The sequence below is a fragment of the Helicoverpa zea genome, chromosome 16 (assembly GCF_022581195.2).
Source record: "Helicoverpa zea isolate HzStark_Cry1AcR chromosome 16, ilHelZeax1.1, whole genome shotgun sequence".
NCBI classification, from domain to species: domain Eukaryota; kingdom Metazoa; phylum Arthropoda; class Insecta; order Lepidoptera; family Noctuidae; genus Helicoverpa; species Helicoverpa zea.
Genome location: NC_061467.1, coordinates 10,614,114 through 10,758,292, shown reverse-complemented (window position 1 = coordinate 10,758,292; position 144,179 = coordinate 10,614,114). Strand labels below are relative to the sequence as shown.

At 34.6% G+C, this 144,179-nt stretch overlaps 1 protein-coding gene across 4 annotated transcripts; it reads left to right on the top strand.

Annotated features, from left to right (window-relative positions):
- Positions 1-23,834: 23,834 nt before the first annotated feature.
- Positions 23,835-125,557, top strand: LOC124637281 (RING finger protein nhl-1). 4 transcript variants are annotated; one of them, XM_047173625.1, is made up of 12 exons: positions 23,835-23,904; positions 28,453-28,527; positions 56,139-56,233; positions 109,403-109,561; positions 109,835-111,268; positions 111,495-112,722; positions 112,833-113,005; positions 114,533-114,673; positions 119,392-119,532; positions 120,106-120,323; positions 122,690-122,904; positions 123,209-125,557. In XM_047173625.1, the coding sequence occupies exons 4-11, from the start codon at positions 109,427-109,429 to the stop codon at positions 122,901-122,903; spliced, it is 3,684 nt and encodes a 1,227-aa protein (XP_047029581.1). In that variant the 5' UTR covers positions 23,835-23,904; positions 28,453-28,527; positions 56,139-56,233; positions 109,403-109,426; the 3' UTR covers position 122,904; positions 123,209-125,557. The 4 variants fall into 4 exon arrangements, with proteins under 4 accessions (XP_047029581.1, XP_047029583.1, XP_047029580.1 ...); XM_047173627.1 differs by lacking the exons at positions 23,835-23,904; positions 28,453-28,527; positions 56,139-56,233 and adding an exon at positions 103,671-103,782 and having other exon boundaries at positions 111,495-111,702; positions 111,790-112,722; XM_047173624.1 differs by lacking the exons at positions 23,835-23,904; positions 28,453-28,527; positions 56,139-56,233 and adding an exon at positions 103,671-103,782.
- The last annotated feature ends 18,622 nt before the right edge of the window (positions 125,558-144,179 follow it).

Below are 144,179 nucleotides of genomic sequence, written 5' to 3'. Positions count from 1 at the left end.
TGGTCTGTTACATAGTAAATCATGTAAAAAGTATCTAAGCGGGTGGCAGTTAGGTATGCCGGTATAGTGTAATACATATTTTATGAGATGTTTAAAATCCATTGCAAATTGAGAATAACATTGCATGGTGTCTACTTTAAACAAAAACTCAAATAAAGTAATTAATCTGATTTGTTGTGACCCACATTTGCGATTACTATTTCATGTGAGTTAATACGTAATTTAGCTTATTATTGTAATGTCCATATCTATCCCCTAATCCCGGGAGGCCGGAATACGGAAATACGCGCTAATATACATAACAATACAGTGGGTGATGCGTCTAAACACTGTTATACTGTAATATGAAGCACACGACAAATATATTTATGTACCTACATATTTCTGTGAATACGGCATTTATGTAGGATTTGATAGGGCTTCTAAATCAGTAAGGAGATGAATGGAAGCGCTCATATTATAAAGAGGTATCTTACCAGTACCAGACTTACTAAAAGGCTTGATTGGATTTACAATTTACTTCAAAATAAATTTTAACCAAATCGACTAGACTTTAATGTATGTATATTGAGACTTGAGACCCCCATTTTACTCCTAGTGTAATAATGCAAATACATTCGATTACAAAATTACGTCCCACACACAAAATTATGTCTCACATTTTCAATATTGAAAAGTAGTTTCCACTATCGATCACAGAAACCTACTCTTAAATAAACAGTCCTATACCCCTAAATCCTATACGAACCGAATACAATAGTCCGAGTTAATATACCCAAATGTTATTGTTCCCTATCAGGAATATTATGCAAACTGTTTAGCGAACGGCCTATCGGTAATCTTTGGGGTCCATTTCGCGAATATAATATCAGTTTTGGGGGCAAAATTTCAATAATAGGTTAGTCTCAAATTGACGTTATTTAATACTATGAAAGAAGGGGTTTTGTGGTTTGTATTATAATGTAACTTCAGCCATATTGGCAGTTATTGTCAGATATTAACTGTGTATTTTAGTAAGGTATTGTTTTTTGGGAAAGCTGAGGTCTAGTTTATAGCGTGTGGTCTTTCTGTCTGAAGTGAGTCTATTGTTGTGGGTATCATGTTTATGAAAGGTAACTTACTTTTATGTAAATTTTAAAAAGTTTATCAATATAAATCATTGTACCACGAAGAAGTAAGGTGACTTACTCGCGGTTCCACCCGATCCGTGGATATCCATGGATATCATTATAACGTATCTTATGATATTTTCGAAGGCACGTTAAATAACGGGGCCCGTTAAATTATCAGTTAAGTATACAGTATTGACAGTCGTCACGAGTATACAGAAGCCAACAAATCTGTCCAAAATTATTTCCAATTAAAAGTAGTCAGTACCCAGAAAATCTGTCCAAAAGTATTATTATCAAGCAAGATATATCTAAAACCCACAACATTTTCGTATACCCTTACGTTGCTGAAACCCTGTAATCATAACACGCAGATTTGATTTTCACAAAAACTCATAAGGTAAGTGAGGTTAGAGTCGTCGCGGTAGAAAATTGCCATGCATCTTGTTCATTCAATTACGTGAATACCGGCTGCTGGGACATGAGTTAGGCTGTGTGTACACTGAGAGCGCGAATTACATTTGAAGTGTCGTATTAAAGAATGGCGTGGTGCTGGTGTTTTTTCTTGTCAGGCGGAGATCGGTAAGGGATGAGGGGGTTTAAATAAACAATTTCTTTGGAATCCGTAAAAAAACGTGCGCCTAAAACTACCTATAAATTTTCACGTTCCTTAACTTTAAGTTGCTATCTGTATGAAGTTCCTAAAATAGCCACAAAAAACAATTGCCAACAGCTTAATACCGAGATGGTCAGCGCTAATTGGGGGAGGCCTACGATTTGCAGTATCATTTGTTATAAAGTTTTGTTCATATAGGTATTCTGACTACAGCAAGCTTGACGCTTCGTAAGCAACTGTAATAAGTCAAAGTAAATAAAAACCTTTGACTTTGACTTGATACCGGTTGTTACAACGAAGCTACTGGATATGTAGACAATCCTGGGAATCAAATAAGTTAATCATCACCGTTGTGTCACCACCTTTACTCGTACGTACGTAGAAGACGGCTAGCTGAAGTATTTAATAACACACATGAGACAGCACATCTAGACAGAATCCAGTAATTAAATGGCTGTGTTTGACCTGATGATGTACATAAGCAAAGATTTTGTAAGTTGAAACCTATATTAAAGCTACTCATATTATACAGCCAAAGAGTTTGGTTGTTTGACCTATCTGAAAAAGTTCATAGAGGCTTCTGTTAAAGAATGTAGGCTACTTTTGATCCCAATGTGCGAAGAAATTGGCTCACTTGAGTGTAGGTATTGGTAGAAGCCAAAATACACATTATAAATGAAAAAATAATGACCAACAATTTCGTTACATATGAAAAAGCGATAAACATACTCAATAACTTTTAAAATACTGTCGTGATTTGTGTGGTTTCGTTTGGAACTAATAATATTCTAAAGTATGAATTACAGACAATTTCAGTAGAAAAAAGCTGAAACATCGAGCATCAGCATCAGTAAACATTCATGTACCGGTGTCCACAGCAATCAGGTAAAGCATTTTATTGCGCGGTGATTCGTGACCGTGAATAATATTATTTATATCACGCCATTTTATTTGGCAAATTGCATTATAGTACTGAAGTGTAATACTTTATTGATATAACTAACTGTTTGTTCGCTGTTTCACCCGTGTCCCGCGGAATCTTCTTCCCGTATCTAGCATTTATTAATTGTATTACTGTAGATAAACACTAGCTACTAGTAGACTAGACTAGTAACAGAGAGAATTTCAGAAACCTATCTAGAAGTATTGTGAGTATCATACATACAGAAATTAAAAAGTTTCTTCTGTATAATAATACTCTAACGAGTACGAATCACAGTTCTCCACTACGCTAACTCAAAAAAAGTGACAAATAGTTCAAAAATGCGAATTGCAGAAGTAAAAGTAACTCATATACCTTTATTTTAAATCCCAGCTCTAAAAAGCAAGTGCAAGATTACAAGAAAATAAAACAAAAAAGAAAGAATTTTTAGATTTAAAGCGCATTCGTTCCAAATTTTCAGTTTTTCATGAAATCTGGATCGTACGTATATTTTTCACCATGTTTCTTTGAAAGGAAAAAATTGTTAAATGTGTGATGATGTGAGAAAAACAGGAGAAATGCACATTTTAATAAAAAAAAGTAGTAAGTTTATTATTTGTTTACAACTTCATTTTGAGCACATTAGAATGAAAAAGAAAAATATTTTCGTATTAGTTTAGGTATATAAAATTGTAATTACCTAAATTATGTTCATTTTACCCAATGATAAGTTTCTGGAGTTAAAAAAAACTGAATGACTTAGACTGAATTAAATTTAAAACTGAATTATATTTAGTTTTAAGTCAATATTTAGTTTTTAGTAATCTGCGCCATAACGAGGTGTTGTATGTAGTTATAAAGAACGTTATAACTGTCTACATTATACAGTAAATAGAAACATCAATTCAATTCCCGCGAATTTTCACCGCCAGAAATGCAGAATTAAACTAACAACCGCGTTTCATGGCTCTAAATTTTCCCTATTCCAGCGTCCCTTTTGTTAATATTTCTAGCGTTGCAATATCAGAACAGTTCTAAACGATAGCTGCAATTGTCGGTCTAACCCAGTTTGAGACCACGTTCGTAGTGTCGGTACTGGAGTTGGCGAGCTATAATATAAAGAGCACACAACAAACTTTTAGTCGGCCGATAGTTTGTTTGGGCTCATAAATCAGTACGAAGATGCATCGTAGTACTCAAATTATAAAGATCAGGTATTTAACTAGTATTCTGAAAACTTTGATTGAAATAAAGTATTTTTTAAAATAATTTGCAACCATTGGGTCAACTGTCGGCAGATTATTTAGTAATAGGTATGTATGTCCTGACAAAATCGACGTTCGTTGGAACAAAATTCATTTGACGTTTCCCGTTTTTTGATTTAGTTTTAAAAGTTTGGCTGTTAAATCTGTTATTTATGTGTTTATTTTTTGTTATAAAATATGCTTTGGAATCTGCTGGTGTTTTACAAGAGTTGATTTAAAAAAAAGAATTTATATGTATTTGTGTGGTAGTATTTACATATATTGGTTAGAATCGTTAGACTATTTTGTAGCAATCTGAAAAAAAAACTGAAAAGAAATGTGTATTTTACTGATGTTAAGGATTATTATAATAAAAAAAAAGAAATGGGTTAAAGCCAAATCAAGCGTCAACACTACAGGCAATCAAAGATTACATAATTATAAAGCACAAAGAAACCAGTCTCACTATTACCCACTTCAACAAAACCGAACTTCTAATCCCCACTTCACATAACCATAGACAATTCTAATTTAAATTTAGAACGAAACAATACGCCGAAGCCCACACTATCCATTCATTCATTGAATGCAAACGTAGAATAAGATGTTAATCGCCTTAGTTGAATTCAATCCATTTAAACGAACGGACAGAGAAAACCGTAGAACCGTAGAAATAAAAAAAAAATCTGATTAAAACCCGGTCGGGAAATGAAGCTATTTGTTCTCGGCTTTCGATGTTTGACGGTATATTTTTATAGTTAGATCTGAACATGGAGAACAAAATCACTTGCGGAGGTGTCATAACGCAAAATCTCCTAGAAAGTAGCGCTCCAAAATGCGAGTGTTCGGGGGACGAGGATCGTTACTATTAGCTCCGCACTTACATGCCTTCTACGGGACCCGCATATTATTTTCAAAATAAAACCAGCTTTCAATCAAGACCAAAATCTTTGACATATTAGTTTTGATTTGACAAGGAACCCAAACATTCCGTTAGTTCTAGTACTATCGTCACTTGACCTACAAGAAGGCACCTGACCTACCTGCCTTACAGCATCTCCGCTATCTTTCCTTCCTCCATGGATCTCAATGACAAAAGCGTTTGGTATTTCGTAGACGGTGAATTAATAATTCTTTGCTTTGTACCGCTTTGTTTGGGATTAAAGTTTTGAAATTAGAATGCGGCATCTATTGGGAAATGTTTTGTTCATACCTATAGATGTTTCTGTTTTTGAAAATACTTTTGTTTATTTCTCGTGAACATAATTGTTGGAAATAAAGCCTTCATAGAGCATACTATTGTTTACTTTTAAGACAGTGAGCAGTTGATGTGGCTTAGCAAAATCTAAAATTCGACTGATACATGGTACAGCAAATTCATGATACAAGGCATAGCTAGGCCAAAGCGTGAAAAAAACAAAAAAAAGTGACTTAATAATTGAGGGCTAATTAGGATAAAAACGAGTAGCTATATAAATTTGAGGATTTCTCAGTACCTATTTCAAGTGTTGAATTTATTTATTTTTTTGATAATAATAAATAATGTTTGCACTATACTCCTCGTATTTACAAAATAAAAAAGAAAGTTATTTGCATAAGCATTATCTTCATACAAATTCTTTTTAAATGTAAAAAATAATTATAGAAAAACATTTGTGAGCACTCTCCGAGGTACACTTATACAAACTAAGATAACTGAGAAAAACAAGAAAAAAGTGTTTGTTTTGCATTAAAATTTGTAATTACGTGGGATAATTAATTTTCTACGTAATCCTAATGACTTTTATTTAACTAGCTGTTGCCTGTGGTTTCTCCCGCGTCTTGAGGGACCTTACTCGTTTTGAGTAACTTTGCTACATTTCATTTAAAACGGTTCCTAAGTTTTAGCGTGAAAACGCGACAGACAGCTTACTCTTTCAATTACAATACTCTTACAATTACTCTCTCATTTACAATCTTAGTGAGGATTAGTAGAATTGAGTACTAGTATTGATTTTCGTGTTTTTTTTTATCATTGTGAAAAAATTTGACCGTTAAGATTTTAGATATAATACTACCTCATTCTTGGCAAAACACACAATGAGTTATCCATAAGAATTAAATCATACATGCGTATAGCATTTACACATTGACAATCCGTTTTGCTAGTTTTAAATGTAAAAAAAAAAAAACAAACAATGTTGTAACTGCAATAAAAATAATAGTACTTACTTAAGGCCCATACACGTAGAAACTATTATAGTAATCTGTGCACATACTAGAAACGCCCGCGCCGTGAGTATATCATCACATACAAAATATGCAATGATAACACAACAATATAAAATGCAGACACGACAATACATCTCATGAGCATTTCTCAAAATACCCTCTCAACGCAAGACTTTGTAAATAGAATTCTAAATTCTACCCACAAAACTGTTTGCGTATTCCATAGAAAAGGCGAACGTAAATTTTCGTTCCAACAACTTTTCGGTATTTTAGTGTTTGTAGAGGAATCTGCGAGTGTAATAGAAAAGAAAAAAATGTTTTATCTATCTTTATGTGGAAGAGAAATTGAAGTGTCCGGTGGTATTTCTCTGTAAAGAGTTAATTAATTTGGGTGCCACGTTCGTCGTTCTAGAGATGTTGATGTGGTTGCTGGGATCGAAGTTTCAAGCTTACTTGTTAGTCGAGGTGAAATCAATGTACTTTAAAGGTTTCACAAATTAGCCATAGGTGCTAAGGCGTTGGTATAATATCATGCACGTTTAGATAATTTTGTCTCCTTGATTGCAGTCGTCAATTTGTTTGTTTCACTTATATTATTTAAAATAATAATTCTATAACATAAAATAATAACTTATTACAAGCTTGGGAAATAAAATGAGACGATAAATGAAACGAGCAGTATCGCGTGCAGACCCTAGTTTCAACTAAAAAATGATTTTTCGACAAGAAACCTTATTCTACTCTTTCTTTGTTCGCGAAATTTGGCCAAATTCATATTTTGTTCAAATAGACATTCTATTCAACTTTGTGGTTCCTCTACAAACATTGGCCCAACATGGCCAAAGTGTAGATAGCAAGTTTCATACGCTTATACGGGAGTATTAAAGTTATGCATTTAATCTCGTATGGGCTCGTTGTTTCTATATGACAAGCTATTTTTTGTTATTTTAAGTATGTACGTGGGAATTATAAATTTTTGTATACTAAATGTACCTATATAAAAGTGAAGAGTTTGTTTGTTTGAAAGCACTAATCTCAGGAACTACAGAACTGATTAGATTATGTTCCTAGTATTAGATTGACCATGTATCGAGGAAGGGTGTAGGCTTTTTTTACCCAGGTGCGTGGAGTAGTGCCCTAAGGACGCGAGTGAACCCACTGGCAGACTTAAAATAAAACATGTAATTAAACTTCATATACACTTAAACCCAAAATAAGCACAATAATTTAAACATTACTAAAATGAGGCTCTAAAATATAAACTAAGTAAGACGTATGTATGCATATTTATAACTTAAACGTAATTTATGTGTTGCCAGCTATAAATTTTAGTTACTATTAATTGTATTATAAAGCTACTACATCAATTATAAATTTAATGGTACCGTTGAACTGGTCTTTCATTAATTGTAGTAAATTATCGAGAGGTTATTTTGTGAATAAAGGTGTATACTACATTTTTAGCGCGGGTTTCTTTCATAATGATAAAGTAGCCTAAACAACCGTGCATTTTGGCTTACCAATGGCTGTATCTGTATTATAAACTATTAGTTGTGCCACATAGCTCCATTGCCCTACTGGGGGAACTACTTCCCAAACCCAAATAACAAGTAGTCAATGTATTTTCTCAGATTTTTGTCCATGTATCAAACACCATTTAAATCGGTTTAGCAGTTTTGGCGCAAAAGCGCGACAGATAGACAAGAATTACTTCAGCCTTTTATCATCCATTCTGAATAAGCCTAAAGAAGAATTTTAATTACTGACCATTTGTTCTTTTAATGAACGTTTTAAAAACATAAATAAATATTACACACCTGATTCCATTGAACGAGTAAAATTTTTCGTTTCATAAAAACGCAGTACCTACTGAAAAGCAAGCAGTAAAGAGCTTAATTAATTAAAACGGCTCCAAAAAGAAGCGTTTCAGGCTATCATTAAAATAATTTAAAGCCCCAGAGAAATCAGGTATGCAAACTTCTTAAAACAATGAATTTTATATTGAATTTCAGATAAATTGAGGAAAGTAGGTAATGAAAATACTGAAATGAAAAATGAGTAGGTCGAGATCGTTAAGATACATACGAGTATTGACGAGTCAAAATATTGAAGCCGAATGTTTCTTTAATTTCACCTTTAATACCACTACTTTTTCTCTTAGCGTAAAATGCATTTTTGTGGCTAACTGCTGTTTTTATCATACAGTATTTTTATAGGCTTACAGCTAAATTCAAGTATTTTTTCACACAGAGAAGTCTTAATTTATCGTTGTTCAATTTACCTATTTTAGTATTTCCTCCGGATAGTACGTGACAGCGCGGTTAACATTTAGAAAAAATATGTTTTTACTATTTTTGAAATTATAGCCAAAACAAACAATTTTGCTCTAAGAAACGTAGAAGTTCATGATTTACGACCAGAGAATAGGTCTAAAGAAACTTCCGAACTTTAATGATAGTACAAACTGTCAATTGTTTCAGTAGTGAAAGACTATAATTAGCCGGATCTGAATTATTTCGAAGACAATAGATAATTAGGTGTCGATTCTACGACGGTTTTGTTCGACAACTCTTTTTGTGAGTTTGTTGCTTTCAGTTTTTGGTTTTATCATCATTTGTGTAGCTTAGACTTTTGTTTAATGTTCTAGTTATTGATAATAATTTGTCAGCTTATTTTAATTTTGTGAGTCTGTGTTTCTCCTTTACTCGCAAACGACAGCACTGATTACATAGCTTATGAAACATGAATTTTTATACAGATGTGGTAAGTGACGGAAGCTAAAACCACTGGTAAAAACTAGTATCACTAACTAAACCAAAAATTTACACTATTTCAAAAAAGTTAAACAATCCCTTTTTACTTTTACCCCTTTAAAATTGCACACCTTCGCAAGAATTTTTCAGTACCAAAAACTTTAAAAGCAAAATATTCAAAACACAAAATCTATTTCAAGTCCCACCATAACAATGTACACTGACCTCAAAGATAAATCTCTAACACAATATCGGCTATCTTTATATGCAACGGCAAAGAGCAGCTTAAGGCAATATCTAAAAGTGTAACCTATACTATCACAAAGGCGGACCGGCGAGGGATTATCTAGGAAACACGGAGAATAAAGTAACTAGCGGATATGTCATGACGCAAAACTGTGTTTCGGATGGCACGTTACACTGTAGGTCCCGGCTGTCATTGAACATCCTTGGCAGTCATTACGGGTAGTCAGAAGCCAGTAAGTCTGACACCAGTCTAACCAAGGGGTATTGGGTTGCTCTTGTAACTGGGTTGAGGAGGTCAGATTGTCAGCCGCTCCTTGTAAAATACTGGTACTTACTCTGCCGTATCCGGTTAGACTGGAAGAAAAACCCAACATACAACTACAACCAGCAGATTGTTTTTTAAACCAATCAATCAAGACCAATCTTCGGCAGATTGGTTACGATTTGACAAGATATCCGAATGCCTCGTTAGTTCTAGTAACTGATCACGCCTGCCCTACGTAACTTGAGATACAAGTAGACGAATGTCCTACCGTTCTTATGGCATCTCCGTTATCTTTCCTTCCTCCGTGGTAGGAAACAAGTCCGGCCCCGCGGCGTCGCTTGCTGTCCTGTTGAAAATGTTGCTTCGAAACTTCGAGTACAATAGTAGAGAACGCTTTTGTTCGCTTCCGCTCCGCTTTTGCTGTGACCACCGGTTTATAGAAGCGTGTTTTAGAAGAGATGCTTGAAGTTTTTTAAGGTTGGTATTGAAAATTCATTTGTTTTAGGATCAGTATGGTAAATATACAGAGTAGATGTAATTAATTAGTAAGCTATCCTAGGGGCTGAAAGTACGCCAACTGTGCTCTTAATAAAAGCAAACATTAACCAAGCAAATGAAAACCCAAAAACAAACTTTGAAACATTATTCTATTTATCTACTTACACGTTCAATGTTAGAACAAAATTTAGCATGAAAATTATAATTCAAAACTTTAGTAAAAGTTAACGGGGCAATTTCGCCGGGCCTCGCCGCCTAATCCGGAACAAAATGGTGAAATTGTATCCGCCAGCCGGTACGGTCCGGTATTTACCGGATAGAATCTGTTTTAAATCGCATGAATCCGGTTCTAGCCGGAATGGTAGGGCTACGAGGATTTTGCATTTGCGCCATTTCATTCGCAGTGAATTGCAGTGTAAATTTTTTATTTTTGTCGTATTTTATTTTGAAGATTGATCTGCTTTGGGATGGGGGTTTGCTTATCTGTGAAATGTTCTGATTCGAGTGGAAGGGATAAGTTTGGTCCTCGTGTGACCAAACTTTGTTGTGGTCGGGTTGGTTCGCCGCACTAGGTACCGTAAGTTTAGCTTTGTGAGTATGTTTGAATGTGTGGGTGATTTGTAGCTTTCATAATTAGGGAATTGAAAATAGGTGGCTATTTAAAGTTTAGGCGCAATTATGTTCATTAGTATTTATATACAGGAAAACTGAAATTAAAAAATAATTTGTTTGCAAAAAGTACTACAAACTATTTTGATTTTTATTCAAGTCAACACAAACGCATTGTATGTAATCATAAGTAGAGCCATGTTAAGCCAGTTTTGCCAAAAGCTAAAATTTAAAATTCCATCATTAACTTAAAAACTTAGCCATAATTAATTCCCCGCTATCTGAATAAACGTGAAAATCCTCTTGAAGCCAGTTCAAAACTAAAACAACACTAAGCGACTTATCTACACCGAGAACATTCAACTAAAATGAAAAGACAGCACATCTAAAAGATCAAGTCGGAACTATCTTCATTTAGAACTTTCTAGAAAGTTCTTGGGTGCTAAATACTCTGTTTTTACCTATCTGTAAGGGAAATGCGAAGTTCTTTTAAAAGTCTCCGTGCATTGCTTCTTAGTTCTTACCTACTTACCTTTACGAAAAGTTCAATAAAATCTAACTTTAGAGGTAAAAGGAACGGAGCTTCGAGGTAGTAGAGACGACTGCTGGGAGTAGGGAGTTGGGAACATTTTATTTTTTAGTTTTACGTCGGTTTAGTTACAAATACAATAACCAAACTAAATCTTACAGAATTTTACTTTGCCATTCCTGGTATTGTAATTTAAAGAGTTACTGTTTAGAGGCTTGAAAAATAATCAGACCTGTTATCCATCAGGGCTTTTATGCTTACGTGCGAAATAAAAAACTACGAGTAAATAAGAATATCATTAATAGTTTACATAATTCCTAAAACTTATTTTTTGAAGTATTTACATAATAATTACATTATTTTTAAAAATTAAAAATAAACTTATATATACAACTTAAAACTAATACATTGCATCAAAAAATTTCTCCTCATCGCTGTCACTGGGTAATGTACCCAGAAGGCTGGCAGCATTGCCACGTTGGATGGCAATGCCCAACCTCTGTGCGAAATAAAAGCCAGCCAAACAAGGCGCTTAGAAATTTCCTTCGCAAGCGCGTGAGCACTCGGACCCCACGGCTCGAGAGTTTCAACCCCAAACGGCTCAGTGATATTTCCTTTCCAAACTCTTAGCAATACCGCGGAAAACACATAAACTACATTACATAGCATGAAATTAAATGTCTCCACAAAAGACATTTTACTATTTACAAAACTTGTTACTATTAAACTTCATGACAACTTGATATTTATCTCGAGAGTACGTGGTTCTAAGAAAGTAATAAATTTTAGAAGACCGTGTGAATTTTACAAGGCTCCCGGGATTTTCCGAAATGGTTTTGCGTTTCGTCACCAGTCTGCATCCGAGGACGTTGTAAATTGCTAAATATTTAAAAGACTATAAATTTAAAGTGTCTTTTTAAGGTTTATTTCGGTTTAGTTATTGATAAATGGGTTGTGAGATCTTTATTAGGTTTAGGTTAGTCAGAACTCGTTTGTTACTTACTTATAATATTGTATTTGATCATTGTAGTACATAACTACGTCAAAACGAAGGTGAATTCTGGATTACAGCACTTCATTATCATTACATCTAATTAAAATAAAAAATCGGTAAAAAAACTTTTAAGTTAAACGGTTTTATATCTTATGTGCACTGAAAAATAAAAAATAAAAAAAAACAGTTACTTACCTATAAACCTACGTAGGTGGTCCCGGTCATATTAGACTAAAATAAAAACGTGGGGCCCATTCCGTAACTATTGCTGTAATACTTTCTTCTAGCTAGCTAGATAGGTGTGGATTGCATCGACTTACTATAATCATAACTGGAGATTTTGACAATCAATTATCAGCCGTAGCGGCTTCATCAGCGAACGCCGAGCTCACGATCTACCAAAGTATAAAGATATGCTTTGCCATAAGTAGGATTTCAGAGGGCCCCACGTTTTTATTTTAGTCTAATATGACCGGGACCACCTACGTAGGTTTATAGGTAAGTAACTGTTTTTTTTTATTTTTTATTTTTCAGTGCACATAAGATATAAAACCGTTTAACTTAAAAGTTTTTTTACCGATTTTTTATTATTTAGTTTTTAGTATTTAATGAAAATGCCTACCGAATATTCTTCATTCTATACATGGGTCAGCAGCGGTGAGGGAGTGCTAGACTCTTACTGACTAAAAACCGTTGTTTTTCGTCGTAGGCCTTTTATGTACCACGACCACGGTAACTCTTTAGGACAATCCCGCAGCCCAGGCAGGCCTTGGCCCTGTTGGGCCCCGTTGGGGTTGCTGACAGTATTCTACTTGAGTAGCCCTTTCATTTGATACCCATATTGAGGGGGTTGTGGAAAAATATGTAATCTGCCATTTTGTACCGGCGGCCATCTTGGATTTACAATGTTATTGATATTACTATATTGTATTGTCATCGGAATTACAGGTGTGTACCAAATTTCAGATCAATCTGACAACAGGAAGGCACTGAAATTTTAATTTCTAAATTTGACCCAAGAATGAATAAATAATAAATAAAACAAACGGGGTGAGCTAAATAAAACCGTTTAAAAACACACACATGCTACATGCTCAAATTAATTGAAAAAAGAGTGTTATTTAATACACCATGAAAAAGATATTTTGTACAAACCGACTCTTCAAATCATGTAGGAAAAATTGTGTAGCGGGGTAGTTTATTCCACCATTTGTGATTCCCAGCAAAAACTCACAGGGTCTTTTTTGCGCTGCTTCGAAAAGGACTGAATTTCTGTCCACTTTTAATAAAATATTTTTTCTAAGCTTCTTACTTCAAGTTCATAGTTAACCCACTCTAACTGTGATCTCAAAGACTTTGTAAAGAGCGCAGCGGAATTCCGCGCGCAAGCTGACTGCTTAAGAGTAGCCAGTCGTGTCCATGCGAGACTATTGTTTGTCTTAGCGCTAACTTGTACTACAAACCTTGCTATTGCAGATAGAGAGGTTTCTATTCAACTGGGATGCTTTATTTTGTGAACAAATAAGAACAAACATTTACTGTCATTGTTCTTTGTAATTTTTAATCGAAAATCAAATGAAGAAAACTTAACTTGAAGGGACACAAAGAATAATGTATCTACAGTGTTACCTACTATTAATGTTCATATCAAAAATGAAAATACAACAAATATAATTTGATTGTCCCACAACATGCACCTATATAATAAAAAAACAGAAGACAAAATGGGTTTAAAATTTGCTAATTTATGTCTATTTTTGTGTGGAGTTGTTTAACATGCAATTTATTCTACAACAAACAGATTTTTCAAAATGTCCGACAGATAAATCGACCGATACATTTTATACATAAATCAGAGTGCAAATCGGCGCTTCAATAAAACATTGGCTAGTTTCAATTCGTACTAGAAAATGAAGCAAAAAATATACACAGACCACAATGTGTAAAAAACGCGAATTGAATACTTAAACCGTTCACGGCTCAATTGATAGGTTTTTGTGCAAATTTTTAGATTCCCACGATACTAAAAACTTTACTTTTGTCTATCGAAGTTTTTTTTCGTTGCTCAGTGACCAAAAATGGTTGGGTTGTCAGCGTAACCTAGTGTACAAAGAAGCATACCTAGGTACCTACAAGGAAAATATGAAATGTCCTCTAGTCAGCGAAAAGAAAAGACTATCTTATGTATTTTATGGCAAACTTTACTTACTTACCCGTGAAACTTTACTTACTTACGTATGCTCAAAGATTTTTACCGTCACAATTTAGGACGAAATTTTAGTAGCTAACTTTAAAATGTTTAAGTAGAAAATTTGATTCAAGTGTTGTCAACCCAAAACTCATCCAAAAAAATAAAAGAAAATAAAAAACTCTCCTGTCACTAAAATAAAATTCATTAATCATTTACACTTGAGCGAATAAACTAGACTGCGATCAAATATATCAGGTTTTTAGCAATATATTGAGTTTAAAAATGTTTTCGAATCGATTACCCAAAGGATTTTATGAACATTCCCAAACCACAGAAAAGGTGGATAAAGAAGAGCTGTATTAATCGATCAATCTAGAATGTCAAGTCTATGAATGGGTGACCAGACTTTATAACTTTCATATTTTAGAAAAATATTTTGGTTTATGACAGAGAAATAACTACATATATAAGTTGACGTGTCACCCCAGCTTGGGTATATTGCATTATAATTATAACTTGTATCATAATTTATAGTAACATTTCTTCGTCGGCGGACCCCGGTACGAATCTTTTGGAGTCTAAAAGAATAAGTGGGTCTATTTGTGATTCACACATAAACTTTGATAACAATTGGCTGTAATCTAGCCAAGGTAACATAGGTGGTGCCGGAAGCAGTTCCCTCAAGAAAGCGGGTGAAACCGCTGTCTCAGCTAACTGTAATCCGGAACATAAACAGAAATCACTCCCCATTAGCCGGTAAGCTCGGAAAAAGATTGAGATTACTTCGAGGAAAACTAAAGCGTTTAACTAAAGCAGCGTTTAGTTAATGCTTTCATTAGCTTGAGTGACTGCCGTTACTTAGAAAAATATTAACATCTAGAAAAGGTTCCATGTTTTCCACAAATAGGGAGAGTATTTTGAGCAATTAAGTGACGTGAAAAATAATTGGCGTAGTAAAAAATTAAATAACAGTGCCACTTACGATGAATTGCGGATAAGAGAGTGTTAGGTTTGTGAAAATAAATTCACAAAATTACACAGGCTTATAATCATGCCTATCATCAATGGTTTACTATTTCTGCTTCTATTGGTGAAAAAACGGGACCCACAGATAGTCCGACACTGCTGTTAATTTTTGCATTGACAACGTCACGTACAAAATATGACGCATATTTCAAAAATTGCTGAGGTGAAAAAAGTATAAAAAAGAAAAGTTATACTTTGATGTAAAAAATACAGAAAATGGCTACATTTTATTTTCAAAAATAACACGCTTAATAATCATAGAGGGACAAAATTATACATTGTACACATTAACTATTGTAGACTTTAAAAATTCATAGTCGCGTACATTCGTATGAATAATGTATTTTGAAATGTTTGCATTTGCAGCAATTTTTGCCTTTGAGAATATATTCGAAACCGGGATATGCAAAATTTCTCGAAAAATCTAGAAAAATATAAAAGTTGTATGACACTTCAGTGTTCCAGAAATAAAATGCTTGAGCTGTCTACAAATATAATATTTCCGTTTTTCCATATCATTTGGCTTCTATTACGTGAAATTTTATTAAAATTTATTCAGTTATCCTGGATCCCAGACGCATAAAATGCAGAAGATAGCTATAAAATCTGGTGGATTGCTTTGAAGTTTGCCATAAAAAATAAAAACATGTTAAGCAGTATTGTCGTAATAAAAATGCTATCATAAATATCGATTTATTGTCTATATAATTTTTTTATATATTTTCTTCTACCAAGTAACAAATGTAAAGCAAGAAAAATATCCGATCACAAATATCTTGTATAAAACATTAAAAAGTTGCTAATATTATACAAAATACTTTTGCCCATCTCTTAAACCTCATCCCCTAATTAAAATCGCCAAACACACGATCCGTTCAATCATCTGAAAATAATTTCCGTACCAAAACAAACAACTCATTTTGGTAAGTAAACAAAAACATAATTTAGAAAAAAAGCGGTCTCACCGATCATACGGACGATTTAATTCCTGTAAAGGTATTTTTGGAAAAAAATATGTCCAGGTTCATATTCCTTTAAATTGTTTTTATTTCCTGTTGATAAAGATTTTAAGCAAGTACATGTCTAAAATCAGGTGGTCTAATATTGAAAAAATAACGATAACCTAAGCATAGCCGACCGTCAAATTGCCGTCAGTTGATCAAACGTGTTTTTTTTAAGGCTGGCTAAGATTAGGCTATCATTTGATATATGGTTCATGGTTCAACCTACCTGTAGTGTTATACTATATTAAATACATATTATGTTTACATGATTTGGGACTTAAGTCTAGAAGCTTACAAAAAAATGAAAAACCAATTGAGGACCTCCTCTTTCGTGATTGGTTTAAAAACTTCAGTGAATACACCATATTTCTGTGTTAATTTTACCCCTGCACAAACATAAGGGTAAGCTTGTTTGTAGTGAAAATATTCATATTTTCAGTGCGGCAACGTGTGGGCTCTAAATATTTGAAAGTAAGTGCGCCCGTTGCTCGCTGCATCCGGAATTTCCTTTGTAAATGCGCTGACTTAGTGTAATGGGGCGTGCACACTGGCGTATTTGTTTAAGGAAACAGCCGTTTTATTCGCTGGGAAACTGGGAATGAAATAAACTAAGTAGGTGTTTGCGTTTTGCTTTAGTTTCTAGCTTGAAATGTAGTTTGTGGAGTGAAATGTGAATTGTGAGGAGAGAGGTATTTAAATTTTTTCATAAATTTATTGATATTTAGACCAAAGTATACTTTATAAATCAATTTGTTTAAATAAGACGGGGTTAAACGATTTTTTTTTAAATATTTAAAGGTGAAAAAACTTGATTCAAGATTTCAGGATAAACAAAACATTTTTTTACCTCGAAAATTTAACTCAACTCTTTATGAAACCAGAAAAATCCTTTTGTCGCTTTTTTCAACGACTCCCGGAGGCGTCATTTCATTGTTTTTATGGCAGCTGCTAAAAATAAGGATACTCTTTATTTGTTTATCCTCAATGGAGATATAAACAAATGTGGAAAAAAACTTACCTGCATACTGCAAACGAGAGAAAATTATTTTTTTATATATTTTTTTCCAATCAGAGTTTTCAGTCCGTCTGTAACCTGCTTATCTGATCTTTGTAATATGCGTACTACCATTCATCTTCATACTGATTTATGAGCCCAAACAAACGTTCGGCCGACTAAAATTTTGCAGTGTGTCGGCACTCTTACAGTATTTTCCGAAGCACGTTGAGAATTCGTTTGATTCAACCCGTAACTCGTCGAATATCTATGTGGATAATACTTTGTGATTTTTATGTAAAATGGTATTTTTAATATCGTATACTTTGGTGGCTAGGTCGCAGATAGCTGAAGATATTTTATGAAAAATGCTGAATTTATTGTAATTTTGTTTTATACCCATATTCTGACAGAACTATTTCCTGCATCCGAATTAAAAGTAGACCCTAAGCTTAAGACTATCTATGTTACAAATATTTTTACAGACGGAGTTGCTACCGCATTTATAACATTAAGTAGTTCATTCTAGCTCCTAAAAATACTCCACATAGGTACCAAAAATAACATCTCCCAGAAACGATGACAGGCCACGAATGCACTCAATATTTCTCCCCAAAGAGCCTTTCGCGAGATCACTCTAAACTTTCAAGTATTAAAAACCATTACCACTACAAATATGGAGCGTCCTGGTAAAAGGCTCCATCGACATTTCGATAGCCAATTCCAAGTCGGAGTGGCAAATACACACATTACATATTTTCAGTGCGGCAACGTGTGGGCTCTAAATATTTGAAAGTAAGTGCGCCCGTTGCTCGCTGCATCCGGAATTTCCTTTGTAAATGCGCTGACTTAGTGTAATGGGGCGTGCACACTGGCGTATTTGTTTAAGGAAACAGCCGTTTTATTCGCTGGGAAACTGGGAATGAAATAAACTAAGTAGGTGTTTGCGTTTTGCTTTAGTTTCTAGCTTGAAATGTAGTTTGTGGAGTGAAATGTGAATTGTGAGGAGAGAGGTATTTAAATTTTTTCATAAATTTATTGATATTTAGACCAAAGTATACTTTATAAATCAATTTGTTTAAATAAGACGGGGTTAAACGATTTTTTTTTAAATATTTAAAGGTGAAAAAACTTGATTCAAGATTTCAGGATAAACAAAACATTTTTTTACCTCGAAAATTTAACTCAACTCTTTATGAAACCAGAAAAATCCTTTTGTCGCTTTTTTCAACGACTCCCGGAGGCGTCATTTCATTGTTTTTATGGCAGCTGCTAAAAATAAGGATACTCTTTATTTGTTTATCCTCAATGGAGATATAAACAAATGTGGAAAAAAACTTACCTGCATACTGCAAACGAGAGAAAATTATTTTTTTATATATTTTTTTCCAATCAGAGTTTTCAGTCCGTCTGTAACCTGCTTATCTGATCTTTGTAATATGCGTACTACCATTCATCTTCATACTGATTTATGAGCCCAAACAAACGTTCGGCCGACTAAAATTTTGCAGTGTGTCGGCACTCTTACAGTATTTTCCGAAGCACGTTGAGAATTCGTTTGATTCAACCCGTAACTCGTCGAATATCTATGTGGATAATACTTTGTGATTTTTATGTAAAATGGTATTTTTAATATCGTATACTTTGGTGGCTAGGTCGCAGATAGCTGAAGATATTTTATGAAAAATGCTGAATTTATTGTAATTTTGTTTTATACCCATATTCTGACAGAACTATTTCCTGCATCCGAATTAAAAGTAGACCCTAAGCTTAAGACTATCTATGTTACAAATATTTTTACAGACGGAGTTGCTACCGCATTTATAACATTAAGTAGTTCATTCTAGCTCCTAAAAATACTCCACATAGGTACCAAAAATAACATCTCCCAGAAACGATGACAGGCCACGAATGCACTCAATATTTCTCCCCAAAGAGCCTTTCGCGAGATCACTCTAAACTTTCAAGTATTAAAAACCATTACCACTACAAATATGGAGCGTCCTGGTAAAAGGCTCCATCGACATTTCGATAGCCAATTCCAAGTCGGAGTGGCAAATACACACATTACCTGAACCACTGAAGCACAGTATACGTATATTCTCCTAAAAACAGTTGTGAAGCTACGTACTAACGTTCGTAGCAATGTCACTCACACACACATGTGCTTGATACACGACACTCAGTATTACAGCACCGGTTGGTAAAAGCTCGTCGATGCACATGCGTGTGTGAGAGACATTATTACGAACGTTAGTAAGTACCTTCATAACTGTACATCTTTACTCTGTGACTGAAGGTACAAATATTTGTTTTCGAACATGGAAATTGGTCCTTCTCTCCAAGGATTCGAAAGGCCAAGTTTTTGTTTTTAGAACTTTAAATTCTGTCTGTGTGATGGTCTTTTGTTTTTCTGTTTATGATTCTTTATTCGAAAAGTTCAGTAAGAGTGTATTAAGATGTGTATGTGTGCGTTTTATGTATGAAAGATTTTTTAAGCAATGAGTTTCTTATACACTTACCTACTTCTGCTACTTTATTTCTTTACTTTTAATGAAAGTAGTGTTATTGCTCGCTGAATTTACAGATGAGTTAAGTGTGGAACAAATATTATTCTTACTATTGTTTTGTATTTTTAATGAAAGCAAATATTTCAAAATTATTCTGTCAAGCGTCTATTTAAGCTAGCTTAAACTAATATCAAATCACATCGAAGACTATAGGATTAGAATCCATTAAAATATACAAACGTAGGTATTATTTTCAATAACAAGAAATGTGCCTAAGGCCAGCCTTCTTAAGAAAAGTAAATTCCTTAAATCCTTAAAGTACTTAGCCAAGGGGCATAGTATAACCTCCACAAAAAAGGCTTTAAAAAAATATTCGAAAAACATCATAGGCAATGGAGTTTTCGTCAATTTCTTCATCGGACCCTTGAAATTTAATCCAAGCGATGACCCAGCCTTTTTTTAAAATCGAAAGTTAAACAAACAACCTACTAAAATGGTCCCTTTATACCTTCTATGAAAAGGTGTCGAGCCTTTTGATAGCAAACGTCTTTATGTAAACTCTTGATCGTGAAAATTGATCTATTTTTAATAAAAAAACTTAGCTTTTGTCAGCGGTTTTTGCATCTCGTGGTTCTTTGTTAAATGGGCTATCTAACACTACTACTAAAAATATTCAAATTAGGTCAGTAGTTCCTGAAGTTCAAACAAACTAACTCTTCGCTGTAATATTAGAAATAATTTCTATTATAGACCGACGTGTGTGGCATGAAAGTTTATTTTTAGAATGCAGTAATAATTAGTTACGAGTCTATGGTCTACTTACAATCTCATGGATTGTCGGAGCCGAGATGTCAACAGTAATAAATAAATGTCTGAAGTTTATCATTCAGTATTTCTCACATTGACTGATGCGTTAGATTTTTCAATCTTCAAAAGTGTGCAATGAAAATCTCAGGTTTATTGCAGTATTAATAATTGCAATAACTCATCTTATTACTCACACTTAAATCACCCTAAAAATATTAGCGCCAACCACATGCAAACCGTTCTATCTAAAACTTCTAATACGTTTTCCATACAGCGAGCAAGTTGCACTCGCATTAGTGATGCTACATTAAACCGGGATCAACTTTTTGACGAAAACAACTTCGTATTCCCATGATGGATGGTCGCGAAGAAGATCGAACGCGATAACCGTAATGTGAATATAGATATTCGTAGCTCGTGTTAATTTTGACACTGTAATTTGAGTTTTGTAATGGCTTTTGTAACGTAAAAATTGCGCCATTTATCTTCTGCTTTCATTGTTGGGTTGGAACTCAATTACAGATTATATCATACTTTCAGTGTGTTTTATTTTGTAAGAATAACCGTAAGCGCCATTAATCTTTGAATACCCATCGTCATTTTGTTACGAAATATTTATTTTTACAAATAGAGTCCCCACGTATTATATACGTAAACATTTCTCGAACATTCCTCTCCATAAATTATCTCGAAACTCATCTTCCAAGCAGGTCACACGCGAATGTTACCAGATGTAAAAATAATGCACCACTGACATTGCAATGCACGTGTTTGTACTGGCAACCCACGAGCTCACCCACATTAGCATAATTCACCTCTGATTATGATTTCAAGTGTTTATTATAGTTTGTCTAAAAATAAAGTGTTGAATCGCTCGTGAATTTATTTCTGTTAGCATGTTTGTACGATATAGTTTTGGTTATTTTTGGGTTCTACCTACGCCTGATTCAGATTCATACGTGGTGTAAACGTGATTGAGGTAGATACTACGATCCATTTGAGAAATACAAAATTACTTAGCGCGATCTTTAGTATACTTTTACTAGATCGTTCTTAATTTTATATAAATAAATTACAGGTATATTCCACTATAATTTAATCAAAAATAGTTCACATTACAACAGCATTTTCATAATTACACCGGTGTCGCCCTTAACCCGTTCACCGCTGCCAAAAATACTCGCTGGAGGAACGCGTGCCAACGCTGCCAGGATGCTTGGCGGTATTGCCAGTTAATGGCAATGATGGGCAATATTGTGACGGGCAAGATTAATTGGTGATATGGGAATATGTTACGAAAATTGTTACAGTGTATTTAATAAAAACTAGTGCAGTTTAGAGACTAGACGGGACTACTAGAGAGCACGTGACCGCACATTCTCCAGGTCTGGACGCATCCTAAGATTCGGGAATATTTTTCCAGTTCACTAGCTGTTATCGTAAGGTGCAGGATTCTTGTATTCGCATTGTTTTCAATTAATAGAATGACTATTTGAAAGTTTTTGTTTTAAGGAGCTTTCATAAATTAATGGAAAATGACAAGCAATATTTATATTTGAGTATGATCACCAAATGTGCGAATATTTGGAGGAATTCCAAACTTATCCATATTAGTACTACACGGTGTGTTCACGTGAAGTATCTTCATCAATGTCATTATTTTCCACCTCATTTATCTTTTACATCTTTATTAATTTAAATTTATTTGCAGCGTTGCTTATTCAGAAGTCGCAAATTATGGTTAATTTTAACAAATAAACATGTTTCAGAGCGGTGACAACTGAAAATGCAAGGGTTTTACGTATGGGAAAAATACAATGCCGTTATAATTATTTTTAACTAAAATAATAAATATCATACATATAGGCATTTTGGTATAAAGTCAAACATTGCTAGTATCAATTAACGAATGAAAAAAAAACCTTGCAATCGCGTTAATAAATTAACAATCAATACAAAACTATAATATATTCATAAACTTTATTGAAAAAAGACGACGAAATTGAAACTAAATCTCTCTCAACCAATAACACTCAACCGCTCAATTGTATCCACATTACGAAATACTGCTGTCTGCCAATACGGATGCACAACTTAGCTATTTATACTTGTCACCCACTTAATTTGTGTGCAGCTGCCATTGAAATTGTGCATCTTGTACGAGTATTTATGGTTTTATGATAATTAAATTCAGTATTAACATAAATCCATTCACAGGAATGTCTTTAAACTTATAGTCATGTTAATAAATGTGTCTTGTAAATTAACCAATATCAATGAATGTTAATAGCTACTTAATACGACTATTAAATAAGTTAAAATATAGTAAAATGATGACTTGAAAATGTTATCTATAAGCCGGAAAATATTTTTTTCCGTGCATGTCTTGCTCGTGAAATACAAGCCAACAATAAAACAGTCATTCCTTGAAGAACACTGGTACTCAGTTGCATCCGGTCAGCCTAAAAGCCGACCCCGACAAAGTTGGGAAAAGGCTCGGGAAATGATTTTTCTAAAACAATAGGAAAAACAAAAAATAATGATAATATTTTTTAATACGTTCAGATTAATTATTTTACATCCGACTCGCTATTAGCTAATCTCAATGAAAACATCACAATTTTCGTGAACTAGTTCGGCCATTCAGAGAATGCGTTCCTGACACGTCGCGATTGAACTGACGACGTAACTTTGCAATGGCGTTGCAGTTACGATAAAAATATTTTTGCTGGTTGTTTACCGTTTTAACAATTGAGGAGCATTAAAACAACATTATTATATCAATAATCAATGAATGTTATTACGTCGTCAGTTCAATCGCGACGTGTCAGGAACGCATTCTCTGAATGGCCGAACTATATTAATTATATTAAATGGATCAAAGATATTATTATAAATTTTATTTGAATTTGAAATTCGAATATTCATTTAAATAGCATGTGAATAGTTGTATATTAAGTAAGGTATATAAATAAATCATAATATTTTATTTACTTTTTGTTTCACAGTGTATATTCCAATATTAATCGAACCTTGTATGAGCATCTTAAAGTTTTGAAGTTGTAGAATAAAAGTAAAAATATTAAAAAAAGCTATCTTGAAGAATTCAGGTAATTCATCATACTCGAACAAGACATGTTTACAAAAACTTTGCACTATTTACAATAATGACACAACACGAAAGTCAAACTTTAAAAAAATAGCAAAAACTAGACGTACTGACACCAAAACTTTATAAAAAAACTACAATGTCATCCAGATATGTATACACCGGCACTCCACACGAATGAGTGTCGCATCTTTTTTTAGAATTTAGCGAACGAATCGCGACTGGCCGAATAGAAGCAGTATCTTTGCGTTAGGCGCGCGCACTACAGTAAGTTACCAAAGAGGTTGCATTCTTAAAAAAAAAAAATGCAATGACAGCTCAGCGAAATTTCCCGCCGAAATGATCTGTCAAAAAGTTTTTAATATTTTTTATTAAAATTAGTATAGTTTAGTGAGTTTTTAATTTTGTGTATTTTTTTTTCGAGTATTAAATATTAAATTAGTGTTCGGTCATGTTAATTACATAAGTGATAGTGACATAGTGATGATTAGTGGCAATTATTTTGTGTGTCAAGTTCTTTTTTTTCGTTGCTGTGTGAAATTGGAGAGTGCCCAGGCGCGACATATCTATTTTAAGATTGTTCTTTCTAACATTTTATTTTAGATATATTTAACTAACACTAACATCTGCTTTCTGTCTTTGATCTGATGTAAAACTTAAAAGTTTTTATAAATTTAGTTATTTCTGTTAAGCATCATTATGTTTATGTCCATAAAAATACTCTGAAGTTCTAAAAAAAAAATCACTGCTAAATGCATAATCATTTTTATTGAATTTAAACCGACTGTTATTACAATAAGTAATATACTTACATAGAAGTTGCATATGGAAATATTTCGCCCTAGATCATCAATGGATTTTTTCTAACACTAGCGGCGTGGGTGTCATGCTTTCAAGTACATTTTGTGTCGTACTTACCTTGATCCCGATTTGTAAAATACTGATGATTCATTAATTCATAATGTTCTACTTGACTAAAAATTTTGACGGTAATGTTTCACTGCCTTTTTGGCTACTTGCGTACAGCTAAACTATCGAAAACATATAAATAAAATACATAACAAAATGATAAACGACACAGTCAGCGTTGACATAGAAATCACAGCTGCAATATATCAAACCAATCCTCACAGCTTGTTAGCTCGTCTCTTGTTTTATTACTGCCTCAAACTGCCTCAAACAGAACATTCAAATTGCTTCCGCGAACGAACCTCAGAAATCCATCCACTATAGTCACGACAATTCCCATTCACAAGGCGATTTGAGTCACACACTGCAGACTAAACAGTTTGACGACAGTTGGCCCGATAGTTGGCAAAGTTTTTCTTGATTCCAAGCAAAGTTTTAAGTCGGTCTGATACCGGCTAAATACCTGATCTCTGTAATGTGCGTACTACCATTCATCTTCATACTGATTTACGAGCCCAAACGAACTATCGGCCGATTAAAAGTTTACAGTGTGTTCTCAGTCTAACCAAAACTATTCAGAACACCGAAAATACGCGCCGTGAAGCTAAATAGCAACCGCTATAAATTAATGGCTATATTAATTAGTAAGGGTAATTTCTAAACGATTAATATATGTGAAACTATTCAAGGCGACGTTATAAATTGTTATGTTTTCAAACGCTAAAGCAATGGACTTGCTATACTAATATAATATTGTAAAGAGTATTTCTTTTTTCTTTGAATGTTTATAATGAATATGAATAAACTCAAAAACTACTGGACCGATTTTAAAAACACTTTCACTATTAGAAAGCTACATTATCTGTAAGTGACATAAGGCTATATTTCAGGGATGGCGAACCTTTATTGACTTGCGTGCCAAATCAAGTAAAAAACATAACTACAATTATAGAGGCGTGTCTTTATGACAAATAGTTAACATGAAACGGTAAAAGATTATGAAGAAGAGACTTAATTGTCTTTGATTCGAAAATTTTCATAAAAAATTTTAACATTAGCGCTCAGATATCTTAATAAAATAGGCTCTCTTCGGGATATGGGAAATAGTTGTCATGTGATCTGATTGAATGCACGAGTACGTGGTTATGGTACATAATTTCAATTGAAAACTTGCAAAATAATGGCGTGCCCAAATTATTTAGCTGCGTGCCACCACGGGCACCTGCTATATTTTATCCCGGTACGGGCAATTGTTTCTACGGGACGCGGGTGAAACTGCGGGAAAAAGGCTAGTAAGTCGTGTAGTGAATGGGATTTTCAAGGCTCGCGATTAAATGTCCGTATTTTTCGTGTCCCACATACTTTATAGCTGTGAAGATTACAGTAAAATAATTGCTAGTGAGTTTTAGAAAAGTTTAGTTAGAATAATGGCTTGGTTTTATTTGTGAGGATAGATACGTGCTTGGGGTTTTAATGTTTGTAGTACTAAACCAAATTAAGGCTAGGAAAATTGTCTTGAAGCTACATATTTTATGTCTTACTATTTTATCTGTAAGTGCAATTATTTATTCGTGTCTTACAATATGAAACTGTCTTTAATTCTTCTGATGAATGACAAAATACTGTACGATTCGCTCATAACGTCCTTAAATTTACATTTCTACGTACACGGTTTAGCAATATTACCATTACTTCATCAGATATTTTACTGTCTTGCTACTGTTTTTGTAAGTACTTCTTGCCATTACTTTTTTTTTTCATATTTCATTAAAAATACAATCAAGCTTCGAGATTTTAGACATAATACCAGTAATTTCTTTGCAATATAAGATTAAATATTATGCTAAAAAAATGTAGCAGGTACTTAGCGGTCATATTAAATTTTTACAAGGACAGTCTGACTAATGGTCCATACTCAAAACTTCTCAAGTTCAAAGTCACGCAAGTTAAATACTCGTTAATCCATCTAAGCTTACCTTTGCCTATCTGAGAACGCTTAGTTGCTACATATAAATTAATTTACGAAACTGACTCAACAAAAGGGTAGATTAATTGTGTTATGTGAAACGAAACGTTTGGTTCGTGAAACTTAATGTAGGCTCGGAAGCTTGTTGATTTTAGGGAAGTGTTAGTTTCGGATATACGGATAAAATACATTTGAATGTAAGCTAATAAATAGCCGCTGAAAAAGCCCATGTGATTGTAAGAGTCGGCAATTTTTTTGCTCAACTTAGGAAGGCAATTGTTTCTTGATACATTTTTCACTGGTAGTTCATGTCGATTGCATTGCAGATATTATTATTAAAAATGTATTTAGTTAAAGAAAGAACAACTTTTTCCACGATGATAAGGCGTCGAAAAAGTAGACGCTATACTTAGAGTAAACAAAAAATAAAGATTTTAGTAATATCATCACTATCTTGTATGATAAACTCAATACGCACCTTTTGGCAGTCAGGTAAACTCAGTCAAAAGTCCAACCAATCTGTTCATTATTTCAAACATGTAAAATTAATTATTATAAACATTTTCGTGATTGGAAATCAATATTGAGGTAATTTGCAAGAAATGGTCTGTGAAGTTTCTACTTAAACTTTCTTCAGAAATTCCTCGACATTTTAATGTATTTGGCAGGTCTAATTTGATATTGTGAACGGAATAAACCCATGTTCTAAAATAGGTTGCTATGGAAGAGTCTGTAGCAACGACTTTTAGAACAGTGGGCGTTTTTATTAGGTCTGTCCTTAAAATTTTGTCAGTGTTGAAATAGTAAATTAGATTAGTACTGGTACTAGTAATAAAATTACATTATTTGGGTCGAATAATTAATTTTTGGTTTTAACATACACGTGTATCTAAGTCTTTACTATTTTCGTTTTTTTTCTGCTTGGTTATTAGCCAAATACTTTGGGTTTGATCTCGAGAAGTTCCAATGCCTTACACTGAGCGACTGCCTGTCTAACGTTCTCAACTCAGTTAGCCAGAAAACCCCCTGATTAGGTTGTTAAAAACTCCACTATTTATAATTTATTTCCAAACTAGCCCTATAAGACTTTCGACTCATTACCACATAATATGGTTTCATCTTGAAGGATAAATTATAGTCTGATTTTGCTTCCAAACGTTGTGGCCCCGTTTATTAAATTCCGTACGAGTAAACATAGGCATATTATTATCTTAATCACCTACATATTCAAGTTAAGCTATAATTTATGTACAACATTAAGTTCTAGTCCTTAGAGCATTATGCTCGTTTGCAGAAGGATGTTGCTTGGCCGTGGATTTATTGAGCACAGGATAAGAAATAGCAGAAACATACGTACGTTATTATAACTGCTGTTAGTTTTTGTTGTTAGTCATTTAATTCTTATATTTGGTATGTATAGATTGAATAGTCGTTGGGTGAGGAACACATAATAAAAACAAATAAACATGAGGACTTCTAATTTATCTACTTATATTTTTATTGGCCTATTGTAAGGCAATCTATATTAATTCAGACTTTTACTAATAACCGCTTACTCGTGAGTCTTATCCAGAGTTTTGTTTTAGCTAGGTATGTTATAAATACTAAACGTTTAAAGGTCATGTTTAATCTAAATTATAATACCTAATATTTTATCTAATATAATGTTTATAATATCAAATAATTGGCCCTCAATAATTAATTTGACTTTGAAAATCAGAATACTCCTAATTTTTACCTAGATACGGGAAAAAGTTCCCTCGGAACGCAGGTAAAACCACTAGGCACAGCTAATTGTGATAATAAATTCGCAGACCCAAAAAAATAAACTCGGGCACTCTCCAAAATATAATAACTTTAGGTACTTAATTAGACCATAAACTTCAACAGCAAAAACATCTGCGAAGAAAGACTGTCATAGACAATTCTTTTTTTTCCAGGTGCGCGGCCATAGTGAACGAAAATAGCGGTAGACGTGAGAATAGACAACATGCTGCTACTTTTTCGGTTGAGAGGTAAGATTGATTGCATTTTTTTCTCTTTTCCCGCCTTTATTTTCGAGTATTTCTTTCATTAGATGGCTGTGGTGATATTTTCGTTTTATGTAGCGGAATTTTCACTTGATTTACTTGAAGTTTAGAATAAGGTTTTGTTTGAGACAAAATTGTTTATTTTCGCCATACAAATCTGAGGAGTTTTACGCAAAATGTATTGTGTGATAGCGTGGATCCACAAATACAATATGTATAACCAAAAAACAAAAGTCAGAGGCAAGACTGTAAGCACCTTATTTCGATAGTCTAACGACTTAGGCCCGGTTGTTCGCTCAAGCTCAGTTACGTCAAGATTAGGGTTAAATTCTAGTTACAGTAAAATTAACAGGGTTTAAAGTCAAAAAGTGTTGAGGTACCAGTTAGTTTTACGAACGTTAAAATTTCATAATAAAAACGTCAAATTAACCGTGGTCAAAATTGACATCGGTCAAATTTTAACTTTGACTTTACCGTAACGTACGAACAACCGGGCCTTACAGATACTTATCTGTAGTACCTATCTGTAAGGTATTTGTCATTACTTGTATCAAAAATCTTTCTGTAATAAATAAATCAGCACATATATAAGTTGTCGAAATCCGTAGTAAACAGATATATGATCGTTCCCAATATTCTATCAATCTGTTGACTATGGATAGAATTTTAACATTAGCCTTACAACAGTAATGTCAAAATCCTACAAAAAGTTAGCAAAACAACAACTAAGTACCTATATAGAATATTACGAACGGCGGATAGGCGATGTTCCGAGTTATCTTTAATACCCCAAGACTTATCGACTTCGGTTCAATAATAAAGGTTACCGTATTATCTGTGAGTTAGCTGCTTAACGTGAGGTAACGACTTCCAGCTTAGCTGTCGTCAGCTAATGGCAGCGCTTAAGCTTTAATCGCGTCTTCTTCGCTTAGTTACCGATATCGAAGAATCACCGGATAATATGTGTTTTTAAGTACCTAAGCATTATTTTTTGTTGTAATCGTTTTTAAGAACTGTGAAAGAAAATTTAATTTCGATTGAAAGTGCGCAGTATAGAGGCCGCACACAAGTAGGTACCTATGGCTCACCTGCTTTCGTAAAATAAACAAATGTGAAAGTGATTTTATTGCCTGGATACGTTTACATAATACGTCGTACCTTGTAAATTGAGTTAGGCTGCTTTTAACCCCCTGGATGGACGCACGATCTGACCAAGGTTACCAAGAAGCGGTGGATGCGGGTTCATGAAGATCCAACATATTGGCGAACCTTGGGGGAGGTCTTTGTTCAGTAGAAAACGTTGGCTGAAAAAACGACACCTCTTACCTCCTTTACCTGACGACTGGCAGCCCTACCAACCTGACCTTTGTCCCATCAGGTGTGCCAGTAACTCGGTATGTATTCAGCGCTGGCACGCCACACTTCCTAGATTCACCTGTGCGCAATGTATTTCATCATCAGTAGTATATTTGGACGCTTATTTTTAGGTTTTTATTTATGGTTTTTTTATAGTGTGTTTGGTAGTGTATGATTCATTTGTTGGAGTAGATATTGGTGCTGTTATTGTCTGTTCGAATTTTATGTATTTTTAGATTCGCCTCTTGGAAAAAGATGAAAAATTAGCACTATAATTTGTAAAAGCAATATAATCTTATGTTAGTCGAGGAGCCTTTAAGGTACAAACAAACAAACTTTTCCTCTTTGTTCTATTAGAAAAGATTAATCATAAAAAATAGAAAAATATTGCATAAACCATAGAGACGTAATTTTCGCAAAAATATCGCTATATACGACATGTTTAATTATTCCTCATTGAGGCAAATCTCTTCTAGAAAAATGCAAATGCTACAAATATATTTTTCTTACGATCTTTTAAATAATCGATGTCTTTCACTAATATTATATACCTTACACAAAATATACCTTCACGATTCCAATATAACATACGATGATAGATTTAGCGCCACTCATAGTACGAGCATTTGGCAATCACAGCCGATATTCGGTGCTAAATTATAATCACGTGCCAAGTAATTGGATCAATTATTGGCTGGCATTTGTTTTGCTACTTCATACCTTTGTGATTTGGGGTTGATAGTATATTCTGAGGTTTCATTTGTGGATGATATTATTTCATTGTTCTGAACTTTATTTACACTATTTTTTTTAATATTTGCTATAAAAATAGATCAAGTAAACGGTTAATCAAATTTAGTTTTTCACAAATTCTCTAAAAACTATGCAATGTTTGCGTTAAAAATAAATTAGCTTCCAAATTAATAACAGTCACATTCTTTTTAATGCGATTTAGTCTATACCAAGCTTGATGATTTTTCTCTAGCTGAAATCTCTCAAAAGCTAGTAGAAAAAATACCCTCAATAAAACTATTTTTTTATTCTTGGTATACTGCCAATAGCAATTTACCAATTGACATAGCGCCGTTCTGAAGCCAGTCGACAGTTAGTAAAAACTAAACATTTAACAAAATAATCCGGAAGAATGTTAGCTCACAAAAAAACAAATTACAATGTAGGTAAATATCGAGAATTTTATCGAAGTGATTGGCGAGTTATTTCAGTATCGTCGTCTTAGAATGAAAACCTCGGAAATGTATTTTTTCTCAATATTTTTTTATTGCATTTCTTTGAAGATAATCGTAAAAAATATGGAATACTAATCCTTATCCTGAAAAATGCATTTTTTCTCAATATTTTTTTATTGCATTTCTTGGAAGATAATCGTAAAAAATATCGAATACCAATACTTATCCTGAAAAGTTATCTCTTGCACTTACGAGGTTTTCACTCTAAGGCGTCGGTATGTTTTTTCTTGGAACATGCAATCAAACAGTTGGGAATCTCTTTGACAAATATTTTTTATGTTGTATTAAATAGTATGGAAAAATATGATGTCCATTATTGACGCACTGTACGTCATTTTAAACTTGCAGCCTGTGGGCTCGTTATACGCAACGGTCTTTGAATGCACTACGAGTTCAGTACAATAACGCGTTCAGGGCGTTGTTGGGGCTGCCGCGCTGGTGCAGTGCGTCGGGCATGTTCGCGGATGCGCACGTGGACGGCTTCCACGCCGTGCTCCGCAAGCGGTATGCCGCGGCGCTCTGCAGGCTGCGCGCCAGCACCAACACCATCCTAGCCGTTATAGCGGATAGGCTGGACTCTTGTTACGTCCAACACTGGGTCAGAGCCCATGCCATAAAATGGATTTAAGTTTTTTGTTTTATTTTAAAGTATGTTTTTATTGTATTTACTAACACTAGTTTTAAGTTTTTTCAAGTTACTAACATTCTATGGACTTGTGGGTCTGCAATAAAAAGTTTTTATTTTATTTTTTATTTTATTTATTTTATTTATTGGCCATAGATGTAAAACTCTTAAAATTCTGAAACAAATCGGGTGCCATTGCATATTATAAAAACTCACTGTATATAAAGCGTATATTTATTTAAACACTAGCTGATCCCGCGAAGTTCGTATCGTTCAAACCTTCCCTGGACCTCTACAAACATTTTAAAACCAAAATCAGCTCAATCGGCCCAGCCGTTCTCGAGTTTTAATCAGACTAACGAACAACAATTCATTTTTATTTATATAGATAAGCTCTTCAAACTAAAGTATGAAATCAAGTGCCGCTTGTAGTATTTTCGAAACAATACGACCTTCAAACTTGCAAGTAAAGAGCATATTCATTTTTGAAGACCGGCAATACGCTTATGATTTATCTGGTTTTTTGTCTGTCCATAGGCGGCAACAGTCGTATCACATAAAAAACACATCAGTTATTCATTAATACGCAAAACTATGTGTACCTAAAACCCACTCTTATGTCGTAATCCCATCAGATCTATACTTCAGTGCAGCTAAAATTACCCAATTTTATTTTTACAAAATGTGTGTTAGCCGGACATGCCAAAGTCAAAGACATTCAGATATTTGGCTCTTAGCTAATACGTGGGAGTGTTTCAACGTTATACTTCGGCCGTTCAGAGAATGCGTTCCTGACACCTATCAGTTAGTCACGACTAGTGATGGGCACAACATAACACTGAGTTCGTTACCGTTCCTTCAAAATGAACCGCCGCATTATTTTAAGATTATTTTCGTTTTAAATTGGCGGAATCATTTGTTTTATATTTTAGTTATTTAAGTGGAAACCAAAAAAAGGTAATATTCATATAATAAAATTGTTTTATTTATTCTTTGTTACAAGTACATTGAATTGAATGTGCGAACAGAATATTAATCAGACTCCGATTTGCTTGAGGAGGTGGTGTCTTCATCATCATCTTCGCCTACATGTATAATTATATTATTATCAATAACAGAATCAATCCTGATATCTCGGTCTAACAAAAGCCGGGTAATCAAATAAAAACAGATCGAAAACACTTGAAAAACGTGGTCTATGCGCACGAAACGACAACGGACGACTGTTTTAGCGTCACAAAATGGCGGCCCATAACGCCATTTGGGGTTACCATTTTTAATCTAAGTATAAAAATGCGGTTTGGTCATAGTTTTATTTTTATATTTCATAAACGTTATAATTAAGTCTTATAGTCCATTATTTTCCAATTCTTAAAAAGAAAATCAAAACGTATTATTTTATATTATAACTGTATAAGAACAGATTACGATACTTGCCTGATATTTTTAGCACAGCACTACAAAATATAAACCGCTGACATAACCTTGTAATAGCGCAGTATAGATTTAGAAAAATATTGTTTACCAAGTTATTTGACACTCAGTTTGGCACAAAATTATAACATTCATTGATTATTGATATAATAATGTTGTTTTAATGCTCCTCAATTGTTAAAACGGTAAACAACCAGCAAAAATATTTTTATCGTAACTGCAACGCCATTGCAAAGTTACGTCGTCAGTTCAATCGCGACGTGTCAGGAACGCATTCTCTGAATGGCCGAACTATAATATCTTGTTCAGTGAAATAAACTAGACTTAATGGCGTGTTTGAATTAATATTTTAGTGAGTATTAGGTGAATTACAGCATATTTAAAAACTTGTAGACGGTAATTTGCTTGCCAAAAGATGCTATTACTTACTTTTTTTATTTTTTATCTAATAAGTTTTTTTTTGGAAAATGTGCAATAATTTAATAACGCACACTATCCAAAACTCCCGCGGTTTCACCCGCGTCCCGTATTAACTACTTTCAGTACCGGGATAAAATATAGCCTATGTTACTCGGGAAGAGTGCAGCTTTACAATAGTGAAAAATTTTTGAAATCGGTTCAGTATTTCGGGGCCTTTACAAACAAAAAAAAATTGTATTAGTATAGATTACATGACGTTAAAATTCCTTGTATACCAAAACTAAACAGCTGCTTAAACGACCTTTTTTTTTTTTCCGACTTCAAAAATCATCAGAGGGAGTGTCAGACTCTTACTGACTAAAAACCGTCGTGTTCCGTCATAGGCCTTTTATGTACCAGGGCCGCGGTATCTCTTTCGAACAACCCGCAGCCCCGGCAGGCCTTGGCCCTGCTGGGCTCCGCTGGGGTTGCTGACATCTCTTTGAGGAGCGCGTGGAACAACGCGCGCCGTCGACACGGGTCTGTCGTCTAAGTAGACAGAGGGACGATGAGCCACCCGAACTCACCGCCCACAGACCCACGCCTACGGTGGCCGGGAGTCATCTCGCGACACCCGGCGCCCATGGTGTCTACCTGGTCCAGCGCGGCGGCCGGGATGAGAGGTGCGAACTCTCTGGCGTTCCGCCTCCTCCTTCTCGAGCATGACCGCTTCGCAGAATGCTTAAACGACCTTAAAACCAAATAAAACTGGAAGGTAGTAAAAAAACGGTAACAGCCAGTATTACCAGTCTAACTTGGCGGAATTAAGTGAAATGTATCGCGCATCAAGTTACCATCTGCCGCCTTTGAGCATTTAACTTGCAACTTAGTTTGCGAGAGGTAATTGTATTATTGTCTGTATGTAGGGTGTCCGTGGTTTTACATTTTAAGAGGACATTTTTGGTTTTGGATTGAAATCATCAAATAAAAAGTTTTGGGTGTGGCTGTGTCTGTCGTTTACTGAACACCAGGAACGTGGTAATTCTTCCGAGCAATATCAAAGCCGAAGTTTCGGTACACTTGTATTTGCGACTTTATAGTTACAAAAAATACCGCATAAAAAGCACTATTTACAGTTTGTTTTTAAGTATTCTTTCTCTTGATTCCGTGTATCGGATTGATGCTGCCGAATTGATAAGCCGAAAATCGATCTCAGTGGCGTGAACTTGGAGAGGCCTATGTCCAGCAGTGGACTGCGATAGACTGATGATGATGATGATTGATGCTGCTCCTAGCCAGTCTATGTATTGCTATAAAACAAGATATGCTTACATTTAAAATTTTGAAATTACATATTTCAGAACTAAGTTCATTTCAGAACTTCAGAAGATTAAGTTTTTCATAATTCAGAACATAAAATAAAGTTAGAAAAATATTGGTCTGGGAAAAATCTCATATCCAAAACCCATTGTCACCCTACCCACAAGTGTGTAAAAGCAATATAGTTCCCTTGTTGGGTCCTATTTCACATCATGTACAGTTCACTTCCCTTTAACAACTTTCTTCTTCTATACGTAACTACGCCAGTTAACATATAAATGTGTAGCGTTACAGAATACTTATATCACCCGCAGACTGGAGACTAAACAGTCGGCCGACAGTTGACCCGATGGCTAGCAATTTTTTTTTATTAACACTTTCCTTATTGCACACTAAACAGTAAATACGCAAAGAATTCAGATAGGTTATGTACAACGGCGAGCTTAACCCAGAATTGGGTTCTCTTTACAGCCAACCTTAAAGCGATACAGAGATTCGATAGAGGTAGGGTAAATTGAAGGTGCCCAACAAATATGAAATACTAAACAAATATTCAATAACAATAAACTAAACACATGTTATGTAGTAGAGTTACACAATATATAAACATAATACATATACAATATACATTAATATATAGACATAATACGTATAGAATATAATTTATATTTTAAAGTAAATCTAGATTCCAATCAAAGTTTTCAGCCGGTCTAAAATCCGATCTTTGTAATGTGCTTACTACCATTCATCTTCATATTGATTTATAACCACAAACAAACTATCGGCCGACTAAAAGTTTGCAGTGTGTACTTGTACTACTTGTACTTGGCTCAATATTATTTCAGTTTGTTAGTACTTCGCTCGGCTCTTCTCCCTTTTTTCTGTTTCTTGTTTTGTTTCTTGTAATTGTTATGTTTATAGGTTTGGCATTCAAAGCTTCCGTTGGGAGAGTAACGGTTTGTTTAGAAATTTATGTTTTTTTTGAGTACTAGGTACTACCGGCTTATTTCTAATCGTAGGAATGTGCTATTTTGGTAGTTAGATAAGGTGTCTTAAATTATCTTAAAAAATCTGATTGATAGATATCTAACTCAAAATTGGGGTTTAAAACTGTACTGTATCGTCTTTGAACTGACTTATCCGTATTCATTATATCATCATCATCATCAGCCTTTCGCAGTTCATTGCTGGACATAGGCCTCTCCAAGTGCACGCCATTCATTATATCACCCGTTCAATATTCTTTAGGCAAATGCACTACAAATTTTGACTTTTGCTCAGTAGGCATGGTGCAAAATAAAAATACGAGATGCACAGTCTTTAAGCACCATTATTAATACAATTCAAACAGCAAGATTTCAGCTCACCAAACATCCCAACTATCTAATTAAGACAGAATACGTTCGCTATCAAAATGCAGTTGCACTTAGTTGTAGATATAACCTATCTCGAGAACTCAGCTCGAAGTTCGTTTCCCTGCGGCTTGCGTAGGAGAGCCAGAGACGAATCTTAATACCTAGTCGTAATGAAAATTTCCTAGTGATATGTATTTTGGAGAGGTGTGAAGACGATATGGGGAGGCCTTTGCCCAGCAGTGGAACAATATAGGTAAAAGAAAAAAAAGAATTTTGTATCCTAGAGTGCGATATTCATTTGTTTTTCTGGGGTATGCTTAAAAATAGATTTCTTAGTGTTTGGACTTGTGGAGGCAGTTCTTTTGGGCAGTATTGTGTATTAGGAAAGGGAGTATCATAAAAATGATTGGATTTGCGAAAGTGTAAGATATTGATGTTGTTTAAGTTTTCTCTGTTTCTACAAGAAATCTGTTTTTGACTATTTACTAGTAAGTTTAGTTAGGTTCAGTTTTGTTTTTGTAAGATAAACACACATCCATACATACAAACTTTCGTCCTTACAATCTTAGTAGGATTCCAATTGTTTTTCAATCTAATCTTTTACACATTACACAACAACGAGGTAACAAACTACAAATTTATTATACAAATTAATTAATTTCTACTTAGGTGTTGGGTGGGCTAAAGTTAAAGTCTGAAATTACTTGGCAAAGCGACCCGTGGCCTAAACAACTTAGAAAATTACTTGGCGCGCTTAAAGTATTCCGAGATATAAAGTAGGTAAACTAAGACACAAGTTTGTAAATGGGACAGGGTTTTTTATTACAAGTCCGATCGTGTGCAGGTTTTAGCTATATGAAAATGGATGCTGATGTTGCGTGATTGGGTCATATTCTAATAGATGAATATCGTTAGCTTAACTTTTTTTATGTCTTATTCATGTAAACAGGATTAACCGTAGGAAAGTAATGATGATTTATTCGCATGATAATTATTATAATATCATATACTCACTTTGATATGCACTTTCGAAACTACAATTCCCTACAACATTTCTACTTACAAAAATTCCCGTCCTCTACCACTTTTACAAAGCAATATTTTCTCAAACGCATCGCTGCGTCATTGCTCAGAGAAAACTCGTAGGCACTATAACAGTCCAACCCTGCACAACTACTGTTTAAAGTAAGCTGTGTTTCATGCCAGTTTTCAATGGGTATAACGTATCGTCGGTTAGATGTGAACGAAAAAGTGAATAATATGTATCGAATACAAATAAACTACGCAACGCTCGGTCACTTTTTGCGGCTGTAAGTCATTTTGTTCTCCGTGAATCCAGCTCTGCACAACTACTGTTTAAAGTAAGCTGTGTTTCATGCCAGTTTTCAATGGGTATAATGAACTTCGTGATTCGAAGCACGGTCGACTGCAATTGACTTGGCATGGCGTCTGTACACGAGGTAGGATGTTGGTCTTTTGTTCTTAGTTTAGCTATTTGTTTTGTTATAAAGTTCGTTTTTAGTTTCTTTCTTAATTTTGTTCGGAGTTGGTTTAAAGATCCCAGGTATAGTCGTCGTGTATCGTGTGTGAGATAAAGGCTTCTTGTTTAACTCATTTATTTTTCTTAACTACATATCTTACTAAAATTGTCTGATTTTATTTTTTTATCAGATCTTACTGAAATAGTTTATTTATTGTGAACAAAGTACCTATTATAATAAGAATCTCAGGGACATTAAAAATATTATAATTTAGCCTTAAAATTTTGTAAAATTAATAACATCAAAAACGTACTTTATGGGCATTTAACCTTGTGTTTAGAAAATATTTTTCAAAAACTGTCTCAAAAATACAACCCTAATAAAACATTGTATTCTTGTTTCCGAATTGAAACTCGGAACTTCTTAACCCGGTCTCGTGTTCAGAAAATTGCATTATCTGGTTAAAAGCAAACGTAGCTACATTATATTCAGTACAAAACTCAGTGGGGTTGCGAACAAACTGTGTTAGTCGTGTCGATTTAACTTTATTAACGAAACTCGCCTTTCGGTATGTACTGTGGTACATATATAACTGTTGTATGATAAGATATCGTATCTATGAATGGAATATGCAAACTTCAGAATCGAGAACCTTCTTCTTTTTGAGATATTTTAAGAAATTCATTTCTGAAAAAAAAAAAAAAAAAAACTTAGGGAGCTTAGTGCTTACTCTGATGACATAGACCATTTTGTATTATTTTCATTTTTCAGTTACGTACAATGAAAACTTTTTCATACCTAGTCACACCAGGCTTTGTAATTTTAACTACAAAATATTTTATATAACATAAAAAAAAAAAAACATTTTACCTAAAAAACAACAGACACTGACAGCTAGACCTCTCAAGCATAAGGAAAAACTCGACCAAAACTGAAATAAACAGCGAGCAGCGAATTACATTAAAAACGATACTGTTTCTATCTCGACTCGATCTTAGAACGATAAACTTGGAACACAATACTTTTGCAAAGCTTTATGTTTCTTTTTATAGGGGATACAGTTAAGATTACTCGCACACTGGAGACTTTTAGTCGGCCGATAGTTTGTTTTGGTTGTTTCGGCACGTTCAACTGTAGATCCCGGCTGTCATTTAACATCCTTGGCAGTCATTACGGGTAGTCAGAAGCCAGTAAGTCTGATACCAGTCTAGCCAAGGGGTATTCAGCTGCCCGGGTAACTGGGTTGAGGAGGTTAGATAGGCAGTCGCTCCTTGTAAGCAATATCTACTCAGCTGCATCCGGTTAAACTGGAAGCCAACCCCAATATAGCTGGGAATAGGCTCGGAAGATGATGATGAGTCTGTTTTGGCTTATAATTCAGTTTATAAGTGTATGGCAGTAAGCACATAACAATTACAATGATCAGGTATTTGATCGGTATCAGATCGATTCAAACTTTGCTCCATCGCGTCAACTGTCGGCCGACTGTTTCGTCTGCAGTATGCAGTCTCTAAAACTTGTACTCCGATAAAATTTTATGAGAGGCCATTATTTTATTTTTCTTTTCGTATAGATGAGGGTACTTTTGAATTAGTTACAGTTTGTTCTATTTAAACGTAGTAGTTACGTGGACAAATAACGTAGAAAAATATTTGTCTGTGTTTTGGGATTTTATAATTTCTTGCAAAAGTAATAAAATAAATCGATTGTATTTTGTGATATTGTTTTTAGTTGCATTTTCTTAAAAAAAAACTTTTTTTTTTAATATAAAATCTTTTCATAACGCAACAGAAAAAGTTATGTCCCTCCCAGGTGTACCATTCACACACATAAAACACCCATACAAAATTCCCTTACATCAAAAGAAAAAAAGAAACGGCAAGGTGTTGCCAGCACAATGCGCGTGACGTCACAAAGTGGGGCAATTAACGCAGTCATGCGTTGACCGCCGACGACTGCGGACGTCCGTAGCCGCGCCTCTCAAGTGTTCACACTACGCAGTTGTTCTCTTGTTTTATATTTAGCACCTATTTATTTTATACCAGCTTTTCTCAGTGGTTTTACCTGTAATTGGATAAAAAGTGGCCGATATTTAATTCCGAAATTGCATATAATTAGTGTAAAAATTGATAATGTTTAATTCGCAGGTTGTTGCATATTTTATTAATAATATTAAATTAAGGGCATGCAAGTTTCATTCCCCGTATTGCTAAATAAAGCTTCAACGTTTGTTTCTAATATTAGAATCCTTTTGTTCTACTAATGATGATGTAACAATACCTTTATTTGATTGTATCGGTATAGTTATTAAGAAAACTGTTAGCCAAATATACCTAAGTATTCACAAATCTTAATAAAACTAGCAACGACTCTTTTACAATAAATTACCTAATTGACATTTGAAATTGTCCAATAAATATTATATTCGACTGACATTTTCTTCTTTAATTGACAGATATCTTATACAAACTACCTAGGCTACAGTAAAGTTTTCTTATCTCTAAAATATCAAGTCAACGTCGTATTACTTCTATTAACAAAATCAAGTATAATAAAAATCTATACTACGTAATATTATAAAGAAGAAAAATTTGATTGTCTGTTTGTTTGACACGAATAGACTCCGAAACTTCTTGACTGATTTTAATTTTTTTCACTGTTGGAAAGCTATTCTCTTCCCAAGTAACATAGGCTATATTTTATCTGCTTACGGGTAATAGTTCTCTCGGGACGCGGGTGAAACCGCGTGAAAATGGCAAGTTTAAAATAATGTTGTCTCTCAATATTTATCTAACTACAAACTTTATTGCAACACATCAAAATTAACCACAACTATTGATATCTAAACATCTAATTTCCACATCAAACACCGTTTTCCCCGACTGTACCTCTACTTATCTTGTTCATCGAACGAATCGATACTCAGTAACTGTCATACCCCTTTTCATTATCGGAGGCAATTCTGTCAGTCCATTGTCCTATGTTAACACATGAACACGCTTTCTAGACATGTCTATGCGCGTCAATATGATGCTTGTGTTTTTGTATGTCTAGTCATGAATGGGACAATGCTTGCTAGTTGGTTCGTGAATGGGAGGCTTTGGTTGGGTTTATTGGTTGTTGGTATAATGTGTGGTGAATAAGAGTTCATTTTTTGGTGGTTGATGAATGGATATATCTTTTGACTACTTCCCGGATAAAAGTATCGTATGACCTTTCTCTGACTCTAGGCTTATAATTGAATCGATTCATTAGATTTGGGGTGAAAGCGGGAAATAAACAGGTAATCTTTCGCATTTATAATAGGAAGCGTTCAGAGTTCAATTCGTGCTTAGTTTATTGTATCTAACCCCCAAATTCATGTCTCTACAAAAAATATGTTTCCATGAAGTTATATACTCTAATTTTTCACGGAAAATAAACTACGTACAAAAAATATAATTACTAGCAATGATTTTCATACATACAACAGTTTATTCGTAAAATACTGGTGTCATACGACAATTACTTTTTAATTTTTTCAGCACCAACATAAAAGATTTCATATCCATTCGGTTTACAGTAGAATTTTCCAAACAGGAAGAATAAAATAACAAAAATGGCCATTTTTGTTTACTCCGCACACTGTTATTGCATATTACGTATATTTTGTCCACCATATTTGTTTTTAAAAAGGCGGTAAATTGCACAATATGTTTGCGACAAATTGAAACGAAATGGTTTTCTTTTAATGGACTTTATTGCTTTGTTTTCGTTGAAAATTAATATTACACCAATAATTTTGATTTCAAACCAACCAGTGAAATAATACTTGACATATACCTTCTTTACTCATTTACCATTTTCACATTAACGAGCAAAAATGTTGTTTCACAGCAAATATTTCCTACAGTTTATCCACATAAAAAGTGTTATCTTCAAAATCTTTAAGCAAATGCAAAAAAAAAAACAATCCACTAAGTTACTTCAGCAGCTAAGCTAGCAAACACTTACCCACAAACCACTTTCACATTCAAGCGAAAATTCTCTATTCAAATATTACGTAAGAAAAAAGAACTTAACCCCAAAATAACTCCTTTATATTCCACAGTATATTCACATCAGTTTTTTTACCACTAACGTTAAATTGCGTGAATACGGTAAAGTGCCGTGCGAACACACTTCGTCTCACGTTTTTCCCACTCATTGTCATTCGCATTTATTTTTTCTTGCCAACTTAAGCCCAATGGCCCATGACACTTTCAGTTCGAAAATCGTTCGCGGAAAATTTCATATCTCAGGATAATATTCTAATCTCTTTCATGCCTCCGTCCGAAGGATTTATCTCGTTTATAAAACGGTATAAACCCGAAATAATGTCGAGACCTCTTCGTTGGAAATATAGGGGAGCTTGAATTTTGAAGGATTCTGAAGTGGGAATTTTCTGAAATGATGATTAAATCCATTACTCTCGTGGAACATTTTAAATCTTTTGAAGAATTCATTAGGACCTTTTTTCATATTGCGCTGAAGTTGGTATCTTGACAACCACCCTTACTTTAGGCATTGATAGTCGCTACAATAACATTAATTTATGCTTTAAAAATCATATCAAGAATAACCTTTTTTCTATATATTCTTTTTACGTGTGATCCTCAACTACATTCCCGTATCAACCCATTTATTTGCAAGCGGTAGTCGACGTCAGCACATTGTGAAGATTTGCGCACGTGGCTCCGGGGACTGTTTGTGATATAAGTATTCTTATAGAAGATCATCGGTGCTTTTATCTTTTGTTGTAAAGCTGTGACTTTAAGAAGATTTGTGGTTTTTTGTGGTGTATATTGAGGTAGTTTAATATCAGTAAAAAGCTGATTTAAAAATGTCTATAGAAGAGTTTAGTGGTTTTGGTAACTTAGACGATTATTGCTGTCAAATAGAATAAAAAACATATAAAGAAGATTAAAACTAAGAAAGCTTTATTTATTAGACAGTACAAAATAATAAAAAGCTTCTAGTTAGAACTACTTCGCAAGTCGGGTTAAAAAGTATTAGGTACAGCCTTCACCAATAAATGTACACTCAAACGGAAACATAGGTATAGCTAAATGTAAACAGTTGCTTCGTTCATAACTCAACAGATCCAAATTCAAACCTTATTGTGTAATTTAGATTCCCAATCATACTTTTAAACCAACAGAATTGGAAATGTCAAGTTACTAAAATTAACCTCCTCATCTCTTTGAGCTATAAAAGCAATATTTGTTTACAAAATTGACACCCGAAACTTCTTTATTGGCTCCTTTCATTACAAAGTAGGATATCTTAGGAACTTAGGATAATCTATATCAAACAGCCTCCCTGGAGTTTATCTTAATTGATTCATAACGTTAGCGACATTATAAATATTTAGGGTAGAGTAAATACTGCGATATCTCGCCCTTCAGGCTTTGAGATTACCGACGGTGTTGCTTGAATGCTTTTTTTTTAGGGTTGCCGGTGAAAAAAAAAAACAAGTTTCTATATTTTTTAACAATTTAATTTCTCCCTTTCGTTTTTTTACGTACTTTGATATCTTGTAATTGCAGGGTAGTAAGAAATCCACTGTGTGTAGGTGTTATGATTTTTACAGACTAAAATCCACCTTCGTTCCTTCTGGAGCCCTTTTCTCATTCGACCAATCCCGCAGCCCTAGCAAGCGATCAAACTCTGGCTGACATTAAAATGTTCAGTAACGCCAAGAGAATGTACTACCTACCAAACTTTTTTTCCTCTAACCAACCCTATACCATCCGAATTTATTTACAATTTTCCTTATGAAATACTTTGAAGTATTTCAACAAAATTTATAGCGGGACTTTCCCAAGTAATTCGGAGTTGCGTCTACTTTTGAAGTTTGAAGTCGCTATGTTCGGGAACGAACGGGTTTTGATACGATCCGAAGCGATATTTAAACTCTTTAAGTGGCTATTCGGCCGAATCGTCGGTAGAATAGCGAACGAATGTTTCGGATACAATTTTATGGACTTTACAAATCTTTTGAAGTGTATTTTTGTTTTAATTTTCGAAGTTGGTTTTGGGTGATTAAATTAAGAAGTTTGATTGCTTTGGCAGGAAGTAATGAAAAATTATTGAGCTTTTATGAATTTAAAAATAAAATATGAAACTACCCAATGAGGTACTGCAACAATATATGCAGTCTTAAAAGATTAGCCAAGCTTCTAAAATCGCTAAATTCCTAGATAATTCTGTATTTTTTTCAATCTTTACGAACCCTAAAACTACGACTTTATTAACCCACTCCTAGAGGTTCTAAATTCTAAATCTTGTATGTTTTTATATTCAAACAACAAAACACAAACAGTCCCCAAGTAACACTTTACTACTAGCTTCGTAGCAATACAGATTTTATTTTACTACCCTCCGGATAGTCGTAATAAAATACCCTAGACCACCTAACGAGGCCCTAAAGTTACCCATCTATATTTCTATAGTTCTAATAACTTAGATTTTACTTGTTTATTAGGAGTTATTTTAAGTTTTTTAAACGCCTTATCGCGTGTGCAACTAAGATGAAGAACGATAGTTGATTCACACATCACATAAGTGGGAAAAGCTTATTTTAATTCTTTATGTAGAGTCAGACTAATTGTCATCATCATCATCATCATCATCTCAGCCATAGGACGTCCACTGCTGAACATAGGCCTCCCCCTTTGATCTCCACAGATACCTGTTGGAAGCGACCTGCATCCAGCGTCTACCGGCGACCTTGATAAGGTCGTCTGTCCACCTCGTTGGACTAATTGTCATGCTATATGCTATTTTATTTAGCTATTAATATTGATCTTTACAAAATATGTATACAAAAACACACATATGTATATAGTTTGTTTTATTAACACTACTCCAATAAGAAACAATGTAAGGATATTGCCATCAATAATAGAAACCTAAATTCTGAAAAAAAACACTTACAACTAAATTCAGTTAAAGTTATTACTTGCCAGGTCTTGATATCACAAAAACCTTATAGACTACATGAAAAATTCGGCACTAATCATAAAAAATACAAATTACCGTCGCAATAAAAGAATTTCGCGCGAAGAAAGTTATTGCAAAAAACCCTGTAAATCCACACATTCGTTTTATTAGCTGGAAAGTCGATATCTCGAGTTACAACACTGGTTTCGATATAACATACCTACCTATCACTACGTTATCAAAATACCGCGGTCGATGGTACATTTTTTATGGGCATTTTTCGGGCTACTTGAGGAAATAGGAATGTTCGTTCGGATTTCAATAGGCGGTAATAGCTGCTTAACTGGTGATTACATGACAATATCTTAAACTGGCAAGGCTATTATTAGCAAAAAAATGCTATCTTGTGGTATGGGTTTTATAAGTTAGAAAATAAGTGATGTCTCGTGGTGGTGGATCTTTATCTATAAATTAAGTTGTATGTAGAGGTAAGTTTACATATACTTACCTAATGTGAGTCTATACATTATCCTCTGTTCTGAAATAATCATGTTTGTTATTTAACAAACATGATTATTTCAACCACCTAAAAGTCTGTGAAACTTGCAGTATTTTGACTACAACCACCAGACATCTTCAAAAGGCGTTAAGCACTATTGTTATTCAATTGCCAGCTATTGAAATACTCCTACAAACTTTCCCACAAAACAAAGGATATAATAATAAAGACAGACAACGAAAACAAAGTTAGGAGATAACTGTGAGGTTCTCTTAATGTTATAGTTCATTAATAGTTAACTAAATAGGTGCCAGTTCTTATCTGTAGCGATAATTGGTAGGAGAGAAAATGTTTGGACTAAACGTATTATATATTTGGGGAAAATTGATATTATTGTGTAAGGGAATGTGTTTTGTTGGCAGGTTATGTTTTCTATGATTTCATGTGTTGAAGAAACTTTTGTAACTAACTATAGATATAGTTCACGGTTTGAAGAAGAATAACTTTTTGTTTTCTTGCTTACCTCACACAAGTAGATTGACATACTCGTATATAGAATATGAGATACAAAATATATACGCTTACGTGGTGCAGTTGAGTGAAAAATATGCCATCTCAAATATGATTTATGAGTAGTTATTTTCTCGAGGCTAAGAAAACTGACTGAATGACTTCTCCTTCGGATAGAACAGCTACCTTTCCGTAAACGCCTAAAAAATAAACTGCTCATATGACCAACATACATACGGATTATTATCAAAATAAAAATAAAAGTGAAAAGCAGTAAAGTTTTAGTGTTGCCGACCCACAATTGATAGTCACGTTAGGGAGAATCGCCGAGTTTTCACGGGCCATTTGCATTGTATTCTGACAGGGTACAGGAGCGAGTTATTGTTACAGCCAGTTTTTTGGCCGTTTAAGATATGTTCAGGTATATTGTATGCTTATTATGTTCCAAGTGTCACATATAGAAGGGCTATTCTTATCATCAAGTAATCGTTTGTATAAAATTGCTGTTTATCACGAATTGAAAGTTAAAAGAGTCGTAATTGAACATTTTATTTGGGACTTTGGTTTTTGAAGCAACTATTACTACCACAGCAAGCCTAGACAAAATGTAGGTTTCAAGAAAATTTCAGCTTTATACCGAAAACTACTGTCGCAACCTGCCGATTTCATAGACGACTGTCAGTGATATTGGCCTCTAAATATTTAAATATTTGAACTACCAATATATCGAATATAATGAGACAAAAATCATATTACCTCACTACTACATAGACATACATATACGTTACCTACACTCATACAAATAGCTTACAGTCGATTTTAAATTCGGGTTCAAAAATCAAAAACTCTTCAACTCAAGATCAAAAATGAAAATAAAAAAAACGTGACTGTTCATCTAAGACAATCCGTTACGAAAGAAAAGGCGTAACATTCGTTATCTCGAAGACAGAAGGCCACATACCATTTTCCGAGCCGATAAACAGCTACAACGGTGATAAACTGGTTCCAATTGTATATATCAAGTTGTTAGCTCGAATTCTGTTTCACTACTGAACATTGAAAAAAGGTTTTATTTGATTTAGGTAAAAAAAGAGACTACATTGTTCAATCCGCTTGGATAGATCGCGTTTTGAAAGTAATTGTCTGAAGTAGAAAATGTACCTTCAGATTTTATCTTACTAAGGCGGGTGAACTTTACTTGTGTGTGTAAATGAACGTAGGTATGTATTGTCTTTGTATGGGTAAGCTTTGGAGAGCGCTCAGTAGTTTTCGAGTCAGCTAGTTATATGTAGAAAGACAATGTGCACGTAGCTCACCCGCTTTCGAGAGATAAAACCAGTCTAACCAAGGGGTATTGGGTTGCCCGGGTAACTGGGTTGAGGAGGACATATAGGCAGTCGCTCCTTGTAAAACACTTGTACTCGGCTGCAGCCGGTTAGACTGGAAGCCGACCCCAACATAGTTGGGAAAAAGTTCTGGAGATAATGACTTATTGCTATTATTTACCATTAAAAAGCGTACTAACAAAACTTACTAATCAGTATAAAACAGAGCAGATAAAGGCTGTAGTATAACAGTGTTATTACTGAAATCAATAATTAATTGACAGGGCGTGTAAACATATGGCTCGTTTAGATTGTAATTACGTTGGCTTAGTTTCTAAATTCATTACGCGTAGATAAATAGGGACAGCCATTCACTATAAATTATCTATGCCTATTAATTAGATTATGAACTACATTTTGTTTATGCTTTATCCATTTTGCAAGAGCGTTAAACTCTAAATTACATTTATGTATAATTCATAAACTTTGCCACAAATAAGTCCGCTTTTACACGAGTGAATTTTGTCGCGCGTATATGCTTCGTTTTTCTAAGCGTATTGGTTCCCAGGTGACATCGTTTGAAAAAGTACCTAGCTGTCAATTGTCAATTTTTGAAAGCGCGCTAATGCCACAAAAGCCGAAAATCCCAAAAAGCTAGTCTGAAAGTTCTATAAAACTTTCAAATAAACTCTTCATAAGAATAACCCGCTCATTCATGCAACAATACGTATTTACCCAAAATTTCCCAACCCACACACTTTTGTTCCTAGCAAAACAATAACAAACTTCCGCACGAAACCTTGATACTAATAAATTTTTAATTTGTTCTCTAAACGAAACGAACCGTGGCGGTTTTTACTCAGAATAACTAAAGTTCGGGATGTGAAATTTCATGAATTTTCTCTTCTATAAGTATTATAGTTTAAAACTACTTTTCTGGACAGTATAGATTACACAGAATTTTGTTTTTGTTATCGTTTAATTATTTTGAAAGTGTGAAAAGCGGAGTAACTTGCTAACTACCGCAAGCTGCAATTTTAAGTCTGGGATGTTTCTTGCTTATCATTATAATAATATACCAATATTTTACATTAATTATAATCATTGTGAAAATTTATTGATTTGAAATAATCCTATCCCAATGAAGTGTTAACCTTGTTATTTTGTATTATGTTTAAATTGCAATACTGATAATCCTCTGCCCTACAGACTAGATAGTAAGTAATCATTTAGGTAAGCCCTTGTAAGCCAAATAAACCTAATCAACATACACATTTGATAAGATTCTCAAAATAAACGATCCCACAGTTAAATGTGGCAATAGTTCGTATAGGTGATAAAAAATGTAGCCATTTCACCAGCATTACCTCTTTGCGCCTCATTTGAATCATATGAGAGGGATCATGCGGTATTTTTGAAGACCATTGCACCTCAAATTGGTTACTGGTGAGCTTTATTGTAATTTAGACTGTATTTTTTGTCTTTCTTTTTATAGTTTACTATTATTTATTTAGTGATCTTTATATAGGGTTTTTTCGTCTTGATCTTTGTCTAAGTAACTTACACTAGGTAGTTCATGCAGTATTGTTAAATGTCTTCGCGATTCGGCAGTCACGATTGTTTGCCAACAAAGGTATGTTTTTACGTAAAAATCGGTCATATATAAAACATTCATATATGAAAAATTTCGCAGTTCCCATACAGGGTTGTCTCAAAAATCTTTTGGCGCAAAAAAAAAAACACATAAACCCTCTCTCGGGGGAAATATGGAGAATAAGACAAATGGTTGCCCCCTTGACGGTCAGGTTTCAAAGACGGTGAAAAATTACGCTTAAGACTCAGGCGCCCTTTTCAACGTTTACTTGTAAAAGCAAGATTGGGAAGCTAAATAAGGGTGTAATGTATGGGCTTTGATGACGGTCAAAGGAGTTCGCTGTTGCTAGAATATTCTGTAAACTATTTTGAAAATGAGTGGCAAGTTAGCAAGAATTTTGAAATCGAGACACGAGTCAGATCTTTAGCTTACGGAAATCTTCAAAACAAGACTTGTGAGGTTACAGTTTTTTTTTCAATTTGGCTTATGTTCAACAAAAAGAAGGTACTACTCCGGAGGGAAACTAAACTGAAAACGAACGTCACTAAAGCTGAAAAAACCTAGCCTGATCACTACACTAACTCTGAAGCCAAAAAAGTTTAGCTCAAATAAGTTAGGCTGGCCTTAAATCAAATACCATTGCCCCACAAAGTGGCATAAAGGCATTAGCGGGCAAAGCCGGGCATAAAACTTAGTTATCCAACGTTGGTGAGTGCCAACCCAATTGTACGTGACTGGAATCGAACTTTGGACTGCTCTCCATGGACCTCCGATTTGCTACGACGTTTTCGATAGATCAATTAATGAGATTTTATCTGATATTCAAAGTTCTGTGGGTACCTGACTTGGGTTATTAATTTACCCAGATAATGTACTCAGATAAGTCAATTGTCAATGTAAAGAGATCGTGCAGTTAAATACTTCGTCGTCATCAGCCTTTTTTATCGTCCAACTGCTAGGCACAGGTCTTCTCTCACACGGAGAAGGATTTTAAAAGAATTAAATGCTTTAATTTTTCAATTCAAAAAGTAATACTTTAGCCAAAAGCTCATGCCCGTTCCCACCAAGCATCATAAACCAGACAATTACTAGACCATAAACACTCATTATAAGACTGCACCATTCGAATAAAAAAAATATCAACATCAACCTGTAAATCTCAACGTATCAACTTCACTCCAAACTAACAACAACTTAATAAAAAAACAAGAGAGATTTTCCAAAAAATATATACAAAAGCTACTTAAAAATATCACAGCCCAGCAGAATTTTCTCATTTCGCCCCAACAAGGGGTATGCGCGACCCCGCCATTTTCAGCTCAGGCCTATTAAACGTCAATTCTTGTGAATACACTTAACGTCAGGATCTACGTAATTGGAAATTCCATAAGATTTTTTATCCGGTTCGTTGCACGTGTTAAGTCTTGTGGAATTAATTTACTAAGACAGGGAAGATTAACAGGGTATTTTTTTTTTTGTTTAGTTTTTGTTTTTTTGGGTGATGTGCCCTTGACGACAGAATACTGAAAGGTTTTCTTGACTAGTATGTTTTTAAGTCTTTCCTATATCTACATTATATAGATAAATTGTAAAGAGATTACCTACTTAAGTTTGAGCTACAAAATTGTTCAAAACAGTTATCATAACTCTGGTACATAAAGGCGTTTAGAAAGAACATGGACGGGTTTCAATTGATCTTCCACTCTACTTGTAGTGAGCTGTCATCAAATAGTGACGAAAAATCATTAAATAGTGACGAAAAAGAGGGTATAAGTTTGACGTGTTTGTCTGTCGGTCAGTCTGTTTGTGTTGTTGTATCCATTACAAACTTCATTCAGCACATGTTTTTCAAACTCGTCCGTCTTAAACAGATCATCAAACTATACAATATAACACAAACGACTTGTTCATTAATGAGGCAATCTTAATGCCCAACACACCTGAACACGACTTACCGTGTCCACGCAAGCAATAATTGCTCACATGTGTCCAACCGAGCAATTTACTCGCATTGTCCCAACCCTACAGTTTCGACTTACCGTGTCTCGATTACTGTATCAAAATGTACCCAAAAGTAATTAGGATTAGTTAAGCACCGTATTTGGTTTGTTTTCTAATTGTTGTTTTAATAGTGTTTGGGATCGTTTTTATTGTTCATTGTTAACAGCTGTTGGTGGAGTTGGTATGAAAACTATTTTTCAACTTTGGTGTAGACACTCAGTGTCAAACTCACAACTAAGAAAAAAATTACAACAACTCTCACGCTGAAAAGAATCGAGCCGTTTAAGGTGTCAACGCACTACACTTACAAATGCTCGAAAAACATAAACGTCCTTTTCGCACTATCGGGTAAAAATCACCACTTTCCTCCCTATTTCTTCTTCTAAAAACCTTATCTACAAAGCACTATTATTATCTACAGTGTTGTTTTAACATTTATAAACACGACATTACGCAGTCCGTTTGGACCTTGCTTTCCTTGTTAGACAAAGAACAGGCAGGTGAAAACTGACAAGCGCAGTTACCTATTAATATTTGAAGACTTATCTAAGTTTTTAAAAGGCATTACAATTTGTGTTTCAATTAAAGTGATATCCTTAACCATTTTTTAACTATCTGTAACAAACCACAAAACTACAAGAATTATTCTGTATTAAAAATTTGGAAAACAACTTTACAGGCGATGATTCTTTTAATATCATAAAGCGTAAGAGTTTGTTTGTTTGAACGTGTCTATCCTATAATTTAAAAAAATATTTTAGTGTTAGATATCAAAATCATGGAAGACATTTTATCGGGGTGCTTGAAGAAGTTCCCACGGGAAGCAGGTAAATACGCTAGCTAATTATTTTACACAATTTAATATACTTTGTATGAAACAACCTTTTTCTCGCTTCAAAAAACTTAAAATCCACGTTTCCCATAACTCAATTTGGAGCAGTACTACATCAAGAACGAAACACAATCGGGCTCTACAGTATGATTTATTAATTCCCAAAACATTTGTTATGTTCTCAGTTTTATTTTCTGCCGGCCCATTTCGTGGGTGCGGGGTTAAAATTATGACCAGAATGTTTTAAGAAAAAATTCAAAGAATCTTACTGTATTTTTGTGTAATGATACTGGGTATTAAGGTGTGTAATTCGTGATAGCGGGGCACATTACTGTTACTGTTACAGCCTTTTTATCGTCCCACTGCTGGATTGCGGCCTCCTCTCACACGGAGAAGGATTGAGCATGAATCACCACGCTTGCTCTACCTTAGTATTTTGTGTTATTTGACAATAATATGTTCTGTGCAGTTGCGTATCTCTTTATATAAGAACAGCTGCCGTGTCCGCTAATTGGCTAGAAAGACATCATACATATTTTAACTAAATCATTGCCCTAATAGGTTATTTTTATCATAGGTGTTCAATACAAAGGAGATTCGTCAAGTAGACAGTTTTATACTACATACGGCCAGTTTTTTCATCAAAAGTTAAAGTTAAAGTAATGTCTAAAGTTAAAGTAACGGTCAAATTTGTTTTTTCAAGGCTAAAGTGACAGCAAAATTCATAGAAAAATTGAATTTAACCGTTACTTTAACTTTAGTCATTAGGTACTTTGACTTTTACTTTGGCTTTAACTTTTGATGAAGAAACTGGCCGTAAGTAGTATAAAACTGTCAAGTAGTCATAATAATGACATCATGAAAAAGTTTTTATCAATTTCCTTAGGTGGAAAGGAAATATATATTTTTTAGGAAATAAATTAAGCGTTCTCAAAGCTATCCGAGTATTCTTCTAAGAAATTATAACGAAACTTTGACAATATATCCATTCTTCTTATTGAACGGAATAATAAAACGTAGAAAGAAAGCATTACGACCCAATTCATTATCCCAAATCTTGTATTTTACAAAGTTTGTTGTGTTTTTGTCTTACAGAGAGAAATAATGTGGCGTTTTAATTATAACTCTATTAAAAGTCGCAAGTTTTCTGTTTTTGTTCGAGCTAATCTTTAGAACTACGGAGTTTATGGGATTAAGGGATTTATAAACAAAGGAGCGGGCAAGGCCCTGATTTTGGAAATAAAAAGCAGTTTCCAAAATTGTTAAAGCTAGGTACAAGTGTTTTTATTTCTTGAAATCTCCATCGAAGCCATACGTGTATGTATAATGCATATTGTCTTTGTATGGCTTAGCGTTCCCGAACTTACGCATACAAAAACAATGTGCATGTTTTAAATACATAACTATCTTTTGCCCATCATCATCATCAGCCTTTTTATCGCCCCACTGCTGGGCACAGGCCTCTCACACAGAGAAAGATTGAGTGGTAATCACCACGCTTGCTCAATGCGAGTTGGTGATTTCAAACATCGTAGGGTCCAGGTTTCCTCGAGATGTACTTTATATTATCGTGCCCACTTTCAAGATATCATACTAGAATAAACAGGTATCTATGGAGATCAAAGGGGGAGGCCTATGTTCAGCAGTGGACGTCCTATGGCTGAGATGATGATGACGATGATGAAATAATACAAGTACTTTAAGAAGAACATTTTACAAAAGTGTGTAACTTAAATAAAATTATCTTTAACTTTAAAAGAACAATTTCGAGATAGGTAGTGTAGATTTTTCTAAACAACAAAATGAGCTCAGAAAAGGTCGTACAAACCCTGTTTTGGCTTGAAGCCAGCGGTTTCATGTACTTGTATGAAAACTTCACTATTGTTTCATATAAATGATCACTGAAAACATTTGCAGTCAATTTTGCAATGCGACTTTTTGCGAAATATTTTTTAAAGAATTTTAGAAAAGTTGGTGGTTCGAAATATAGAAAAATGTCGTTCTCATAATGATATACCTAATATTCTTTAAAAGATTTTACACCCTGACTCTGTTTTTTGGTATTTACAGAAAATGCTATTCTATTCATTTTCGTTTCTGGCAAAAATGCTATTTTCTTTTGAAAATAGCTACAATATAAATTTTTGTATATAAAGTTTTGTATATATATATATACAATATAAAGTTTTGTTTATATATAAATATATATATATACAAAACTTTCGGTGCCCCATAACAGTAATTATTTGTTGAACTTGTTCCTTATTTCGTCATTAACGTTTTGGCGTAAGATTATACTTACAGTTTTCGGACAGTTTCTGAAAATATATTTTAATCACGATAACACTTCTCAAAAAGGTCTATAAACTAAAAAACAATATAAATAATTTAAGAAAATTTCAAAGCCTGACAATATACCTAATTGTTACCTCCTGTACCAAAAATTAATATCACCTTTCCGTAACCTTTGACCTTGACCTTAAAAATATAATATGTTCACGTCGCATAATGAATTTAATAACATGCTATTAATTAATTGACATTACTGGTTTGACCTTTAATGTTGCTTTCAGAAAATTACCAAAAAGTCACTATTTTCGTTTTTGTATTTCATTATTTTAAGATATAACATCTTAAATAGTAACTTTATACAAAGACAATGAGAAAGATGTTTTGTTTGACATTATATTTTGTTATTAATCTAGGTACATAGTTTGGGTAAAAGTTTTAAAATAATGAAAAATCGTTTTGATTGCAAAAATGTTTATAATAAAGCCAAAATAATTACATTGCTTGAGGTGATTAGTCACTAATGTTCTAGTTTGCGTTTTCCTACAAGATAAATAGAAAGTAACCGTTTTAGAAAGTCCAATAAAAGTATTGAATTTGACTTATTGTCAACTACTGAATTATGTTTTGACCATAAAATAAGAAATAAAAATATAAGTCAGCATTTTCAAACTGCAGAACTGCAGTAAATTATTTCTTTAACTAAGAAGCAGTGGAAACAAAAAAGAACACCATGTATGTGTGCCAGCTGGTTTTTCAACCCGCATAATTCACACGCCAACTAATATAATACGATTATATCAACCACAAATGAATATTATATTCAAGTGTAAAAATATGAGCGATTAGACAAAATTTTAATAAGAATAATACTAAAAGCAAAACAATTTCTCATTAATGATCGACCATTTAAAACACATGGAGTGTCCATATCCCTTTTTTGCGCATTTTTTTTTCAGTTTGCATATTTGCTCTGATATGTCAATCTTTGTACATGATACCTACATATTAGGGTATCGGTAAACGTGTTACAATTTCCCATAATAATTTTGATTGTTATATTTTGTAGAACAAAATTAAAATCCACTGATGCACATGCAAAACCCAGCAAAAAAGGCAGACAACTTTCATCCACACCTATTTAAAATACGAACACTGGACCAAAGTTTGGATCCAAAAAATTGCCCACCAGCTGTCGTTCGTAATTAGTTAGGCAAAATCCGCTTTAGCTTATAAGTTGAGCTGCAACACTCGTTGGCATTTTGCCACTCGCCACAGGCTGGAAGCTGAGATAGACGACAAAAGAAATAAAGCGAGACATTCACTAGGCAGACTAGGTGTCAGGTGTTTTTGGAGATATTCAATTTGGCATATTTTTGTAACATTGCCTTGTTTGAGGAAAGAAAAATTGAGGTAGAATTCGGTGAGGTATGTGAGCCTCAAATATATGGAGTTGATAGGATTGCTCTCTCTGATGATTACATTACACATGTTTCCAGAGGAATTTTTGCGCACTTTGATAAAACTTAGAATGGATATCAATTTTCTTAAAAAGTTAAGCAGGTAGCGATTGGTTCATATGAATTCGAAGAAAGATGCAAAAAAGCCTAACAGTACTTGACAGTCTAGTAACTATCGTCTGTTAAAGCAACACTGTCCTTATGTGCAAAGATTTCACGTATCTGAATTTTCAAGAAACAACATTTTCTAAAACATTTTTTCTAGTATTTTTGTCCTCCAAGATGTGAACATCTGGCGACCCCATCCCGCACAAGAGTGGCCATCCACGAACGTTACACAGTCGTAAAATGTTTGTTTCAGATCATTTTAGTTAAACAGAAAATTCTTTTAGTTATTTTTTTCCATTCGTTACGTAGTGTAGGTTTTTTTAAATCTTTGTGTGAGTCATGAACTAGTGTGGTATTTTTTTTCTGGTTTTAATTTCATGCAAAGGCTTTTAAATTATTTTCGGTTACTGCGTTATAGTGGTTGGGAAGCAATGATTATATTATTTTGTGTTAGTTATTGTATCATGAAAAGTGGGCTTAAAAAATAATAATCTAACTAACCAATTACCTTTAAGGTGTCCATAGTCCTGCTACAATGCACAGGCCTCATCTCATCCAAATAAGAAATGCGCGTTAGACTTTCAGACGGTTTTTAAACGATGAATTCCTTCACAGCCTTTGACGTTGACAAGTATGTAACTTTTATAATGTCGCAAGTAGGTAACGCAAAGGATAATATTACTTATTAACATTACCTAAACATAAATATTTTAACCTGTCGCAACAGCTCCTCTCAAAGTACCTGTAATTGCAAAAAGTACTCCAATTTTACTAAACAAGTGATGTTTTCAATTCCAGGTGCCTGCAGCGACTTCTAGAAGGGGCGTCACTACAGGAGACCAGGTGGGCCCGCCGGCTGGTTGGGCCCACCAGCGCAGAGAGTGTTGCTCATTGTAAGTCAATCAGAATTTACTCTTTTAATAAGGATTTCTAAGATTTCTATTGCAAATCAGCTACATAAACGCTATTAGTTACAACTATTCTGTATTAGGGAATAACTAAGCTAGCCCTGCACTGTTATAATAAATCCACACTTTCACTCACCGGCAATATTCTCAAACTAAGCAACTTGTACAATGGATTTTAGATAACTGATACACTGAGCGAATCTTGTCTAGAATCACTCACTTTTTTGCACAAATAAACACATATTTTGAAAAGTTTATTTACAAATTTGAGATTAATCCATGGTTGGATTTTTTAAAACGAACCGTCTGCATCAACTAGTCGTCAAACGACTTTCACGGCTCAGAAAACTACTGTAACACTATAGTTATTACTGGCAATAACATCAAAACAGATCTAGGTTAACGTCTACCATCAATACCCTTTCTCTAACATAAAACTAGTACCCATTCCTATACCTAAACCTAACTATAGGGTATAAAAATACTTTATTTTTCGCAAAACGAGGACTTTCTTCCAACGGTTCACGGTTTCCTGACGGCCGATAAATCCTTTGAACGTCTACGATAGTAAAATAAAAATTACTTCTACACTTTTAGTTGGTGAGATTGAAAAAGAAAAGATCTTATTTGAACAGATTTTTTAAAATGGTGTATCACATTTAACTTGCGGGAAAAAAAAATGGACTACTACCTGGCTTCTTTTTTATCTGGGAGCAAATGAGTATACGGATCACTTGATGGAAAGCGATTACCGTCGCCCAAGTACACTTACAATACCAGAAAAGATGCATATTTGTAGGCTTTTACAAATTATTACAGTTTCTGTTGGTTGGTGAAATAGTTTCTAAAAAACGCATACTTAATAGTTTTATATTCAAAGATTTTTATTCTAACAAATTGTCTCTTTCAAATCCCTTCATAAAAACTAAAATCCCTCGATATAATGACTAATCACAATTTAATTAAAACTAAGTGGTCCTATTTACAACGAAACTAAACAATAGTAAAATGAATGGAACGTGGAATCTTTTATAACTTGAAACAGTTTTAAGAGAAAACATGTTTTCGTCAGTTTTACTGATCCAATAATACTTTCGAGGTTAAGGTGAGAACAGACTTTATTATGTTATACACTGCACAGCACTGAATTTGGGTCAGTAGGTATAAATATTTTATTTTTACTACTATAAATATTGATAGGTAGTTTTTACATAAGCTAATTATTATTTTTGGAGGCTGCATTTTGTATAATTGACCTTCAAAAAGTTTGAATAAATAACTTTTTGTCTTTTATGTAGTCGCAAAATTACTTTTTATTATTAGAAAACTGTATTATAAACCGAAGATGTAACTTTCGGTTTATATTACAGTTTTCATCGTATAACGTCCCTGTTCCGGAGTCAGCCGTGATTAGTAGCTAACTTCAGAGTGGCAAAAATATGTGACTAGAATTATAACTAAAATTCATAGTACGTTTTTCTAATTCACGTATTTCCTCTGAGCGCGTAAAACTGTTTTATTCTAACTAAAACCTTTTTTTGTTCGACTCAAAGAAAATCTAACAGAAAACGATTCATCCTGTAAGTACCTATTTGAAGTTTTTCCGTTTCAATAATTTCAATGAAAATGTTCAAAGAATACTGTTCGGAACGTAGTTTAAGTATAATTTGTTATTTTATTTTATTAAATAGTTCTATTGCAAAAACTATTTGAGGCCCTTCATTATTTGAGTGTATACTCATTTTCTGTCTTAATTTAAGATTAATTACCATCATTTACTGCATAAAAAAACTGGCTATGCGGCAAATTTTCTGCAATACAGTTTTATTCACAAGACTACAGTTTATAAAATCTCAGTTTGTTTCGTAAACACTATGTATATACAACTTAGATACTACAAACAATTTAATGTACAATTTGAAGTCTTGACAAAATCCAAGAATCGTACCTAGAACTTCATGGACAGACAATTACCAGAACATATTGACAAAACTGTTTCTAACTTTAAGTAAGCATTAATTACAAAACAAAATACACAACAGCAAATACCTCTTCACAACGAAAAAAAAAAACACCCATTGAACCAAACTTCCGCAATTTTTCTCTAAACATTTTTGCATAGCGGCTGCATCAATCTTGCTAATAGCCAGAACCTGGAAACTGACATCATAAGACAATATAAACTTCCAACAATAACCATCAATCGTTAAAGTTGCGTACCGCGTTATTAATTACAATAGAAGATGCTGTTATCGCGGGGAAACCGTGACGAAAATTGTTTGGAAGGAATCTAAATTTTGATATTTTTAACCGATTTCAAAAAAGAGGAAATTATCAATACGAGACAGTTTTTTTATATATTTTCGAGGGACGCAAAATTGGTTATAATCTGCATTTTGATAGTTTTTCTGGATAATAATAATTATTTTACTTGCAAGATTTAACTATCTTAGTAAAATCCTATACATCACTTTCATCATCCTTTTATTGGGAGTAGATGCAGTATGTCTTTTTCTTCTACTCTTCTCTGTTCTGAAGTCATTTTGTGGGAACTATTTATTTGAACGATATCCATCAATCGTTAAAGTTGCGTACCGCGTTATTAATTACAATAGAAGATGCTGTTATCACGGGGAAACCATGACGTAAATTGTTTGGGAGGAATCTGCATTTTGATATTTTTAACCGACTTCAAAAAAAGACGAAATTATCAATACGAGACGGTTTTTTTGTATATTTTTGAGGGACGCAAAATTGGTTATAATCTGCATTTTGATATTTTAGCTGGATAATATTTATTTTGTTTGCAATAAATAACTATTTTAGTAAAATCCTATACATCACTTTCAATATCCTTTTATTGGGAGTAGATGCAGTATGTCTTTTTCTTCTACTCTTCTCTGTTCTGACGTCATTTTGTGGGAACCATTTTTTTGAACAATATTCATCAATCGTTAAAGTTGTGTACCGCGTTATTAATTACAATAGAAGATGCTGTTATCGCGGGGAAACCATGACGTGAATTGTATGGGAGGAATCTGCATTTTGATATTTTTAATCGACTTCAAAAAGAACGAGGTGCACGTAAGACTCTATGTTATTTTTTGTTGGATAATAATAATTATTTCTTTTGGAAGATTTAAATATTTTAGTAAAGTTCTACAAATCACCTTCATCATCCTTTTTTTGGAAGTAGGTGCAGTATGTCTTTTTCTTCTACAATTTTCTGACATCATTTTATAGGTAGCATTCATCAAGAAATAACTATCAATCATTAAAGTTGTATACCGCGTTATTAATTACAATAGAAGATGCTGTTATCGCGAGGAAACCATGACGTAAATTGTTTGGGAGGAATCTGCATTTTGATATTTTTTACCGACTTCTAAATAAAGAGGAAGTTCTCAATTCGACCCTATTGTTGGATAACAATAATATCATTAGTTTTGAAGATTTAAATATTTTAGTAAAATCCTGTACATTACTTTCATAATCCTTTTATTAGGAGAAAATGCAGTATGTCTTTTTCTTCTACTCTTATCTGCCCTGACGTCATTGTGTACCTCGTAGGCATTCCTTAAACAATATCCATCAATCGTTAAAGTTGTGTACCGCGTTATTAATTACAATAAAAGATGCTGTTATCGCGTCGAAGCCATGACGTAAATTGTTTGGGAGGAATCTGCATTTTTGATATTTTTAACCGCGACATACCAAGGAGGCAGTTCTCAATTTTACCTTTTTTATGTTTTCCTTGGATAATAATTATAATTTTGTTTGGAAGATCTAACTATTTTATTGAAATCCTATCCATCCTCTTCAGTCCTATAGCCTATGCTTCTACTTATTCGAATATGTTACCCACCGAAATTATATTTTCGTTTTTCATACGAGTTACCCCCGATCTATCCTCTGTTGATAGTTCCTTATTGATATTTCTTATGTAGCTGGCGTGAACTATGAATAAGCCTTTTCCGTATGTTTGCTTTGTGACTCCACTATTTATCTTCCTTAACCCTATTAACCGAATCTACTCGCGTAATAACCGGTTTTTGTCGTGACAGCAAACAACAAACAAAACTATTTTATGTCCAAAGCAAATTGTGGAGACTTTAAAATTACGATTTGCGGTACAAATGGTGGGGTGTCCATTTTGTATTCATGCTTGGTTCTGTTATTTTGGTTAATCATTGCCTGAGAGCAATTTGTTTTTAGAATTTGCGAAAATGCTTTCCTATGCTATGCTTGCTATGCTATGCTAACCTTATAGTTATAGACAGTATTTTCCGATCTAGAGTTATCTTAGGTTATGCGTAAGTGGCAATAGGGGTAGGTATACTTAGTATTATATGTTTAAGTCCTACTTGGTTAGTGAATACTTTTATCAATTAAATCAAAAGTTTTAACTGTTTCAATAAAATCAAAGAAAAAAATAATCTTCTTCTCTTTGATGAGTGAATTTTTCACTGAAGATCATCTTTTATTTCAACGATTACGGGACAATTGCATAAACCTTGATAATAAAGGTTTTCATCGTTGGATTTTTAATATGAGCGAGCTCTGTCATATTTCAATCTCTTTTGGGTTTTTATTAGAAAAAAAGACAACGTTGAACCCATGGTCATTCCAAAGATTTTCAAATCCCATCATTTAATCTCCTTCCCGTTAATTAACTCATAAAATCTCTTTGTTCCATACGCCTATCATTTTGAACGATCCATTAATTTTAATTTTACAATTCATTTTCATATCCGAAACATTAAAGCAACTGTATTGTTCATTTATGCGTAAAACGACTATACATTTTTGTGAGAGAAAAAAAAAGAACAAAATTTTGGTAGAACCCCAATTATGGGACCTTATTACGCTCAACGAGGGTCCAAAGTGCCTAAGATATCCCTTCACATGATTCCAACTTTATTAATGTAAATGAGATTAGAATTGTTTAAAAATGCAAGCTCTTCTAAACAAAATTAGGTTTTCACAGGCATAATTTAGAATTTAAGCGATAAGCACTTTAAAGGGACTGCGTGTCAGATAAATTGAGTTTTATTAAATTTTGTTTATTCGGTAGTTACTTAGTCGGGTTTTTATTTCAGTTTAATATCACTTTAAATATGTCAATTATTTATATTTTAAACATTTCTAGAGGTTTGTTGGCTTGTTTAACTGGGTGATTGCGGGGACATTGAATTAATAAATAATAATAAATAAATAATGTCGGGACACCTTTTCACACACGGTTGGTTAGCCCCATGGTAAGTTATTAATTAACTTGTGTTATGGGTGCTAACACAACTGATAAACTACATATAGCTACACATATCTATACTCTATACATATAATAAATCTGTAGAAAAGTAATTTTTGTACATTGAAGAAATTGGCAAAAAAAATAGCCAGCATGTTAAAGGATAACTAACAGAACCCATTTCCATCATTTTTGTCATTTTTGTCTGTTTGTCTGTTTATCTGTTTGTTTGTTCGGGATTCACGTAAAATCTACGAATTCAATGCAGACAATGCTTACATACAAAAATTCTACGTAACTTGGGGTATTACTTAGTTTTTGTTTCATCGAAATCGATTCACTCTATCAAAAGATATGATTAATTTTGTGAATTCAAGATGTAAAATATTACGACACGCAATCTGTTTGTCAAAACTGTACATTTGAATGTTGTACTTATATTAGTTGATCGGCCTATTATTAACCTTTACACAGAAAATCACACCTTCATAAGTATATTCGGAAGAAAAAAAAAATGAAAATTGTGTTTAGCCAAGGTTAAAGTAGCTCCATCTGTGGTAATCTGTGTTAAATAAAATACATAAAATTTGTCAAAGGAGCGAGGTGGTAAATGTACAATAAATTACCATACATTCTTTATAGAGGATTATTATTTCAACAGATGGAGTTGTGTATTTTCCGTAATTCACCATATTTTAACACGTAGTGTAATTTTTCGATAGACATTTCAATAGTGTTTGTCAGTTTGCCGAGCCACATAAAATCCAATTATAATTATTACCTTGATGAAAGGAAAATAATAGTTCTCAGCCAAATTTAAAACGGTGCCATCTAAATTATTTTTTGAATATTATGTCAAAAATGATGACTTTAGTATAACAATTAATTATCATTTAAAGTTACAGATGGAGTTTATATCAGGATTTTTTCATAAACATAGTTTAGCTTATCTTCCACTAATGTGGTGGCCTTAAAACAAATTACTTTGAGTGAGTAGTATTAAGTAGACCTCCATTATTTTTTCTGATGCAAAATATGTTAACTTAATCCTAGAAGAAAGGAGTATCTGTCTCTCGCAAGCGCTGCTAAGCGTGAGGTAGGTAGGTAATGTAGGATTCTGTAGCTTTAAGAACAAGCCCAGATACAAAGTGCAGATAAGAAATGGGAGCTTTCTCGATTTAATACCATACACACGTAAAATGCTTTATGCGTCTGAAAACGTACAAATTGCGCGTCGCATACCAGAGACATGCTTACTTTCAACTTCTGATCGCAAATACACTGGTCACGATTACGAACAGTCTCAGTAAGACCCGAGCCAAGTCTAAAAAAACACCTTTTATATAAAACTACGTTTGATGTCATTCAATCACAAAGACATAATTGTTCTCTGTTGCAAATCCTATCCACCTGTATCCTATCCTAATCCAGCATGCATTGCAGGTGTGCATTGCACAAAAACCAATGGTATCCTATTCGAGAAGTCAAAAGAGTCGACCTGCCAACGTCAGCTTCTGCGCTAAGCAAGTGTTCTTAATAGTACCATCAGAATTACATTCATCGTTGAATGAGGTGATTAAATTTTCAGAAACCACAATAACAGTAGGAGCCAAAGCATATGATCGCTTCATAGAGCTCTGATTGGCCCCAGGTGACCAAGTCAGGTCTGATTTGTTCGTTCATCAGATCTTTGAAAGCGTTTCGGTGGATACTTACTGTCGTCCTGGGTGACACAAAATATGGTATATAAACGTCCTCCGCAAGAGCGAAATTTTCCCGGTGTGCGGTAGTGACGCACAGTATACAACACTTATGTTCCTTTCGATTTGCTGGCTCCACCAAGAAATGACAAATTGCAAGCGTACATTTTGAAAATCTTGGCAAAACTGCAGGTTTCAAGTACCAAAACATGAAGTGGACTCTCACAGATACGTACATTTTGCCTATTCGTGAACTAATGCAAACATTTCGGTGGAGTCCCGGCTTAGGCCTCCCCCACATTAGGCGTGCGCGATCCTCGGGCGTGTGAGTAGCGCGGGCGTCGCGAGCACGCTGCATGAACGTCGCGTTTTGCTGCCCTGCGGCATTTACCTACAGCGTGCTCGCGGCGCGCACGCGCCGCTCTCCTTGACGTTTAACTGCTAAGGCGTTTAGCGGGCGGCGGGGATAGCAGGCGAAGGGGTAAGAACGCAACTCGAGCGCCGCGTGCTCGCCGCGAGCGCGTCGCTTGCACTCTTCACACATGCCGCAGGGCAGCAAAACGCGACGTTCATGCAGCGTGCTCGCGACGCCCGCGCTACTCACACGCCCGAGGATCGCGCACGCCTAATGTGGGGTCAGCCTTACCATAGTGAGTAAGTGCACAGAAAATCCCCGTCATACAAGTGTTTCTCCCCAGTAGTGAAACTATCCTACCCTATGCGCCTGCTGATGATGATGACTCATTTTATCATCCATCCAGCTATTCCCCAACTATGTTGGTGTTGGCTTCCAGTCACCGAATCTGTTTGAGTACCAATATTTTGCTTGGAGCGACTACCTATCTACCTATCTTCAATCCAGTCAACTACACAAGCCGATATCCATGGTAAGACTGACAGACTTTCTGGCTTCTGATTAGTCGCAGCAGCTGCAGAAAATGTACAAATGACAGCTTTGTCAGACTCAAAGCATATAGACATAGATTATAACTGTTTCCTGTGAAAATTACTTACGCACCATACGTAATAATTTTCCAAATTGGCTGACTAGATCCAGAGATATTCACAACGTCACAAACTTTACTTCTTTTGTTTAGATAAATGGTCACATCCACAACACAACCTTGATCAATGAATCTATGCGACTGCTAAGTGCTAATCCTAATTATACTGTCACGTGAAAGAATGCACCTGCGGGATAAGTAGTATTTTGACTATTCTATATTGCCCACGCAGACGAAGTTGCGGGCAACAGCTAGTACATATTTATAAATACATATTGTAACACCCAGACCACGATCAACAAGCATGCTCATCACACAAACGTCGACCGAACCGGGAATCGAACCCAGGACCTCAGATTCGGCAGTCCGGCTTGGTGACCATTGCGCCATAGAGGTCGTCAAAATTATTGGCAAATAATTGGCATAAAACATTTCTGCTGTTGGTAAGTATAATACATTAGAGTCGCACATTAATAAACTAAAGTATCACTGAAAGGACTGAATACAAGAAGATGATGATAACGCCATCCTGTTATACCTCAAAACACATAAGGCTAAGGTTCACTTAAGGCTTTTCCACCTTACGATTGGAGCAGTAAATTCGGTGTCTTTCCAGCCGAGACTAGTGGTACAAGGGTAACTAATCCCTTCTCCCCCCATAGAAGATGATCGAATACTAAAACCAAAACATAAAAAAAATATAAACCATCCACCCTTAAAATAAAACCACAAACTGTAACATTGTTAATTAAATTACGTAGGCAATAATATAATTTCGACAAAAAATCAAACTTCGCAAAATATTTTTACAGTTTCATACGCTCCACAAAGTAAAGTAAATATTTCTTTTAGCAACCAATATTTTAATACAAAAATATTTTGCCAAAACCTTTGAAGGGCGTTAAGGAAAAAGGGAAGAAAGTGTTATACAGATAATTACGTAATTGATTAAGTTATAGGTACTTTTGTTCTCGAAGGTACGAGTTTTATAACAAAAGGTAATTTTGTTAAGGGTGAGATACAGCCATATTTTCTTGGCAGTCGACTTTTGTCGATTTCTTCATGCTTATATACATGGTTTGTTAGTTGACTTCAACGATATCTTCATACAACTAATGTATAGATACATTAATTATATTAATATCACGATCCCTTCAGCATGAACTTGAAAAACATTTTTAAAAAACTGAAAAAAAATAACTTCCACTCCCAGTCTTTTTTTATAAATTTTATGCTCAGCCTTTCGCGATCCTTTAATTTAAAAAAACGGAACTGTTTTTTTTTTTTAATCAAACACCTATTTACTTCTCCATTCATTAAAATGCAAAACAGAACTAAGTACATCCTAAATCTCCTTCCTTCCTTCCTCTTTAATCCTAAATCTCCTTCGTACCTGCGGGAACGTTTCTCCTTTCTTCGCTCACCTGATGCGTCCTGCAGGACACATCTCAAATCCCTTCTTAAATTCCCTTCCCACACCACTGACTTCTACTCCTACTCCTTCACCGTGCACGCTGTACGGCTGTGGAATAAGTTGCCGCCTGAGGTGAGGAGCTGCCAGACTGTTGCTGTGTTTAAACGCAAGTTGAAAGAACACTATCTTTCCTCTCTGTCATAGATGTATATAGTATTTATTTTATATTTATATATATATATATGTATTTAAGTAGTTTATGTTAGTATATTGTATAAAGTTATATTGGTTATATCTTCTTTCTTTTTACACTGTCTATCTGTACCTATCTCTTCTATTTCTAACTCTCCCATAACGGGCCTGCTGGAAGAAATTTCATTAGAGATAAGCTGTGCCCTTGTACAATTTTTTCCTATTATTTATTATTGTTTGTGTTCTATGTGTACAAAAGTGTTAAATAAATTAAATAAATAAATACAAGTAACATTACCACACAGAAACAATACGTATACGTGCCAATCTGAACGTAATATCGAATAGAGCAAACCAGCAGGTATTATGTAAATAAAACTAATAATAATAAAACCTTACGGTTATGACGCAAACGTTGCGAGCAATATCAATTTTGGCAACATCTTGTATAATGCACTCCATGTCCTTAATAGCATTCTCTTAGTTACATACAAAAGTTTTTTGTATTTAATGTAGTATACTGTTTGTATGATTCGGTTAAGGAACGCTTGGCGAGGTTGGTCCGTGGATGGGTGACTAACTCTTCCAAGACAATTTTACCCGTATTTTGGATGGCACTTTTCCGGCTGTCATAATATTACGAGTCAAAAGACAAAAAACCTGACATCCAGTCTGTCGAATAGTCGGGTTGCCCGAGGAACTTGGTCGAGGAAGTCAGATAGGTAATCGCTACATATGTAGAACTCTGTTACTCAACTGCATCTGGTTAGGTTTTAAGTTTCAGTAGAGAAAGGGTTAAGCAGATGATAGTCGTCTGTGAGATTATCCACTTTTAACTCCTAACAATGCCTGCAAAAAACAGTGGTCAGAGAATTTCACTGCAAAATAATTTAAACGGTTTGCACACCAAACAACGTTTGGCCAAGCGCAAACTTAATTTTCTAAATACAACATTCTCCTCGTGTTCTAAAAGGATTTTTGGACCGAAATCCGGAAAAGCAAAAGTAGCACTTTTCAAATTAAACTCAAATTTCGTTTAGCGTACCAACATACTGCAGACTAAAACGTCGGACGACAGTTGACCCGATAGTTGGCCAATTTTTTTCAAGGAAATCTTGATTCCTATCACAGTTTTCAGTCGGTCTCATCATCATCATCATCTCAGCCATAGGACGTCCACGTTCAGTTGGTCTGATACCGGCTAAATACCTGATCTTTGTAATGTGCGTACTACCATTCATCTTCATACAGACTTATGGGCATAAGTCTGTATGAAGATGAATGGTAGTACAAACCAACTATCGGCCGACTAAAAGTTTGCAGTTTACACAGTACAACTTGCAACAGCAATTCTATATTATTTTGCTAGACAGTCCAGTATTACAATGTCCAGAAAGGACCGTTTTTGGTACAAGGATATAACGCGTAAGCCCATTCATTTGTTTCAATGCGGAAGATGGCGTGGTCGTCGGGAATTAATCCGCTGCAGCGATTTAAGCGGAAAGCTTTAAATGCAGACAAGTTTACAATATAATGAAGGGAAAATGTTGCCAAATTCTGGTTTAAAGATACGTGTAATAGTTACCTAAATACTTTTGTGTTGAGTCCTTCTTTGATTGGCAAGTATTCCAATTACTTTGTTGTTTACAAGAATTTATTACATATTTATATGCTTCATAATGGACCTTATTTGCCCACAGGAAAGTCATTTTTGTTTATATAGAGAGAAAACAAATATTTTTTAATGTACCTACGAAGATAGACACAAAACGCGTCGTAATGGGGTTGTTAAATTTTTCCATTTACAACATAAAGAAAATAGTATTAGAAAAATGGTTATTAAAATTCTAGTTAATATTTTTTAATAATATTTTCTCATTGGCCCAATTACACCGATATTAAAATAAAATTATTTTCTATACAAACAAAATAATCTTAACCAAATCAATTCCGCCAAGGTAACTCATTAACCTCGACTCCACTTTACTCTTACTGTATATATACCTAAGCCTATTCGTACCATTAACAGTTAAAAGCCTGGTGCGTGAAACCTCACTGAAAACTAATCGTTATTGCTGTTTGTATGTTTATGCTAATGTATACAGGCCCTTGCATATACTGTACTTATTTGGGCGTCGGTATAATTTTGGAAACACTCCTCAAAATTGTGTTTGTAGACCACCATCCACAATTTCACCAAGAGGGATATTCTTCCAGTACCCTGTTAAAAGAAGTTCTTTCTTAGGCTCTGCACTGTGCTGCGACCCTGGTATATAAAAGGCTGAGGAAGGAACAGTGGGATTTAGTCAATACGAGACTGAATGTCCCTCACGCCGTACCTGCAGTAGTACCAGTCATTTGATGATTTCACACCAAAAGGACTTTGCTGTTTCGTATGTGTACCAAACTTTTAATCGGTCTAGTAGCATTGGCGTGAGGCAAAGTTACTTTAGCATTTATTTGTAATACCTCAAAAAAAAACATCCAGTTTTCAAAGCAGAACTGATTTTGCAATTACTTAGTTAATTCATCATCCTCCGAGCCTTTTTCCCAATCATGTTGGGGTCAGCTTCCAGTCTAACCGGATTCAGCTGAGTACCAGTGCTTTACAAGAAGCGACTGCCTATCTGACCTCCTCAACCCAGTTACCCGGGCAACCCGATACCCCTTGGTTAGACTGGTGTCAGACTTACTGGCTTCTGACTACCCGTAACGACTGCCAAGGATGTTCAATGACAGCCGGGACCTACAGTTTAACGTGCCATCCGAAACACAGCCAATGGTGTCTAAGATATACTTAGAAAGTACATACAGACTTAGAAAAGTTGCATTGGTTAGTTAATTAAAATATTTAATTAAAATATTTATAACTTACATAAAATATATTGTAAACCTTCAAATACGTTGTATTATGCTTTTATCCCGTTCACCAGTTTATCTGATGGGATGTAAATAGTTTATGGGGACATAAGGGAAAATGAGTTTCTAGATAAATTCCCCATACGGATGTTGATGTCAAATAAAATGGAGTAGTAAAAACTTGTTGTAAAAAGGACATAAATAGCGTTCTCACTCAGTAGGTTATTGAGTGCACAGAAGCTTTGTGAATATCAATATTGCATTATTTTGGGGCAACTGTAAAGTTTCTATAAATTAATATTTTTTGGAATTTTACTTGCCTGATTATCACTTTATTATTCCCATAACCTTACATTAACAAGAACCTTAGGCCCCTTCGCATACAGAATAGGAATGATTCTTAATTTCTCTTAGTCTTTCGCTTGTTTACGGTAGAATTTCAAAAAATATTGAAATAGAATAAGGTTACATAGCTTATGTACTGTACTTATTTCAAAATAATAAAAAAAGTAGCTTGAGTCAAATTTAGATGTATAAAAACTTTTTCAATTTTAAAAAGATATCAAGTTGTTACATTTTCATATCAAAGTACAATCTATTGTATTATGAGATAATTATTTTAAGTGGCTTCTTCATTCAAAGCTATTTCGGGAATTACTAGAAGTTAACAAGTTTCTGAGATAAAAATAATTTCAATTATTGGATTATAAAGCACCTTTTCAGATCGTGTTTTCTTTGTAATATAAAATTAGATAGTTTCTTAGAAGAACAAATCCAACAATCCAATAATCTTTATTTTGTAATTTTTATAGAAGTTTAGTACATACTTTCATGAAAAAAAACAGTGTGTCTATTTAACGTATGGTTACAATGCTAGTCCCACGTTGGGCGCCAACAATTATTTTGGCGCCCAACACGACGTCTTTAACTTTATATAAAAACACACACATTTACACCAATTTTCACAACCACACTCAAAAAAATCATCATAACTTCCAAGTTACAAAATTTCCACGACAAGAGAAGACAAAACTTAAATTGCAGACGTTCGCAGTCATCTTTAAAACGTAACCGATCTGTAATAAGAGGGTGGCAAATGCAAATTACAAAGTCCATAAAGTCGGCCAAGCCTCAACGGACTTGTTTTCTGAAGGTCATTTCAGCGCTCGAGACGGTCTGATCCTATTAAATTACACAGTCCGACTTTTATTGGATTCTTTACGTTTTTGATGTTCAGTCTTTTGATGTGATGGGTGTGTTGCTGTCAATAGTGTTCGCGTTTGTACCTACTTCATTATTTATTGTAGGCGTCTGGTCAAGTGGATTAAATGATGTTAGTTTAAATTATGTTGCTATGTCATAAAGTGTACCCTAGCTAAATTAAGCCATTGTAAGAACTGTAATTACGTTATGGCCTGCAAGTAAATAAGTGAGATGAAACGATCGACTGGATTAAAAAGAAGATTTGTTAAGAAGAATGCTACATATCAATGAATATGCATAAATTAACTCTGTTACTTGAGATTCTATTATAGATTTAGTGCTCATTTGACTCGGTTTATAAGCAAGATCATAATGACCAAAAAGTAGTTTATGAGGTCGTTGGACCCACAGAAAAACTGATCCATTGTTTTTAAGTAGTCATAAAAATAATAGCATAAGAAGTATCTATGAGTGTGTGTCTTATTTCAGAAATATACTAAAGTATTTTATTCGATTAGTGTGTTTTTAGAAAACTTTCATTTACAAGAATACTTACGATATATAATGACTTCTAATCACTAAAATACAATGTGATCCACAAAAGTAAAAGGCAATTGATGAAAGCAATTTCAACACTACAGAGAGAAGTTAATGAAAATTCCCAAGAAGATTGCTCTGTATAGAAATTCTTATGTATTGAGGATTGGATTTAGGTGATTAAAATAGCTGCAGAACTAAATGTTAGACTCGATATTTACTGCGGTTTCGTCTATAAATATTACCACAATTCATGCTATACTATTACATGCTATTTTAACATTAATAAAAAAAAACCTTTTTGTTGGTGTGGACAAAATACGTCCTAGGTTTCTGAGAGATAGTCTAGCGTCTCCCAAACATGATTCAGATCCGTTCAGTAGTTTTGGAGCATCTAGGCAACGATCAAAAAAGATTTAAATTATGATAGTATAGAAAACCTAATTAAAGTTACTATTATTGCGCAAAACATTCCAAGTAATCTTACTTATCTATTTTCTAAACTGTCAAATCCTTTACGTCAATTCAGCTAACGCCCTTCCGTATTATATTTGTACTGTGTAACGTACAAATATTTGTTTTTTTAGTTACTGGTAGCGTTCCGGGGGAACCTTTTTCCCGTACCCGGACAAAGATATCCTATATTACTCGAAGATAGCGTAGCTTACATCAGTACAAAAAAATGATTCTAACTGGTTCAGTCATGAAGCTTTTACTACAAACGCTACAAACGAACAAAATATATTTCCTTTCAATTATGCCAGTAAAGAAAACCTGATTTAACCCACTATTATTAAGTCACTTTACTTATCTATTTTCTCAACTGGCAAGTCCATGTCTATCGAGCTAACGCCCTTACGTATTATATTTGTACTATGTAAAGTACAAATATTCGTTTTGTTAGTTACCGACTAGCGTTTATTCAGAACTAATATTTGTTTTGTACGAACGCATTGAATGTCTGAAATTAGATTTGCGTACATCGGATTAGTCAGTAGTTTATGCTTTTGGGGATTGTGAAAATTGTTCTATTTCATGTGTGAAATGTATTTAATTATTGGTTTAAGTTGGATAGGTGTAATTAAAATGATGATTTATTTATTGAATATCTGTTTAATTTTATGCGATCTGAATGTTTCTGAATGAGCCTTATTATGACGGTCTTGTCGCCAATTATAAGACAAGTAGAAAATTAACCGTGTCTGTCGCATACAACGGGTTAATTTCTTGTCAAAATCTACGACATGACTGTCACTGCAGTATTGTAGCTTAGTTTTATCTTGATGAACCTGCACAGAAATAGTTAAAAGACTGGTACAGAACTCGTTATATTTGTCAAAAAAATGTTTTCTTTTCTTATCCATGGGACCAACTTTTTGAAACCATGCATCTATCTTCTAAAGTTCATTAATAAGCTGTGATAGGTATTTTTTTAAATAAAAACTTGTTTGATAAACTTAATAAAAACACAGTCCAATCATCAGCTCTTACAGAAACCAACACCACTTCATCAAAACATTGTTGATTCAAATAACATTGTTATCAACAACTGACAACTATTGATGGGAAAATTAACATCTGTGCTAACAATTAATATTAGATAATGACTAATATGGTTTGTATGCATGTCAAAAGGATATTAATAGCTTGATATATATCGTGTAATTTATGATTGTATTAAACTGTATCAGCATGATTGTGTCCGTACTTAGTTTATAATAAGCTAGCTGTTTGCTCGCGGTTTTACCCACGTTCAAGGCAAACTTCTTCCTGGTAAAATATAGCCTATGATACTCGGTAATAGCCTTGCTTTTTATTAGCCAAAAAATTTTTCAAATCAGTCGAGTAATTTTGGAGCTTTTCGGGGTACAAACAAATGATTAAAATTTTAATTTATTAGCTACTGGAACATGTAAAGTAATAGATTTGCCTCTAAATTAAGTAAATAAATATTAGTTTAATTATCTTTTCACAACTGTAATAGTTTTCAGATTCTGACCTAACTACTTGCCACTACAGTATTAGGGGCTTACACATGACGAGGCATTTACCTGTGGCTTAGCAATCTTTTTAGAGGCAGATATGCAGATATATATCAGGCAGAGGATATTTCTAGTATGGCTGATGGCCATGGACTGGCTGTGGAATATAAATTTAACTCCTAACCCATCAGCACGTGCGTTTACATAGTTTAACATTACAAATTCATGCTTTATAGCTCGACCATATGTTTAAAACAGCGCCATCTATTATCCAAACCCTCACATAATATGTGAAATCTCATTACTTTAGGGTTGCAGAGTTATTAAAGGCACTTACACACGATTTTATTACGCTATAAAATCGCTTGATAGCTTTTATTACTAGGCGGTAATTGTTAAAGTCGTTTAACGTTCGGATAAACTCACTGAGTCGATTATGATTAAATCGGGCCAAAATCGATTATTGGGTCCCGATTATGGTATACGATAGTAAGTGGTAATAAAGTGGTAGTTCTGTGACCATATTTTTGTCACATTAAGGACACTCATTGATATTGTTTCATATAATAATCACTACGTAATAAAAATACAATAATAAGTGGCCATTTATCCAGGAATGTGGTTGTCGGTCTATTGGACTGAGTTTTGATATATTAGAAGATGATTAAGGTTCAAAAAAATAACTTTTATTTCCTATGGATCATAATTTCATGCTCTTTTATTACAGTTTTGAGTAGGTCTTTTTATCTTTAAAATTTTACTGCTTTTCCTATAATCATAATAGCCAACAGCCCACCGCAGGTAAGACCAATAAAAAACCAGTAGAGTCAACACAAAAATCAATTGCTCTAAATTTGAAGAAAATCACTCGCAATAAAGTCGAGTGCTGAACTTTTATAAGTCATAAAGTTTACCTTTTTTTCATACCGTACTTAAGTGTTTGGGCAGACATTTCTCTATTTGTCTGAAGGCCGGGACAAAGTAATTTTCATGTAAAATGAAATTCAGTAGTGTGTGCCTTTCAGATATTGAAAGCTAGGGTGAATGACCTGATGACTAGATTATTACTGTGTGATTATTACTGTGTGACTATTATTTGAATACGAAAATCTGTTTTTGGTTATATTAAAAATAAATTCATATTTTGAGGCACAAATCACTGTACAGTGTGCATTATTAAATAAAGAAATTGTAAGCAATTTTTCAGCCCAAATGCATTTTTTATAAGAGTGACAAATGAATATTATATTACAACCACATATGGCATTTGGGTATTATTTTGGATATGTTTTGTATGCATGTATAGCCTACAACAGATTATTTATTGTACTATATTAGATTTTGAGTCTTTTTACATAAGTTCAAAATAAAATAAATTCATAAGAGCATGAAATATATTTTTAAATATTATAAAAATAATAGCTCGTGATTCATGTAAGAAAAAATATTATGTATAAGCGACCAATTTTTGATCTCAAAATAATTCCATAGTCAAATATTTATTTGTACCTATTTCTGATAATTGTCCATTCATTATAATTTACATTCTAAACTTCCTTTATTTACAAACTTAAATTTATTATCTACTACTAAAGATCTACAAACTAGAATAAAAATAATAACGAATAAAAAACAGCTGAGTGTTACGTCGAAGTACTCCTCCGCATCGCTGTCCCCGGAAACGTGACTAGAAGACTGACCGCATTGCCTCGTTGAATATCAATGTTATTCCACAGTACATACTTAAGAAATCACATTAAGCATATTTTGATCACTGTCCCTCTAACACAGTTTTAAGCTGTGTTCAAACCAAACTGACCGGCAGCTGTTTCCAAAGGCAGCAATATACACAAAAATAACAACAAAATAATTCCCATCAGTCATTTGTTATTGCAGCGATTGAAGACGGCTCTACGTTCATAGCTAGATAAAGTACATACAAGACGTGGATATGAAAAACGCATCAAACGAGCATAAAACGGCATTAGGTCGCTTCACCCTAACGTTTTCGTGCTCATATCTCAAGAGTTTTTACTCACTCAGAGTGTTGTAGGTATGTTGTGGAATCGCGGACTGTTTTGGTAATGGCTAATCCTTTTTCTTACTCATATTGTATAGGTATACCATATCGTAATTTGATCTATCTTAAGAGTTACATTGCTCGGCTATTTTACTTTCAATTTTATTGTAAAATAGCTTATAATTTTGCAAAAATAATTTTGTCACTCTAAGGTTATATATTATTAATTGTGTGAATGCGGTATAATAAGAATTAACACCTGGCGAGTATTAACATAATGTGTACTACAATTTTATTTAAAACTTTTTGAACATAAAGCTCAATTGCGGACTTACCACCTTGGGCGTTCTGTGATAGTCATCTTATGGTAAAAAAACTGCTGATTTTACTTGACGACGATAAAATCGTCACAAAATCACAGGTAGCATTGTCAGACATTATGTCTATCGCCTATTTTCACAATTCACCTACAACATCCAGGTGTACATAACCGTCATATGCTGCGACACGGCATCTTAAATTGGAAAAGGGATGGATCTCAAATATTGTGACACGCCGCGCCAAAAATATTTCACGTGGCACTCCTTTCAAAGGAAAAATGGAACATGGCACGGATTACTTACTCGAATTTGAATAATTTTATTATGTGTTTTCTTTGAATAATTTTATGGTCTGTGGTGTTATGCAATTACACTTCATACTTTTGAAAAGATACTTGAAGATTTTTATCATTGTTTATGTGATTTATTGTAGGAGCCACTCGTCATAATCACAAAATTTACAGTTTTCTTAATAAAGCAGTCTGTATATTCCTCACAATGATTTTCTAAATCATTAGCTAGTTAGTCCAAGATGTAATCGGAAAGTGTTTGCCATACCAAGTAAATACTTGATGTTACAATATGTATGCATGATGCTTGGCAAAAAAGAACGATCTTCCAAGAGTCAAATGTTTTTAAAAAGGAGGTTCTATGCGTAGTTTGTTTTTAAACTTTAATTAAATAGAGTGATACTAAAATCTTTACTGCAGTTAAAGCCAGGCTTAGCAAGACCGTTCTAGCTTGACCGTAACTGATTAAATTGATAGTTGAAAGGCTAAGTTTATGCCAGTCTTCATTACTGACTCTAGCTCGAAACGCAGTATTAATGTAACTTAGTTAAGTCTAAGTAAAACAGACGTTTTGCGTGAATATGAAGTTTTCAAGATTTAGCTTTTTAATTTTGGTTGAAAGTGGTGAAGATGGTTTGGTAAGTTAAGTGTATAATTATTTAGATTTTCTTTTTTATTAAGTACCTACATTTTTAGGACGATAAAACCTTAATTTTTTTCTATGTATGTAAAGAGGCCCTTTGCTTTGCAGTGGGATACTAATAAGGCTGATGATGTGTAATAAAAGCATCGCAAAAAGCATATAAATGGTCAATTTGGTACAAAATGTCACAATCACATTCTGCAATTTAACCAAAAAAACATACTTAATCATTTTATTTTTTATACATGCAATCCGGAAACAATTAATTCCCTTAAATCTATTAATCTCAAGTCTTCACAATGAATACTGTCCTAACTATATGTTAACTAATAATATTGACAGATTAACTTATACCAATAAAAACAAGCAATGAAATAAAATCCATAACAAAGTCAGTAACACAGTTTCTATCGACAGAGGTCGTTACGACCTTTCTTTACGACGCACAAGTTATGTATGGCATTGTGTGTGTATTACCTATATGTATGTGTGTGTGTGTGTTAACGAATGGTGTTAAGGGGTGTCGAACCAGGAACATGGACGAATTTGTATGAGGTTATATTGAGAATACATAAATAAAATAAAATAAATAAAATAATGTTTATTGTCAGAAAAGCAACTTTACATTGTGGTAGTTACCGTTGAGCCACAAACTAAGCACAGCTTGTATCTTGTGGCTCTGAGTGTTTTAATATTGCTTATATTATAAAGTTACATAGGTACCAAATCTTTGGAAATGAAATAGTAAAGGAAATTATGAGAATATAAACTGTTTACAAAACACCTAAAAAAAATCCAATGTAGAATTTAGAATACATACTTTTGGTCCTTTTACGAAATATTAGTTTCTACACGTTTTTGCTCCACTTCTTATCGCTATTTCTATTTGGCATCGAGTGGTATTTTACATTAGTGCTACAAAAAGAATAAAAAAGGTACTTCATTTAGCACCGAAGCTAATTTATAGGAATGTACATTTGCGTAGAGTGTAAAGTATAGTCATGAAATTAGCCGTAAAAAACGGTAATTTTGATAACAATATTGTTAACATAAATGACAACCCTAATCCTAGTTATTTCTGTCGATAAAACTAACGATGGAAATAAATAAAGAAGTATCATACTACAAATAAAGTATTAAGGAAATTGTACCGACCAGTTGAAAAGATCGGATGTAAGGATAGATAGACAAACAATAATAATAAAGTGAAGAAGTGAATTAGGTACTCAATAGTCATACATTTGTTCAATAAGAAGGAAGATTCTGATAATAGTATAAATTCCAATGGTTTTGACAATACAAGCAATATGAGCAAACTCTTTGTAAAGACAATCTTTATTAATTACTAGCTTCCGCCAGCGGCTTCGCCCGCGTGATGTGTTGATAAAAAGTAGCCTATATGTTAATCCAGGGTATCACCTATCTACATACCAAATTTCGATCAAATCGGTCCAGCCGTTTTTGCGTGATTGAATAACAAACATACAACTATACATTCTCACAAACTTTCACATTTATAATATAAGTAGGATTACTTTCTTATGTTAACTGGTATTCAATAAAGTTATTTAAATACTCTGTATAATATTTTTTTTTCTTGTTTTCAGGTAAGTCATCTGATCACTTAATCAAGACCAAAGATTTGCTTTCAAAACATAGTACAATAAAAAATCGTTCATACCATAATCTTGCATCTTTCATAAGTATAGAAAAGCAACTATAATCAAAGACATTCACCAAATTATGAAATGTTAAAGCTACACCCCAAACCTCGATTTCCATGCAACATACAAAATGTCTTCCCACCACGTCATAAGTCGTATCTGCATACAAGATGGCTGCCGTGTCTAAAGAAAGTCATCTAATTAAGTGTTTACAAGAGAAATGACGCTATTTATAAACAAAATTTATACCATAGCATACTCTTCCTCAGAAAAAATGCTTTAAATTTCAATATTACGTTAAAAATTCAAAAAATACACTCCAAGCTTCAATTTCCATGCAACATACATGACGAAGAATCCCGGGCAGTGGCGTTTTTAAAATTAGTGACGTCAGCGGTGCTGACGTCACACTCCTCATCAGACTGATTAGCCATTTGGGTTTGCTTGTCCATAGTGACAGTAAAACACAAACTAGGTTATTACCAATTTATTTGAGAACACTCAGAGCTAACGAACGGCACGACGGCTCGAGCAATAATGAATCATCACTCTTTTTTTTTTTTTTTTTTTTTTTTTGGTATGGCATCTCGCAGTTCAGCCTAGGAGGCCGTGTACTGCTTAACCGGACTTTTCCCTGTGGATGCCTAGAATTTAAGGCCTCCAGCCAGGGGCGAATCATCACTCGTTCCGTCGCCGCTATTTATAGCAATCCAACACGTGACTCAGGTGGCAGCACTCGTGTTGTTTACAAAGTTTTGCTAATCAACGTAATTCCTTATTTTATTGAATTTAATTTATAACAATGATGATTACATAATTTTTAGACACTTTTAATAAACTTATTAAACTATTTGCGCCGACATATTAAACTATTTGCGCCGATATACAAAATGTCTTTCGTATCTGCATACAAGATGGCTGCCGTCCCTCAAGAAAGTCACCTAATTAAGTGTTCACAAGAGAAATGACGCGGACGACGCCATTAATACGATATTAGCTCCGCGGTTTGGCAATGGCGAAAGGAGTTCGGGAATTTATAAATTAGTAGTTTCATTCATTTTACCGCGTCCCGTTAAAACTAAGTACTTTTCTGCACTTAAAAGAAGGACCTTTGTGTTATTCTGATGTATAGTTTAGTTGTTGTCATAGGGACAAGCATGGTGGGTACCATAAAACCTTTAAAATATTTTCATCTAGTCATGGGATTAGTTATGGGATTATTGTCCAAATATATTTTATACACGCTATAAAACATAAAAGTGCGGTATACAGTTGCAGTCTAATGAGAAAGTCTTTTTCCTTGCGTAATTCTAAGCGTTCCAAAAATGCTGAGTGCTGATTCTGAGTTTTGTAAGTTTACGCGCTCGATACGTAATTACAACTTGGCTGAAGTAAAGAGTCGTATGCTACATCACATGATTAGAATATAGCACGTTCATTCATTTTTCCGGATAATGACGTTTACTATTTCGCAAGTGAGCGCGTTTATAATACAACCAAGTGTCGATGACAGCTTTCATTAAATAAACAGTTCTAAAATTGATGCTACGTCATTGAGATGTGTGATAATTTACGCATCGAGAAAGTTAACTTGCAAAACTCGCACTAGGCACTCTGTTCTCAGGTATGTGTGGTATTAACTATTTTGTCGAAATAGAAAATAGACATAACAATTTTAGAATGTGTGGGTTCAAATGAACCAGAAAATGTTTAAAAATAAATATGAGTTTCCAAATGAAAAGCGACATGAGCTGTCATTTATTTCACGCCTACAAAACATTTGAAGAATTTCATTTTTATTTGTTTTTTCACGTATATTTTAATGTAATGACTATTTTTAATACTAGGGAAACCTGTTTCTTAAAGTAAATGTCAAAAATGCCGTAACGTATGGCCTATTTACTGCGCACTTAATTGTTTTATTAAGATTATTAGGTTTATAACGTATCATATTCATAATTGATAGCTACATTGATGAATCTTAAATAAATCTATCAATAATAATGGTAGAGCAACTTTTATAAATTAATTTGTAATATGTTCCAATATCTACATTTTTAGAATACACCATTCACCTCTTCTCAGTGATATATACCAATTAAAAAATACGCCAATATAAAAAAGATAGCCATCATGGTGCAACATTGACACACAACATTATACCTCAAATTCACTGGTTGGTTGTTACTCGTTAAATCTTCATTATAGTGTAAACGTGCAGGCGAACCTGGGGGCCGAGGTAGCTCACTGGCGCTTGAGTTTCAAACTTTGTGTGAGAGCTTAAGTTATAAGCGGTAAGCGGGGCGTTTTGTTTCATAAGAAAGTATCTAGCTTTTGCTCGTATTGCACACGTATTCCGTGGCAATAATTTCATACTCCTGCATAAAAAACGTCCCTAGAAAAATTCAATATGTAACACTGAAAGTTTCTTTTCACTTGCTCCAGTAATTTTTGAGATTAACGCGTTCGAGTAAACAAAATATATAGCTATTTTCACACTCTTGAAACTGACTACCAGTTTTATCAAACGTCCATTGGTATCTGGGTTGAGAAGGTCGGATCCAATTGCTGCATGAAAAATACTGGTACCTATTCGGTCAAAATGGAAACCAGCCATAACTGAAAGGATAGGCAGATGACAAAGGGACTTAAAACTGGCTATAAAGCTGCTTTTATAGTCACGCTGACCGTGTCCTGAATATCAGCGCTGACAGCCAAAAATATATGAAATTCTATGAAGCGTTTTTGAATGACCCTTAGCCATCAGCGCAGACTATGTTCAGGCAAACTGCTCGCGTAGCTGTCAGCACCGATGGTCAGTGTGACTGTAAAACCCGCCTAACTGGGAGGCTAGGCAGATGATAATAAAGATGACTAATACCCGCATATTTGACCTTTCTCACTTCCCTAACTTATACCAATCACAACAAACTTGAGCTGTACTTGAAGTAACAGTAGTTCGACTTGAGAACTCGTGTCCTACTCGTTGTAATCGGTGTCGAATCAACACTTGGCGAACATTTAGCTTCAGTTTACACATTGAAACTAAATTGACATTTTGAATTATTTAGTTAGGTATGTCAATTTAGCGTTGGTCTTCTTGAATGTTTTGGATTGCGTGTGAAATAGGTTGGGGATCTAGAAGTTTTATTGATTCTGAATTAGTTGGTTGGTAAAATGGGTATCTTATTTTATTGTTGTTTACTGACACAACTTGCATGTTTGCATGATGTTGAAGACACTGCATGTGTGTTCCACAATTTAATGTAATTCAAGTTTTTTTTTTTTTACCATTGTTTTGAGATGAAATATTTACTTTTGCAACAGGCATAATGTGCAAAATATATTAAAGGAGAAGCGACGACATATACTTAAATATTTACAGTAAACATTTAAAAAAATCCTAGTAAAGTATGTAAATATATATGTTAGAATAAATGATTTAAAAAAAAAATACTAAAAAGCGTCAAAAAATTCATCCCCATCGCTGTCGACTAGGATTCAAGTTATAGACAATTAAAATAGCAATAACATATTTTTAACTGGACCTTTCGGACCTGTCTATACTATATATAAATTATATTTACCTATAGCAAGTAAACGCTTCTGCGAGTTAAAAAACTCATACATTCACAATAACAGTAAAAATTGGGTTTAAAGAACTATTATCCCACCTTAAACACATTAATCTAATTCCCCAATTATCTACATTCACTCACACCAAAAACATGATCATCTCTGCTTCACCGGTTAATCATAGGCAACAATTGTCAGGATTTATGTCTGTATGTCGATAATTCATGTCAAGTGAGACAGTTCGCGATATCTATAGCTTTGGGCTTGCGTTTGGAATTTATGAACTTCAATGTTTGAATATCTTTTGGGTAAAAATGCGTTACTGGAATTGGTAATGAGATTTAGATTATAGTTCATGTGGTGACTGAAAAAAGAGGGGGGAGATCAGGCCATACGTGAAAAAATAAGTTCAGGTCTGGCATGAAAAAAAATATTTCGTATATAATAATATCACTTAATATCACTTAATGATCGTAAATAAACTTAAAACTTTTAACACACATTCTTAGTGCACTAAGAATGTGTGTTAAAAGTTCTAAGTAGGTTTAATCTTCAAAGTAAACAAAAAAAACAAAATATTTATTTAAGAATTTCACCACACAACAAATCCAACACGAAACTATAATTCACAAGGTAAACACACCAAAAAATTACACGACATAAACATACAATTTTTCCCCAATCTACCCTTAACATTTCTATCAACAAAAACCAATTTATCATCACACGAGAAGGGGATGAAACCACCCGTTTCGTTTCGGAATAACCCTTAATGTTCACGTGTCATAAACCCTTAAACGTACCGTGTAAAGCTGCCCTTATACCTACATTAGGAATAAGTGGCGTTTCGGTGTCTTCAGAATGTGTGTATGCCCTTTGAATGCCACCAAATGGGCTGGTATACTGAAAATGTATGAATATGCTATTATGGCTCAGGGGTTTTGAAAATGACGGAATGAAGCGATCAATTTTGCGTGTTAGATGTAGGCTTAATAAACTCCATGATTACATGCTTGGATGGAAAGATAACTTTCGGATTTATAATTGATAAAAAATATAGACATTTTAAACTCGTTGCATTTCTGTTAATAAGTTAGTAAACTCAAGCAATGTTTACCCAACAAATAGCACTACAATAAAATGAACACACGAAATAAAATAGAACGTTCCCCACTTAAAGTTTCAAGAACGCATTAACAAAACTTTTGGCTAGACACATAACAATTACAATTCCTTAGCGAGGCTTGAAGCCACAATGTTGATCCCTGGTACTTGAGCGAACACTTAACGTCAAGCCTAGCCGTATAGTTTAAAGCAAGATTATGGAGCGACTCAAGGTCGGCCGTTTTGTCACTATACGGTTAGTTGGTGTCTTCATTTAAGTAATTTATGTAGTAGTCTTCCATCCACGATACTGATTAAAAAGGTAATTATTGGAAAATAAAATCAAAAGGATTTAAATTATGTGGAATAATTAAATGTGAAATAGGAAATTATATTAAATTGTAGCAATAAAACTGGGGTTCTAACCATTGTGATTACAATTTTGTTTTTTTTTTTTTACCATTCAAATGAAACAAGTTATGTAAAACTAATGTAACGACATACACAAAATAAAAAATTCAGGTATTTTTTGAGAAAATATATTAAAATCGCCTCAACATAACTAAACTGTAGTTTTAAATCGTTTTTATACTTCGGCCGTTCAGAGAATGCGTTCCTGACACCTATCAGTTAGTCACGACTAGTGATGGGCACAACATAACACTGAGTTCGTTACCGTTCCTTCAAAATGAACCGCCGCATTATTTTAAGATTATTTTCGTTTTAAATTGGCGGAATCATTTGTTTTATATTTTAGTTATTAAAGTGGAAACCAAAAAAAGGTAATATTCATATAATAAAATTGTTTTATTTATTCTTTGTTACAAGTACATTGAATTGAATGTGCGAACAGAATATTAATCAGACTCCGATTTGCTTGAGGAGGTGGTGTCTTCATCATCATCTTCGCCTACATGTATAATTATATTATTATCAATAACAGAATCAATCCTGATATCTCGGTCTAACAAAAGCCGGGTAATCAAATAAAAACAGATCGAAAACACTTGAAAAACGTGGTCTATGCGCACGAAACGACAACGGACGACTGTTTTAGCGTCACAAAATGGCGGCCCATAACGCCATTTGGGGTTACCATTTTTAATCTAAGTATAAAAATGCGGTTTGGTCATAGTTTTATTTTTATTTTTCATAAAAGTTATAATTAAGTCTTATAGTCCATTATTTTCCAATTCTTAAAAAGAAAATCAAAACGTATTATTTTATATTATAACTGTATAAGAACAGATTACGATACTTGCCTGTTATTTTTAGCACAGCACTACAAAATATAAACCGCTGACATAACCTTGTAATAGCGCAGTATAGATTTAGAAAAATATTGTTTACCAAGTTATTTGACACTCAGTTTGGCACAAAATTATAACATTCATTGATTATTGATATAATAATGTTGTTTTAATGCTCCTCAATTGTTAAAACGGTAAACAACCAGCAAAAATATTTTTATCGTAACTGCAACGCCATTGCAAAGTTACGTCGTCAGTTCAATCGCGACGTGTCAGGAACGCATTCTCTGAATGGCCGAACTATAAACATCAACATTAGCTGTCACTCAAAACACAACCAAATTAAAAAAAATAATCATGTAATTCACCATCTAAGTGGATGCAAGACTACACAGCAAGGGGAAAGTCAATTTACGAACAATAAATCTTTTCTCCTAAACATTTAGTTTCCTCACCTACCTTATTTTGCTAATACAACAATGCCTACTTTTCCACTAACCGTCCATTTGAGTTAGTCTAGACAGACTTTTATATAGCAATATAAGTTGGAAACTCGTAATGGAAAAATGTAATGTGACGTGTATGTTGTTACGTCATGACCTCCTCATGTTTTGAAAGGAGGTTAAGGTCATAAGGTTTTCTATACTTAAACATATAATAAATAGAGAAAACATATTTTGGTTGCTTTTAAAAAAGGCTCAAAAACTACTGAACCAATTTGGAAAATTATTTCACAGTTGGAGCTACACTCTATCCAAGTAACATTAGCTATTTATATTTTATCCAGTAGTTTCCACGGATCGCGAGAGAAACCGCGAGAAAACAGTTAGTGTTTAGATGGGACTGCAAGATTATTCGAAAGGGCTCGAAAGGCCTACCGCAGCTCTGAAACTAGAAGGGTTGTTTTAGAAATATGAGATTGTTTGAGTCATTAACACTCCCTTCTACCTCACTCACAATAGAAGAAGTAATGAGTTTTAATGTACCAAAAAAAGAGAAGACAAAACAAAATAAAGTAAATAACCACTACACCAATTTCTGTATATATTCTGTATATATATATAAATATTAAAAAAAAAAACATAAATACGCGGTGGACTCACATAGTCTTAAGACGTCGAAGAGAGTACATAAGTTTGTGAGGCCAAGACGGCGAAAATTATAATTAAGTAAAAAATGTAAATAAAAACACGGACCCCAAGTCTTGATGAATAAAAAATTAAAAAAACCACTACACCAGGTCACTAAACCTAATTTGATGTAGATTGCTTTTGTAGTTACCGCTCTATTCATAAAACATTTACCACTGCAAATTAAATTTAATAGACCTATAAATATGACCTAAAGGTTCTTATGGGTTATCTCCCAACCAAGGGTCCACGTAAATCGCAGTCACGATCAGACCACGTATTCGCACAAAAACTATTGAATATCTCTGTCATTTAAATGAGTTGCATTGCATTACTTGCATATTCAAATTTTATTTGTCTGGAGAACAGTTAAGCTTGGTATTGGTTAAGAAAAACCCTTAGGTAACTGAACTTACATATTTACCAGCGATTTCACTTTCACCCGGGTTCCAGATAAAAGTAGCCAATAGCCTTCTCCGATAATGATCTAACTATCACTACATATTTTTTTTCAAATTAAGACTAATTCCTGAGATTAGTGTATCGTGTTATTCAGTGATTATTTCATTCAGTTGGTTATCAATATTGATCTAAATATCTGACACAAACCTCATAAACCCCAAAAACATTTGAGCAACAATTAATTACCTCACGACCAAATTATCCTTTATGTCTACTGCAAAAAATTACCCCTATCACTTGGAATTTAATAAACCAGCTTAATCTGTGGGCGCAGCCGCACGACAAACATTTGCTCTTCAAATACGAGCAAAGGTCTTTATAAATTATGTATACGTTAATAATTTCCCAGTTATTCTGTCACAGAGTGCTGTTTCAATTGCTAATGATACTCCCGGATCAATACCGGTTAAATCTCTACAGAAGATTGGAACAGACAAAGGCGATATATAAAATGGAAACGTATTTATGAATATAGTCGTAAAGGCGTTTGGTAATCTGTTTTTAGAAGGTGGAAATTCGTTTGCGTTTGTGAGTGTATTTGTTTTATAGGATTGCAATGTCAAAGTCATCATTATCATCCTCCCGTCCGTATACCATTTTTTTATTTGGGGTCACCGCAACATGTTCTCTTCTTCCATACTCTTCTATCTGCTATCATCTTACGAGTAACATTCTATCTATGGAGAATAATTTTATTGAAGTCTTAAATGAAGACGCAGTCTTCATTAAAGTAAAGGCATACATAACTTATGTCTTGACTAAACTATTACCCAAGATACCTAAAAATTTAAAAAAGTGTAACCTTAATGAAAGATGATAAGTGCCACATTTCTTAGATATTTTTATCATGTCTTAAACATTTCGCAGCAAAAATATATCTGAGCAAATTACTAACGAGCCAACGTCTCAATCCTTCTAATCAGAATGTAAATATTAGTCTGTGTCTAATTTTAGATTCAAATTGACAGAAATTAGGCCTCAATGATATAATTTTCAGTGAGATTTACTGCCACACTCAGAGTCAGTTAATGGTTACTTAAGTGGCTCCTTAGTATAGATTTAAAAAAGCTCACTCTCAGAGACAATTAATGATCCGTTAGCATCCCTTAATGACAATTAAAGTTAAGTACAGCAAAACCTTTACTTAACTTTCTAATGATTGATTTTGACATTTATGTTTAAGGTTATAAAAGTAAATAAAATATTTTAAAAAGTCTCAGGAATAGGAATGTTTTAACAATAAAGTAAAGATGAGTGATTTGCTTGACTTTATTGATTTTGTAGACTATACCAGAAGGTTTAGAGTAGTGGGGCCAAATAAGAAGCCCAGGAGGAGTAACATTAGAAGTCTATAGGAATATAAAAGGGTATTTTTCTATCAATGTTCAAGCAGTCACTGGGACAAACTTGGAATGTTATGATCTAGTAGCCCGGTGGCCTGGCAGTACCCATGATAGTTTTATTTATAACAGCAGTGCAATTAAACAAAGACTGAATACTGGTGTGTTAAAAGGGATAACTTTAGGGGACAGCGGGTATGCAGTTAGCAATGTGCTACTGGCGCCGTTTTTATCACCAAATTCAACTGCACAAGAAAACTACAACAGAAGCCAAATAAAATATAATGTGGAATACTGTGGAAAGACGCTTTGGCATTTGGAAAAGAAGGTTTCCTTGTCTCCAACTTGGAATGGGCATAGATGGATACAGTTGTGGCTGTTATATGTGCTTGTGCGACACTGCATAATATTTCTTTACAGGTTGATGATTTGGTTCCAATGAACTGGGAATCTCCTCATATTGAGAATAATGATGTTATCCTTATGAGTGAAAGGCGTGAAAGCACAACCAACAGCAATGGATTTTTGGTGCGACCATCTATAGTTGATAGGTTTTTCTCATAATATAATTTTTAATAAATAAAAATCCATAAAATAAGACGAAAACTTTTTTAATTGTTGAACAATTATGTAGTACAAAGTTTATTTGACTGCCTTGTTGGTCTAGTGGTCGCAAGCGCGGCTGCTGTGCTCGAGGTCTCTCGAGGGTTTTCTTAAACTTTCACAAAGCAGCCCGTAGTCTGGAAGTTGGTGATTGATTCCTGATTTATACTATCCCATGCTGCTTGTTTCTTGGCGACTGACTTGCCATCTGTTATTTTAGATTCCACGATTGGTCTCTTTTTATCTAATTGTGCTAACAAAGCTTTTTCGTCCGCCGTGAAATTAGCCACACGTTTGCGTGGGGCTCTTGTTCCTGAAGACTCCTAAAATGAAACAAGCACAAGTTAAATTCTTCAAATACATATGTGCAGCTACTAATGTACATAGAAACAAAACTTACCATGATAATATGTTAAGATAAAGCTATTTATTTCAGAGCTTATCACACTTTTCCACACACTTTTCTTTCGTGACGGTTAACGGAACAAGAATTTTAAACGTAACCTTGACACTGACAGTACAATATTGACAGTGATACCAGAAAAAAGTTTCCATGTACTTTATATCATTTACATGAAAATAGGTGTTTTTACGTAAAAATGTTGCCGAAATTAACAAATTCTTATTTCTATTGTTGATATACAAGGTTTTAATGTATTTAAATAACAGTTTTTGCTACTTAATAATTTCACATTTTAAGGTGCGGCTACATCTTTCGTTTATCGATAAGCATTTATCAAAGACAATTTGACGATACTCTGCCCTACGGATACTTAAAGCTGTCATTAACTAATGAACCCTTAAATTTCGTCTCTGGGATGTATCGTTCATTAACAGATTTAATGATAATTAGTTAAGGACTCGTTAGGACTAATTTAAGTATCCATTCTGAGTGTGGCAGTTAGTCTTGATTACGAATTAATGTGCGTTGACATTAATTTCAGACATTATGCCATTAAGCCTACACAAGACAAATAAGGGTTTGTTCAGAAGACAAATAGTTTAGCAACTTTTGTATCAATACCTTCGACGAAATTACTTTTGTTAACAAAAACGCTAAAAGACATTTTTTTCGGGATCTTCCTTAGGGAACCGTTTCGTACTTGGATTTCTGCTTGCCTATTTGTTCTTAGAATTTGTACCAAGACTAAAAGATTGTACATTTTTGTAATATTCTTGTATATTGTACTTTGTTTCACCGACAATATAAACATAACGAAAACCGTTGTATATTATAAATTAAAATCTCAATTTTGTTTCGGACTTATATTCCGAAAACATACAGAAATATTAGCTTTGTAATAAAACCAAGTTGTCGCTTAACAGGCCCATTACGTAATCGACTATTGTAATCAGTCCTTAGTCAATGTATTTTTGGTTCGAAGTTTTATTATTTACTCTCCATATCATTCTACTTTTCTTCTGGTCCTAAAACATCCACATTCACACATTTCTTTACACCGTAAATTGTAGTGGAAAAAATATTTAAATACCTAACAACATTTATTTTTTAATCCGCTAAACTAGCCTAACCAACTTGGTTTCAGCAACCTACAAGTGGCAATGCAATTAATATAAACCTGTTTACATTTAAACGAATCCGGAAAAACCGGAGTAAGTGCAAATTTCCGACAAATTCCCGGTCCCGGTCCCAGTCCGGGATTGAGTTTGTTTCTTATTGTGGACAACTGTTTAGTGTCGAGGCAGATGTAGTTGGATTTAGATTTGTTTGTTTGTTAACTTTCCTGTTTTTTCGTGTGAAACGGGATTTAATTTGCATTGGTGTTTGGTATTGTGAACTAATTTTAATAAGTATGTTGGTAATTTTTATGTTCTTTTGGTTGTCAGCGAGGTTCAAATACGTTATAATAGATTCGTTATTCATACTTTTATTAAGATATTTATGATATTGATTGGTTAATAATTTACTTTTATATCAAGTTTCAACAAACTAACAGTAACCACATAATCTTCTTTTTTTTAAATTTAATGGCTAATGACTCTTATATTCAATAAGTGTTCGTAATTTTAATTTTGGAGATAAATAGAATCCGAGGGAAATAGCTAGTTAAAAAGGTGCATTCATAGAAATTGCTGGCGTTTTTATTTCGTTCCTCTTTCATTTCTTCACCTCAGATATTTCTTAAATGCACCGAGTCCGCGTTTTAATGTTTTAGTGGATTTTGCATAGCTGGCAGTTGGATCCTTTCATTTCAAAATTTTGACGAAAAGCTTAAGCTTCTTTAATCTAAGTTTTAAGTCATACTGAGTTATAACTAACACTATATATCACAGTGCTGTGTATAAAGTTATAATTATGTTAAAGCAATTTTCATGTGTTACGGACTTCTGTCATTGAAATGTTTATACTATTGATAAAAGTTATCCCTTAATCGCGCCCTAATTTTATGTATTGTTTTAGTAGCAAATGACATAACATTTTCTCAATCTTGTTGCAGTTCAATATTTTCTTATAAGGCGGATCCCGCAAGCAGACCTAGTTAAGTTTAATGAAACCCGCACTTGCAGCGAACTCAATGAATATGTAGGAACTAAATAAACAGTGGGACGAAAGAAAAGCTTGCTACCACATAATCATCCTCCGAGCCTTTTTCCCAATCATGTTGGGGTCGGCTTCCAGTCTAACCGGATTCAGCTGAGTACCAGTGCTTTACAAGAAGCGACTGCCTATCTGACCTCCTCAACCCGGTTACCCGGGCAACCCGATACCCCTTGGTTAGACTGGTGTCAGACTTACTGGCTTCTGACTACCCGTAACGACTGCCAAGGATGTTCAATGACAGCCGGGACCTACAGTTTACCGTGCCATCCGAAACACAGTCAATGGTGTCTAAGATATACTACCACATAAATGTATACAAATTGCTTAAGATTTACATTTCAGTAAAGTAAGCGTTAGTGCTAACATTTCTTAAGGCTGTTTCATAGAAAATCTTTTGTATGGAATTTTATTTATTTAATAAAAACTTCTGTGCCCTAGTTATTTTCTGAGTGCGTTTTGCTATTCAGATTTGTATGTGAATGGCGGTTGATATTGCCCGCAAACTAAGCAAGTTTGAATACTATTTTTTATACCTTAGAATTGAAATCTTTCGATTTTACATATGAAACTTCTATATAATGCCTAAATTTTTGAAAATAATGAAATCCTTCAGTAGTCTCATATTATTCAAATTACAAATAGCTCCTGAATTTAACAAACCATTAATACCAATTTGGTTCTTTGCAACATAAGTCATTATCGATATAGCTCTGGCCTTCCGCCAGCTACACATAAGGTCACGACCTCACAAAAGTTCGGACTCCGATTTCGAAGTAACACACAATACTTATTCAACTTCGTCCCCAAGTATATTTGTTTCCGAGTCGGAATTGTAATGAGCCTAGTTGGGACAACTTATAAATATAAAGCTACTGTTATTTACTTTGTGTACGTCGATGATTTTATTATTCCGCTCCAGTGCTTGGGTAATTAGATTTCAGGGTATTGTAGGAATGTTGGGATAGACTGAGACGTCATTTTTATATCATAATTGAAAGTTAGAAACTTTAGATGTCATTGGATTTTTCTTGCATATTTTCTCATATATCCCAATATTATTTTCATTGCTTGTAGGCATTTAATAAGCTCCAAAAGTTACGAAACCCGTTTAATATCATCATTCATCATTCTCCGAGTCTTTTTTCCAACTGTGTTGGGGTCGGCTTCCAGTCTAACCGGATTCAGCTGAGTACCAGTGCTTTACAAGAAGCGACCCCCTCAACCCAGTTACCCGGGCAACCCAATACCCCTTGGTTAGACTGGTGTCAGACTTACTGGCTTCTGACTACCCGTAACGACTGCCAAGGATGTTCAATGACAGTCGGGACCTACAGTTTAATATAATGGTATATTTTATCCATTCAAGAGTAAAAGTACTCCCTCGATACAAGTGAAACCATGATTAAATGCCAGCTAAAAATAGAAAGTATGTTTCGTCTAATCACAGTTATATTATGTACGTCCTCCTAAATTTTTTTCTAAACCATTTCATTAACCCCAGTTCAAATAACAACCACCTAGCTTGAAATTAAAATGCAGCCATAGCACAGATAAAGGAGCTACGCCCTTAATGCAAAACTGTCCCAGCCATTGAGAATGCAATTATAGAGAAGTGCTAATAGGATGATAGCTAAGAATTTTCCATTTCTTAAGCTTGGATCTTGATATTACTTTTTTTCTTCAAGTTTGGTAGGAATAGATTTGTTCTTGTAGAGCTCTTTGTAGGAAGATTTTTTTAGTTCTTGCGCTGGCAGGATGTTTTGCCTTTGAAACCTGCTTTGAAAAAATACGGTAATAAGGTTATGTCACAATTTGCGAGAGTAACCTTGCATGTCTGAAAATACCCATTTGTCTCCCTGTTTATCGATCAGTTTTATTTATCCGATGTTCGCCACTGTTGACTTTGCATTACCAGTCAAATGTCATAATTTTCCCATAAATAATTCAGAAATTCATTTCCGACAGGTAAAGAAAGCGACAAAATATGAACTTCCCAACGCACAAAAGTAAAATTTCGTTAACACGAGTCTAGTAATCACCATACATCGCGACTCCTTTGTGGTTCGAACAAAACTTTTGTGTGAACAGAGAACTTCTCTTTCAGTAACAAGAATGAATATACCACGAGTAACGAAAGATGAGCGGAGATGCCATAAAGCGGGTAGGTACATCACGCGCTTTATTGTAGGTCAAGCAACGTACGGTACACTTGATCAGTTACTAGAACTAACGAGACGTTCGGGTTACTTGTTAAATCAAAACAAATCTGTCAAAGATTGGTCTTGATTGATTAGTTGAGAGCTAGTAATGTTTCTCGTCACCTCGAACCCTCGCATTTTGTCGCGCTACTTTCTTAGGAAATTTTCCGTTATGACATCTCCGATAGTCATTTTGTTCTCCATGGATTCCACGTAATGGTTATTATGCATTCATGTATCGTTCGCTGGTGTTTGAATTCTTCTGTTGATTTTGTTCAAGTAACACTAAGTTGGGTTCTTTAATTACTTTTCTGTGTGTATGTAGCATTGGTTTCAGTTTGTATTAGCTTTGTGTTGATAGACTTTTGTTTCTTCTTCCTTTTTGCTATTGTTGACGTGAAGATTTTGTGATATGACTTCATTATCATTTATCAATATGACATCGAGTCTGATTATGAAGATGAAACTGGATTTATTTTAAAGTTATGGGTACCTTACAGTATAAAAATAGTACTGATGTTCTGGACGAAATTAATGCATGTAGAATTGAATATAAAACTACAAATTTAAGAAAGACTACACTTCAGTAGATGGGTTCATCCAAAAAATATGTTCCTTAAAAAAAGGAAAATGGTTAACATTTATTATACGATAGATAAAGAATCTGGATCTTGCAAAAGATACTGCTTTATTATTTACAATTGTATTTTCGATCCCATAAGACATTATGCAATCCGGAAAGTGCGTGGATGGAATATGGAATTATTCCGATAAGTGCCTTTGTAAGAACGACGCTCGTAATTTTCTTCCCAATGGTGTAGTAAAGCAAAGAGACAAGGAAAATACATAATAATATAATCCTGGTACAATAATATACCTGAGAGCTATACCTGGTTTGCACGCATTACCTCTTTAGTGGGCCTATAGTATATGGTCCTCGTGGTTTCACTCGCGCACAATGTAACAACTTCACATACCCATAGAAAAAAATCTTCTATTATTCTATTGCAAAGTTCCCTGTATCTCAATTGGTTATGATTTCTTTAAAGCAATGCGCGTATACTCGTTTCAAAATATTTGACTCTAAATTATTTGCAGAAACTTCAAACAAACCACTTTCCTTACATAAATAAACCTACTATAGTTCAGTACAATTTGTCGTTCTTAATTTCAATTGTAACTTGTAAGTAAGCTCTAAATTAAATAGGTTCCGTAGTTTAATGCTTTTAATGCGCTTGCGACCTTTATTTACTTGGCGATTATAGTGTGTGGCAATAATAAATTCACTACAAAATACTGTGCTCGACTGTAGCTAGTTATTACATTTAATTTGCAGTTTGTTTTGCTTTTGACTGTACAATTCAGTTTTACGAGGATTTTTAAACGAATTGTGACTTTATGCTTCCGTATAGTCATTATGTTTATTACAGTAGTGTTATTTTGGTAGATTTAAACATTATTTGGAAAACAATGTTTGAGGTGATTGTGTGCGTCCAAATTCTAAAGCTTCATGGTCTAGATTTTAATAAAAATATTTATTTTTATATATTCTCTACACTCAACCTTTTGATGTCGGGTAACAATGTCATTGTCATGTGTATTATTTCATTTAATGTTAAAAAAGTCTTAATAAGTTACTTTTTATATTTACGGTTATTCTTATTAAAATATAAAAACAATTAGCCCCATAATAAACCAGGCCATTAAACACCTACCTAATTAACCCCGATAAACACAAATCTTGAATTACTTACGCTACGGCATTGCCCATGGTTCACATTAATCATATCGCCATATCAGACCATAGTTCCTTTAGTTTTATTTATTTATTTTGTTACGTATTGCTACCATATCGTGTGAAACGCATGAGACTTTCAAGGTGACAATTAGTTGGGAAACCTATTTTAATGTAGTGAAAACAAAGGCCTTATTTGTAAAATTGATAAAAAATATATGGTTTCGAGAAGTTGGCGTTGTTTTAATTTCTTATAGTCCTTAAAATCTTTTTCTTTTAGAAGGCTTGGTGGACCTTGATCGATTTTTTGAAAATAGAGCCCTATAGATATATAATTTTGACAATCAATACATCTTTCTGGCAGGTACACATGTAAGAAACTGAGAATTAACTAGACTTGAGATGATTTGGAAAATAATTGCAATAGCCACCAAATATCGGAGCAAAGTGGAGTTTCTAAACTCTAAACAACTAATAGTATTTTGTAGACGAAGAAATTCTGAACTGATTGAAACCCATAAGTAGTAATTAGAAGTAACTCTTCTAAAATTGTTACGTCATAACAAACCTTTTCAGATTTAACTTTATCTTGAATCATGGGTTCCAATTTTTCCTCGGAAAAGGTGTTTATTATTTATTTTGGGCCTTGTTTATTTTTTATAAGCTAGTTATTTACCTTGCGCTGTTTGTGTTTTTGTATTTAGGTAGCTTATTTTATTGGTGACGGATCTTATAAATTTATAGGGACAATGTTTATGATATTCATAAAAATACAGATGTGCAGACGCTACAGATGTTGCAGAAAGAAATATTCATACTGTAGGACATATAAAATTCTAAGATTCATTTATTTGTTAAGGGCTGTCTAAAATGTAAAGATAAAGATAAAATATCAAATCAAATCATTTATTTCATGTAGGCCTTTACAAGCACTTATGAACGTCAAAATTATAAATAAGTTTGATTCTAGTTGCCCATTCCAAAAGTAGCTTCCATATTCCAATAAATCACGATTAAAGTTTTTTAAACAAATAATTTAATCGTTTCATAAGATAAAATACTGTTCATGAAAGACAAACAGATTCGAAAAAAGAAGCGGTAGGATATATTCAGTTGTTGCATAAGAGATATGTTATAAGTTTCTTCCTTGCAAATCAACAAGTGCTACAAAAGCAGCAACCGCCCACAAAAACAGCCCACTTTACATCAAGAAATGAAATAAATCCTCCTTGCTTTAATCCCCCCTAAATTCCATTTTTCCCGAATCACAACTTATGGAATAACAAGTAGCACATCCCTATTCCGTAAAAATAACCTGTTCCGAAAAAATAACTGTTCCGAAAAAAGAACCTGATACAGCAGAACTTGGTACATAAAAAACCCCGAATTACTTACGGTGACAATATCGCAATGAACTTTAGCATTCCGAAATACCAGTTTCACCCCTTTTTTATGCCCACAGTGATAGATGGGGAAGCTTCGCTACCAAAAGAATTTCATACTCGTCCCCGATTTAATTCGGGATTCGGGATTTGTTTCATCGTTGTGTTTTTCATGGTTATACCGAAATAAAGAACGGGTTTTTCGGTATTTTATGGTAGTTCCGTGAAAATATTTGCGTGATGGAAATAACTGTTCTTTTATTGTCATTTACTTTTGCACTGGTTGAGAGTGATTCTGTCTGTGGTTGACGTATTGTTGTGTATTTGCTGACCTTGCTTTTGTGTTTATTGAAATTCGGACTGTATTCCTCGTGCAGCAGAGTTGATAAATATATGTGGGATCGTCAGAAGGAGCCTCGCGGCGGTTCTGGCTGTCACCTTCCATCGGTTGCGTCGCAACTACCGGAATTCAAAAATAAAGGCACGCTTGTATAGTCCAATGTTCCATTATTTGCTTTCCTCACCATTTTATTCACAATCGCACACAATCAGTAAGATGGAATGAGATTTCGAGCCAATAGGTAAGTATGTGCGCACTTCAGTTGGCACCTGTCACCAGAATGACCGCTGCCATTACTCGTCGTGACACTTACTACTCTATTCGGGGTTACCCGCTCATAATTTTAATGTTATAAACGCGCCGACATATAAATATTGTTTCTTGTTACAGGAGAAAATGAGAGTCTATGTATTTCTAAATTCTAATTGAATTTTTCAGTATAAAAAGACACTTCTTCTGTTTTTGTTGTCCTGGTAGCTAAACGTAAATTACTGAATAAAATTAAAGGTCCAAAAAAACTGCTTATCGCACAAAATCAGTTCAAACACGAGTACCTATATATTTCATAGCCACCTTGCAAAATCTCTAAACGAAGTACTGTAACATCAAGTACTTTGAAGTCTAAAAAAGCGTCTACTCTCATCTCCGAAATGCAGACAACGCCGTTGCCTCATTTACAAACCTTAGCGGCAATTCCATTTTCTCACAAGAATTGAACAAAGACTCTCTCAGGTCTGTTTCCAATTCGCAATTTACCATTTACCACGTTTTTTTCTAATAAAGAAAAATCTGAAACGCTTCTCTTTAAATTGAAAGATGTCAATGCATAAGAATGGAGGGTTTTCTCTTGTTTTTATTTTCTATTTTGCTGCTGGTAAACGTTTGAGCTGTAAAACGGAGATCTTGGACAATGTCGCTGTACTTGAAGTAATAAATTCGGTTTGTGAAAAAGTTTTATGACGTATTTTTAGATTTGTTTTGCGTATTATTAATGTAATTTGTATTGTTTGAAAATATTAAATTGGTAATATAAAATGTGATTTATCGCATTAAATATATGTTTTCTTTCAAACATTTTAATATTCGTGTACACTATGTACTTTTTTATAATATAATTCAGATTACAGCTGCGTCGCTCAGATTTACATTAAAATTGTAATGACTTATTCAATAGAAGAAAATAATACTATTAAGAGTTAGTGCGACATTCATACTTTATTTTTATTCTAGCAAAAGTACTATAGATATAATTGAAATAAAGTAGTACCAATAAAAATATGGTCCGTCAGGAACATACTTCTCACCTTAATGTCAGGGGTGGGAAGCCCGCGGAGGGTGAGAAAGAAAAATTAATTTCTTCAACTGCTCCCTATCTAGCCATTGTTTATAAAAACCGGCCAAGTGCGAGTCGGACTCGCGCACGAAGGGGGTACCATTATTATTATAAAACGGACAAAAAAATCACGTTTGTTGTATGGGAGTCCCCCAAAATATTTATTTAATTCTAGTTTTCAGTATTTTGTTATAGCTGCCACAGAAATACATCATCTGTGAAAATTTCATCACTCTAACTATCACGGTTCATGAGATACAGCCTGGTGACAGATGGACGGACGGACAGAGGAGCGAAAACAATAGGGTCCCGTCTTACCCTTTGGGTACGGAACCCTAAAAATCACTGCGTCTGTTCCCTTAATTCTGTATGTTTGTCTATAACTCAAAAACTCTCCTTATAGCCCTTATAATGTTTTTTTTGTAGCTAATTAACATAATTTGTGGTCGTTAGAAGAAATTGTTTGGAGTGTTCGTTTTATGGCTTTCTTAAGAAGACCTTTGTGGGTCTTTCGAATAAATTAGGTTTTGATTGTTACTATAAATATAATTTCTTTGCGGAATTGTGTAGGTTTCAGTATATTTACGTAATTTGTAACCTTTGTAGTTTATTTATATCTAAAGGAGTTTCCGAACTCTGGGGCTAATATTGTAACGCTAAAGAGTTTATTTGCTGAAATGCTCAAGAGCTATTGGGCCAATCTAAAAATTCTTTCCCTCTAAGATAGCTTACGCATCGTCAAAGACTAGTTTTGATCCGGGTGCGCGAAGTATTTCATAAGAGACGCGGGTGAAACGCGGATGTTAAATGTAAAATGCAATAGAGTACCTACTTCTAGAGGTACAATGAAATATGCAATGGACTAACCCTTAACCACTAACAGAATTATTATAATAAAGCTGAATATGCAACTGTTGATGAAACACAGTCCTAGATTTCGGATTGCACTTGCCTTTGTATAATAGTAAACTGTGTTGCTAATCAATGATATGATATATACCAGATGCCTTCAACTTGAAGTCTTCAGTCGATAGCGTCAACAGAACGGGTCGGGTTATTTTGTAACACGTTATAAGGTTGAGATTGGAATGATGGAAGAAATGGGCGGACATGGGCTACCTATCTGTGATTTAATGTTTGATGATAATGATTATTATAAGTCAGTAGTAGTAAGACTTAAGGTACCCTTTCAAACTACCGCATGAACGCTGCGGCTGTACCTTACAGTTTACAGTGTAGGAATGTATGGCACTGTTTAGTTATGCGACAAATTAATAGAAGCGACCGACGGTATACTTCGGAAGGGTACATTTACATGATTGATACTGAATATTATCTACTACATATATAAGTTAGTGTCTGCAAGACATGCAATCGATGGATGATTTCAAATCAACCATAGAAACATATCAATCTTTATTAAAATTCTACACGTACCAAAATGTCTACTTATAGCTGCCAGAACTCATAGCAATATATAATTTATTTGATAATAAATCTCACTTACAGACTGTATTAAAAATAGATTAGTCAACCGTCAAATGACAGCTATACAATTGAAATGAAAAGAATCACGGGTTTTCACTCCCATCCCGTAGCACCTACTTCGCACACTCGGTAAAAAAGCAACTTGTTTGTAATTCTAATGCTACTGTAATTAGTAGTTTAGATGTAAATATATTTATTTACTTCTAGTTATTACAAGGATATTATACTGTTATATAGGTACGTCACATTATCATATGGAAACTGTTAAAAATATTACCCACATACAACAAAATGTTTTGTTTCACACTTTAGTATCGAAATTACTCACATAGTCACACATTACCTTCGCATTGTCACCTAAATCTGTATTCTGAATTTACAATTCAACGTTTCGATGTTTTCAGTGACTTTGCGAAATGCGCAACATTTGTCTTCAGCTATTCGTGAATTTTCAGGTGCCTCTGAATTCGGAATAAATATTTTTTCAGCACTGTTCCGAAGCATTGTTTTCTAAAACACTGAAATCACCTTACACTTACATTATAAAGGTGAATGTTCGTGCGAGTCAGAATATGTAAAATATTTGTATTTTTTTCACTCAAAAACCACTTATTCGGAACATGATGAGACTCGGCAGTAACAGCTTAATACGCCTAAATCACAGATAGGCTACTTTTTATCTGGATGCGTTTAGTAGTTCCCTCGGGCAAAGCCGTGGACATAAGCAAGAATTAAACTAGCTTCTAGGTAGCTTTGGCGTTACAACAACCTTTACTAGGAAGATCCAAACACATCTTCCGATTACTCACAGGGTAAAAATGACCCCGCAATTACTTCACACAATATCTACTCGACTTCAAAGAGTGGAATACCATTGCATTGTAATTTTGGCACAACCGGCCTCTATTTATATATTCTAATGAAGTCATTGGCATTTGTAGCGTACAAGACGGACAGCCGATCGGTTTATATTTAGATCTGAAAGTTATTTGCTCGAGATTGCACACCTCGATACAAATTTGATGTGTTTGTAACTTGGTAGGTGTGTGAAAAGTTTTACAATGATAAATTATTTAATTTAATAAATATCTATTTAAACGTAAGTACTGAATTTTAAAGTAGAAGCTTTCAATTTAAACTCAAATTCTGATGGCGTTGTACGTTATGTTCACATCTATTCTTACAATTTTATGAATGCGAAAGCAAGTTACTGTTTGGAACAGTTCATCCGTTGCAATCGGGAAAGTTGCACAGACACACAGATAGTTAAAATAGCAGACAAAGGACATATTTACTTTTTAACTGGCGTGAAAAGGTATTTTCCTAAGGAAAACTGTGAGGAATATGGTTATTTCGATTCAAGTCCTTCATAATGAAGACCAACATCTTAATGTCTGCGACAATCCTACCATTAAGACCATTAAATACAAGAAAACGTGAAAAACCACAGTTTTCACAATATTTCTGTAACCCAACATAAGTTAATGGCCTCTTAATTAGCTTTATGGTGTGGTTTTCTTTTATTGTTTACATAACATTTCCTGCCCATAATGGTTTACAACGATCGTAAACTTTAGGACCTCTTAAAATATAAAAGTCTTTGATTCAACATAAACTGAAAGAAACAGATTAACTTACAATATAAAAAAAAAAATATTTTTTTAATTATAGGTATTACGACTAGAATATTTTGGGTTATTTTAAGATTACCATGACAGAATTTTGAAAGAAAGATAAATATCCAATGTACAGTATATTTATTAGAAAAAAATAATTAATATAAACAAACATACAAAGACTTGAAATACAATGCATTCTCAAATAATATAACCTCGTTAATACGACTTTAATCATTATTAAACCTTCACTAAGACTGCAATGAAATCGAATATTTTACACTGAAACAAACATGTAAAGCTATTTAATTAAACGCATACACAGAATATATGTATTAACTAACACTTAGCCCATGACTTTGGCCAACATTTTAATTTAATTTGCTAAACCACTATAACATAATTCATGTAATTGTTTTACCCTTTGATTTTCGTAATAAATATTTTTTTTTGTATCCCTGCCTAACTTCAATTTGTACGAGCATCATCATTTGCCTAGCCTTTTTACTAATTTGCCCGAACTCGACTTACGCCCACTTTATGCATAAATTATAAAAAAATACTTAAATCTCGTTTATGAATTATCATTCTATAAGTTAGTTAACGTCACAACAAAAACGTTCAGTTATTTTTGAGTTTATCACAAACAAATAAACAGACGGGGATACGTTATATTGTATGTATATAGTAATTTCATGTATAGAATACAGAATAGATGAGAACTCCCATTCACTCTTAAAGACGCACACGAAAGATAGACAGGCGCAATCAATCTAAGGGTCACTGACCTAATGTATTCGGTCATTCAGGTTACAACCAAAGTGATTAATAATAGGCAAGCTCATCATTATTTGATTGCTTCTAGTGAGAAATTGTTATAATCCTCACTAATATTAAATGATGATCTAGGTACCAATATTTCTGTATTTCAGAATATATAGTTTTTCGTTAGGTATTGGAAGGTCATCCATTTTCATTCGTGATCTTGAAATATTTTCTTTTGTTTTAATTTTTATTAGTGATTGAAAATTACATATATCAGTTTTGTGTTGTCCACCTATATCCAAAATAGTTAAATATAAAATCAGGAAATATTTAAAAGGTTTTATTTTGGTTTGACGTCTCTATAACGTGAGAGACTTAAAGATTGATAAAAAAGTAATATAAGATAAAATATGAGTTGATCATAAACAATACTACTGCAAAACATAGTAGATTTAATATTTGGCTTTTTGTGGTACTGTTTATGTGTGAACCTATCCGAGTAAAAGAAACAGTGTGAATAGCCTAATATATTATTTCTTCTAATAGTCTTGCTTCTAATACTCGTAATTTAATAAATTTAGATGATGATAGATACGTTTAATATAAATTGGATTAATCTATCAATCACCTTGGTGTATCTTAGCCTTAGAACAATTACTATTTAATCTGTCTTTATCTGCCAAAGAATAATTGCCAATTGGATACTAAGTACCTAGGTAAATCTAAGTTTTAACCATTGAAAAATGTACCTACTATATTGTTAATATTGTTATAGATAATGGAATTAATGAGTAATATTGGGTAAAGGTCTCTTTTAAAAGAAATTAACATCTTAAATTAGATAATACGGATAAAAGCTGTTCTATTAACTCTGTCGGAACTGCAAAATAAAAAAAAAAGAAATTCCTGAAATATGGGCTACACAAATAAAAAAAACCATACAGGTATCGAATTAATCTACAGTTAACGAAGTTAAAACAACAAGCTGTAACAATCTATTTTATATTGTTTTAAAACATCTACCTACGATTTACCTTACAATAAATACAAATAAAATAATGTCATACAATTCTATAGACGAAATACATCCTATCTTATCCAGGCCAAGCAAGTGGAAGAGTAACACATGGAACATTTCAAAATTAGCCAAGCAAAATACACCTAGATTTCAGAACGTGCTCTCATTGAAACCAGCGAAAATTTGCGACGAAGAAATTTGTCGGGTTTTATCGAAAAATGTATGGATGTCCCTATTTGTGATTCCGAAGTTAATATGAACTTTATTGCAAAGACATCTTAGAATGGGTCAGACAAAAAAATTGTAGGCTAAATAATGAATAATACTCAATTGGGATTAGAGATGAACAAGGTTTTAAAATAGAAGTAGGCTTTTAGGTTTTCTTTAATAGTATATTTCTTAAATAATTTTTAATTTCATCTTGGACATGATCCATGTATCCAAATTCTAGTGTTCGTGTATCCTTACCATCTCTTTTGGGAGCCATTAATAGTCATTATACAGACGTACAATCCAACCTAAAAACAGAAAGATTTGTGACAATAAACTTATGAAACATTTTTGTCAACATCTATTAATTCCAGCTTCAAAACACCAAGAAGTTAAAAAACACAACATTTGTCCATGTCGAAAAATCTACAACATATTTTTTCTCACACGGGTCAAAGAAAGTATTTCTACACTCTATTGCCAAAATTCTCTCAAAGGTCGCACACCAGCTAATCTTATTAGCGGTCAAACAATAAACAAGAAAGGCCAAAACCGCTTTGTTTACTGAAATAAATCGCTTGCATCTGAAAATAACTTGTTGCGTGTAAACAAGGAAAGGACGAATTGAATCAAAGCATGATGTTGCTTTGTGTAGACGGACGATGAAATGTGAAGGTATTTTGCTAGTTGCAATTTGTGCCATGATTATTATTTTTGTGCATGTATGTAGAAAGATCGCCTCCAACAGGTATCTGTGGAGATCTAAGGGGGAGGCCTATGTTCAGCAGTGGACGTCCTATAGCTGAGATGATGATGATGATGTAGAAAGATTTGAGTTAATAGGATTTGGTATAAGATCAACTTTATTTCTCATAAAGAATTGATACATAATTCACTTACTAAGAATCAAATTTTAACACTTACATAAATGATTGGAGCGCTCAAAGGTAAAATTTAATGGGCGTGTATAGTAAGTTACCCATCCTAAAATAACTATACCTACAGCTCTGATATTTTTCGTATCTGATTGTAATTCTTGCTCAGTCACTATCAGCCATCTTCGTATTAGCATAGTTATTTGATGAATTAAACAATACTGCAAAAACTCAAAAGTAATGCTTTTACATTGTCATACCAATTCAGATGACATTAGTAAGAAGTACAAATTGAGATTACTTAATCTGTTACTTCTAACACTGTTGCTGATCTTATTGAAATAAAAATTCTCTCCTTTTGGTAAGTCAGTTAAAAATAATCTTTGTTGAGACTTAGATATTTATCTACCGAAAGATGCAATAGGTACATGCAATTGATGGCTTGCAGTGTAATGACGTTGCGTTTACACTGGAAGCCAAAAAGCTTAAGAAACGTGTGCAGCATAAATTAAGTCCGCCCACTTTTAGTAAATCGGTCAAGTGCAAGTCACGGCTATGTATTTCCTAGACATCTACATATTAATACATGTTTTTACAAGCGATCATCAACATTTTTAGCAAAAACACACGCGGATTCCGCATGTTCGGTATTCGGTTTGTAAATAAAAGAGGAATTCCGTAAATAACCTAAAATCGATGCATTTCCCTGAAGTTGAGTAAAAATGATTTAGTAATACATATATAATATTATGTTGGCCTGTATGTCTTGTTTCTGTATACCTACTAAACAAAATCAAAATACCACAAAATAAAGTAGATACTTTTATTTAGTTAATTATTCTTCAATTGCAAAGCGACATTTTAATTATGTGCTTGTTTTCCGCAAAAAAAACATTTTCAGTAATATTAATAATCTACTTTATTTGAAACTTAGTTCATTCATTATTTACTTGGTAAATGCTTCGTTTATCTTTAGTTACCAGATTATTAAGTTTTCAAACTAGAGAGTTTCAGTCATGCAAAGTTTAAACTGTCTGGGAATGTAGAATGCATCCATTGTTTTGTTATTTACATTCATTTAAAATGTCAACAAACTCATTACCAGACATTGTTGAAGATATGAATGAATTTTCAAAATTGTTTGTTTTTGACAATAATTTAAATGATTTAACTAATGAAGTCTATTAGTTAAACAAAACAAAATAACTAAACCATATGTTAGTTAAAAACAATCATCTCCAACCTGTCCAATGACCTTTCGACGACCAAAAGTAAACTGTGACGGGAGGAAAATAAATTTTGAACGGCGCACGCGCACCGAACGTCCCAAAATAAAGTCCCGCGCACGAGGTATCGAGTTCCCTTCAGTTCCAACTAGTGAGTGCTAGGAAGCACACCTAAGCCTGTGATAAAAAGTCTAGTCGTACAAAAACCTGCATAGTGCTTCAAGCTGCTACAATATGACAAGTAAAGTGTGACAAATAAACCTAATTCATTGTACCCAATAACCCCTGTGTGATTGGATTTCCCCAGTGTTTTATGTGCCTATAATTTTGCTGTAAGTACCCGCTTTGTTTTTAAATAAATGTTTTTACATGCTTTGTATTTACACAAAGTTTTTTTTGGTAACAAAGAATCTGCCTTTCTTGGGTGACACGTAACTTACTAAATGGCACACGCATTTTTCAACACCATATGTTTTTAATTTAAACCTTCTTATTAACTATATACTTATATTTAATTTCCATTTACAATTTTATCCAACTTACTGCGTTTCTCTTTCTCACCTGTCACTGTCAAAAATAATCGATATACCTGCATGACGTCACAACAAGACGCATATCCCACACGTGTTGTATCTACGTCATTTTGTGCATTATTTAACAAACTAAGATTATCCTCACACTATGTTTGGTCTCTGTTAATAAAATAGTAACTTTATGGCGTAATATTTTGGGCTAAACTGACAGTTGTGTGTATTGCAATTATCATGTTTAAGTTTACAAAATTTCTATCGATAGAATTTCTAAAACGGCGTGTCTCATCTCTAAAATGAAACTGTATGATCTAACCTTGAAAAAAAAATATCTGAGCAACACTTTTACAAACAATAACAAAGGTCCAAGATAAATATTTACATAAAAGTGACGGACAACTATAAATTAGTGAAACCACCTACATTCTAAGATAGGAAAACGTAACGCGATCCTAAGTCCCAGACGTTATTTTTACTGACTCAACTGAATTCGATATACTTCGCCTGACACCGATTGGAACGCTTAAAAAATAACCCCCGGTTTCTCTCTGTGAGGCCACATTGCGACGTTTTAGTGCGATCATTTTTCCAGCGAAAGAGGAATGAAAGTATCGATAATGCATTGGCCCATCCCTTTATCACTATTGAATGTCACAGAACGTATTTGTAAAAAAATTGATCGGTTATTGGAATGATGATTTTAGGAAGAGTTACATCCCTTTTGACATAGATTTTTATTTTCAAGTAAACTAATACCTATACAGATTAAAAAAAAATTGGGAAACGCAAAGGAAATGACTCGACAATGATTCAGTCTCTGAGCAAGACTACAGTCAGACGTTCGAAACCATTATCATGAATAATTCAAAACACTAACAGTTTGCTTATAAAAGTAAAATCCATTAATGTTAAGAAAATATTAAACGGCAGTTTGGCTTACAAAAATCATTAAATAAATTAGTTAACATGAAGTACTGGGAACATAACTTTACAAACTTACAAAAGTTAACGCTATGATTTCTGACTAGAAAAACATTTTATTAATTTAGTCTTTCCTAAAACTTGAAACCGCCGATTTGTAATATATTGATTTACTTAGTAACCAAATAAAATTCAAGCTATAAACGCAATAAGACACTTCTCTAAAACGTTTCAGTTAGTTAATTAAGGCAATTCTTATAACGTGTTCAAACTCAATAAATAAAACGACATAAAACTCTTTCAATGCACACACGCGGAACCAACTAAAAACATAAAGATACACACGTCCCAAGAAACGCAACATACGCACAAAAGCTTTCTTTGTGTACAAGCCAAATACGTAGAAAAGTGATTCAAACTGTTCAATGAAAAGTAACAAAAAATATAAACCGTCTGCCAAAACAACTAAAAATAATAATGACGGCTACATTACGCGCCTACAAGGGAAGATATAACGAGTATAAATAACATCCCACGCGATGGAAATTAATTTATTAGAGCTGAAGCAAAACATCGGATTTTATCTACTTTTTCTTAGTTTAAACGACTTGTTTATCTTAAGAATATATAAGGTGGGACACGAAAAATATGCGTATTTTGGACTATTTGTAAAGCTTTAGTGGTAGGCAAATGTGAGTACTAAAATATGTTCTTTCTAACATCTGTTAAAAACAGAACATATGTAGATTGTCTCAAAATACAAAAGTTTAATATGAATATTTTTGTACACAAACCAAATGTGAACACTGAAAAGCAATGTCCAAAATCTATTACCATAAAAGATTTTCAATGCATATTTTAGGTACAAATAATATTTTTGCAATCCAAGCATAACTAAAACTTGAGAAATAATATGAAATATCCATTCTATCAATCAAAACATTTTGCTGACAAATCGTAACTAGCAAAGAGCAGAAATAACATCATTTTCACAAATTATGAAATAATCATAGCTATTATTCTTGGCAAATCCGACAATATTTTAAAACTGGTTCGGTCTCGCGACATTCCTCTTGTTATTCTTGAAATATAACAATTTTTGCATTAAAAATCTTAATCAGTAGCAGATTGAGAAGATTAAATTTTTTTACTATAAAAACAAGAATTAAAAAAAATAGGAACAGATAGAAAAAGTAATTATCAAAATATTCAATACACCAATTGTACATACTTGAGAGATAAAGGCAGCCAGTATGGAAGGAGAAAACATGCAGCAGCGACCTCAAATAAAATTGGGATACTGAACCACGATTCAAGTAAGATTTCTTTATACAAACAAACGAACTTACTATGCATATTTTTAATATCTACAAAAACACAGACAAGAAAATATTAATTTTGACAAATCAGTCTCCTAAAACGAAGATAAAAGACAGAATTGGACGAAATCTCCAAACATTTTAGTCGGTGATGTAGCCTGTACGTCAGAAACATATTCTAATTGCTCTGTGACGTAGATCATGACGTGGTGTATTCTAAATATATCTATATCGTCATTGAAGAAACGGTGGATCCAGTAGAAATAGGCGTGAAGAAAATGTTTATTAAAATTGATATAAAATGCGTAATCTATGACGTCAGAGTTTGGGCGGTTGTAAATAGTTTTGATTCATAAGAAATGATATTGGTTATATTCAAAGTGGTTCTAACATTTTTTTGTATAGGGATCCGCATACAGTTCAAATATTTAGTAGCAAAGCTGTGGAACGCCAATGATGGTTATGATAGCGATCATAGGGAGCAAGTTTGTTTTAATTACTTAACACAATAATGATAAATCAATTATGGTCTTACTCCAGAACAGTTAAACAGACGTTAGTCACGTGTTTAACGAAAATTCTCCATACATTTTTTTCTGGAACACGTGTTGAACGTTTATTTTTCTCTAGTAAGACCATTTGTGTTTTATCATCGAAAGCAACGCTCGAACTTCGTCAGAAAATAAAAATTAACAATTTTAGAAAAAAGACGTAGGCACATGATTCTTCCAACACAATGACAGAAGCCCTTAAAAAAGAATCATCTGCTATACTAAGACTTTGTCACTTTACACAAATAACCCAGTTTCCTAGAGTTACGACACGTAATGACTCAGAAACAGATTGCCTAGCCAACTCGACCATCGACACATTCAAACTAATTACCTAACACTAAGATAACAATTATTGTTGCTAAGGAGACTACTTTCTAGATTTTAGATTATATGCCAAGTTTTACCTGTATTGTCTGTTGAAGTATTTAAATGGTAGTATTGAGAAGCTTCTGATATAAGGCAAATCCCAAAATTACCGTAATATAAAATTTCTTAACAATTTGGGTACTGACATCTCCTACAAGTAAGAATACTAAAATGATCCTGCAGTCGTCTTCCTATAAATAAGCTAGAATAGCAAAATAAGTAGTTATCTACTGACTAGTTCAATTATTTACCGTGTCACAAATTACTTAAAATTATAACACAGTTTATGCTGACACAAAAACAAGTAGAAAAGCTAAAATCATTATTGTCTCAACTTTAGTTTCTGATTAAAGCAGAGTAAGCTGTTTTAAAATTCTATAAATTCTAAACTTTCATCGTTTGCCGAAACTTATTGGTTTTCATTTCAAATTCCACTTTAAACGTATTGGGGAAAAGTTCTGAATTGCGTGACAATTATAACCAAGGATACTCAGCTGAAAGTTTTGACTATACTGTGTAAATACACCTACTTATGTAAATAAAACTCTATGATTCGTGTCACAAGACTCAAAATTACTAGTTTTACACTTGACTACATTTGTACGAAATTGCCAAAATGATTTGACGAAACTTGTCACACATACCAAAATCTACTCTAACGCCAATGCCATAAGATTCAATATCACTATTCCCACTAATAACTCCGCATGTAACCGCTAAAATATCAGATTAAATGTAAGTACCATGTGATACCTGTTCTATTACTTTTACCATAAGATCGAAAATCATTTGGCGCATCTGCGACTTAGCGTCCAGTCAAACAGGCGCGTGAAATACCAAACGGTTCTATTTATAACATCAGCCGGATCTCAGAGGATGTGCCTTGTGCGAACACCAAATTTAACTTCCCAGCTTCGTCCATAACTATAACTACGGTATTTGGTGCCGTAAAATTATATATTAGTGAAGGTCGTTTCACTCGGAAAGGTTATTTCGGAGAAAAATCTTGGCAAATATTAGCTCGAGTTTAGTCAACGTCTTCATTCTTACTTCCTACTGACTTAGACTCTTCCTTATAGCCCTTTGTATATTCCGAGCGTTCAATGCCATTTGCGCTCTCTGAATTTTAAAACAAAATTCACCTGAAGAAATACGTCTTTGATCAATATTGGATCTTTGTCCTCGTCGCCAAATCGTGTATTAATGCAAATCTCATCGAAATCTTTCCGGCTCAAGATTTCAGTTTTAGATCACGATCAGAGCTTTATGAAGTGCGAGCATCGACGGGAAATGACTGGTATTTTAGGATAGTTAATCGATTTCCTGCAATTTAAATTAAAAATAGTCTAATACATCATTTATGTGGGTGTCTGAGGCCTCTGGTAGGAGAGCCGGAGTTTGACGTTTCTAACGACGTCACAAATACAACAAAGATTGTATAACACATTTCTAAACACCCAACTATGTTTCACATTGTTTCAAGTAATATCAATAGATAAAAGCTCAGTACATAGTTCACTTACTGACACCATTTTCGAAGCATTACCCACCTTCCAGATACATTAGACTCCATTATGAACGTGTAGGTTTTCTCACGATGTTTTCCCTCATTTTTGGAAGCCATTGATAAATGATATAGGTATAGATATTTCAAAAACACATTAGCAGTCGTTTAGGTTTTCAATATCTCGATATCGAGTTTCTGTCCTGTTAGTATCGCAATATGTTTTATGAAATATTCTTTGTGCAGTATATTGAGAATATTGTATGGTTTCACTATTATAGGGCTAATATTGTATGGGACCAAGTTGTTTACCACTTTATTGGTTGTAGCAAAAACGGCTCCTAATTTTTATATGAAATGTTCACTTTGTTAGGTATATTATAACATTTTTCTTCGTAATTTTACCTCTAATTTATATCGAACCTTTCACTACTGTCTTTGTAATTTTTGTTATCATTAACAGCCTTTTTACTCAGAACCATTTATTCCTTTGCGGTCCTACAAAATACACATTACCACCCATTTACCAAAAGAAAGAAGTTCATTTACCAAAATTGCGATATACATATTTGCGAATATATGAATTGAATAGGAATTCCTTCGTAGCGTAGACTGTATCTCTCATTTAATGCAGACTATAGTTCTCATTTAAAATTTTCTTCATCAGGTACGTAATCAGCACTGAGCAACTATGGAGCAGTTCGAGTCATTGCTGACGTGCTGCGTCTGCCTAGACCGGTACAGAAATCCGAAGCTGTTGCCATGCCAGCACAGCTTTTGCATGGAGCCGTGCATGGACGGCCTTGTCGACTACGTCAGACGACAGGTATGAACAAAATCTTGATTAAAAATTACGTAATTAGAAGATTTGCTCCCTCAAAACCTTTGGAGAGCCCAAAAGTAGGAATTAGTTTAACAACTGTGTAATTTTACTAATCTACCGCTTTTTTGTATGATACTGCAATCTTGAGGGACGTTACCCAATCCGGGTTGGAGGTAAAATGTATGCTTTTGTTTGCATGTCAATATGATTTATAATGCATGCGTTTTTCTTTAGATAATCACTTAGAATCCAAACTTAAATTACACTCTTTTACAGGTCAAATGTCCAGAATGCCGTGCTGAGCACCGAATCCCATACCAAGGAGTCCAGGGATTCCCAACAAACGTCACTCTCCAGAGATTTTTGGAGCTTCATGCCAATATTGCTGGAGAACTTCCAGATCCCACAGCCGGGCAGGTTATGGAAAGATGCAATGTGTGCTCAGAAAAAGCATACTGTGCACCATGTGCCCATTGCGACAAGAAAGTCTGCGAAGACTGCAAGTCAGCACACATGGAAGTTTTACGTAGAGAAATTGCAAGAATTAACAACCAAATCCGTCGTGGCCTTAACAGGCTTCAAGACATCCTTGGAGTAGTTGAACGTAACACAACAAACCTTCAGACAAACTGCGGAGCGGTAGCTGGAGAAGTTGATGAAATTCACAAAAGACTAGCCAAGGCACTGAAAGATAGAACCGATTTCTTAAGAAACGAAGTTGACCGTTACCTAGCAACTGAACTTAGAAACCTCACTAATTTGAAAGATAACCTAGAGTTAGAATTAAGTAATATACAAAGTAATTGTGATCTCGCCGATAAATATATGAACGACGATGTGGAATGGGAAGATACAGAATTAGTAGACACTAAAGAAATCTTCCTGAAAACAGTCGAGTTCCTAAGAAACTTCGATTACGAAGCCGGTGATTATAACCGTAGAGTACGGTTTATCATGACACATGACCCGAATCAACTGGTCATGCACGTCGCTAGCTATGGTGAGCTAAACATCACCCAACCTAACGCATATTCTTCAGGAATGCAGCAAAACCAAGGTCTCACAAGGTCTAAGAGTGATCACCGCTTAGCATCACAGTTCCGCCAACAGGAAGAGGCTAAAGGTTGGCAAGAAAACGATGAACCTATTTTGGGTGGTCGTAAATTCGGTGAGCGCCGCCCCCCACCTCCTGAAAAGCATACGAGGGACTATGGCGCTGCTGATGATTACAGCGGTTACGAATCTGAACATAGGCCAACTAGATCTAGGTTCCGTTCTCGTTTTGTCAAGAGTCACTTAGACAATGACTCTGATTCAGAACAAACCACTCGTGCCACCAAGGCCGAGCAACAGCAGAAAGAAAAAGAGAAGGTTGCTGATACTGAAGATGCTACCAGAGGACCTCTTAGTGGTATTTTCCGTCTGAGCGATTGCCCGCGTGTCATGCAAAGGATATTAGATGTTGACAGCGGTAAGAAGAAAGAAAAAAAAGAACCTCCACCTCCCCCTAAACCAGTTCAGCCCGCACCACAACCTCAGCGCCGCCCGCCACCAGCACAGAGGCAACAAAGCGAAGACGATGAGATAACACGTCTCAAAAGACAGAATAAGGGTGCAGCCTCATCACAAGAACCCGAACGCGCACCTGCTCGTCCAGCAGAAGAAGAACGCAACGCAGTAAACCGTAAACCACCTACACCGGCGCGGGAGGTGAGTTGGGAAGAAGATAGAGAATGAAAACTTAAGTCAGCAGTACAACGTAGATTTAGGGAAATCATCGATACTAACAAGAAAAAAAAAACGCAATAACTAACGGCATTCCATAAAATACACTCCGTACACTTCTAACTCATTTATATACACATACACAAACACAAAAACAACAAAAAATACCTACCGTTTTGGTGTCAATATCCATTTACGTGTAATTTCTCAGGCGTCCAGTGATGGTGAATCCGATGAATCTGTTGGATCTCTACAGCGAAATCAGCGTAAAAATGCGCCTGCACCACAAAAGCCGGTAACAACGGCAAGAAGACCGTCAGCCACTGATGCACCAGCACCACACCGTCCCGCAGCTCGTGCACCTAGCACGGAATCTAGCGCGTCTACTGAAAGCTCCGGCTCGGCGGTGAAACACACAGGTGCCATTTTAAGCATCGCAGAATTAAAAGCAAAGTATAGCCCGAACGCGCTTCCAACAACTCCTGGATCTCGTTTCTCTTCCGCAGGCAACGAGAGAACGGCGCCGGCAGCGACGAACGGTACAGCCGGTGGCGCGCAACGGGTCCAGAGCCGCTTTGTCGGTGCTCAGCGACCCGCACCCGCACCGGCACCCGCCGAGCCGGCTCACGAAGATTCCGACACGAGCTCCGAGGAAGAAACCGACTCCTCCGAGGAGAGTGACGAGGAGCCTGTAACGCAACGAAAGCCCGAGAGCCAGGCGATGGCTCGAAGTGACATTGGTCCACTTCTCGCGCGTAGTACAAATGCCCGTAATGACGCCGTCGAAAATAAGACGAAAGAGACACCAACGCAGTCGCGATACCGCACGAGACAAACGTCACAGACGGAAGAAGAGCCCGCACCTAGGTACAGCGCTGGATCCTCATTTAGTAACAGATATGGAAGCAAACCTAGAGAAGAAGAACCACCATCGTCTTTGGACGATGAGACTAAATATCCAACAGCTAGATCGAGATACCTCGCCCTGAAAGAACGCCGCAACCGTCTCGCTAGGAGTAAGAGCAGCCACACCGGCTTCGGTGCTGGAGACGACGACGATCAGGACGATCCGGTGTCACCCACGACAGCGTCACCCTCAGCGTACCTTGCGGCTCGATACGGCTCCGGCACTGGTGGTTCGGAGTTGTCTCGAAGTCGATCTTCACACGCACTCAAATCGAGAGAGAGCTCGCCCGAACGGCCTCCCCCCGGTGAAAAAGACGGAGCGGCCCTCAGTTCTTGGGCGAGATACTTGAAGAGCAAGTACGGATCGCGAGGCAAGGATCGCGAACCTACGAGTACATCGTCGAGCACGTCCCGTCGCCTGTCTCTCGGGCTACCTTTACGCTCGGCAAACGAGCTTGCCAGTTCTGATGACGATTCAAAAAACGCGGCAGGCTCCCCCATCTCCCCTACGGCGGCTACAGCAGCGGTAGCAGGTTAGAACGAACCAAGTGGCGTGTACATAGATTGAGTGCTTAGGTTTGGTTTGACAGATGGTTTGTGTCCAGTTATATTCGTGTATGCTAATCGATTTGTTTGATGGTAGGTTTCGCAGCAGCCGGTTCCTCCCCTAGGAGCCAGTACATGCAGAAACGCCGTTTACAATTCAGCGTGGGGAGTCGGGGGAGCGAACCCGGATGCTTTACTTGGCCTCGTGGTATCGCTGTGGGTCCCGACAACACTATGGTCGTGGCCGATTCATCTAACCACAGAGTGCAGGTAAGATCTTCGTAAAATTTTATATAAGTTATTTCTGAAATATCGTATTTAAATAACTGAAATTTCAGCAAGTTTATTCGTATATTCCTGCAGCAAATATAGTCAGAATTCGTTTCCACTACAAGATCAACATAAATATGCAAATCTAACTTCAAATTATTACAAAATAAACTCTAAATATTGCAATCCAATTTCGAACACCCATGTTTTGCGCAGAAGCTCAGAATGCATTTGCAGTTTAAACCGTTGCAGCGAAGAAAGTGTAATAAATTCTCGTAAATAAACTATGTCGAATGACTGCTCCAAATTTACATGATGAAGTGATGCTGAACGCATGCTCTCAAATTTGGCACAAGGTCAAAACAAAAATTTCGAACTATTTCAATTTTAATGGGGACGTAAACATTGCTTGGTTAATTGCAATGTATTTTGGGGGACATAAGTACATGACCTGAAATACTTTGACTTTTGAGACGTGAAATTTATCGTAAAGCTTAAAACCCCATCACTTATTATATTAAAATCTTCTCTGTAAAATCTCATGATAGTTGACACATGCCTCTATCGCGACTCAAATGACCAATTTTTTTCAGTAAATAATTAAAGCAATTTTCTTTAAATTTTAATGAAATCACGGTCTTTTGCATCTTGATAATACTAGAGGCAATAAGGCTAAAATGTTCATAAGGTCTTTCAAACAGAATACGATATTCTTTGAACAAGGATTTTCGTTCGATGCTTATGCATCTTAAATTAATTCTGTATAAAGGTCACGGAAAAGCTTGTGAACATCCATATTTCTGTTTTAAGTTTGACGTTTTGTTTAAAGAGAAAAGTTTACGTTCCTTTTGATATCAGACCAGATAGAAGTGTATATCATTATCTACTTAGCCTTTTCCACATTTGGGTCGGGTTTCAGTCTAACCCTATCCAACTAAGTATCAGTGTTTCACATGGAGCGACTACTTAAAAGGTGCATCTACATAATGTACTAATTTTCCATGTTACAAAATTTTACCCTATAAGTTTCTTATGTTTACCCACTGGCTAAAATAAATCTTTTACATACCAATAATCCTCACAGAACACAACCCAAAAACAAAACAATTTGCCTCAACACATGACTAAAGACCCTCCCTAAAAACGTGTAAGAGTGAAATATCCTAACGATCTTTTTCAACTAAAGACACCCTAATGCTCCTTTTCTAAGTTGTATGTACTATCTAAGTATATCTTGGACACCAATGACTGTGTTTCGGAGAGCACGTTAAACTGTAGGTTCCGGCTGTCATTGAACATCCTTGGCAGTCGTTACGGGTAGTCAGAAGCCAGTAAGTCTGACAATCAGTCTCACCAAGGGGTATTGGGTTGCCTGGGTAACAGGGTTGAGGAGGTCAGATAGGCAGTCGCTCCTTGTAAAAGTTCCAGTGGAACTCAGCTGCATCCAGTTAGCATGGAAGCCGACCTCAACATAGTTGGGAAAAGGCTCGGAAGATGATGATATCCTAATGTTCCTTTTGCCCCCAGGTGTTCGATTCCAACGGTATATTCGTGAAGGAGTTTGGACAATACGGCAGCGGTGAAGGCGAATTTGATTGCTTAGCTGGAGTCGCTGTCAACAGGATCGGACAATATATCATTGCTGATAGATATAATCATCGTATACAAGTAAGTTTTTGTTGTTATTTTTTTGCATGTTGGTGTAAGGTTGAAACTCAATGGGAGAGGTTTACATTTAGCAATCTACATCTGTAGTTTGTGTCAATGATGTCGTAAGTTTTGATTGTTACCGTTTTTTAATAAATGAATGGGAATATTATTTCCATACTGTCTGAGGTTTAAACGGTTAGCGATGAAGGTAAAAACAAGTGTGGTAAAATAAATAATGAACTCAAAAAACGATACATGTTATTTCAGCAAAAATCTTTCAAGTTGTTAAAAATCAGCTTTATAATAAAAATATAACATGTAATAAGTACCTTTACAACAGGCTTAATATTTCACGCTTACATAAACAAAGAAACATAAAGTTTTAGATATACAATGCAATTGCATATAAAAGACATTAGTTTTTGCAACTGATCTAGATACATTGCTCCTTTCAGTATTAAATCAAATGCTAATCCGACCACAATTAATATTCGCCTCGACTTGCGAATATCTGCTATAAATAACACTTGCTAAATACCAGCGGATGTAGTTTATCTGTTAAAAGCTGTTTCGAAAGGAGATCCCATACTACCACGTAATATATTTTATTGGTAGCGATCCATACTACACATATATATGATACATACCATGAACGCGAATAAATGCTTTGATTTGATTTGATTTGATTTGATTTATACTATAACTGGAAGCCGACCCCAACATAGTTGGGAAAAAGGCTCGGAAGATGATGGAAAATGATGATGCATACTATGACTGGTGCATTTCAGAACCACGTGGTATAACTGCATAAACTTGTAGTTCCGTGGATTGATAAACATGATTAGTTTGATAAAAATATGTTATAGCCTCCCATATTAAATGGGCTATCTAACAGTGAAACAATTTTCAAAATTGGACCAGTAGTTCTTGAGATTAGCGTGGGCACGCAAACTCTACAGTTTTATAATATTATAAGTTTAGATAAATATCTAAAGTGATTTGCCTTCAAAAGTGAATGCTCGAAAAATTCACTCACCAAAAAATATTCAAAAACACGAGACATTTTACAAGCATAAAATAACAACCAATATTTTTACGAGACGAACTATATCCCGTACCTGCGTAAATATATGAAAAATGTATTTTCTAAATCTTATTACAATCTTATCCTGTACTACGATACGATAGAGGTTTTATGATTTTGTTTTGTGTTCACCAAATGATGGATTTCCTTGAAAGAATAAGTAAATTCTTCTTGTAAATAAGTAAATAGTCTGTATATCTTCTTCATAGTGAGATTATCGTATCTAAATAACTTCAATACCCAAGAATTTTGATCAGACAAATACATTTCAACATTGAAGCTAATATTTCGAAACTCTCAACATAGTTGTCAGAATGCCAATTATATGCACACTGAATATAATGCAGCATTTCCTAAAGCAACGCGATTCATTGCAACCAGTAAATTTATTTTAAACAAAAGAGAATGAACAAGCAACGGCGAAATGCTCGCAAATATGAATAGTATTAACATTTAAAATTCAAAGCAACTCTGATTATTCATTCACAATACAAAGATGTTGAATTTTGTTAATATTTTGCATATTAATTACAATGCTTTAATAATTTATACTTCACTAGAGAATAAAATGGCTGATTTATTTTATAAAGAGCTTAAAAGATTTATGCATTTCAACAGTACTGTTAAATATTATGGATGGAGATATTTCGTTTAACAAACGAGCACAAAGTCAAATGTGTTCATAAAAAAGTTCACAAAAGGCCCTCTATTTAATCCAAATAACTTTTTAAGCAAATTAAAGTTTTCCAAAAGACAAGACTTGACTCTCAAAAATACCAAACAATTTTACGTCTTTTGAACTTAAGACTTTGAATTTAATAATAAATTAAAGACTATAAATTAAACTGACACGCAGCTTAAGTATTTAAAATATCTGCACTTGAACTAAAAAGTATTTTGACAGTCATTATTTTGAGAACACTTGAGAGTAAAAAGAAAAGCGAGGTCATAATCTTTTCTTTTAAATATTGTAAATAAGAACATTTCAAGTACATATTTAATTTTATAAGACTTGTTTTTTTTTTTTTGTTTTTCATCATCCTCCTGCCCTTATCCCAATTTTATTTGGGGTCGGCGCAGCATATTTTCTTCTTCCATACTCTTCTATCCGCCGTCATCTCACAAGTAACATTCTTTCTTACCATATCTACTTTCACACAATCCATCCATCGTTTCTTTGGTCTTCCTCTTCCACTATATCCGTCCACGTTCATACTCATCACCTTCCTCACAACATGACTCTCATTCCTCCGCATCACATGCCCATACCACGACAGCCGGTTTCCACGCAGTTTTTCTGGTACCGGCGCTACTTTCAAACTTCCTCTTACTCATTCCTCACTCTATCCATTCGCGTAACTCCACACATACCTCTTAACATTCTCATTTTTTGTTTTTATTTATGAAATTAATTTAAACTTAAAAGTAGATTCTCGAAATCGGATTTTATCGATTATACCTCTATATCGACAGTGCACGCTTTGAATGATTCCCAGAAAACGCGGAGTGAGCAGATATTTTTTCGAATATCAGCTTTCTTTGAAGGTGATGCTACATGATTTTGATTTGCCTTAGTCATTCACAATACCAAAATATTTTTTCCAACTTTATTATCGCTCTTATTCTCACATTTTCTTCTACTTATTTATTTTATATAATAGTTATCATGTGATAATGATATTTTTATGACTTTTTGACTTGTTTTGTATACATTCTGGTTCTTCAAACCTTACAGACAGACATGTGTTGCTGGGGAGTTTGTTGCGCCACTTCTTCTTCCCAGCAAAAACACATAGGAAGTGGTGAAGGGCGGGCGTTTTTGGGGGCTGTCTTTTGTTTTTGACGTTCGAAAAGTGCTGATTTATCAGCCTAATTTGAATAAACGATTTTGAGTTTTTTTTTTTTTGAGTTTTTACGATTTCCGAAGCACATCGGAAACTCCGGAATTGTACCTATTTCATGAACTTTTCCATCACCTTGTATTTGCCTAAAAGTAAGAATTTCAATTCCATCCGTCTTTTTGTTCTCGCAGTAAACCATTAATGTCAACATATTTTTGCTACACTTGGCTTAAAAAAAACTGGGGCCCATTTGGGGCTTGTTTACCTTAACAAATATAGGCTTATGTAGGTACGTGTATATGTCATCATTCTCATTTTGTGAAGACGTATGTTTTATTTCTTTTGTAAAATATGTAACTGCGGATTTGGGTGCAGACATTTCTTTTATATCTCTTTGCAATTTAACGCGTTATTTATGTTTGGGAAGACCTCGCTCATATACATCGTTTTCTTAAAAACGAAATTCGACTTTTTCTTTGACTTATATTCTGTAATCGTTTACTAAACATAGTAAAATGGCTCTACAAACAGAGATTCCTAAGGACATTATCTTTTAATATTACCAGTGTATTTAGACTGAAATCCGCACGCACCCAAACTCACGAGGGATCTTTCTGCAAAGGTAGTCAAGACACGCTTCTGACGCAGCGTTCGAACCGAACAACTCTAACTAGAGTGATCCCATCTCAGCATATTTCCCGGGAGGCGTGAATTTGTATTCCATTCGTCTATTTGTCCTGCCCGTAATTCATTAGTGTCAGTCAGACTGTGACCGTCTCAAAGGGCCAAAATACTGCCTAAGAAGGCTTGCGGAAATAGCTATTAGATTGCGAAGACAAATTGCAGTTTTTTGGACACCATCTATCCTCCTTTATTAGGCTATAAGGATAATTTGACAACGTTTTTTGCTTATGTAATTGATAGCGCCAATAAAGATGATTTAGTACCTCGTATGGGATGTGTTTGGGTTTTTCTTAGACAATGATGCGAAATCACGGGCGTATTGTCTTTTCTTTTTGTGTAACATTTATTATCACGTATATGAAGATAAAAATATATAAAAAAAATCACTAATTAATACACTTTCTTCTTCGTTAAAGACATATACGTATACATGTTACGATTATATATGTAGATTCGTCATTCATCGACTTCAGTTCATCGTGGACTTATGTTTAGCAACCATAAATGCTAACCAGGCATAGCAAAACTATTTTAATATTTACTAGCAAGGATCACCCACAATTTGGCTGAAGTCAGGCTTGAATATTACAAGGAACAGCCATTAGGATATTTTGACAATCTTTGTCTCCAACATTGGCAGAGTTCCAACTATATGCACGTGTTATGTGCACGTTTTACAAGAATGTTATAGGTTTAAAGAACTTTAAAGTGCATAGGTCGATTGCCGGTCTATTGCCCTCCATTTTAAGGACATTCGTTTGTTTTATGTGGGTGAAGCCTAGTTCGTATGCCAAGTGCAAAAGCATGTTTATGAATAGATTTACAGTCTAGATAATTATTTGCAGCTTTTTTGCTAATTTTGGAGTAGCATACATTTCCTAAAAACAGATGATAAATATGACATTTAATTATAAGGTTTTCAAGAATGTCATAAGAATCGCTTTTTGCAAGAAAGAAGGCCATAAAAAAGTCTAAAAACAGTTTTAGAGGACCGTCATCAGCCGCAATATGTGATTGCCAAACCATACCTCACCAATTTCTGATCCTTTGAGACTCCAAATACTATACCTACTAAAATAAATCAAGAATTATCACCACAGAAATTAACAATTACCACCTTGTTCTAGGTATTTGACCCTCAAGGCCGTTTCCTCAGGGCATTTGGCAGTCAGGGCACAGGAGACGGCAAGTTCAACTACCCATGGGGCATCACTACGGACGCGCTCGGATTTATATACGTCTGTGACAAGGAAAACCATAGAGTACAGGTATGTGTTTTTATTATCTGTTGACCTGTCTACGAGAGATGGGAAAATAAGGGAAAAAAAGGTCTTTTTGTTACTCGTATTTGGTGTGTTGGTTCCTATTTTGGTCGTTATGGGATCAAAAGAGCCGACCCGAACATTTCTTTAAACAAATTAAGTACTCACTAATTTCTCGCCTTCTTATGCTCAAAATGTTATATGATATAGTTCGGCCATTCAGAGAATGCGTTCCTGACACGTCGCGATTGAACTGACGACGTAACTTTGCAATGGCGTTGCAGTTACGATAAAAATATTTTTGCTGGTTGTTTACCGTTTTAACAATTGAGGAGCATTAAAACAACATTATTATATCAATAATCAATGAATGTTATTACGTCGTCAGTTCAATCGCGACGTGTCAGGAACGCATTCTCTGAATGGCCGAACTATAACAACCAAAAGTTTGGAGAAATATTCATTTTTAAAATGCAATTCTTGACTAAAATTCAAAAGCAAACAAAATTAAATGAACTCTCCACCAAAATATATCAAAATTGCAACATCCAAAACTAACTACAAACCCTTATTCCCCAGGTGTTCCAATCCGATGGCACGTTCGTTGGCAAGTTCGGGTCCTTCGGGTCCAAACTTGGTCAGTTAGAGCACCCCCACTACATCGCCGTGTCCAGTACAAACAGGGTCCTTGTGTCTGACTCCAACAATCATAGGATACAGGTCTTCGATGTCAATGGAAGGGTCCTCTCGTCGTTTGGCGAAGAAGGGTCTGAAGATGGACAGTTTAAGTTCCCAAGGTAAGAAGACTTTTTTGAAGATGCTATAATATAAAGTCCGCTATAGAAAGTAACATGTCTTAAATGTGACTAATATCTAAAGAGACTCAGGGCTGTTTACTATAGGGTATGTAAGGTCAAAAAGTCATGCGGATTTTCTTACAACATTATGGAATAATGTAAGAGATAAATTCTCATGATTGCTTGGCCATGCTCGAAATAGTTGGTCTTTGGACCAAACCCCAACCGAATGAGGTCATTTACTTAGCTAATTACTTCCAAAATGACCTCATAAACATAACTTCCATTATATCAGCAACTGTAGCGATTTGGTCCTAACGTATGTTTCCAATAGCCCCATAAAGTGCGGTCGGTTGGCCTTCTAATTTAGCTTTACAGGCTCTTAAATCTTGAACTTGCCTCGAATATTTACTTTAAGAGCAAATTCTATATTATGGAGGAAGGAAAGATAACGGAGTTGCCATAAGGAAGGTGGGTCAGGTGCCTTCTTGTAGGGCAAGTAATGTACGGTAAACTTGTCATGTTTAAACCAATATAATTTTACTAATTATAGTTCGGCCATTCAGAGAATGCGTTCCTGACACGTCGCGATTGAACTGACGACGTAACTTTGCAATGGCGTTGCAGTTACGATAAAAATATTTTTGCTGGTTGTTTACCGTTTTAACAATTGAGGAGCATTAAAACAACATTATTATATCAATAATCAATGAATGTTATTACGTCGTCAGTTCAATCGCGACGTGTCAGGAACGCATTCTCTGAATGGCCGAACTATAGTTAAAGATTGGTCTTGATTGTTTAGTGATTTTATTTTGAAAGTAATGGGCGGATTCCATAGAAATCTTAAGGGCGAAACTAACATTCTTCGTACCTCGAACCCCTGCGTTTCGACTCTGCGCTAGTATAATCGACCCTTAGGAGATTTTACGTTATGACATCTCCGCTAGTCATATTATTCTCCATGGTCTATACGAAGTTGTTAGAATTATCAGCTCGTGGATAGTTTAAAGACCTTGGTCGAGATGTCTCGATATTTACTGGACCGGGCCATAGTTGGACAACTATGCATTACCTAGAAGTTATGAAGTAATTGAACTGGAATATCTTCTGAGATAGGGCTATGGAATTTGTGTAATAATGTTTGTGAAAAGCTTTTGTATTCGGTGAGCCTTCAGTTGACCGAGTATTTTGTAATGAAACTGAATTTAACTTCTTCACGTTGTGGACACAATAGTTAAACAACACGTGTGTATCACATATGACTCGTGGAACAGGGAAGTTGTAAAAGTAGCTAAAGCATGTATTTATCGATGTAAGAAGAAGACGATCTGAAATAAAACAGTAAGAAAGCTAGCCAAATCGTTGAAAAATGAGAAACTGAATGTCGACAAGAATTTTGCATTACTAATGTCATACAAAAACTATAAATTCCATGACTCATACAAAAACACATTTTTTCTTACTAAATAATACGTCAAAAATAACAGATCTAGCTTCTCACAAAATACTCCTTGGAACCGCTATCCAGCTATAAATGCCAGCCAACCTTCGCAACAATGATGCCAATATTCTTGAGTCCAGACGTGCCTTGACCGAATTCTGTTCGCGATAATACAATATTGCGGTAGTATGTGGCTCACTGACGTTTTACAACTTGTTTTTAAGAAAAAAATGAGTTAATGATTCCTATAAAAAAGTTCGTTTTGATTACGGATGGTTTTAAGGCCTACACTTGATAGAATAGAGGTCGAAAATTACCGTCTTAAAGTAAAATGGGTCGGTTTTAAAAAATCCGAGAGAAATACCGAGGTAATGTCGACGGCTCCTAAGTATACTGAGTCAACTAACAAATTTTGCGAATTGCATTTTTTTGTGTATTTACAATATTGTTATTGTTATTTGTGTTAATACACAAAAAAATTCGCAAAATTTGTTAGTTGACTCAGTATACTTAGGAGCGGTCGATGTGAAGCCGGGTCGGGTCGCCAGTTATTACAATTTAATTAAATATCTACAAATTGAGAAAGATTAGATAAGGGCTTAATATGTGATAATCATAAACATTTTAATTCCGGTGGCGCACGCCAAAAATGTGTGTGACATTTACCAGCTTTTGAAATATGGCGTTTCTTAGTTGAGGTTGTTCCTGAATAGTTTTTCTGTGACCTTAATAGTTACCGCATGTAGTCTATGTTACTGGCAATTTTCTTATATACCGTTAACTTCTGGATGTTTAGATAAACTAATCAATTAATTTTACGTCAAGCAATAATTATATTATTCATCATATCAATGATTAATTTAGGCAGATAGAAACAACGTTTCATGAGCTTCTAACATAAAATCTCTTTCTTTCTCCCCAGGGGTGTAGCAGTAGACGATCAAGGCTACATCGTGGTAGCTGACTCCGGCAATAACCGTATCCAGATCTTCCACCCTGACGGCAACTTCCTCAGAGCCTTCGGGTCTTGGGGCTCTGGTGATGGGGAGTTCAAGGGTCTGGAAGGCATTGCTGTCATGTCTGGTGGCAATATCATTGTTTGTGACCGGGAGAATCATAGGGTGCAAGTATTTTAAGGTGAGTTTTTTGGCAGGAATTAAGTTTTTGAAGATTTTTTTGGTCGTGTTTTGGTTTATGTTCAAAGAAAAACTCGGTTTCTATAATGACTTTGATCATGGTTTGGTTCTGTATCCTATCTGAATTAAATAAATATTTTGAAAGAATATAATTAAGCGAAATAACAATTCACTAAAATTGTGATAATTAGGAACGATTCATATAAAAAGGTATTTGCAGGCTGTGTTTGGATACCTAACACGGGTGCTTTCTTCTAAATAAGCTTATGTAATCGTTATATTAATAGTGTTTTTTCTATTTTCAGATCGACAGCTTTAACCAACAAATATATTCTGTATTGAAAATACATACTTGTATACCACGCGATGATATTTTCTATTCAAATTATTTCATAATGTAAAAACATATTTTTTATTCAAAATAAACAAGCTTTCTTCAAAATTGTCAGTTTCAATTGTTTGGATTTTCTAACAACAATTTAAACTTAACAAAAATAATTTATTTACAAAAACAAATAATAGGTCTCAAATTGTACAAATAAAATAAAAATGGAATTACAAAATATTTACACAAGGACTTCGCCTAATCGAATTGAAAGATTGAAAAAACAACTGGATTGATAGAATCATTTCACTTTTTTCATTTGATCCAAATCTTGAATATCCGAAGATCAGTCAATCAGTGTCTTGAATGTTATCAATTGAAAAGACAAATGGGGTATCGAAAGACAAAGTGATTTTTCTTAGGCTGGATCGCTAACTTTCGATTAAAGAAAAAACAGAAGTTACATCCTAAAGAAACCTAATTATTCTTTCAAGTTTCTTGAAACACATGACAAATAATATTTCGTGATAAATGGGTGTATATTCCGATAATAATATTCAATGAGTCTTTATCTTATTAAAATGGTGAAAATAATACTAAAGTTTCTTCAAATAAATCGAATTACAAAGCATGGTAATACTCACTTTTATATTATTCTCAATCCAGGTTGAGTCCGCAATGATAATACAAAGTTATTGTTCTCAAATGCATTATTTCTTTCTTTCAATCCATTACGTTAAACGCGAAAATAATCATAAAATCCGATACATCAATCTTATTCAAAACGAAACTAAATATTATTAAGTTCGAACAAAAATTAAAAAAAGCATTTAAAATAATAATTGTTAACTTAAAAATGTTTTTGAATAAAATACACTTAAGCATTTATGAGATTGAGTTGGATTTGTTTTATTCAAATAAGTTAATGAAGTTTTAAATAAATATATATATTATTCAAATAAATGAGAAATGTAAATATAAAATACTAGACTTGAACTGAACGGTAGGTAATATAAAATATACCAAAAAAATGTTGCCATATTCATGTAGCTTTTAGTAAATTGTTTGCTTATTTTACTAGTCGATTTTAAATAAATGTATTGTATTTGTCTTATTATACATTTAATGTGACTTCAAGTCGCAAATAGTCATTATAATATAATATAATATAAATGATAAATAAATAAATAAATACAATAAAATAAAATTCAATTTTTACAGAAAAATAAAATAATACGTTATTATGTATTCAATCATAGAACCGATTTCTGTATTGAAATGTGAAGTAGGTTTTTACAATAAATTTATATTTGAATAGTGCCTTCGCCTAGTCCTAGTCGTAAATAATTTTCCTACGAAATGTAATGCTTACGAAATAAGGTATCCGAAATAATAAATTCGTGCCAAAAAAAGAAATGTTTTTGGGATAGGGACATGGTTACAGCAGGCGCGATTTTCACTATTATATCCGTCACTTCAAACAAATTGAAAAAAAAAATAACAATATTTCCAGCGTCGGGTAAGCAAATAAAAAACTCAAAATCACCCTTTTCGGTCATATTTTTAATTAAAATTTTGAACACACCCTTCAAACCATATTTTTCATCATAGTCATTTTTCACCTAGGTCGCTTATCCCAGCCCGCTATATCATTTAAAAAATCGCTCCCGCTTTATGTGTCCCTATCCTTATTATTTCGTGCCGATACGAGAAAATGAAATGCGATTATATATGTATACAAGCGAGATATATTTTGTACATTTGTCATAAGTTTCTGTCATATGAAATACTTTAGTTTGTTGCTTATATAGTTTTTGATCTTGCGGTTTCAGTATGTCACTGAATTTCCTTTTTCTTAATTTTTTTTTTGTGAACATAAAATATTTTTTTCAAATTAGCCAAATTAAAATTGTTTTGTAGTTGAATTGTTTCTATGTTAAAAACTTTATTTGAACTTATAAAGAATTGTATGCCCTTGTAATTCGTTAAAGATCTAATTAATTTTCTGTTAATACTTGCATTATTTATTTCAATTCGCATAGTGTTTACAAATTAAACAAATAAATGAATTTCATTGTATTGGTACGAAATAATTCAAATAAATTAAATCCAATTTATATTTATAAAAATGTAAAAATATATACATTACTATTTAATTCAAATTGTTATTAACAATTGCACAGCTTTGCTTATGATTTTTTTAATAAAAATATATTTAAATAAAATATTTTGTGTACATACCACATGTACTTGATAGATTTAAGAACAATGTTAAAGAGGACTTTTTGTATGGTTTTGAAGTTTAAATAAACATGATTTGTTACTGAAATTACTGTTTTATTTAAATACTTGTTTTTGCCTGAAGTGAAACCCGCGTCTGGGAACACCTTCCCGTATAGGGATAAAAAGTAGCTTATTTTCTTTCTCAAGCTATAGTTTAAGTTTAGACTATGTACCAAATGATTTTTAAATAAGTTCAGCATATTTTTGCAGTGAAAGCGCAACAGATAGACAAAGTTACTTTCTCATTTATAATATCAGTAAGGATTAAAATAAATCCACAAAACAATAGTAATAAATTACCGCAACCAAAACTGGCAATTGGCGAATAAATCCCAGCAAATACAATCAGAGCTTATCCAAAAACTTTAACAACAATTGGCAATAACTCTGAAAACATCGAGTGAAACCGCAGCCGAAGCTTGTATGCTATAAATTTGTTTAAATTTGTTCAGCAAGGCACGTAATGGCTGCATGGTGGTTGCAATGACATACGGGTCTGGGGAAGAGGGTAAGGGTTGTCGGTCACGGTGACTTTTAGCTGCGAAGTTGACGCGTCTTTGTCGCGATGTTGTCGTAAAGAAGTGTCTATTGGCAAGTAACTTCTTCGATTTCTTGCCGAAGTCAGATGAGAAATGTTTCCACTGGCTACAATTTCTGTATTTGCAATAGACGCAAACTTGCAGGAGTCAACCAACGCTACTGTTTGCACGTTTAGGAGACAGTAATTGTCTTCAAGTCAACTTCCGCAAATATATTAGAACCATAGATAGAGAAAACTTGCCCACGTACCTTACGATTCAGTTGCGTTGCCAGTAACGGCAGAGACCACAGGTTTTCCACTCCACTCATGCGCTACCATCACTCCAGTTTCTCCCGACATCGTGCGACACAGTCATGCGTTGTCATTCGTCGCGATGCTTTAGCGATATAATTTTGACATGAGCCCAATAAAAGTACATAATGTAAAATTCCTATCTCTGGTTAATTAAATTACAGAGCACCTTGCAACGTGAATTGGGTATTAGAACGCGTCATTTTAGCGTAGATGATGTACACAAATAGTAGTGGTACCTGACCTACAAAACGCGTAACCTAGCGACATAAAGTCACCGTGAACGCTGGCCCTTAGTGATAGCCGCCTGTCCTGAGATGATAAATGACGTCAGAGTATTTTTCGTGACGTCAGAAAGATGAGAATAATGCTCGGTTATTAAAGGTTGCCCTGTTGGTTTATTGTTTGCGAATTCAACTTGATAAAATGATGTTAACAGTTTCGAAGTTGACAAAAGACCATTAATATGTGCGTCAGATATACAACATGCTGTATATAGCCCAACTACTGATGAATTTTTAAATTGACTTATCATAGGATATACCTAGTGTTACTACTGTGTACTGAAGTATGGTCATTTGATTCTCATTTGAACTGAATTAAATGGATTTGCGCCCGCGATTATTAAGAGTTCGTACAAGTCTGGCCAACTAAGACAAAATAACACAATTTTAAAATTTTCATGAAAACAGTTGAGCAACAAAAAATAAAAAAGAACACCAAAAACTAAAACAAAACAAATGCACATCAAAACGAAAATACAACGAAACAATTTGGACAAAACCCCAAAGAACAACCAGGGCGTGAAAAACTAAGTTAGAGGGAACAAGAAAAACAGCTTGAATCCAATTTCTAAAATATAGCGATCATTTATCATGTTGCAGTAGCGCTCATTTTTCTGGACAATGGTTATGTTACCCGCTCCACTGGGCGTTACATTGTATTAATGATCTGAATGAGATGTTACCTATTTTGTTATATTGATGATGTTTCTGTTTCGGGATTATGCGTGGAATGGAAATGGGGATAATTTTATGGAAGACTGTGTTTATGTGTGAATTAATATTAGGTATTTTTCTTGTATAATATCAAACTTATAGTAGTGAAATCATCAAATTTTTACAGTTTCATGCTTATAAAGTATTTTTTGGTGTTATCCAAAAACAGGCAAGAATCTGCCACAATAAAAAAGCGAGCTCTCTACTACCCTCAGTTTTTGTGCAGTCGACAGTTGCTGTCAGTACAAAGAACGTAATATAGGTTGACAGCCGTCAATTGCACGAAACATTCGGAACCCCCATACATAATTAAAAATTTAAAAATCTCAATACCTACGTCTTTTATCATCAGTCACATCAACTCCACTACACATAAAAGTTGACAGTCAAAGCTGTTTTTTCGAAATTCGAACGGCGACAAATCCACACGGTCCGACCAATCACAATCCTTCATTTGGCTGTCGTCATCGCGTCAACTGTCATGGCGGACAGACGAATGTGAATGGCGACGGTGCACGAAAACTGTGGACAGAATTTTGTTTGTTTTCTTATGGTTACAGTGTTAAAGTGGTTTTGATATTAGCTATGGAGAATATGAAAGCTGGAATAATATATTGTAACAGTGTAAAATATATCTTCTAAAAGTTAAGTTACGTTACCCGGTGATGTGATGCTACCCTCCACTCAACACAGCAGAAAGTAAATTTGACAATTTGCCATCTTTTAATAAATATGAATGTGTGATTACAAATAATTGTGGATTTTAATAGCCTATTTATCTGGTCCGCCCCTAAAACACTGAACGGTGAATTGCCTCTTTTATTTTATCTGGATACCTACAACTAAGTATGTAATGTCAAATTACAATCTCCAGTGCATAGATAGATTATTGAAATTTGCTGTAAGTAGGTGACAATGAATGAAAAGGAGATGACATTACTGCCATAACTACTTCGTAATAAACTCCTGAAAAAACTCGAGTCGTACTAAACAAAAAATTGACTATTTAAAATATACCGAAAAACACCACTTTTCGAACGTCAGAATTACATGAGACATACCCAAAAACGTAACCCTTCACCACTTCCTATGTGTTATTACTGAAGTGCTTTACCCTACACGCGAACCGAACTCAGAACTTCTTGTTCCATGCTATAATCTACCAGACCAGCTGATACAAGGATAAAAAAGAAAACAAAAATAAAAGCATTATGATCAATGACAGCGCAACAAGGACGAATGGGCCGCCATCAAAGATTATTGGATTCCGATAGGCTGTGCCATCAATCGGATTGCGGATACGGATCTCGTCACGATTCTTACATCGGCTCGTTTAATTGATGTATTGTTGACATAACGGAGATTGGTAGGCGGTGTTTGTAGTTTTTATTTTGTGTAATGGGCTGTCATTTAAGTGCGTTAAAGTTTGTTGGGTTATTTTTTCAAAAGATTATATCAATCAAATACGGAGCAGAATACAAAATACAAACAAAACCATACTAAGAGTAGAAATATGATTCTCCTATATTTAAATATTCTCTTGCATACGTAGGTTGCTACTTCATATTTACAGTGTAGGCTATAGTTGATACAAAAAAAATATTTATTCCCGATTATAAAACCTCTGCTAGCCGAAAAAGTACTACACGGATTTTTTTTGAAGCATTACTTTTAGACGAAACGTTTTTTTTTTTTTTTTTTTTTTTTTTTTTTTTTTTTTTTTTTTTTTGTCAAATGACAACTGAAATTTTTTGTAATTTAATTTATTTAATTATATTTACATAATAAAGGGACTCATATTATTATAAATTTGGTAAATCGAAACGTGAAATAATAAAATAAATGATATTTGGCTTTGGATCATTGTTACCTGAGAAGATTTTATCAACATTGATGTGATCACCCTGGAGTACCAGAAAAACCAAGATGAGTGCAACGCTGGTCTAAGGTACAGTAATGTGGGTGGTAGCCTACAAGATAAGGACCGAAGATGTGGCCTAAGCCACCAAATACCTGCACTGTAGAGAGAAGAACGGATATATATGTCAACAAGAGCATCACGTTTCAGCCGACAGATAATCTTGAACTATTCCAATTGACTGTGTATGCGGCCACAGAGGAAAATGAATCCTATGCTGATGAAGCGTCAAAAGAAGAGATCGCCTAGCAGATGACATCCCACCAGGGCCCCTGTGGGCCTAATAAGAACATGAGGGAACTCATACTAGACCTCTCTGAGCTGGAGGTTGCAGTGAGGAGACTAGATCCGGATTTTAAAAGACTGGAGTGTGATATTTTTGTTAATGTTTGTTAATTTAATGTTTAATATTTTAATTTATGTATCCTAAAATACACCAAGCCTTAGGTGGTAGGAGAGTGACCACCAACAATTGCATTCCCAAAGAGGGTTGACGTCAGGCAGGCGGCCGGTCGTAAAAACACAATGCCAAATCATATAGCAATATGTCGAATGTTGAAGAGATGAGCGATAGGGCTAGGGCGTACCCCTCAGGCGACGCGCAGGGGCAGCACCCGGCCCCTGTGGGAAGTGGACAAGGGTTTTTGCACCAACCTGGGCGGGTGCAATGTAAGAAGCGAGTCCGGGAAGTAAGATTTAGGTATGCAAGTTGGAATGTAGGAACGATGACTGGAAGAGCCAGAGAGTTAGCGGATGTATTAAAGAGAAGACGAATAAATGTGGCATGTTTGCAAGAGACTAAATGGAAGGGCTCGAAAGCTAGAGAAATTGGGGAAGGATACAAGTTTTATTATTGTGGAAGTGATGGGAAAAGGAATGGGGTAGGCATTGTGTTAGATAAGAACTTGAAAGAAAGTGTGATAGATGTAAAGAGAGTGAATGATAGAATAATAGTTGTTAAAATAATGTATGAAAGTTTGATAATAAATGTTATAAGTGTGTATGCTCCTCAAGTCGGTTGTGAGGACAGGGTGAAAGAACAATTTTGGACGGATTTTGATGCAGTAATGATGAATGTGCCGACGAATGAACAGGTATTTGTGGGAGGAGACTTTAATGGCCATGTTGGCAGAATGAGAGGGAATTATGAAAGAGTGCATGGAGGGTGGGGGTTCGGTTGCCAGAACGACGAGGGTGAAGCCCTGCTACAGGCTGCTACATCTAAGAACATCAAAGACTGCAAGGTGATACCAGGCGAAGCTGTAGTCTCGCAGCACCGACCCCTAATTATGGATGTGATTTTAACTTCCCGGCCAAAAGCCAAAGAGAGACGGCCCCCCAAAATCAAATGGCATCTGTTGGGGAAGGCTGAGTTGGCCCAGGAATTTAGAAAAGTAGTGGTTGATAAGATGATTGAAATGGGAGAAATGAATGAAAAGAATGTGAATGAATGCTGGAATGAAATGGCGACGTGTATAAGGAAAGCGGCAAGAAGCATTCTAGGAGAATCAAAAGGGAATGGTGTGATAGAGAAGGAAACTTGGTGGTGGGTGGAAGAAGTGCAGAGTGTATTAAAGGAAAAGAAGATGAAATTCAAGGAATGGCAGCGGACGGAAGACAATGATGATAGTGAAAAAGCACAAAAAAAGGCTGAATATGATGAATGTAAGAAGAAAGCAAAGAAGATTGTGGCTGTTTCAAGGGCAAAAGCGCACGAGAAGATGTATGACTCCCTAGATAGCCCAGCTGGTCAAAATGACTTTTACCGATTGGTTAAATCTAGGGAGAAAATGACAAGAGATGTATGCCAGATAAGGTGTGTAAAGAATGGAGACGGAACGGTCCTTTCGAATGATGTGGAGATTAAAGGTAGGTGGAAGGAATATTTTGAAAGACTGATGAATGAAGAAAATGAGTGGAGCGGTGTGCTCCATCATAAAGCGGTCAACGAGGGCCTTGTAAGAAATGTATGTGAGGATGAGGTCAGATTAGCAGTGAATGGAATGAAAAATGGAAAAGCGATAGGGCCAGATGGAATACCAGTGGAAGTGTGGAAATTATTAAAGATGGATGGATGGAAATGGCTGGCTTTATTCTTCAATAAGTTGTTGCAAGAGGAAACTATACCAGACGAGTGGTGCAATAGTTTCTTGGTGCCCATTTTTAAGAACAAGGGTGATGTGTTGAATTGCAACAACTATAGAGGAATAAAGCTAATGTCACATAGTATGAAAGTGTGGGAGAAAGTTATTGAAAGGAGGCTGAGAGAAGAGAGTGATATCGCACGAAATCAATTCGGTTTTATGCCTGGTCGGAGTACAACGGACGCTATATTCTGTATTCGCCAATTGTGCGAAAAGTACAGGGGTGCACACAAAAACTTGCATATGGTGTTCGTTGACCTCGAGAAGGCATATGACCGGGTGCCTCGTGAGGTTTTGTGGTGGGCCCTTGAGGAGAAAGGTATACCAGGGAAGTATGTGCAGTTGATCCGAGCGATGTACGGCAGATGCCGTACAGAAGTCCGGTCCGCAGCGGGCACTACCGCCAGCTTCAGTGTAGGTGTTGGCTTACATCAGGGGTCGGCCCTCAGCCCGTATCTCTTCCTGCTTGTAATGGACGCGCTTACGGCAGATATACGGGAGGAGGCACCCTGGTGTATGCTTTTCGCCGATGACATTGTTCTGGTGGGGGAGAGTGGGCCAGAGGTCCAGAGTAGATTGGAGGCATGGCGGCTGAGACTGGAGACAGTGGGTTTAAAGGTGAGCAGGAGTGAAACCGAATACCTTCATTGTGATTTTGGCGGTATTTCGGGACCCATGACCATAACCCTAGCCGGCATGCCCCTACCAGTTTGCTCCGACTTCCGGTACCTTGGTTCACTCATCCAAACTGACGGTGAGGTGAACAGGGACGTTACGCATCGGATCAATACTGGATGGATGAAGTGGCGACAGGTAACTAGCGCTATTTGTGACCCGCGGATGCCCCTCAAACTGAAGGGCAAAATTTACAAATCCGTCATTAGACCTGTCGTCCTGTATGGATCGGAGTGTTGGGCATCGAAAAAGAGGGACGAGAAGAGAGTGCATGTAACAGAAATGAGAATGCTGAGATGGATGTGTGGTGTTACAAGAATAGATAAAGTGAGGAATGATTACATTAGAGGAAGTCTGAAAGTAGCGCCAGTTACAGAAAAGATGAGAAGTAGAAGATTGTCGTGGTATGGACATGTAATGAGGAGGGATGATACGCATGCAACAAAGTGTGTGCTAAGTATGAATGTAGATGGATGGAGAGGAAGAGGAAGACCTAAGAAAAGATGGATGGATTGCCTGAAAGATGATATGAATAGGAAGGGAGTGAGTGTCAGTATGACGAGTGACAGGGGAAAATGGAAGAAAATGACATATTGCGCCGACCCCAAGTAATATTTGGGAACAGGGCAGGAGAAAGAAGACTTTTAGACGAAACGTACCTATATAAAGCAGAAGATAGTCATATTACTATCTTAGTCCCAAATCTTGATTCACAGCTATCAATACTTACACTGGCAATTTCTTTTATTTTTTCTAACAGATCAAAGAGCGTAAAAAGAAAAAATCAAAATCAAAATCAAAATCAAAATCAAAAGTCATTTATTCAAAGTAGGCTGAAAATCAGCACTTTTCGAACGTCAATACAAAAGACAGCCCCCAAAACGCCCGCCCTTCACCACTTCCTATGTGTTTTTGCTGGGAAGAAGAAGTGGTGGAACAAACTCCCCAGCAACACAATTCTGTCTGTATGGTTTAAAGAACCGTATACAAATATTTAAATATCACTATACAACATTGTGTACATTTTGTATATAAAATCAATTCAAATAGTTAATCATGTTGGCTAGTACACACCTTACCCATACCTATTACTCAAGCAGTTACAAAATAAATCTATTAAAAAAAGAGTGAAAAATATAAAAAAATATAAAGCCTCCATTCAGTGAAGATAGATATAGTTTAGGGTGCACCCACCGACATGTCAAAGAGTTTTTATGAAAAAATAAAATAACAACATAAACAATGAAAACGGTGAACTAGGACTACCGTTCAAACCAAAATCATATACATTAGGTATAATACGGGTGTACAAATATGTAGTCAGCAAGACGACCTGGTACCACAAGCAGCACCCGTTCACGAGCATAACGCGAGGATCAGCCATCGCCCCTCTCGCACATTTTTGAGGGAGGGGGGCAACCCGACCACCGACGCTACCGCAAGCAATACCGTCAAAGGGAGCATGACGACTTGCAGCTACACTACAAGAAAACAGTTAATACTAATAGATTCGCAGTCGCTAGTAGACCATTTACAAAATTAAGGAACAACTCATCGTAAAAACAGAACGATGATGGTAATTAGTCAGTATACATAAAATAAAAAAATTTCACGTATAAAATAATATAAATCACAACTCATAATGATAACTTTTGAACCTGTCCAGTGTTTAACATGAGGACCAACTATTTTTATCGTTTATGTAGTCATTAACTGTATAATAAGCTTTCTTAACTGCCTCGTTGGTCTGGCTGTCGCAAGTGCGGCTGCTGAGCACGAGGTCTCGGGTTCGATTCCCGAGTCGGGCCGAAATCGCTTTGTGGGTTTTAGAAGACTTTCACAAAGCAGCCCGGAGCCTGGAAGTTGGTGATTGATACACCCGTGCATCGGAGAGCACGTAAATGTCGGTCCTGCGCCTGATCTCTCTCCGGTCGTGTCGGATTACCGTCCCATCGGGCTATGAGAGTTAAGGAATAGTGAGTGCACCTGTGTCTGCGCAAATGCTCGTGCACTATAATATGTCCTGCGTAGTTGGCTAATCTCCTTACGTGAGAACAGCCGTCGTAGCCGATAATCGGCTAGGAGGACATCATCATCATCATCATCAATAAGCTTTCTTCGACAGGATAGATTTGATCTGCACTTTAAATTTATCAAAAGGCAATTCTAAAAACGACTGAGGAAGTTTATTATAAAATCGAATACCAAGCCCCATAAATGTTCCATGTACCTTGTGAAGCCTGTGAATGGGTACGCACAGTTTATGCTTGTTCCTAGTGTTGATACTGTGGACATCACTTTTCTTGGTGTAGTGATGAATATTCTGCCTAATGTATAATACACTTCTGGACACATCTATTGGCCCACCTTAGAGTTTAGGTTTCGATGGCCCCTACCGAAATATGATTGCTAGATTGAACAAAAACTGTTGATGCAGTTTTAAACCTGATACATTTTACCTTCTTTTTCGATAGTATTGTTTTAAATTTGAATTCAGAATACCATACGACATGGAGCTACGCCTAACAAGTCGGATATGTGCCTCGTTAAAGGCAATTGATTTTTGAATAAAAAACATGTTTTATCAAATAAAGGTTCAATTTAATAACGTGTGATGCCTCCATGAGCATCTACTACAGCTCTCATACGATTAGACATAGAGTTTATCAACTGCTCTATGAAGTTTTGAGGGATCATCTCCCATTCCTCTTCTATGGCAGTTTTCAACTCCTGCATCGTCTGGGCAACTGGCTGACGAGCCCTAACACGTCTTTTTAGCTCGTCCCACATGTGCTTAATGGGGTTCATGTCTGGGCTTCTGGCTGGCCAGTCCATAACTGTGATATTCACATCCCGAAGATATTCCCTGACGATGCCGGCCGCATGGGCTCTTGCATTATCATGCATAAAAAGGAAATTTGGGCCCACATAGTCCACGTATGGTATCACGTGAGGTCCTAAGCACTCACGAATGTACCTTTCAGCATTTAATGTTGGCAGCCGTGGTCCTGTAACAACCTCAAGTTGAGTTTTGCCGCTCGCGGATATATCGCCCCAGAAAGTCCTTGAGCCACCGCCATAAGCAACCCTCTCTTCAAAGCAGCATTGTGCGAAACGCTCTCCCTTACGTCGGTAGACCTTCTTCCTTTCATCATTGCCATGTAACACAATTTTAAACTCATCAGAAAAGAGTACACGGCTCCAATCTTGCTGTGTCCAATTTAAATGACTGCGTGCGAAATGAAGGCGTGCTGTTCGGTGGGCTCGCGTTAGTTTGGGCCCATTAGCTGGCTTGTGTGGTACCATATCGCGTTCTTTCAACCTTCTCCGAACAGTTCGAGCACTCACAGATACTCCGTGGAAGTCGCGAAGCTGTTTTTGTATCTCAATGGAGGTAAGGTGACGATTTCTCAAACTGGTCGTCACGATGAATCGATCCTGCCTTTCAGTTGTGACCCGAGATTGAGGCCTTCCTTGGCGACGAACAAAGCCGCCAGTCTGTAGGTACCTCCGATAAACATTTCGGGCCTCAGATCGATTTAAATTAAGTTGAGCACTCAAGTTTCTTTGGCTGTGTCCAGCCTGAATAAGTGCCACAGCTTGGGCGGCGACTTCAGGTGAAGTATCCATAGATTATTGAGAGAACCTCACCTCAATGTTAAGAATAAGTAATGTTTGTTGCAAAACCAAAGATATCAATCACTTTTTCAAGAATTAAATTCAAGTAAACCAATAAAACCAAGTTTTCTTAGTAATCGATTGTTTGATATCAACAAGCAGGCTCCAAATTGTCTCTTGTTTCTTTAAATTCTGTATTCGAAATTCAAAAAAAGACCATTGTATGAAATTGTGAATGTGCAAGGTTCAAAACTGCATAAAAACCTTTTGCTCGACCTAATATAAAAATTTAGCTAGGACCAAACGAAACTGAAAATACAAGGTGGGCCTATAGATGTGTCCAGAAGTGTATGTTAGCAAGGATGAATTGCGATGCCACAGTAAGGATACCTATTTCTTTAAAAAGTTCCCTTAAGGAATGCTTGCTACCTAACTTATATATTGCACGAACAGCTCGTTTCTGTAATACGAAAATGTTTTCTATATCTGCAGCTTTGCCCCACAGTAGAATACCGTAGGACATAACGCAATGAAAATAACTAAAATAGACTAGTCGAGCTGCGTCTACGTCAGTGAATTGTCTTACTTTTCTGACGGCGTAGGCAGCAGAACTAAGTCTACCCGCGAGGCTAGATATATGTGAGCCCCACAGTAGCTTTGCATCAACTGTTATTCCCAGAAACACTGTTGACTTCACAGTTTCAAGAACTTCATTATTTAGGATAATCTTAGGTCCTAAGTGTTTTACATTAGGCAAGGTGAACTTAACACATTTGGTTTTTTTAGCATTAAGAACTAAATTATTTGCTGTAAACCAGTGCGTAACTAAGGAGAGTGCATTGTTCACGTCATCAAATTGCTGTCTATTCCTATCAACTTTGAAAATGAGAGATGTATCATCTGCAAATAATACTACATCACATATATTTTTCTTTTTCAAAATGGCGTAACAAAGCTATTTGGCACTTCCTTACCAATTTCCAGTATTGAAACTGTTACTTCATTCAACCTTTTGATAAGAATCGCCTAAACTAGTTCTTGCTGTTAAAGTTTAGGATTTCTTAAGGTTCCGTAAACAAAACTAGGTGTCGAAAAAAAATAAACAAAACTGGCATTTCGATATTTTTCTATGATAAATACCGAATGTTTCTTATCTGGACTAATTTTATATCCATATAGGTATATTTATAGATTTGTTATTTCAAAATCTAGTTAGAATTTTGCTAATAAAGAATTGAGTATTTAATTTATTGTTCCACATTTTTTGTAAATTGAGATCTATCAAAAATATTATTTAAAGAATTGTTTTTAGCAGGAAATATAATCAACATTTATCAGTATTATGGCTCGTATTTATTTAATTTTCACGTATTTGCACGTGTAACTTCCAATAAGGAGAGAGGTTCAAAAGTAGACGGCCAGTGACTGATATGATGAAGATAAGTATAACTTATTTAATTGCAAAAAATCCGTAACACAAACAAGTTATTTTTAAACGGTTTTATTTAGCTCACCTCATATTTTATTTATTCTTGGGTCAAATTTAGTAATTCAAATTTCACCCTCTTCCTGTCAACCGATTAATCTGAAATTTTGTATACACCTTTAATTCCGATGACAATACAATATACTAATATCAATAACATTGTAAATCCAACATGGCCGCCGGCACAAAATGGCGGATTACATATTTTTCCACAACCCCCTCAATATGGGTATCAAATGAAAGGGCTACACAAGTAGAATACTGTCAGCAACCCCAGCGGGGCCCAACAGGGCCAAGGCCTGCCTGGGCTGCGGGATTGTTCGAAAGAGTTACCGTGGCCCTGGTATCTACATACAAGGCCTACGACGAAACATAACTGTTTTTAGTCAGTAAGAGTCTGGCAACCCCTTACCGCTGCTGACCCAGGGAGGGGTCACTACTAAAAACTAGAAAATAAAAAATCGGTAAAAAAACTTTTGAGTTAAACGGTTTTATTTTATGTGCACTGAAAACTAGAAAATAAAAAAATAGTTACTTACCTGTCAACCTACGTAGGTGGTCCCGGTCATATTAGACTAAAATAAAAACGTGGGGCCCCTCTGAAATCCTACCTATACCAAAGCATATCTTTATACTTTGGTAGATCATGAGCTCGGCGTTCGCTGGTGAAGCCGCTACGGCTGATTATTGATTGTCAAAATCTCCAGTTACGATTATTATAGTAAATCGATGCAATCCACACCTTATTATACCTCTAGAAGAAAGTACTACAGCAATAGTTAATGGGCCCCACGTTTTTATTTTAGTCTAATATGACCGGGACCACCTACGTAGGTTGACAGGTAAGTAACTATTTTTTTATTTTCTAGTTTTCAGTGCACATAAAATAAAACCGTTTAACTTAAAAGTTTTTTTAAATATCTAAGTTACTACAGAACCCTTGTTTCCCAAACACAATACTTACCCTCATTTCGTTTGCAAAGGTTTCAAAGACAATCACACTAGCAGAAAACTAAATGTCTGAAACTCAATCTTTAGGCCCATAATCATAATAGTTTGGCCTGACGTATAGATGGATTTAATCTACGCTATTGAAGGTTACGTCCTAAATGTCCAATAAAGGATAAATTGCTTGATTTCAGTTTGTTCGGATTTTTAGATTCTTCTTATTTTGTGAAAGGTTTTCCCCACGGTTTTTGCAGATACCTACTGTAGTTTTTTTTTTGTATTACAAACAACGTAACAGATCTTATTTCTACTGCACATCTAAGTATAGGTAAACACAACTTGCAAATTTATTTTATTTTACAAAGAAAGAACATACTAATCTACTTGCGACTTTTTTCCCGTGAGAACCTCTAACCGTACCAAGATAAAAGATAGCCAATGTAACTTGAGAAGAATTTAGCTTTTCAATAGTGTTTTTTTCCAATCGGTTCAGTAGTTTCGGAGTTTTTGGGTTCAAACCAACAAAAAATGTTTCCTCTTAATAGTAATAGCATAAAGTATAGATAAACTACATAATGTAGCCATCTCTGTATTGTATAGTTCGGGCTAGAGGGATTTACGTAGACATTGGTCAAATGCTGATAGGCTCATTAATAATGTGTTTAGAGAGAGTGGGGATTAAATAACCTCCAGTCCAAATATAAGGCAAAAACAATTTTCCATCTGTTTTTTTTTTATTCGACTTATCTCTACTTTTGCATGCTCTAAACTTGATTTAAATATTATAGTCGTAAAGTTTTAAGATGAATGATTCTAATGTCACATTACAAAACACAACTTAACAATTAAAACATCTTACAAACGACTTTAACCTTTATAATTTTTGCTGTAGACCTCTGAAAACGTACTAAAACGCCTACAACCAACAATTAGACAGCGTCTATAACAAACCGCACTTAGGTACATCATAACCATTATCATTTGGCGTGACGTATAAACGTATATCTACCCAAAATGGTCGCCCCATTTAAGACTTACAAGTTAAGAGTATTTAAATAACTGGAACCACCATGAGCACAAGTCTCTAAACAAATATTCTTATAATTTACGAGGCAACGCAGCAAATAGTGGATCACTCATACATTTTCAATCATGTTGTTGCTCATGCACACGACAAACTTGACACACCCAAGTATACATACATATTATTATACTCCATTTGAATAGACAATTATTTAAAGGTAAATAATGTTGATTTTTTACTTAAAAACTGACTAAAAAAATATAATAATAACTGTTACTTATTAACTATTTTACGTAGTATTTATTTGTTTAATATGTATTTGTGTAAGTTCTATCAACATTTTTTAACTTTAGCTAAGTATCCACTAAGGAGAAATTACGGTAATGGCGTATCCAGCTAGTTAACTGCTCTAATTCACGACGCAATAATTTTAGTCAAGACGAGTACCAATTTAGTGCTATAGAGTGTACAGTGTGAGAGATAGTGTCGTTACTGTGTATTATGCCTGATATATGATCACTAGAGTGGTCCCAGTGACGGAGGCGACGTTAATTTTGATTAAGCTAGAGGTGGGCTGGTTATCGATTGGCCGTAAAAAGGTTGGGGTTTTTAATGTGTGGCCTTTTTGGTTTGTTCAGGGTCGTTACGTATTTTTGCTCTTTATATGTTATGCTTTTATATTAAGTAAAAGTTTATTTAATAGTAGCTCGCTCAGTTAATTTATAATACATCCAGTAATTCCTGACAATAGCGTGTTCAAGCAAATAAATAAACAAGATTTTTTTCAGCTTTAAATCTAATATTAGGTATACATATAAGACATTGTATGTAGTTAACCGAACTGCGAGAAAGAAGCTATTTAGGACATTATATTGTAGTACAAAAAACAATTTTTACATCCTACACAATTTTTCACACAGACAACACTATTTTTCATCTCGGCCTTGACTCCAAAAAGTTCATTCATCTTTCGTCTCACGAAAACGTTCTCAAGATGAATATTTGAATTCAGAACTGCTGTTTGTCATTCTCACCTGACAGTTGACAGTCAGCGCCATCTGTCGACGTTTTAGCACAACAAAACATACGTACGTTAATTCGTTGTTATGAACTTGCAAAGACGGAGTTTGGAAACTTAGTTTGTTGAAATATTATTTATATATAGTTGGTCGGTGTTTTGTCGTAAGTTTGTTCTTTGACCGTGTATAAATTAAAACTTAAGCAATAAAACATGAAGCAAGAATTGAAATTGCTTCGAAATATAATTGTTTTATTTCCAAAATTTTCAAGATGCCAATAGTTTTAATATGAAAGTGGAGCAAACATCAATACATAAAAACTGTCACATTCATCACTGTGTAGTGGGGCAAGATTCGTATTTTTTATTAGTATATAAGTTATTCTTTCTTCGTTGTTACGGCCCTTTTAGTCCCGTAGTGCATTTGCAGACTGCAGAGTTAACTGCCGGCCGTTATCTAGCAACCATGAATCCCATCTAACTTTTTGGTCTTTCGCTATATGATTGTTGTCATTATTAAGAGCCCGATCCCCGATACTATTGGGTGACAAATTGCAGTCGGTAGAGATATCGGTCGGTAGAGATTCGAAAGAATCACCACATTGTCAACAGCCTATTAATAAGATCCAACGTACCTACTATTCGCTTATAACTTACACCACAGCGTCATTACTTGAACCGAAATTCCTACGGTGTACCACACAGCGCATTTCTCAGCACGCATGATATACTTCACTCACCCTGCCCAACTAACCGAGACCTCTTGACTTCTACACCCAACCCCCTTTGACCCCCAACCTTCTATAGCTAAGAACAGGGCGAGGGCTCAACTTATACTGGTACTATCCACTATAGATGCGGTGAGCGACAAGGCACTTCACCCTTACTGTTTTTACTTTATTAAGGCATGATTAAATTATTTGAATTAAGTGTTTATGTCAAGGAGTTAAGGTTCTGTTTTATTTGTGTTCCGTGATATATTGTTTTAATTACGTTCAAGTTTGGCAGAACTTGGCACGTGTAAAGGTTTTAGTTGTTTCTTGATAGAAACTTTTTCAATACTGGCTGGTAGATTTTTTGTTCTTATTTCAACAATTCCCTTTGGTAGCTATAGGGAAAAATATGTTTTATATTACTTACTCAAGTTTTTTTGGCAATACTTTTTATATAATATACAAAATATCTAGGCCTGTAGTAATGTGTTGTCTGTCAGTCAGTCACGATCTTTTTTTATAGGTTTTGGGATCTATTGCGGTTGGCAAAGGTGTGTTTTGTAGGCAGATATTTTTCATATTCACACATATTGCGCAATTTATGACGTAATATTTAGCTATTGGGCTGTTTCTGCCTCCATATTTCTTTTGGCATTTTTTTTTCAGTATTCTTTAATGAAATAAGGAAAATATAATTTTAAAATTGACGCCCATTTTTTATTGAGTCTTAATTATTTATTTGATTATATTTTTGACTAGATTCACACAAATGCTTTTCGCAACTGAGTCTATACATAAATATAATTAATTAACAGAGATTACAAAAGATAACAAACCATTAACCAAGTTAAGTGATCATTTATAAACGGTTTAAAGATTTAACCGCAGTATTATGAACCGAGGATGCGCTTAAATTAAAACTTCCTTCTTAGCCACAGAGTATTTACAGAATAGAGAATAATGCATTGAAGGGTTAAGTTGAATCATCTGCGGTAATATAAATTCAAGTAATCTTTACATCACATAAAGAAAAAAAAAAGATTTTTTGCTACTATAATTACCAAATTACATTACATAATACTACCTATAATTACATAAGGTACCAAAACAACATTTTTGAATAAGGCTCGGCCAATTTTAATGGAAATTGCACTAACAGTATTTGTTGTAACAAGTAATTACTTTGTCAGCAAGACTTTCGGAAATTTTACAATCAGGGTCCATCATAGGTACTTGTATTATTGTTAAAAAGCTTTAATCACATTATAGGTATGGTTATATAAACAACTAAAACGCAGTGCATTATATTTAATTACCTCTATATTGTACGTTTCTATCGCACAATACCTAAAATAATGTGTCAATATGTAGTGTCAGTTTTACCTAAAAGATAGATGACGTGTCTGCCCTCTCTACGTTTTAATTACTCTGTGGTTGTAGTTATTTATGCAGTTAGTGATGCATAAGTTTTGCTTATCTTTTAGCTAGTAAGATTACAGTGGTTGCATAAAGAATGTGTTGATTAAACAGCTGCTGGGAGTTTTAATAGTTTGCTGCAAAGATTTAATATTAAGTTATGAAATATTGCGTTATTGAAGTTCTGTGTATGGAGATTGTATTTACATAATAGGACGGCATCGTGAGTAAACTTTTTTCAGAAGTAGTACGTGTTCACTTCTTAATATTTCTTAGTAGCTATTTGAATTCAATGATTAAATCAAAAGGACTAAAACTTTTAATGATTACCTTATCATTTTAAAATTTAATGCAATGTTACCCAAAAATTCAAAAGCTTATTAACAATTTCCATTACACTAATAGCACAGAAAACCGACCACCAAAAATGAAGACCTTTAAACGACAAAATGGGACATTTAATTTCCGAACCAAATAATTATGGTCATCACTGAAAGCTCGGATAACTAGCTGGCGAACATTTTCTTAATTACTTGTAAATTAAAACAAATTCTTCGTAAGACGGGGGACGATTATTTATGCGTCGTCTCCTTAAACTTTTGGCTTTTGGCGAAATTTTGTTATTTTGTTTCGGGTCGGATTTTGGGAGTCTAGAAGTGAATTTTCGGCGTTCATGTGACTTTGAGATAAGGTTTTAGGTATTTTAGAAAATTTTAGACAGCTAGCAAAAATATATATATATTTTATATACCGTTGATCAGAGAGCATGATGGCCTCTTTTCATACAGAAAATATATCTAAAATTTATAAGCAGTTAGCTGTTCACCGCGTTTCTACACACGGCTCGTAGGATCTACTTCAAGCACCCAGATAAAAAGCCTTTGCCCTGTCTCAGGCTCTAAGCTGTGTCTATGTGCCACATTTTCGAATCAGTATATTTGAGGTAAAACCAGGACAACTTGACAGAATTATAATCGCATTTTAATATAAGCAATGATAGTATATTTTGTACAATTTCAAAGAAGCAACATTATTTCTCGACCAGCTTTACATTTTGCAAACCGCCATGACAGTAATTCAATAACAAAATATGTCGATACAGGTTAGCAAACCTTTTTAAAACTAATAAAATAAAAACACCACCTTTTTCTAATCTAACAATAATTTGTCACGTATTTCACATAAACTTGACTAAGTAAACATTTTAGTTTTCAATTTTAGTTTTAGTAAAACTATATTAAATACTAAATCAGGACTCGTAAATATTTAAGTATATTTTCTAAAGCCGTTGAACGACCTCCCACTAAAATTTCGCTTGACTACAAATTATGAACAAAATTAGTTACATTTTGCCGCGATTGTTATGTTAAAGTCTCGAAGGTTGGTAAAGTGGAATAACCTTTACCAAGGTAGAAGGATTTTTAACGGTAAAAGGAACATCCAAATTTAGAACCTCCTCCTTTTAATGAGGAATAGATTCATTCTATTATATTCCTACTGCACGGTTGGCCGACGATTTGCCCAAGACAAGGATGGTTGGCTTCACAAGGGCTTCACCTACGTTCAGCTGTGGACAGCAATAGGCTGATATGATGATGATGTTTGTGGGCAGGGATGTGAGAAGAAGGTGAAGATTTAAGTCAGTTTTCCAATTATTTTTATGTCTCACTGAAGCCCACAGGCCTCTTCAACTACAGATAGGTAAAAACACCACGCTTATTTAAGACAGATTGGCGATTTCAGACTTTAAAGTCGTGGCTTCCTCTACATGTTTTCTTTCATATATTATTAACCCAGTCTCTATTATAGTATAAAAAAGCCTAAACCAAACCCAAACAAAACAGAATCCAGTTAATATTTAGGCCGTAAAGTAAATAC

What these genes read in the sequence shown, in the direction of transcription:
- LOC124637281 (XM_047173625.1), top strand. Translation starts at nt 109,427, where the DNA reads ATGGAGCAGTTCGAGTCATTGCTGACGTGCTGCGTCTGCCTAGACCGG. An exon ending in GGCTACAGCAGCGGTAGCAG is followed by an intron (nt 112,723 to 112,832) that starts GTTAGAACGAAC and finishes GTTTGATGGTAG; the next exon opens with GTTTCGCAGCAGCCGGTTCC. An exon ending in GATATAATCATCGTATACAA is followed by an intron (nt 114,674 to 119,391) that starts GTAAGTTTTTGT and finishes ACCTTGTTCTAG; the next exon opens with GTATTTGACCCTCAAGGCCG.